Below are 142616 nucleotides of genomic sequence, written 5' to 3'. Positions count from 1 at the left end.
AAACGTGACTACAAAATATCTCAAAGGTTACCTGTAAACTTTGCCAAACATTTCAAACTACTTTTGTAATACAACTTTAGGTATTTAACGTAAATAATCGATAAAATTGAAGACGGGATGATCTGTGTTCAATACAGGATTAAAGCAAACTGTAGCTAGCTTTCTGGTCACGCGCCTCTAACAAACAGGACACTTCAGGTGACTCTTGTTCAAGATGGCCGTACTTCTTCATTACACAAAGGAATAACCTCAACCAATTTCTAAATACTCTTGACATCCAGTGGAAGCGGTAGGAACTGCAAGAAGGTCCCTTAGAAATCTGGATTCCCAATGAAAATCCATTGAAAAGAGTGACCTAAATAAACAATTCTGAATGCTTTGTCCTGTCGGTTTCGCCTGCTAAATAAGTTCTGTTATACTCACAGACATGATTCAAACAGTTTTAGAAACTTCAGAGTGTTTTCTATCCGTCTCTACTAATAATATACATATCTTATCTTCTGGGGTTGAGTAGCTAGGAGTTTAATTTGGGCATGCTTTTCATCCAAAATTCCGAATGCTGCCCCCGACCCTAGAGATGTTAATATAATGACACAACTGAAAGTCACCCAGTAAAATACTGCTCAAGTCTGACACGGAACCCAAACCGGCTGCGTGCGTGCACCATCGCGCATACATTTATTTTGTCCCCGCACACTAAACGCGATCACGACAGGCAGGTTAAAATATCAAAACAAACTCTGAACCAATTACATTAATTTGGGGACAGGTCGAAAGCATTAATTACTTATGGCAATTTAGCTAGCTAGCTTGCACTTGCTAGCTAATTTGTCCTATTTAGCTAGCTTGCTGTTGCTAGCTAATTTGTCCTGGGATATAAACATTGAGTTATTTTACCTGAAATGCACAAGGTCCTCTACTCCGACAATTAATCCACACAAATGGTCAACCGAATCGTTTTTAGTCACCTCTCCTCCTAGTCTTTTTCTTCTCTTGACTTTATATATATTGGCAACTTTCATAAATTAGGTGCATTACCGCCACTGACATCGCTGTTGTATACGTTGCATGTGACAAATACGATTTGATAATTTACAAACGAAGCATGTGTGTGTAGTGAGTCCGCCAGTTCAGAGGAGGTAGGGATGACCAGGGATATTCTGTTGATAAGTGCTTGAATTGGACCATTTTCCTGTCCTACTAAGCATTCAAGATGTAACTTTTGGATGTCAGGGGAAATTTATGGAGTAAAAAGTACATTATTTTCTTTAGGAATGTAGTGAAGTAAATTGTCAAAAATAATACATGTACAGATACCAAAAAATACTACTTAAGTACTTAACACCAGTGTAAGGGACACTGTTGAGCTGTAATTGCTACAGATATAGGCCTTATTGTCCCTTTAAACCTGAAAGCCTGGTGTGATATTTTCTCTTTCGTTGTCTGATGTCAAGTTTCTTTATCGTCCTCTTTGTAGGTCAGCGTAACCGGGAGAAGATCACAGAGAGCAACTGCTGTCTGCTCTTGTAAAAACAACAAACAACAATCCTTTCACTCCCCTCCCCCACATTCATCCTATGCTCGGCTTCTGTCTGCCCGTCAACCCTGGATTTGGGGAGATCACAGGAAGATGGGTCACAGAGCTGTCAGCGGGCGTGTGTTTGTTGCACTCTGGCCCAATCGGTGGCTTAGGAATTATGTAGGTTTTTTTCGTGCCAATTTATTCGAATCGATTTTCTTTTGTTCACCCTTTTGCCAAATTTTGCCTTTCCTTCTCTCTGTTGTAAAATCATGTTAAGAATTTGTACATATAATATCTGTGGTTACCCAGGAGGAGCATATATCCTGTGTAACCGGGGGGAGGGGGATATACAGGTTTTGAAGACTCACCTTACAAAGAAACACTAACAAACTCTTTGGAACTTTGACCCGTACTGTGCATACAGTTGTTTGCATTACCCTTGAAGACACGGCATACAGTATGCTCCATGTGTCTTTCTGCTAATGAAATGGAAGTTCCCACGGGTTTGGCACTTAACTGGGTTGTTTATTTGAAAGTGTGTCTTTGTAAGTTTTATGTATGGTCTTAATCTTCCCATCCCCTTCCCGTCTTAGAGGAAGAGAATCATTTCCTACTGTTATACAAAGTGCCGTCCCCCTCACCCGATGTAGACTGTGTACAGTAGTTGCCTCATACTGGCAGGGAGTGTTTAGTCTGCAATAGCACCAGAGTGGTGCATCTTTCTGTACCATGGGCCACGTGTTCGTTCCTGGACCAACACAGAGGAAGAGTTCAAAGTTGTAAATGGACAGCTGTGTCAACACCTGAGTGGATGTGTGTGACATTGTCATGTTGGATCACCTCCTTGAGGATGAACTGGTTTAGCTAGAAGAAGAATCTAAACTAACTCCTAAGTGTCCTCCCCCTGGTTGTGAAGCCTTGCTTTCTTTTTTTCTCCTCCTTTTTTAAACTGAGTGAAAATACTTTGGAGTGATTCTGAGTGACCATTTTGTGTCATTCTGAATGGCTTACGTCTCTGATCCACATGACCGTTTAGACTGTACCACACCCAGTCTCATGAGGAAGCCCCGTATCCTCGCCACTCCCCGTCTGACCTGAGTGAGGAGTAAGGGAATCGACGCCAGGAGCCAGTCAACCGTGAGGTGGTGGTGGGAGTGCTTCCTACAGGACATAAGGGCTAGAGGCATGGGGGGGAGCAAGGGCTTGGTGAGGGTACCGTCTGGAAATGATGTATTTTTTACCTCCTTTATGTTTGGATGCTGTCTGTTTTTGCCTTTTTGATTTTTGATTCATTCTGTAATCATATTAATATTGCAATTTTTTATCTTGTATTGTTTATTCCGTTTTTGTCTGACTCCTGTTAATTGAATGCTTTTTGTTCCAGGGGTTGTATGTATATGTCTGGGAATGTAGATCATGTTCTGTGTGTCAGTGGATGGGCTGGGGAGATGTCTGTGTAGTAAGACAGTATGGCTGCGTTTACACAGGCAGTCCAATTCGGATATATATTTCAGTTATTGGCCTTGTTTTTTTTGACCGAAAAGCTCTGAAAAAGATCTTATGTGAAAGGTCAAAAGACCAGTTAGTGGAGAGAAAAATATCAGAAATGGGCTGCCTGCGTAAACCCAGCCTTAGTGTATTTGAGAGTGAGTAATGGGTGTGTGTTTGTCAGGTGTGTGTGTGCTCTTGCGCCTAAATACTGAGTGTGTGTGTGTGCTCTTGCGCCTAAATACTGAGTGTGTGTGTGGGTGAGAACTGTGGGATAGTTATGCAGGTGGTTGAGTAGGCGGGCGATTGGTCTTGGGTGGCTGTGGTTTCCATGGAAACATGGCTCCTTCCTTTGAGTGAGTCTTTTGGTTAGTGTGTGTCAACCAATGTCACTGCTATGAAATTTATCTCAATCTGAATAAATGTAAAAAAAAAAATTAAGTGATCTGCTTTAAGGTATTATAAATTAATAAACATTAAATATGACTTGTTTTTTTTACTAAAAGGAACAGGGGAGTAGAAATCAAGTTAATTAAGCAGTGTTGGGGAGTAGTGAACTACATGTAGTTCAACTAGTCATTTAATTACATTTTGCAGTAGCTCGGTGGTAGTTGAACTAAATTCTAATCTAGGTAGTGTTTTCAGTAGCTTGGTGGTAGTTGAACTAAATTCTAATCTAGTTAAGTAATGAACTACTGAAACCTGTTTGCCGTGTAGCGAACTACTGGAACAACACTACTTTTTAGCTAAAATATGGGTGAAGTAGGCAATCACTTCCTTTTATTTTGTCGTCAGACCTGCCTTATTCTCATTTGAAACATTTTCTTAACGTAAGACCCCCAAGGTGATCTGTTCTTGCAATTTGTAGTCCGACAGTTCAGGTTTTTTTTCCGGAAATAGTTTGGCTGTATTGAACTACTTTTTCAAAGTAATTTTTTAAAAGTCAACCATATTTCTAAAGGGTAGCTTAAATTCTTTCAGTGGGAAGTAATTGGTAGTTTGAATTATGTTTTCAGAGTATCTTCCCCAACACTAGTTAAGCATGTGGCTTGCCTCTGGGTGGCAGTGTTGTGTAGATACTCAATAATCTCGCAGTGTCCTCCTAGTCATCCTGGGCTGAGGCATATTACTCTTCCAACACCTGCTTTAGTTCCATACTGGTAAGATTAATACCTCTTTCGCCATCCTCTAAGGGCAAAATGTTGATGTTGGCTGTTATATAAACACAGTTTTCCTCTGATTAATAATGATTGGCTGGCTTTATCTATTATTCAGAGGTTCTTTGCAATGAATTGGTTAAGTAGGAGACTGATAGTTACTCTCCAGTATCACATAAATGACATTAACAAAGGATAAGAATGAGTGTGACTGATGGATTACTGTATGTGGACTTGGATAACTAAAATGTAATCGGTCACCAGATTGGTTTTAGAATGTGTTCAAAGAGTCAAATATTAGTGTTGCTTCCGGTGTTGGAAATAAGTTTGGGCATCTTGGATTCTGTCTGAGACTTAGACCCCATTATAAAAGGCTTTTTATGTCGTGATGATTGAGTCGTAACATTTGGTTGAGCTGTTATTATTCGATATGTTCTCTCCCGTCTGTTTTGGAAAAATCTGGTTATGACGCATAGCCAAGGGAGCTCCAGGTTTCCAGTTGATGTTGGCAAAAACGTCAAGCCCCCTGAATTATTCTAAAACCTAGTGCCGTTCTTAATCTTTTTAAATCAAACTACTTGTCCTTCCATGCATCTGCTCATGTCTCTCTGTCTGGCAGCTTCAAGTTTTCTGTCTGGCAGTGGATTTAGTAAGAACACACAGGGAAGATGAGCAAGATGGTCATGAGAGGGGTCTGAACTGTGAGGTGATAACCAGACCTGGAAACAGGGAAGCAGCATCTGTTGAAAGCATTGCTACTCCAAACTGTTTCAGGATGAATAACTTTGCGGTATTGCATGAGCCGGGGCACGTGCGGTCAGTCAGTCGAGTGTGTTAGAGTGGGCCCCGATCCAGGGTTAACAACCAAGAGAAACGGAACCACACGGTTCAGCTGGGCCATCTCTTGGGGTGGTGTGCTATGCTGCTGTGGTGGTGGTAATGGGGAGGGGGGAGTCTAGCTGCCGTACCCAGCTTCCTCTGACATTGGCTGGGGACTCTTTGCAGGGAAGCTGTGATGTGGCGCAGCGGAGGACTGTCTTTCTAGAGATTTCTGGGAGAGCCTGGGAGAGCCATCTCTCTTTTCCCCTCTGCCTGGGCTCTATCTGTTTCTCACACTCCCCCTCCTGCTTCCCTCCTTTCTCCCTCTCTCTCTCCGAGGCCCTCTGCAGGCACTCTAGGTAATAGGTGTGTCAACATCATAAAAGTGATAGATGTGTAAGGCTGTTCACCGGCAGGGGGGTTGTGACTTAGAAATGTTTTTTTCCTCTGTTTTTTAAGCCTACCAGAATCCCTTTCCCCCTTCTCGCTTCTGGCTAGTGCAGAGCCTTTTTGCCTTGTCAGTCCCACTTAAATTAAAACCAGCTGTGAATGCACACAAACACACACACACACACACACACACATACACACACAGTTGAGCACAGACTGAGGACAGGCTACTGATACCACAGACTCTGGGCTTGTCCATTTTTTTATTTTTTATCTGTCAGCCTTTCTATGCGGTCTGGTTAGTCAGACAGCAGTGGGAGAAAGCCAGATGGGATGTGTCGCTGTCTATGTGAAAGTGGTTGTACACTCGTGCCTATTTGTTAAGGTGTGTGCATTTATTTGTCTGTGTTTTTTTCTATAAACCAGAAACCCACTGAGAGTGGAGTTATGAGAGATCAGTAGGCCAATATGAAAACACACACATCCACCACACACCCACACACACAGCGGGGTGTCAATGAGTGAATGAGTGTTCACACCCTGACTTCAGTAGTCTTTCTCCTCTCCACTCCCATCTCCAATCATCCCCTCTCCTCCTAATTGGAAAAATTACTCCAGTTCATATGACTCCTTCGTTCCACATGAACAGACCCGACACTAGACAGAAGTCAGGGACAGGACGTGGAGTTCGTTCTGGCGTGTGAAGGGGGAAGGGTATGGCAATCAACATAGTCCTACTGTTTTCACAGCCAATAAGCAACGGCACCACTGTAGAACTGTCAAACACCAGGCAGCATTTCGCTACATCATTTTTTCCTTTGGCCGTTTATTTTACCAGATGGTCCCTTGTGCTCAATAGCATGCCACTGTAAAAAGGGGCAGGCCAGAGCAGGGGGGCTTGACAACAATATAGACTCTGTACCTCACAAAGCAGGGGTGACCAGGTGAGAATGAGAGAGAGTAGTCTAAAGAGAGCAGATACCCAGGAGGGGAGCCCCGCCTGAGGCATCCTGAGATTTAATCTGCTGCTCCCACAGGTTTCTAGACCGATTAATCAACAGTAAAGCGAATATAAACCATTATGTACGCTTGCCTCCTTGTGGTCTCTTCTGTTTCAATCTCACAGTCTTCTGTCTTCCTGCCTCAGACACACTCTCATACACAACACATTTAGATCCTCTCAGATCACATCATTAGGTCCTGCTTATGTACTGCACTGGTAAACATGCTTTTAAATGAAATTCCTTTACTCTGCTTTTAGGGATTTTCTTCTTAGTCTAGAACCCCAACCAGCGTATTAAGAGTATTATAAAACAGGTGGTTCGAGCCCTGAATGCTGATTGGCTGACAGCCGTGGTATATCAGACCTTATACCAAGGGTATGACAAAGCATTTATTTTTTCTTCTCTAATTACGTTGGTAACCAGTTCATAATAAAGGGCAAGTACAGTTCCCGCTCAGCCCAGTCAAAACTGTTCGCTGCTCTGGCACCCCAATGGTGGAACAAACTCCCTCACGACGCCAGGTCAGCGGAGTCAATCACCACCTTCCGGAGACACCTGAAACCCCACCTCTTTAAGGAATACCTAGGATAGGATAAAGTAATCCTTCTAACCCCCCCCCCCCCCCCCTTAAAAGAGTTAGATGCACTATTGTAAAGTGGTTGTTCCACTGGATATCATAAGGTGAATGCACCAATTTGTAAGTCGCTCTGGATAAGAGCGTCTGCTAAATGACTTAAATGTAAATGTAAAAAATAATAGCAATAAGGCACCTCGGGGGTTTGTGATATATGGCCAATATACCATGGCTAAGGGCTAAGTCCACAAGAACAGCCCTTCGCTGCATATATCACACCACCTTGGGCCTTTTTGCTTAACTATCATCCATCCCATTGACAGTAGCCCCCACCACACACACATGTGCATAGGAAAGTAGAAATGAACAGAGGAAAGGAAGATAGGCGAGAGGTTAAACGGATAGCAATACAGTGCATTCAGAAAGTATTCAGACCCCTTCCCTTTTTCCAAGAATGATCAATGGAAACAGGATGCACCTGGGCTCAATTTGAAGTTTCATAGCAAAGGGTCTGAATACTTATGTTAATATGTATTTCTGTCTTTCATTTTTTATAAATTTTCTAAAATGTCATTTTGGGGTATTGTGTGTAGATTGATGAGGGGGAAAAAAATATTTTACCAATTTTAGAATAAGGCAACAAAATGTGGAAAAAGTCAAGGGGTCTGAATACTTTTTGAATGGACAATATGTCATGGCCAGGATAAGAGCCACGTTAAGCCTCTTTGGATGAATTGATTTGCTGAAGATAATAAATTAGCGCTGGTGTTAGTGGAAGTATGACTATTAGCAGTGGTATTAGTGATCATTTGTGATTGAATAGTAATCTCTGCCAAGACAGAGTCCTCTATGGGTTCCCCACCTCACTAGGGGCTGGCGATCAAAATACAAATAGGGCCGGTTGATGTTTTTCTACAGTAACATTTTTCCAGAGATTTGTTTGGATTATTTGGCTTGGCTCTCTGTATGCTCATTGTTAGAGCAGGGCGAGTGGTCACTTTAGGGGACTGGTTTCTAGCCAAACTCTTTCTCTGGCTTCCCTTGAAATGAAAGGAGAAAAAAAAGATAGGAGGAATAACATTATAAAGAATTTTTTTTAAAAGAGGAGCTGGGCCAAAACTTGATGACTGCGTGCCTTCCGGAGTGGTTCAGATTATAAATAATCAGTTCCCTCTGACAGCTATACTTCTTGACCATCTTTGTGTTTGATTATACTTTAGTCATCAAAGTTGAATTATTTAGCTTAATCAAAACAGTTTAGCGGTTTTGGTCAACCGTGTATTGTGAATGTATCCATTGTCGGTTTTAGAAGTCTACCAATGGATGCTTGTTATGGTGCTGCTCCACCAAACAGCCATGATCTTTCAATATAAGGACAGTATACATTTTCAGTATAGATATTCCGACAGCTGTTGTTGTTGGTTTACACAAATCTTACCACAAAAGAACATTGTTTAATGCTGATTTATGATAATTCATATTTCGCTCCAGCTTTGATTATATGACATTCGTTACATCTCTGGTCTGCTGTCATGAATATGTATCTTTAATGGCTTCCATTTGGTTCATATTTGCATTTTCTCATCCCTCTGTTTTCCTTTCGTGATGGTGATGATGATTTATGAATGGGTGGCTCTGGTTTCTGCATCTCCTCAGTGGCTCAGACACTCAACTCCCGAGGCACCTGAAAGATGAGTAGTATTGGCAAGGCGTTGTTTGTTTGAAGTTTGGTGTCTATATCATGTCTATGACTGTTTAGTAGATGTGCTAATTGTGTTTTGGATCAATGGACTCAAAGGGGATGAGAAGTGACCTAATCTGGGCATGTGCCCATCTCTTTAATACCTTCCTCATCCACTGACCTACACAGTGGTGCTGTGAGACTCGACTGGACCATAGACATATATGAAACTGGACTCAAACCGCCTGGTCAAAATAGTCTATGACACCATTCCAACCAACTAATCCCAGTTGCGTGAGTATTTGAGAGTGTTTCCAATTATTGTGAAATTGTGAGTGTGTTCTGTGTGTGTGAGAAAGTGGGTGTCTCCCTCCAGTATGTAATTAAATACATGTTTTTATATGTTTATGGGTGTTTGCACAGTATCTGCAAATATTAATGCTGTATTTCAATTATATTGATTGCCTTTATCTAAGTGAGAGATCATAAGGGGTTCACTGTCAGCTGGGGGTATGATCCGGAGGTCTGCCCATTGCCCAACCATTTTACACTACATTACTGCTCTTATCCACACTAATGGGCTCTCTTGGTGGGATTCCCAATGGTGATGGGGATTTAAATACCTGGCCCCTCGCCCACCACAGCTGTGCATGGATACATTTTGGCTGCATGTCTGCTGTAGGCATTATGATGCCATTTATCAAGTTGTTCCATCGAACTCCAAACCGGCATGAGAGTACCAATGAATCAAACTCCACCTGTTCATTTTAAATGGGATTCCCATCCAACGTACAGTGTATGGGGATTGACTTGAGTCCAATGATGAACCCTTATGGATCCACAATGGATTGGTGTGGTTGTTTGTGGTCTGACTTTGCAGTGACTGACCGTGTTGATTACATAGAGTCAACACAGAGTCAAGACATGGGCCGGCCTAACCTTGGCCTAGTTGAATCTGACATCTCAGCATCTCCATCAGAGGGTAGGATTTCACTGTTAGTCTACACCTGTTGTTTATGACACGTGACAAATAAAACGTGCATTGATTCAGATGAGGGAGTGTAGGGAGCCAGCGGGTTAACGGACAAGGTTGGACGGTACTGAGATCCGCCCGGCTTCACTAAGGTCCTGTGTTGCATTGTTGAATGTCCTCTGCAGTTTCCTGGTGTTACAGCCAAAGAAAAGGGCAAAAACACCACTTGGAAGATGAATAAAGAAAACTAAAGGGTAGAGGATGGAAAGTGTCCCAAAAGAGAACAGAGTGCGAAAAAGAGAGGGTGGGAAAGGTGAGGATCAGGGGAGGGAAAGTGATAGAGAGAGAACGGTGCTGAGAGTTTGCTGCATCTCATTGCTGAGTAAAGGGAGAAGACACTGTCCCTGAGGGGTTTGGTCTCTATTCTTCATCTGTGTGCTATGCTGATTCCCTGTGCCTGGGTCTCTGGGCTGGGAAGGGTGATTCAGGGACGGGTTTCCATGGCTCAGCATGAGGCCCATCTGTCTGTCACGTGGAGTCTGGGCGACTCATGAAAAGAAACATCAATATCTAACAACACGGAGCCAGCAGAAGTGAATTCAGCCGTCCCTCGTTCCAGGACCACCACATATAACTCCCTCTTGCTTGTTCCGTGTACTGTTTACTCCAGAGCTATTTGTTATTCCGTTTGATGCTGTGTCTCTCCAACCAGTCTCTCTGTTTACATCCGTCTGCTCAGCATTATTTATGACATCAACAGATGGATTTGATAAAGCAGGGGGGATTTGTTAGAGTACTTCAATTGGAACTATGTTGTAGTCAATGAAGCAATACATACTGACCTCCATGTGAACTAGCAGTGAGTGTTCATACCTCTTGTCTCTGTCGGTCTGTCTGAGGGTTCTGTCCTGCTGGGCCTCAGAGGCTGGGAAGCCAGCAGCGGGTGTAGGGGAGCAGGAGCCAGTGGTGCTGATAGCAGCAACAAGTAAAGGTCACGTTGACTGTATATTTCTGCCGAGCTGTGGATATTATGATTTAATGACAGCAGATTTGTGTTTGGGTTCTTCACAGGTCTCCGTTTATGGAGACTGAGAGAGAGGATGAACCAGATCCATCCCTGTTTTTGTCTGTTCTCTCAGAGTATGTGTTGTGGTTGAAAGGACATCTGGGAATTGTTGGGGAGTAAACTGAGTTAAACATGGTGGATCTGGTGAACCAACGCTCTTTTTAAGCAAGCACACGTAAGATGCTGCCAAGACACAGGCACATACAAAACATGACCAAAAGTATGCTCGTCGAACATCTCATTCCGAAATCATGGGCATTAATATGGAGTTAGTCCTCCATTTGTCACTATAACAGCCACAACTCTTCTGGGAAGGCTTTCCACTAGATGTTGGAACATTGCTGCGGGAATTCAGCCACAAGAGCATTAGTGGGGTTGGGTACTGATGTCGGGCGATTAGGCCTGGCTCACAGTGGGCGTTCCAATTCATCCCAAAGGTGTTCGATGGGGTTGAGGTCAGGGCTCTGTGCAGGCCAGTCAAGTTCTTCCACAGGCCGATCTCGACAAACTATTTCTGTTTTCTTCTCGCTTTGTCCACAAACTGTTGCCACAAAGTTGGAAGCACAGAATTGTCTGGAATGTCATTGTATGCTGTAGCATTAAGATTTCCCTTCACTGGAACTAAGGACCCTGAACCATGAAAAACAGCCCCAGACCATTATTCCTTCTCCACCAAACTTTACAGTCGGCACTATGCATTGGGGCAGGTTGCGTTCTCCTGGCATCCGCCAATCCCAGATTCTTCTGTCGGACTGATAGATGGTGAAGCGTGATTCATCACTCCAGAGAACGCGTTTACACTGCTCCAGAGTCCAATGGCGGCGAGCTTTACACCACTCCAGCCAATGCTTGGTGTTGCGCATGGTGATCTTAGGCTTATGTGCGGCTGCTCAGCCATGGAAACCCATTTCATGAAGCTCCAGACGAACAGTTATTGTGCTGACGTTGCTTCCAGAGGCAGTTTGGAACTCGTGGTGAGTGTTACAGATGATTTTTATGCGCTTCAGCACTCAGCGGTCCTGTTTTGTGAGCTTGTGCTGTCTACCCCTTCGAGGCTAGGCAGAGCATAATTTGAACAAACTGACATGTTGGAAAGGTGGCATCCTATGACGGTGCCACGTTGGAAGGGACACTTCAGTAAGGCCATTCTACTGCCAATGTTTTTCCTATGGAGATTGCATGGCTGTGTGCTCAATTTTATACACCTGTCAGCATCGGGTGTGGCTGAAATAGCCGAATCCACTAATGTGAAGGGGTGTCCACATACGTTTGTATATATAGTGTAACTTAATAACACCTCATTCCAACTTGTGCTCAGGATAGGAAAAAATAAATCATGCACATCCACACGTGGCACCAAACTGGTCTCAGAGCATTTTGCATTATTCTGTACGTAAATCCAAGACACCCCATTTAGTATGATATGTGATGTTTGGTATGGTTAGATAAGACAGATGGTTAATTAAGGCAAAAGCAAAAGGAGGGTGGATGGGTGGGCGTATATTGCGCGTGTAACCTAATTAACCTACTGTCTTTATCAGTGATTGAAATGCACTGTATACAAAATTGTGTACAAAGTCCATAGGCACAATTTATTTATGAAAAGGTTGAAGTTGAAAGTGTAACAGCATAACACATTCTTTCATCTTGTACTGCTTCTCTAATCTTGTACTGTTCAAACCATTTTAATTTTGGTTACTTAAGACAGAAACGATAGGAGGGAGATTGGTCGGGAAGGAAGAATGGGCGTATAATGCAAATGTATAGCAACCCAAAGGTTGTGTGTTTGAATCTCATCACAGATAACTTGAGCATTTTCGCTAAATAGCGACTTTGCAACTACTTACTACTTTTTAGCTACTTTGCAATTAGCTAACCATTCTACCAAACCATAACCATAACCCCTTTAACCTAACTCCTAAATGTAACCCTAACCCTAACCCCAAGCCTAGCAAACGTTAGCCACCTAGCTAGAATTCGTAACATATCATACGTTTTGCAAATTCGTAACATATTGTACGTTTTGAAAATTCGGACATATCATACAAATTATAATTAGTAACATATTTTACGAAATGGGTGATGGACATCCACAAAATAATTTATATCATACTAAATAGAGTGTCTCGGATTTATGCACAGAATAATACGAAATGCTCTGAGACTAGGTTGGTGGCACGGGAGCTGAGCAAAAAGAAAAACTAGTCAAAATATACAATACTCACAAAAGAAAGCAGACATTCACTTTCTTTTTCTAGAAGGTCTAAGCACCCTTTTAGCAATGATGGTCAGTGCTTCTCAAGGAAAGGTGAAGAAGTGAACCGTGGCAGCCTGACACTGAAATTATTGTTATGGGTCGCTAATAAGAAATGTTGCATATTATATGACAGCTGGTTCTGATTTGGCTTCTCCCTACAGTTTAAGCAGACTGGGTCCTGGAGGAGGTCAATGGCTGCAGTTTGCAGACCTCTGTCATGCTGCCTGAGACCCTGCAGACCAAGGTGATTGATTCACAGTCCCCTTATACACACGGTTTATCCTCTCCGTCTGTCCCCAAGGTGCCGAACGGACCCACTCTGTCTCCCAAATGCGATTCAAACTCACAAATGCATAACAATTAACATTGCGTGAGTGAAAGAGGGAGGGAGAGATCAAGTGATAAAGAGATAGAGAGTATGCTTAAATTGGCCCATTTGTTAGTATGTATATTCTCTGTTGAATAAGAGCGTATTTGATGTGGAAGAGCCAAGTGATTGGAGGGGTGAATGGAGGTTGAACTTAAACACAGAGATACAGCTGCAGCCCAGCCTGTCTGTGTTGGTCCTTGGCCTGGCCTAGTGCCTGCAGTTCTGTCAGCCCGTCCCTCAAATGGTAGTATTCACAGACGAGTGTCAGCAACAGGGAGTCTGCAAGCCGTCTACAGCCCTGCTAGCAGTCTGTGCAGCAAAGTTACAGGAATTTACTACGCTAGAGCAGGAAGAGAGAGTGGATAGGAGACATTTATTGTAAACACTGCTTGTTTTTTTTTGTGACAGGCAAACGAAAAGTAATTTTTTATGTGTGTAGTACACGATTTTGTATACAGTGCCTTTCAATGACAGATATGACAGAAACGATAGGAGGGAGGTTGGTCAGGGAGGATGGGTGGGTGTTTAACGCAACCCTCTAGCAACCAAAGGGTTTTGTGTTCTAAGCTCATCACAAATAACTTTAGCATCACACTAATTAGCTACTTTGCAACTACTTAGCATGTTAGCTAACCCTTCCCCTAACCTTAACCATTTAACCATTTAACCTAACTCCTAAACCTAACCCTTTAACTTCTTAGCTAGCATGTTAACTAACCTTAACCCCTAACCCTGACCTTAATCAATAGCCTAGCTGACGTTAGCCACCTAGCTAGCCTCGCTAACGCTAGCAACAACAAATTGGAATTTGTTTAATGTACACGAATGCATTATGAAGAAAGAAAATCATGTAATAAGCACAAAATGCATTGTGATGAAAATTGTGTAATACACACTAAAAAGTAGATTTTTTTGTGTGTTTGTGTCTATTTCACAATAAGGTGAAAGGTGATTACCCAGATCTATGTTTACAGTGATGCCAGTTTTACTTTTACCCTGTAGTTTTCAAAATGTAATGGTTTGTTGGTCAGCCATGGTTTGATTGATTTCATGCCAGGTAAAGCACTCAGATGCAATGGTGAGAAAGTGACAGAAAAGCAGATGTGGTTGGCTGTAAAGTTGACAATGGCAGATATGGCTCTGAATCAGTCACTTGCAGTACTTATTCCCACACTGTCTAACCTCTCTCCCTCTCTATTTCTCTCTCTCTCTCTTCCTCTCTCCTGTCTTCTCTCCTTGGTGTGACTATTTGGAAGGCAGCAGCCTGTGGATGTGAGGTGGAAATGAAGAAATAGCTGTCTGAATTTGGAGGATTAGCTGTCTTTTAAATCCATCACTTTTAAGTGCACACACATGCATAGAAACCAGAACCCCCCCCCACACACACACTGTACTTGTTTCATAGTTGCACAGATTGAGACATAGTTCCAAGATGGCGTAGCAGTCGGACGTGTGTTTGTATTGTCCTGTATTGTCCTGTAGCGTGTAAATAGTAAATAGTCTTCGTATTTTTCGTATACATTTCGTATATATTTTAATTTCACTTTCCATCTAGGAACTGAATATACATTCCTACATTCCGCCTCACCCAATGTGGTACGGACCTGCTATTTTTTTTATACTTTAGAACCGTAACCCCAAGCAGAAGCTAGCCAGATAACTAGCTACTAGCTAGTAGTCAGTTAGCCACTGCTGCGGTCTTCACCCTCAACTCGGACACAGCCAGCTTCAATACCGGGCCAACACCTGCCAGTCTGCAAGCGCGATATCAACCGAGAGCATATAGGACTGCTTTTTCTCTACCACATCACCGGATTCCTGACGCAAGCTCTGGACAATTACACCGTATCATCACAGCTAGCTAGCTGCAACCGAGTGGCTACTACTGGCTAACACCTCTGTCCCGAAGCAAGCACCAGTTAGCCTTGAGCTAGCCTCGAGCTAGGCCCATCTGCCGGCTAGCTGCAAGCGCGATATCAACCCAGAGCATATAGGACTGCTTTCTCTCTACCACATCACCGGATTCCTGACGCAAGCTCTGGACAATTACACCGTATCATCACAGCTAGCTAGCTGCAACCGAGTGGCTACTACTGGCTAACACCACTGTCCCGAAGCAAGCACCAGTTAGCCTTGAGCTAGCCTCGAGCTAGGCCCATCTGCCGGCTAGCTGAAGAGCTAGCGCTAGCGCCACTGCGCCAGACCCCCTCCGTCTGAGCAGACCACCCCCCGGGCTACTAACTTTATACGCCGCGTGCTAGCTTAGTGGAGGCCTCCTCTGCTCCATCTACGGCTGCCCCCTGGACACTATGATCACTTGGCTACATAGCTGATGCATGCTTGACTGTCCATTAATTCACGGTACTCCATTCTGTTTATTTGTGTTTTACCTGTCGGCTCTGTGCTTTAACTCAGGATCTGTGTGTAGTTAATCCGACCCTCTCTGCCTAGTCGTCGCCATTTTTACCTGTTGTTGCTGTGTTAGACTAACACCCTGTTATTGCTGCTGTTATCTTACCTGTTGTTTTAGCTAGCTCTCCCAATCAAGACCTGCAATCACTTTATGCCTTATTGTATGTCTCTCTCAAATATCAATATGCCTTGCATACTGTTGTTCAGGCTAGTTTTCATTATCATTGTTTTGGTTTGCAATGGACCCTGTAGTTCCACTCTCCGTACCTCTGATACCCCCTTTGTCCCACCCCCCACACATGCGGTGACCTCACCCATTGAGACCAGCATGTCCAGAGACACAACCTCTCTTATCATCACCCAGTGCCTGGGCTTGCCTCCGCTGTACCCGCGCCCCTCCATACCCCTGTCTGCACATTATGCCCAGAATCTATTCTACCACGCCCATAAATCTGCTCCTTTTATTCTTTGTCCCCAACGCTCTAGGCGACCAGTTTTGATAGCCTTTAGCCGCACCCTCATCCTACTACTCCTCTGTTCCTCGGGTGATGTGGAGGTAAACCCAGGCCCTGCATGTCCCCAGTCACCCTCATTTGTTGACTTCTGCGATCGAAAAAGCCTTGGCCTCATGCATGTCAACATCAGAAGCCTCCTCCCTAAGTTTGCCTTACTCACCGCTTTAGCACACTCTGCCAATCCTGATGTCCTTGCCGTGTCCGAATCCTGGCTTAGGAAGGCCACCAAAAATTCTGAGATTTCCATACCCAACTATAACACTTTCCGTCAAGATAGAACTGCCAAAGGGGGAGGAGTTGCAATCTACTGCAGAGATAGCCTGCAAAGTTCTGTCATACTTTCCAGGTCTATGCCCAAACAGTTCGAACTTCTAATTTTAAAAATTAATCTCTCCAGAAATAAGTCTCTCACCGTTGCCGCCTGCTACCGACCCCCCTCAGCTCACAGCTGTGCCCTGGACACCATCTGTGAATTGATCGCTCCCCATCTAGCTTCAGAGTTTGTTCTGTTAGGTGACCTAAACTGGGATATGCTTAACACCCCGGCAGTCCTACAATCCAAGCTTGATGCCCTCAATCTCACACAAATCATCAAGGAACCCACCAGGTACAACCCTAAATCCGTAAACATGGGCACCCTAATAGACATTATCCTGACCAACCTGCCCTCCAAATACACCTCTGCTGTCTTCAATCAAGATCTCAGCGATCACTGCCTCATTGCCTGTATCCGCCACGGGTCCGCGGTCAAACGACCACCCCTCATCACTGTCAAACGCTCCCTAAAACACTTCTGCGAGCAGGCCTTTCTAATCGACCTGGCCCGGGTACCCTGGAAGGATATTGACCTCATCCCGTCAGTTGAGGATGCCTGGTCATTCTTTAAATGTTACTTCCTCACCATATTAGACAAGCATGCTCCGTTCAAAAAATGCAGAACCAAAAACAGATATAGCCCTTGGTTCACTCCTGACCTGACTGCCCTCGACCAGCACAAAAACATCCTGTGGCGAACTGCAATAGCATCGAAGAGCCCCCGCGATATGCAACTGTTCAGGGAAGTCAGGAACCAATACACGCAGTCAGTCAGGAAAGCAAAGGCCAGCTTTTTCAAGCAGAAATTCGCATCCTGTAGCTCTAACTCCAAAAAGTTCTGGGATACTGTAAAGTCCATGGAGAACAAGAGCACCTCCTCCCAGCTGCCCACTGCACTGAGGCTAGGTAACACGGTCACCACCGATAAATCCGTGATAATCGAAGACTTCAACAAGCATTTCTCAATGGCTGGCCATGCCTTCCTCCTGGCGACTCCAACCTTGGCCAACAGCCCCGCCCCCCCCGCTGCTACTCGCCCAAGCCTCCCCAGCTTCTCCTTTACCCAAATCCAGATAGCAGATGTTCTGAAAGAGCTGGAAAACCTGGACCCATACAAATCAGCTGGGCTTGACAATCTGGACCCCCTATTCCTGAAACTGTCCGCCGCCATTGTCGCACCCCCTATTACCAGCCTGTTCAACCTCTCCTTCGTATCATCTGAGATCCCCAAGGATTGGAAAGCTGCCGCGGTCATCCCCCTCTTCAAAGGGGGAGACACCCTGGACCCAAACTGTTACAGACCTATATCCATCCTGCCCTGCCTATCTAAGGTCTTCGAAAGCCAAGTCAACAAACAGATCACTGACCATCTCGAATCCCACCGTACCTTCTCCGCTGTGCAATCCGGTTTCCGAGCCGGTCACGGGTGCACCTCAGCCACGCTCAAGGTACTAAACGACATCATAACCGCCATCGATAAAAGACATTACTGTGCAGCCGTCTTCATCGACCTGGCCAAGGCTTTCGACTCTGTCAATCACCATATTCTTATCGGCAGACTCGGTAGCCTCGGTTTTTCTAATGACTGCCTTGCCTGGTTCACCAACTACTTTGCAGACAGAGTTCAGTGTGTCAAATCGGAGGGCATGTTGTCCGGTCCTCTGGCAGTCTCTATGGGGGTACCACAGGGTTCAATTCTCGGGCCGACTCTTTTCTCTGTATACATCAATGATGTTGCTCTTGCTGCGGGCGATTCCCTGATCCACCTCTACGCAGACGACACCATTCTATATACTTCCGGCCCTTCCTTGGACACTGTGCTATCTAACCTCCAAACGAGCTTCAATGCCATACAACACTCCTTCCGTGGCCTCCAACTGCTCTTAAACGCTAGTAAAACCAAATGCATGCTTTTCAACCGTTCGCTGCCTGCACCCGCACGCCCGTCTAGCATCACCACCCTGGACGGTTCCGACCTAGAATATGTGGACATCTATAAGTACCTAGGTGTCTGGCTAGACTGCAAACTCTCCTTCCAGACTCATATCAAACATCTCCAATCCAAAATCAAATCAAGAATCGGCTTTCTATTCCGCAACAAAGCCTCCTTCACTCACGCCGCCAAACTTACCCTAGTAAAACTGACTATCCTACCGATCCTCGACTTCGGCGATGTCATCTACAAAATAGCTTCCAACACTCTACTCAGCAAACTGGACGCAGTTTATCACAGTGCCATTCGTTTTGTTACTAAAGCACCTTATACGACCCACCACTGCGACCTGTATGCCCTAGTCGGCTGGCCCTCGCTACATGTTCGTCGTCAGACCCACTGGCTCCAGGTCATCTACAAGGCTATGCTAGGTAAAGTGCCGCCTTATCTCAGTTCACTGGTCACGATGGCTACACCCACCCGCAGCACGCGCTCCAGCAGGTGTATCTCACTGATCATCCCTAAAGCTAAAACCTCATTTGGACGCCTTTCCTTCCAGTTCTCTGCTGCCTGCGACTGGAACGAATTGCAAAAATCTCTGAAGTTGGAGACTTTTATCTCCCTCAACAACTTTAAAAATCTGCTATCCGAGCAGCTAACCGATCGCTGCAGCTGTACATAGTCCATCTGTAAACTACCCACCCAATTTACCTACCTCACCCCCCATACTGCTTTTATTTATTTACTTTTCTGCTCTTTTGCACACCAGTATCTCTTCTTGCACATGTTCATCTGATGATTTATCACTCCAGTGTTAATCTGCTAAATTGTAATTATTCGATTCATTGCCTACCTCATGCCTTTTGCACACATTGTATATAGATTCTCTTTTTTCTACCATGTTATTGACTTGTTTATTGTTTACTCCATGTGTAACTCTGTGTTGTCTGTTCACACTGCTATGCTTTATCTTGGCCAGGTCGCAGTTGCAAATGAGAACTTGTTCTCAACTAGCCTACCTGGTTAAATAAAGGTGAAATAAAAAAATAAAAAAATAAATAAATATATATATATAAATACAGTATATATATATAGGCCTCAATCAGCGATGGATTCAAATCTGGTCTAAACAATAGCTTCAATAAAGTAATGGGCCAGGGATGAGGCCTGCTGGAATTCTATTAGACCTAGTGTTGCCTCATCTCCCTGTGTTACTGTCACGGCTGTTGAAAGGAGCGGACCAAGGTGCAGCGTGGTCAGCGTACATTTTCTCTTTATTAACTCAAATGACGCCGACAAAACAATAAACAATACAAAACAAACCGTGAAGCTCAAAGGCTATGTGCCCTAAACAAAGTCAACATCCCACAAAGACAGGTGGGAAAAAAGGCTACCTAAGTATGGTTCCCAATCAGAGACAACGATAGACAGCTGTCCCTGATTGAGAACCATACCCGGCCAAAAATAGAAATAGGTGGGCATCTATAGGTGGGCATCTATCCGCGGCGGCGGCTCAGGTGCGGGACGCAGACCCCGCTCCACCACTGGCTCACCCCACTTTGGTGGCACCTCTGGTGCGGGGACCCTCTCTGCCGACCCCGGACTGGGGACCCTCGTTGCGGGCCCCGGACTGGGGACCGTCGTTGGAGGCTCCGGACCGGGGACCGTCGCTGGAGGCTCCTTTCCCTGGATCGTCACTGCAGGCTTCGTGCCATGGATCATCACTGGAGGCTCCGTGCCATGGATCATCACTGGAGGCTTCGTGCCATGGATCATCACTGGAGGCTCCGTGCCATGGATCATTACTGGACCACTGCGCCAGACCTCCCGGGTGGCGCAGTGGTCTAGGGCACTGCATCGCAGTGCTAGCTGCGCCACCAGAGTCTCTGGGTTCGCGCCCAGGCTCTGTCGCAGCCGGCCGCAACCGGGAGGTCCGTGGGGCGACGCACAATTGGCATAGCGTCGTCCGGGTTAGGGAGGGTTTGGCCGGTAGGGATGACCTTGTCTCAGTTATAAAATGTATGCACTCTACTGTAAGTCGCTCTGGATAAGAGCGTCTGCTAAATGACTAAAATGTAAAAATGTAATGGATGCTCCGTGCTATGGATCATCACTGGAGGCTTCGTACGTGGAGCCGGAACAGGTCTCACCGGACTGAGGAGACGTACTGGAAGCCTGGTACGTGGAGCTGCCACAGTGCGTCCTGGCTGGATACCCACTTTAGCTCGGTGAGTGTGGAGAGCTGGCACAGGACGCACTGGAAGGCGCACTGGAGGCATAGTGTGTAGAGCAGGCGCAGGATATACTGGGCCGTGGATGTGCACTGGAGGTCTGGAGCGTAGAGCTGGCACAACGTGTCCTGACTGAATACCCCCTGTACCCCGAAAAGTGCGGGGAGCTGGAACAGGGCGCACTGGGTTGTGCTGGCGAACTGGGGATACCGTGCGTAGAGCTGGCGCCGGATACCCTGGGCCGAAGAGACGCACCGGAGACCAGGAGCGCTGAGCCTGCACAATCCGTCCTGGCTGAATGCCCACTCTAGCACGGCAACTGCGGGAAGCTGGAACAGAGCGCACCGGGCTGTGAATGCGCACTGGAGACACCGTGTGCATCATCGCATAACACGGTGCCTGACCGGTCACACGCTCCCCATGGTAAGCACGGGGAGTTGGCTCAGGTCTAAACCCTGACTCCGCCAATCTCCCCATGTGCCCCCTCCAAAAAATGTTTGGGGCTGCCTCTCGTGCTTGCTTTGTTGTCCTAATTCCTCGTATCGTCGCCGTTCTGCTCTCGCTGCCTCCATCTGCTCCCTTGGACGGCGATACTCTCCTGCCCGCGTCCAGGGCCCTTCTCCATCCAGGATCTCCTCCCATGTCCACTCATCCTGGCCACGCTGCTTGGTCCATTTTTGGTGGGGTCTTCTGTTACGGCTCTCGTTTGTGGTAGGAAGAGTGGACTAAGACGCAGCATGGAAAGTGTTCATGATATTTTATTCAAAAACACTCAAACAAAATAACGAAAGTCAAAAAACTAAAGTGAACTGTTCTGTCAGGCAAAAAAACACTAAACAGAAAACCAGATCCCACAAAACCCAAAAGGAAAATTACAACTTATATATGATCCCCAATCAGAGACAACCATAGACAGCTGCCTCTGATTGGGAACCATACTCAAAGAAATAGAAAACATAGATTTTCCCACCCGAGTCACACCCTGACCTAACCAAACATAGAGAATAATAAGGATCTCTTAGGTCAGGGCGTGACAACCTGTCACTGATTCAAAGGAGACCACTGCTCCACAAAAACACAGGTCAGGCCCATGGAGTAGCAGTAGTGAGAGTATTATCCTCCACTTAAATTAGTTTCATGTCACATGGAAAGTGTCTTAGAGTGGAGGCCTGCTTCTGACATTGGGAGTGAGGGCATTCTTTGTTTCCGTGGTGTTTATAGGCTTAAACAGGGATTCGGACAGCCTCGCCTTTCTTTGAGCTGATTGCTTCAAAGTCCCGTCTACGGCTCCACTGTTCCAGCACGCATGGCCGGGGACCAGAACAGGCCGCCTTGTGAAGGAACAAACCCAATAAAAAAAGTCTGCCTGCCAAAACCTCAGTGAATTCCTGATGAGGGAAAGAATGCAGCAGGAAAATAAGCCACGTTACCGTTCGTTCTCATTTTCCCCTCACTCCTTCCCTTTTTTGATAAACACAAATCCTTCCCTGTTTCCCCCCCCCCCCCCCCCCCCCGCTCCTCTTCCTCACTCAACTCCTCATTCACTTGCACAGTTCTGGCAGAGACTAGGAGAACCATGAAATCCCTCAAGTCCAGTCCAGATCTCTGGCAGAGAGAGAGATGTTGAAAAAAAATAGTTCCACTTGCATTTGAGATCTCAGTAATAGTTAAACATATGCGCTCATCCACTGATAGTTTATCCATTGTTGGAAGGTTTAATTTGTCTTACTGACCCTCTACGAGAAGTGTTAGAGGGTAAATAGGATAGGGTGTGTCGAGTGATTGACTGAAACAGGGCCTGTATATTAGCCTAGCTGTTTCTCTTTATTCCCCAGCCTAGCAGTAGAGTATTGCAGAGGAAATGTCTTGTTATGGAGCTTCAGAGATGTTATGCAGATGGCTGTTTGGTTTCCTCATGTGATTAATGTCAGTTGATTAACCCTGGTTGGGGGCTGCGGAGCAGAGATTGGTAGCTCTACAGCTGCAGATATGACTGAATGATCTGGTAGCAAACGTCCTTGCTCTGTTTGTCAGAACTGGGTTTGGACCTTCTCCATTGAGCATACAGGGAGAGAGAGGGGTGGGGGGTTTCTGCACTGTCCTTCTATGTAACTTTATGTTGATTAAATCACTTCATACTTCAGCAGCTTCACTGCATGGATTTCTTTCTAAAGTCCTCCCTCACTGTTTTGTGGAACTAATTGGGAGTGAGAGGTGAGTTGAAGTACACACACATATTTCCCCTCACCCCCCATGAGTTCCAGTGTGTGGCCACTAAAATATCTGCCTGTCATCGAGTCTGCTCGGTTACCTGGCAACATCCATTGTTCCGGTGGGAGTGTCTCCAGAGAGTGGGTGGGGGCTGATAACATTCCAGGACCTTCCATTGAGGACTCAGGTGCCTCCCTCGGCCAGGCTCATAGCTCTGTAGCGTGTATGTGCTGAAGGACAGGTGTGCTGGTGCGCTGTGCTCTCTGAGCCTTGAAGGTAAAAACCACAGAACCACACCCACTAAAGCCTGTCTGATTCAACTTCTTACTCATAGAGACATGATGTCAATGTGGATATTTAGGGCCAAATATGGACATGTGCAGGTTTAAGGAAGGACTTGACGAAGGAGACAAGGCAGTTAATCTTCTCAATAACACTCTGCAATATACCTCACCTGTCAGTATGGAATCTGTGTGCACAGGGGAGGACAGGGCAATGCGTAAAGTGAGGGCTGAAAGTGAACCTGGAAAGTTCACCTCGAGGTCTGCAGTAAATATTCAACCCTGTTTACCGAACGTTTCGTGGTAGATTTGCTCCTTTCGGCTCAATTATTTGAGTGTTTTTTCTCTCTCCCTCCCTCTTGTGGATACAGGTTTATGAATTATGATCTCTCCCATGTCTTTGGATCAGTTGCAGCAATACATGTTGTGATTCAATAACAACCTGTTTGATGATTTTTCAATATGCGGCATGACATATTGGGGGGAGGGAAGAGGAGATGGGATAAAAGGGTTAGCACAGGAAATAGCGCTGTCTACCTAGTCATGAAGCAGTGGGTTCAAGTGCCTGCAGATGCCCCCAAATATCTGAATCAAAATCTGCATGGGTCCTTGTGCTCTTTAGATACAGGAGCAGTTCATGTATAAAAGGCACTTCTGGATGATCTTTGTTCCTTGTCCTTGCTTCCCTGTTACCCTCCATGGTAGGATTCTAGACATGCCAATGGTGCTTGAATCCACTGGCAGTCGGTGCTGTTTACGATTGGGGAGGACACTTTTTTTCATTCCTACATTTTTTTTTATACTCTCATTCATATTCCATCCACCCAGCTCCATGTAAAATCGATAGCTTTAGGCTACTACGTGATATTTGACTTTAACCAATATCCATCATGAAATTTTATAACGTAGGTGCACAGGTCGAGAGACAAATTGGCGTAATCAAGGTGACAGACAGTGACACATTCAATACCACCTTGCCTGCATCTAGCTCATCTAGGGTATAATCATTAGTCCAAACAGTTGCAAAATATATTTCTTATTGGACAAATTACTTCCATTTAAGATTTTTTTTTTACAGAATCGGCAGAATGAATACACCCCTGATCACCCGCGCAACAGTTCACTTTCATAGAAGCCACATTCAAACAACATCATCACTTTCCTCGTTGTATAATTCCTTCTCGCATCTACGCGCTCTCCTCCTCTCACCGTTTCCCTCAGTTTGTGGACAGTGCACCATACAACAACTGTCTGTGACCAAGAGTAAAAAACTTTCTAAGCCAAACCTTCATACCATAACCGCTAACTGCTGCACAGACTACGTCATTGTCACCATATTAACTAACGTCATAGTCAACATACAGTAGCTAATTGAACTTACGCATTAGTAAACCCACTACAATCATGCAGTACAGTGTACAGCAAGCAGTTTAGCAATTACACTGGCGGGCCCTGGTGGCAATACATTTATAAAACCGAAAGCTTACCTTGACTTGGAAGAGTTCCAATGTTGTAGCCAGCTACCTAACATACAGTGCATTCGGAAAGTATTCAGACCCCTTCCCTTTTTCCACATTTTGTTACGTTACAGCCTTATTCAAAAATTTATAAAATATGTTTTTTTCTCATCAATCTTCACCATAATGACAAAGTGAAATCAGGTTTATATACATTTTTGCAAACGTTTAAAAAAAACTTGTTTGCATAAGTATTCAGACCCTTTGATATGAGACTCGAAATTGAGCTCAGGTGCATCCTGATTCCATTGATCATCCTTGAAATGCTTCTACAACTTGATTGGAGTCCACCTGTGGTAAATGCAATTGATTGGACATGATTTGGAAAGGCACATATAAGGTCCAACAGTTGACAGTGCATGTCAGAGCAAAAACCAAGCCAATGAGGCCAAAGGAATTGTCCGTAGAGCTCCGAAACAGGATTGTGTTGCGGCACAGATCTGGTGAAGGCTACCAAAAAATGTCTGCATGATTGAAGGTCCCCAAGAACTCAGTGGCCTCCATCATTCTTAAATGGAAGAAGTTTGGAACCACCAAGACTCTTCCTAGAGCTGGCCCCTCAGCCAAACTGAGCAATCGGGGGAGAAGGGCCTTGGTCAGGGAGGTGACCAAGAACCCGATGATCACTCTGACAGAGCTCCAGAGTTCTTCTGTGGAGATGGGAGAACCTTCCAGAAGGACAACCATCGCTGCAGCACTCCACCAATCAGGCCTTTATAGTAGAATGGCCAGACGGGAGCAACTCCTCAGTAAAAGGCACATGACACCCAGCTTGGAGTTTGCCAAATAGCCCCTAAAGAACTCTCAGACCATAAGAAACAAGATTCTTTGGTTTGATGAAAACAAGATGGAACTCTTTGGCCACGTCTGGAGGAAACCAGGCAACATCTATACGGTGAAGCATGGGGGTGGCAGCATCATGCTGTGGGGATGTTTTTCAGCGGCAGGACTGGGAGACTAGTCAGGATTGAGGGTCAGATGAACAGAGCAAAGTTCAGAGAGATACTTGTTGAAAACCTGCTCCAGAACGCTCAGGACTTCAGACTGGGGCAAAGGTTCACGTTCCAACAGGACAACAACCCTAAGCACACAGCTAAGACAACACATGAGTGTCTTTGGGACAAGTCTCTGAATGTTCAAGTCTGGTCTCTGTCCCAGCCAGAGACCGGACTTGAACTGGACCAAACATCTCTGGAGAGACCTGAAAATAGCTGTGCAGCGACGCTCCCCATCCAACCTGACAGAGCTTGAGAGGATGTACAGAGAAGAATGGGAGAAACTCTCCAAATGCAGGTGTACCAAGCTTATAGCGTCATACCCAAGAAGACTCAAGGCTGTAATCGCTGCCAAAGGTGCTTCAACAAAATACTAGTAAAGGGTCTGAATACTTAAGTAAATGTAATATTTCAGTTTTTTATTTGTAACAAATGAGCAAAAAAATGTAACAGTCTGTTTTTGCTTTGTTATTATGGGATATTGTGTGTAGATTGATGAGGGGAAAAATCTATTAAATCCATTTCAGTATAAGGCTGTAACCTACCAAAATGTGGAAAAAGTCAAGGGGTCTGAATTCTTTCCGAATGCTCTGTAAATAGCATTCCTCTCTGTTTGCACTGGGTGAGGAGGCTAAATTAGATAGCTGCATTAGTTAGCTAATTAAGTGAAAGTGAAAACAATTCAATGAAATGTAGCTCTCTCTCTCTCTGCTGCTTCTCCTTTATTTTTAAAGAAATGAATTTGTTCAAAACTGTTCAACTATCATTTGTCTCTCTCTTTGAGTCAACTACTCACCACATTTTATGCACTGCAGTGCTAGCTAGCTGTAGCTTACGCATTCAGCACTAAATTCATTCTCTGATATTTTGATTGGGTGGACAACATGTCAGTTCATGCTGCAAGAGCTCTGATAGGTTTGAGGACATCCTCCGGAAGTCATCATAATTACTGTTTAAGTCTATTGAAGGAGGTGAGAACCATGAGCCTTCTAGGTTTTGTATTGAAGTCAATGTACCCAGAGGAGGATGGAAAATAGCTGTCTTCCGGCTACACCATGGTGCTACCCTACAGAGTGCTGTTAAGGCTACTGTAGACCTTCATTGCAAAACAGTGTGTTTTAATCAGTTATTTGGTGGTGTGAATATATTTTGTATAGTTTTATCTAAAAATAATCATGTTTTACTATTTTTATTTTTATGAGATTCATTGAGTAGGATGGTCCTCCTCTTCGTCTGAGGAAGACCCTCCACTTCTTGAATCTCTGTTTGTTGAATGCTTTGGCAGAATTCCTCGAAGACATACCCCAGAATGATCTATTTCATTTTTAATTCAGTTCATTGAAACAAAGGAGGAATTGTGTTATTCAAAATTGAATGGCATGGTTTCCTAGGAAGGGACAAAAGTCCCACACATGAAAATGAAATACCAGCTTCCTTCTATTATTCTATGAATCAGAAAGATTCAAAGACCAGTTGATGTTTTTATACATTGTCCATCTATAAGTGCAGCTCATGCTTAAAGCCTGTTTTTAGGAAGCAAAACTCTTATGTCACTGAGCTATGTGAAACTGTAGTAGTTTTTTTATGATGATGCTACTGTGACACGAAAAATAATGTTTATATTGGGGAAAGTGCTGTGTTATGCACACAGCTGCTAGTCCTGTGGAACATAGCATATTTTATTGCCAAGCTATGGAAGATGTTGTCATAGTTTAGCTTAATTTAGTTTAATTGGCGTCAAAGCTGCAGATTTTAAAACCTCAGATGTTAAGTGCCCTATTAAGGGGACTTTGAGTGGTTCTGAACCTGTTCCCACTGATATTTTGGTGTACAGTCGTGGCCAAAGTTTTGAGAATGACACAAATATTAATTTCCACAAAGTTTGCTGCTTCAGTGTCTTTCGATATTTTTGTCAGATGTTACTATGGGATACTGAAGTATAATTATAAGCATTTCATACGTGTCAAAGGCTTTTAGTGACAATTACATGAAGTTGATGCAAAGAGTCAATATTTGCAGTGTTGACCCTTCTTTTTCAAGACCTCTGCAATCCGCCCTGGCATGCTGACAATTAACATCTGGGCCACATCCTGACTGATGGCGGCCCATTCTTGCATAATCAATGCTTGGAGTTTGTCAGAATTTGTGGGTTTTTGTTTGTCCACCCGCCTCTTGAGGATTGACCACAAGTTCTCAATGGGATTAAGGTCTGGGGAGTTTTCTGGCCATGGACCCAAAATATCGATGCTTTGTTCCCCGAGCCACTTAGTTATCGCTTTTGTCTTATGACAAGGTGCTCCATCATGCTGGAAAAGGCATTGTTCGTCACCAAACTGTTCCTGGATGGTTGGGAGAAGTTGCTCTAGGAGGATGTGTTGGTACCATTCTTTATTCATGGCTGTGTTCTTAGGCAAAATTGTGAGTGAGCCCACTCCCTTGGCTGAGAAGCAACCCCACACATGAATGGTCTCAGGATGCTTTACTGTTGGCATGACACAGGACTGATGGTAGCGCTCACCTTGTCTTCTCCGGACAAGCTTTTTTCCGGATGCCCCAAACAATCGGAAAGGGGATTCATCAGAGAAAATCACTACCCCAGTCCTCAGCAGTCTAATCCCTGTACCTTTTGCAGAATATCAGTCTGTCCCTGATGTTTTTCCTTCGCTGCCCTTCTTGACAGCAGGCCATCCTCCAAAAGTCTTCGCCTCACTGTGCATGCAGATGCACTCACACCTGCCTACTGCCATTCCTGAGCAAGCTCTGTACTGGTGGTGCCCCGATCCCGCAGCTGAATCAACTTTAGGAGATGGTTCTGGCGCTTGCTGGACTTTCTTGGGCGCCCTGAAGCCTTCTTCACAACAATTGAACCGCTCTCCTTGAAGTTCTTGATGATCCGATAAATGGTTGATTTAGGTGCAATCTTACTGGCAGCAATATCCTTGCCTGTGAAGCCCTTTTTGTGCAAAGCAAGGATGACGGCACGTGTTTCCTTGCAGGTAACCATGATTGACAGAGGAAGAACAATGATTCCAAGCACCACCCTCCTTTTGAAGCTTCCAGTCTGTTATTTGAACTCAATCAGCATGATAGAGTGATCTCCAGCCTTTTCCTCGTCAACACTCACACCTGTTCTAACAAGAGAATCACTGACACGATGTCAGCTGGTCCTTTTGTGGCAGGGCTGAAATGCAGTGGAAATGTTTTTTGGGGGATTCAGTTCAATTGCATGGAAAAGAGGGACTTTGAAATTAATTGCAATTCATCTGATCATTCTGGAGTATATGCAAATTGCCATCATACAAACTGAGGCAGCAGACTTTGTGAAAATTTATATTTGTGTCATTCTCAAAACTTTTTGGCCACGACTGTACAGAGCTCTGTGAACGTTGCAGGGTCCAGTACCTTATACTCTTAAGGATCGTACCCTTTTTTTCAATTTTCACCTAAAATGACATACCCAAATCTAACTGCCTGTAGCTCAGGACCTGAAGCAAGGATATACCTGTTCTTTATACCATTTGAAAGGAAACAAGAGAAAGGCCATTCTTTCAGATAGGAGTCTAGCTGTAAATTCTATTTTGGCCACCAGATTGCATCAGTGTGTGTGGAAAGTTTCAGACTGATCCAGTGAAGAATTACATTACTGCACAATATTTTGTATCAAGTCTGCCAGGAGTTTGCCCAAATGTGCCGAATTGGTCAATTGATCCATTTTTGAGTACATACAAAAATGCTATGGTAATAATTAATTTAAGTTTACACACTCCCAGGAATGTCATACATGATGGATCATTAGCTTATACACTAACTTTCACACATCTAGATGACCGGGCGGGGTGGGTGTGGAGCCAGAGACAGCAGTGGGGTCAAACTGTAGACCCCAGTTCCTACATTTGAACATAAAAATTGATTTTATCAAACAAAATGATGCCACATTTTATCTATATGACCCTCAGGATGACAAATCAGAGCAAGATTACTGAATGTAAGTACATTATTTACCTTCTGAGGTGAATGTATCAAACCAGTTGCCATGATAAAAGTTTTGTTGTTGTTGTGCATTCTCCTCAAACAATAGCATGGTGTTTTTTCACTGTAATCGCTACTGATAATTGGACACTGCAGTTAGATTAACAATAATTTAATATTTCTGCCCATATAAGACATGCTCATATAAGTCTATGTCCCGGAAAGTTGGCTGTTGTATACAATGTCATTCTAGTCACATTAGCGCACATTAGCAACAACCATCCCGGTTGAGGGACACCCATCCCATAGAGGTTATCCAGTTTAGGCCTTGTGGAGGTTTGGAAACGGTCCTAAAACTGTGTCCTGTCACTCCACACCAACCTCTAGCCCGAACAACCCTCATCTACATGTTTGGGCTGGAGCCATGGAAACTAGAGGGTGATCTAGGGGTCTAGTCCAGTGAGGTCAACCCAAGTTTATGGATCAACCTGATCAGATCAAACCACAAGTAGCAGGAAGTCTGAATTGAGAGAATCAATCTTGTTTTCCACCGTTTTCCATATAAAGCCAGATGGAAGATTATTATATATTTGCCTCACGGGGTCACAACATGAGATCCTGAATTTGTATAAAGAAGAAAGTGCACAGATAATTTGTTTATGGATCTCTCATCTTCCTAGAACCCTCTATGAAGGGTTCTACCGAGAACCCTTTTATCTTTGAAGGGTTCCTCCTATAACCCCCTATGAATGGTTCCACCAGCCTTATTAGCATTTAAAATTCAACTCTTTATGACGTATATAATAAAGCCTTTCTTTGAGGGCCTAATTATACCCTTACACAGTGGTATTAGGAAACTCGTGCTTTACAGGCCAGATCAGGCTTGCAAGTCACATTATGCTGGCTTGCAAAGGGATGTGTAATTCCAATTGGAATCCAAGCAGAGTGAGGACATCCACCAACTGGAATTTGACTAATGAGACTACCTAAATCATCTAAACTGGAACAACCATCTCAGTAACGGGTGAAATAAATCCAACTACTAACAGATTGGATTAATTTTGAAAAATGTATGTTATCTTTGTGTAGAATAAGATTATTCAACCAGTCAATGTACATGCAAAAAAAAAAGATATTGAAACAAACAATTCTGAAAATCAACCTGCAATAGAGCATACTGGAAAATATGATAATGATGGGCGTGGTTTTGAGTGTTTTACTCTACACAGAGTTAAAATGACACAATCACACTGAGCTCTGGTTATTAACACCAACACTGGGATTTTTTTATAACACTGAGTGTTAAGTTAATTTAACTTCTGATTCAACACTAGAAATGTTACACTGAAGAAAAAAACATTGCCAATTTGCTGTGTACCACACAATACACTACTGGTTCACTCATATTCCCTTTAATTATCCTATTCTCTGCTCAATAAAATCATAGAAAATACTAATTTGAAAGACAGAAATCATGGCAAAGATGTCAACAATGTTAGTACTGTATATCTAAAATGATTACGGGAGTAGCAGATAAATGCACAAATATTCCCATATAGGTACATATTCTCACATATCTTTTTAGAGTTATCAGATTACTTAAACTCCTGATGTTAAAGTTTAAACCCAGAGGTAAACACTAATACTCAGGTACTATTTAAAAAAACATTTACAATAAAAAAGCTTATTCATATTCAGAAGGCTTCTATGTAGAACCCTTCTCGTCTTTCAAAGAATCCTTCTTCCCACACTAAGAATCATCAAAGAACCCTTCCTTCTAAAAATGGTTCTTAGGATGTTAAAGGTTCTAAGTAGAACCCTTTGCCTGGTTACAACTTCGTCTTCCAAAAAGGGTTCTTCAGATGAAAACGGTTCTTGGTAGAACCCCATACCGCCATAGACTAGGCAGCCGATAGTGGGTGCTAGATCTGCACTATCGTCTAGAATTGATATGCTCAGCCGGTAATACATTCGTGTCCCCCGTGGACCGGAAGGCACATAAAGCATCCTCCATTTAGGCTGCAAAGGCATAATTTTCCTCCTTAACTAGCTTTAATGGCGGGCTGTCTGAAAAAAAACGGGGAAAATGTGTACTGTCTTAGTAAAACGAAATGTTTCACCACCATTTTCGGATTTTCAGACAATTTAGGATGTTGCACACCGCGTTCAGCCAAATATGTGCAACATCATACTGTAAGTTGTCAGAAAAATCTGAAAATGGTGGTGGAACATTGTGTTATATTAAGACAGTACACATATTTTTTCCCGAAGGCCCGACATTAAAGGGAAAGGGGATACCAAGTCAGTTGCACAACTGAATGCATTAAACTGAAATGTGTCTTCAGCATTTAACTCAACCCCTCTGAGTTAAGGAGGAAAATGATGCCTTTGCAGCCTCAATGGAGGAAGCTTTATGTACATTAATCCTAGTGTAGATCTAGCACCCACTATTAGCTGCCTAGGCTAATCCCTCCGCAAAGAACCCGTTTGGAACCCTTTTTTATAAGACTGTATGGTGCTTAACTACTTTTAAGGTTATATTGGGGTTATATTGATGCAATTTCTATTTCATTTTGTTAAAAACCTCTTGATTGTTCTGGCAAAATGTAGATTTCCACCTAAATAGACATAGCCAAAAGTAATTATTTTTCATGAGATGGCCATAAACAATAACTAGTAGTGCTGCATAGTTTCTAGAAAGGTCTGGAACTCAACTTTCTGGTAAAAGTAATTATACGTTGCTGAGGTGTAGTCACTTTTGAGGACACAAGCTCAAGTACATAAAAACTCATATAGTATTTTTCTTTAAATTACTGAAATGCTTTCTAAATATAGTAACAATCAAATTATAAATGACTTACTATAAGATTTCATCTTTTATAACTGTAAAATAAATATGATCATATTTTGGCCCCATTTCAAATAACTGACGACAGAGCATTTTCTGCCAAGCGTCTTCTGAGTGACTCAGAGACACTATTCGAATGTCTGCAGACTCGTTACAACTTCAGCTTTATAGATGGGGCTTTCTGGCACTTTAAGGACTCATCTCCTCACCACTCTCAAAGTGATTCTAGCTTGCATTCCTTATTTCTGTTTTGCTAATTGTGTTTTCACATTACTTCCTGCTCGCTGCCAAATGACCTCGTGCAGAGGTGGAAGCAGGGCTGAAGATGTACCCTGTAGGTCCTGCAGGAGGACCAGGGACCAGCGGGAGGAAAGCTACAGGGAGACACAGAGAATTGTTTATTTTTTTAACTAGGCAAGTCAGTTAAGAACAAATTCTTATTTACAATGACAGCCTAGGAACAGTGGGTTAACTGCCTTGTTCAGGGGCAGAAGGACAGATTTTTACCTTATCAGCTCAGGGATTCAATCTAGCAACCTTTCGATTACTAGCCCAATTCTCTAACCACTAAGCTACCTGCCACCCTGCCACAGAGAAAGGGAGCCAGGGAGGACAGGGAGAGAGACAGAAAAAGAGTGGGTAGAAAAGGAGAGAGGGATTTGAGGGCATACATTATAGTGTCTCATGAGAGGTTAATTGTTTGTGAAAAACATAGTCCTACTGAACATAATAACTAATGAGAATCCACATAAAAGGCATTTAGAAAAAAATGCCGCTGTGGTCTTCATGATTATGGATGAAATGCAGACCGAGGCAGATTTTTACAAGGGAGAGGGAAACGAAAGGAGAGAACTACTATGTGGCCTAACAGACACATGGGGAGGACTTTGACGACAAAAGGAGGAAGGGGGAGTTATAAATATAACTGAACGATTAAAGAGAACCATAAAATACTGGAGTGCTAGAGAGTGAGTGCAGAAAGGGGACGTTGTTTGTGTTCATAGCTCAGCACTGTAAAAGAGTTACACTCTGGAGGCTATGAATTCCAAGGAGTACATTGAGAATTGTTAGTGACAGGGGCTCAGGCGGTAAGGGGGTCAAGACCTGCGGCCGTTGTTATGAAAGGATCATTCTACTGTTGTGAGGCCCAGATCACTGGCTTGAATCTGAAGAATTATCGGATTAAAGAGTACAGAGACAACCCCTGTGATCTTGTTAATAATCGCGGTTTGCTTGGAGAACTGTCGTGGGGCCGGCCTGCATGTCAGCTAAGTGATTACACAAGGTCTGATCCCCGGGCCCACCACGGTGGAACTAAATGGGCAAAGGGAGTGTGTGTGTCCAGCTGCACACTGACCATGCCAGAGGTTATAACCTACCTGTGAGAGACAAAAGGTATAGATTACAATGCTCTTTGATTGAGAGCTTCACCTTTATCATAAAAGGCTCTTATGCTACTGTAATCTCCATAAAATCCTATAGAACTTACCTCTGTTTTGCCCGTAAGGTAAAGCTTATAGGGTATGAGCAGGGTGTTTGTACAGTATGGACATGCAGGCTTTGACTTGCGTCTAGCATGGCAGACCACTTCAATGGAAATTTGCCTACTCACACATACCCAGCATGAACTCACTCATCTGGAATCTTTACTGTTTCCTCCCGGCTGAATCCGCTTTGCCTCAAACTCTGACTGCCATAAGTAATAAGATATATTAGCAAACCCTAAACAAACTTGAAACAGTGACGTTAGGCAAACACAAATGTAACCGCTTGTCAGCTATAACATAATAGTTACACTTTCATACTCTGTGTTTCTAACTCACATGCCCTTTTCTCCCGGCTTGGGTTGACAAACTAATAACAGGCTCCCTGAAGAGTGGTCATACACAAACGATGAAGACAGCCGTGTCCCGTGGGGGGAAAAGGGGGTGCCTGCTTTGTTGGTTCAACTGAATCATCTGGGAAATATTTACTATGGTTCGGGGAGAGATGGGACGAGAGAGAGGCCACTAACCCTCAGGACCAGTGTGTGGAGACGGTGCTCTTCAAAAGGAGACGTTTTAAAAATTTTACTAGACCGAAACGTTTTAACAAAGCGCCCTCCTCCCTGTGAGTCTCTCTCTCCTGGGTGAAGCGTGGATCCCAGATCAGGCTAGGAATAACCGTTCCACTGTACTCCTGGCAGGAGACAGTCCGGAGACCGGACTCCTGCAGATTTTTGTTTTTTTTACAGCATCTCATTAGGGCCTCCTAAAATCCCAAATCTCATTGAAATATGATGAATGCTTCAAATTGGTTTGTTGATGTTCAATATTGTATCACATGTATGATTGTAGAGACAATGCCAGAGAGGCATGAGTGTGTGAGAGGGTAATCTAAACAAGGAACCAGAAAAAGGAGATCAGGAATCTTAGTAGTTTTGATGCCAAACACACGCAGAGGAAATCTTTCTCCCCCTTGCTAACTCTCCTGCTGTGACACAGTTCATGTTTGCCCAAAGTCAGAGTGATACCATCAGTGGAGACGGCTTGGCTGCAGCTTGACACATTTACACCTTCTGGGCTGTTCCTACCAACAAGATATAAGACCCCTCCAGTTTAATGTGGCTTCTATTGCCAGGCAAATTCCTGTAATTGACCATAACTTTGGCCTCAATGTCCTGTTATCTCAACATATCCCTGGAGTTATAGAGCAGAAGATGGTTGCATCAGAAAAGCCATATACAGTGCATTCAGAAAGTACTCAGATCCCTTGACTTTTTCCACATTTTGTTACGTTACAGCCTTATTGTAAACTGGATTAAATGGTTTGTTTTTCCTCATCAATCTACACACAATACCCCACAATGACAAAGCGAAAACAGGTTTTTATATATTTTTTGTAAATGTATTGAAAATAAAAAACAGAAATACCTTATTTACATAAGTATTCAGACCCTTTGCTATGAGACTCGAAATTGAGCTCCGGTACATCCTGTTTCCATTGATCACCCTTGAGATGTTTCTACAACTTGATTGGAGGTCACCTGTGGTAAATTCAATTGATTGGACATTATTTGGAAAGGCACACACTTGTCCCGAGTGGAGCAGCGGTCTAAGGCACTGCATCTCAGTGCAAGAGGCGTCACTACAGTACCTGGTTTGAATCCAGGCTGTATCACATCCGGCCGTGATTGGGAGTCCCACAGGGGAGCGCACAATTGGCCCAGCATCGTCCGGGTTTGGCCGGGGTAGGCTGTCATTGTTCTTAACTGACTTGCCTAGTTAAATAAAGGTTAAATAAATTTAAAAAAATAGAAGGTCCCACAGTTGTCAGAGCAAAAACCAAGCCATGAAGTTGAAGGAATTGTCCGTAGAGCTCCGAGACAGGATTGTGTCAAGGCAGAGGCAGGGAAAAGGGTACCAAAACATTTCTGCAGCATTGAAGGTCCCCAAGAACACAGTGGCCTCCATCATTCTTAAATGGAAGAAGTTTGTAACCACCAAGACTCTTCCTAGAGCTGGCCACCCTGCCAAACTGAGCAATCGGGGGAGAAGGGCCTTAGTCAGGGAGGTCACCAAGAACCTGATGGTCAATCTGTCATAGCTCCAGAGTTCATCTGTGGAGATGGGAGAACCTTCCAGAAGGACAACCATCTCTGCAGCACTCCACCAATCAGGCCTTTATGGTAGAGTGGCCAGACGGAAGCCACTCCTCAGTAAAAGGCACATGACAGCCCGCTTGGAGTTGGCCCGAAAGGCACCTAAAGGACTCTCAGACCATGAGAAACAAGATTCTCTGGTTTGATGAAACCAAGATGGAACTCTTTGGCCTGAATGCCAAGTGTCATGTCTGGAAGAAACCTGACACCATCCCTACGGTGAAGCATGGTGTTGGCAGCATCATGCTGTGGGGATGTTTTTCAGCGGCAGGTACTGGGAGACTAGTCAGGATTGAGGGAAAGATGAACGAAGCAAAGTACAGAGAGATCCTTGATGAAAACCTTCTCCAGAGCGCTCAGGACCTCAGACTGGGGCGAAGGTTCACCTTCCAATAAGACAATGTCCCTAAGCACATAGCCAAGAAAACGCAGGAGTAGCTTTGTAACAAGTCTCTGAATGTGCTTGAGCGGCCCAGCCAAAGCCCAGACTCAATCGAACATCTCTGGAGAGACCTGAAAATAGCTGTGCAGCAACGCTCCCCATCCAACCTGACAGAGCTTGAGATGATCTACAGAGAAGAATGGGAGAAACTCTCCAAATACAGGTGTGCCAAGCTTGTAGCATCATACCCAAGAGGACTCGAGTCTGGAATCACTGCCAAAAGTGCTTCAACAAAGTACTGAGTAAAGAGTTTACTTATGTAATGTGATAAAAAACATATATATTTTCTATTTTCTTTTCTAAAAAGCTGTTTTTGCTTTGCCATTGTGGTGTATTGTGTGTAGATTGATGAGGGGGGAAAACAATTAAATCAATTTTAGAATAAGGCTGTAATGTATCAAAATGTGGAAAAAGTCAAGGGGTCTGAATACTTTCCGAATCCACTGTATTACCAACACAGACTGCTGGTCGCTTGTGAATGTGAAAAACTCATTAATCTATCTAATTTTCCGGCTCCTGGAGGCATTAGGCAAGCTGTGATGGGGTTGGGCCCTGTGATTGACCTGGATTTAAACATTTATTTTAAGCCTTTTCCAGAAATGAGAACAAGACCAAAAATGAAAGCAATTGTCTGAGGATGGACCATCTGACATGAAAAGAAAAGGGGACATGATGAAAAATCTTGAAATAAAGGTTCAAATCCAGGTCATGTTACATGACTAACCAAAACACAGGGCCCTAGTGCTGAACCATACCAAAATAGTTTAAGGCGGAGGATTAGAGGTCAAAGTGTAAACCTTTGCTAGGTATGTTTGAGATTCACAGTTAGGATGCGTGCACAGCCACTTGAGGACCACAGGAGGACAACTGTGTGCTCATTGTGTTGAGAGAGCTTGACTTGTGTCCTTGCTGGTAGATTCCACAGCATTCCAGAAAGTGTCGTGCCTGTGAGTGAGACCTCTGTTTCAGCACCAGTGAACTGTTCACGCTCCCACACGTTCACATAGGGCCTGATGATACCCCCAAAAAGATCAAGGTCAGTGGGTAAATCTGAATGGGATGTGGGCAGGGAATGGATGAACAATGAACACCACCATCACTACCACAACATGCCCCAACATTTTAGGAATTCCTCTGCCTGCCTGTGGGCTATAATCACTCAATCCAGTAATAACGATAAATGTGTCTTCGTTCAGGTGTTTCATCAAATCCTACAGTATATGATGGAAAATGTCGCGGATGGAGAAGTTTAATGGCAGCCATTGCCACCCATACCTTAAGTACTGTGTTTTGTTCTGAGTCAGGGATAATCCACATGGACCACTGGAAACTGCTTGCATGATAAGCAAATGGAGAGCACACATTACACCTGTTTGAATGTCTCTGCACTGGCTGCCTGTGAGTTTAAAAATACATTTTTATATTCATCTATTTTTTATTATTAGTTGTTTCTTTTCGTATTTTTTTTCTAAATTTTTCCACCCAATTGGTAGTTACAGTCTTGTCCCATCGCTAGAACTCCCATACGGACTCAGGAGAGGCAAAGGTCGAAAGCCATGCGTCCTCTGAAACACAACCCTGCAATGCCGCACTGCACGCTTAACCCGGAAGCCAGCCACACCAATGTGTCAGAGGAAACACCAGCCCGCCACAGGAGTCGCAAGAGCGAGATGGGACAAGGACATCACTGCCGGCCAAACCCTCCTCTAACCCGGAAGATGCTGGGCCAATTGTGCGTCGCCTCATGCGACACAGCCTGGTATCGAACCAGGATTTGTAGTGATGCAGTGCCTTAGACTGCTGCGCCACTCGGGAAGCCCCCATTCTATTTGCTTTTATATCAATCTACGATTGTTCACCCCAATACATGTCAGACATGCTTTTAAGTTATGTACTCAGTAGGTCCCTCAGGTCCTCTGAAACGGGCCTTTTAACTATCCCAAAGCCTAGGACCAAGAGGCATGGAGAGGCAGCCTTTAGTTATTATGCCCCCAGCCCCTAGAACAGCCTGCTAGAGAAACTGAGGGGGGCCAAAACTGTGGACACGTTTAAAAGGGATCTTCAAATACCCCTTTTCAGCTGTGCTTTTCCTTAGGGTGCTGTTTAGTCTTTCAGTTTTTATTCTTCTTTTGGTTTTTATCCTCCGATGTTTGGTGTGTAGTAAGATGTTATGTTTTTACTGTTTTGTTTAATTTATTTGTTTTTCTTGTGCAGTGCATTGCGTTGCATCCATGTCTGAAATGTGCTATGTAAATAAAGCTTTGATTTGATTTTAAATACTGTAGTAGCCTACATTATAGCCTGCTTAGCAAGCCCATGTCTGTTGCTTTTTTGGCAACTGTCAGCGACTCAGAGCCGTGCACAGACCTTTTTCTGTGTGCTCAAAATGAAAAAAGGGCACCCCCCAGCTTAAGAAATTAACATTACTTTCATAAATTCATATCTTGAAATTCATAACACACCAAAATGTAAAATGTTTGAGCATAGGCCTATTTATTTATGCAACATGTAAAATAGGGACCTAGTAGCTGTCATAAAGACAAAGATTCAGCAGGCAGCAGGAAGGTAGAGGTGTACATGGTGGTTGAATTGATTTACATAGCGCTAGTGATGATGGTGATAAATGCACAATTCAATTATATTTACAAAGTTCTAGACTTCAAACTGTCTACACACAATACCCCATAATGTCAAAGTGGAAATTTATGTTTTTGAAATGTTTACAAATTAATTAAAAATTAAAAACTGAAATGTCTTGAGTCAATAAATATTCAACCCATTTTTTATGGCAAGACTAAATAAGCAGACATGAAATATCCCTTTGAGCATGTTGAAGTTATTAATTACACTTTGGATGGTGTATCAATACACCCAGTCACTACAAAGATACAGGCATCCACGCTAACCCAGTTGCTGGAGAGGAAGGAAACCGCTCAGGGATTTCACCATGAGGTCAATGGTGACTTTAAAACAAAATGGCTGTTTAATGGCTGTGATAAGAGAAAACTGAGGATGGCTCAACAACATTGTACTTACTCCACAATACTAACCTAAATGACAGAGTGAAAAGAAGGAAGCCTGTACACGATAAAAAATTTCCAAAATATTCTTGTTTGCAACAAGGCACTAAAGTAATACTGCAAAAAATGTGGCAAAGCAATTCACTTTTTGTCCTGAATACAAAATGTTATGTTTGGGGAAAATCCAATACAACACATTTATTTTTTTATTTAAACTTTATTTAACTAGGCAAGTCAGTTAAGAAATAAATCTTATTTACAATGATTTACTATTACAATTACTGAGTACCACTCTCCATATTTTCAAGCATAGTGGTGGCTGCATCATGTTATGGGTATGTTTGTAATCGTTAAGGACTAGGGAGTTTTTCAGGATAAAAAAAAAAGACTGGGGAGTTTTTCAAGATTAAAAGAAACAGGATGGAGCTAAGCACAAGAAAAATCCTAGAGGAAAACCTGGCTCAGTCTGCTTTCCACCAGACACTGGGAGATGAATTCACTATTCAGCAGGACAACAACCTAAAACACAAGGCCATATCTACACTGGAGTTGCTTACCAAGAAGACAGTGAATGGGGTGAATTGGAATGCCGACTGCGAGCCAGGCCTAATCACCCAACATCAGTACCCGACCTCACTAATGCTCTTCTGGCTGAATGGAAACAAGTCCCCACAGCAATGTTCCAACATCTAGTGGAAAGCAGCCAACTCCTTATTAATGCCCATGACTTTTGGAATGAGATGTTCAAAGAGCAGGTGTCCACATACTTTTGGTCATGTAGTGTATATATATGATTGGCTATATAGCGGGAATTGATGAACATTTACAAACAATTGCACAATGAAACCATGAGTGCGCACGAATTGGCTGGGGTCAGTGCGCATATGTGGAGAGAGACTTGCCTAGCGCGTCTTCGCCACACAACACAACAACACACTCACTCATCATCACAAATTGTAAGCAAGCTAGTTACAGTCCCTCCAAAAGACATCGGAAAAGAGGGTGGACTATCAGCTGATCATTGATGTTGATGATTAATTTAAATATACTAGTTAGCTAGCTTGATTTATTTTACTGATTGTGATTTATTTACCTAGCTCTCTTTCTGCCTCTCTGCTGCGCGTATCAGCCAACCAGACCAAATATTGATGATTATGATGATGTAGGCTAAATCAACTGTTATCAAGTATTAAACAAATGTTATTAGGCTATTGTAGCAGTAGTTTATATTTAAACTAAGTTGCTAGCTACACACACTCGACCGGTGACAGCATCTCTCAAGAAAAGCATGTTTGGGTACCGAGCTCCGTACAAGCAGCTTAATAGGCGCAACCAACGGACTGGGTGGGATGGGAGGTGGAGAACTTAACGACTTGGGGCCATAGATTTTTTACATCAATGACAAAGAAATTTAGCAGATAAGACAATTTTGTGGCGATTTATACCGCCAACCAAAAGGGCACTTTGGAGACTGGAATGGCAAAGGTAGTGCATGTGCCTGCAGGGACTAATTATTCTAAGACTGTAGCAATTTGTGTTTTTCAGCATCTATTCGGCTCTAATTGGCAGGTGGCATTTGATATAGCTTTAGGCTTTTCACATTTGATCCACCCCCAACCCCTGCGCCAAAGTCTACTCCTGAGAGGAGAAAAAAGTTACTGTGTCACTTGGGACTTTTTTTGCAGCTGAAGGACACACTGATCTTGAGCTGAGGGCTTCAAAATGTTTCCGATATGTGCTCCCCTAGGCCCCATCTTCACTCTCACCATCCTAAAAGCAGATTCTTATCCAGCTGAGACATGCTACGGCTTTTATATACAACAGGGGCGCTAGGACCGTGAGGGAGAGCGCCTCTAAATGTCTTTTCAGTAACATTTTCAGTTATTTGTAAGCGCCTTTGAACCGAACAGCCGTTTAAGCGACTCCCAAGGACGGATAGTCACATTGAGTAGGAACACAAGCTTGTAGTTGACTCTCATCGATAAACTTTGCTTGGACCGAATTGATTTGGAGACGTTATTAAAGAGGGGACTATCTCTCTGCGGGACTGTGAAGAGAGAGGGATACCTGTCACACTGAAGAGATGGGAGAAATCTGGGGAATCGAGATGCCCGGTAGTTTTGAAGGGGGCGAAAACGGGAATAGGATTTAAACACAGAATCTGTTTAACTGTTTAACAAAAAGGTACATTGCGCATGTATTGTCGTACTCATTGTAAGTAGCCTAATAATTTGTTAATCATTATTTTGAATATAATTATACCTGGTTTGTTACCAAGAGGCAACATTGTAAGATTACTTTTTTGCCTGGGAAATCTGTTACAAAGTAACTCATGTTGCTCCACTGGATAGGCCTACTACTTACTGTAAGTGAATGTTGCATTGCTAAACATTAACTAAAGCCAAAGCCTACCTTTTCCCCCAGCCCCACTGAATTTTTCAGTAAGTTGACTATACTGCCTCCCAGCACTATTCCTCTGTACTGGTGCGTCTCAATAGTGACAGAGCAAGGTACACATCATCTGTTCTCTTTGAGGTCTGACAACAACCCAAGGAGTGGACATGGGACAATACTACCTTCACTCATGATTTTGGTGAAAGACAAAAGACCCAGTGAGGGGGTTTTCAGGACATATCTCGGGCCCTGGGAAGCAGGCTGTTCTCAGAATTTCAGAGCCTTCACTTAAGGGTCAAAGGTGAGCTGTAGAATGCCGACAGGTTTCAGGTGTACAGAGGTCCATTACTGGAATGTTTGTGTGCCTTTGTAGCTTATATACAGTAGGTGTATTGGTGCTTGTTAAAAACCTCTCAGCATCTATCAGTGGGCTATAACCTTCAGTTGTCAGAAATGGGATCCACATGGAAATGGGAACGATTTTTCAATTTATATTGCCTTTCCAAATTAAATTGACTGCAATTTAATTGCATTTGACATTACTCTGATGGAAAGTGTTGACAGAATTAGTTGAGGTCCAGTGTCTTGTTTAAGAGAGGATTCCAAAAGGCTGTTAGGCACTGTTTGGCTCTACAATGTGTTAGAGCTGGAGGATCTTTCTAATGTGGGGTTCAATTTACTGTTGTGTACTTTGGAACTTAAAATGGAGGGTCACCCAAACCAAACTCACCCCTCCACAACTTTTGGAAAATGGACTCACCATGATATTTCTTGAACTATGTTATTGATTATTTTGTGTCCTTCATCAAATGCTTCCTTATTATAGGTTAGTGTGGTTAGATGTGTGGTTTGTCTCAACACACTATCCCCTTTCCCCAATTAAAGCTAGTCTGTCTCAGACCATGGAATTTATAATCGGCCCACTCTATACAGACTCTAAGAGCACTGCTACCCCAGGCCTTCTTAAAATAGATTTAGACACATGTTAAGTACTCTGACAATGTGTTTGTAATAATGTCAGTGCAAATTAAATGGAACCCAATTAAAGATTGCTAAATGTAGATGTTTCATGTGGATGGGATCAGAGGCCAGGATGTAATGACTGCTGATAGAGACGGGTGTAGTTGTTTTTGACTGCATAGCAGTGTAGGTTAGACATGAGCACCTTTGAGTAACTGTATCTTCTCTGGCTACACTATGATATAGAATACAGTTGTGTGGCGGGAATCTCTCTTTGTGTGACAAATCCGGTCCGTACGTCTATGCCTCAACTTGTCTTGTTTCACTTTTAGACACCTGCCACTACAGCCCAAGGGTCCATCATTTTCAGACCTATCGAGTTCCCCTAGCACCTCTGAGCCTGCCAAGCATGCTCATACATAGAATGTTAGTTCATGGTTGATGGCAGACACCACGTTGCCCCTGAGCCTTGTCATAAATATGATTTGAGACACTTTTCTTTCTGCTGAACAAGCTATAATAAAGTCCCCTTCAATCCTTCTATCCTCCCACACATACACAGCACAGTGGCCAAGATGAAAAACTTAATGATACAAGTTCATTGGCAGACAAATAGGCTGTGTAACCATATCCAGTGTTCCTCCCGAGTGGTGCAGTGGTCAAAGGCACTGCATCACAGTGCTAGCTGTGCCACTAGAGATTCTGGGTTCAAGTCCAGGATTTGTTGCACCCGACCGCAACCAGGAGAACCATGGTGCAGCGCACAATTGGCCCAGCGTCGTCTGGTTTAGGGGAGGATTTGGCCGGTAGGGATGTCCTTGTCCCATCGTGCTCTAGTGACTCCTGTGGCGGGCCGGGTGCAGTGCATGCTGACACGGTTGCCAGATGAACGGTGTTTCCTCTGACACATTAGTGCAGCTGGCTTCTGGGTTAGGTGGGCATTGTGTCAAGAAGCAGTGCGGCTTGGCTGGGTTGTGTTTCGGAGGACACATGGCTCTGGGCCTTTGCCGAGAGTCCGTACGGGAGTTGCAGCGAGGAGACAGACTGTAACTACCAATTGGATACCATGAAAATTGGGAGAAAAAAATAAACATATGCAGTGTCATATTTTCCATCACGACTGATATCCAATGTGTGCCCCAACACCTACTTTCCATCTATACTTATCTTGTGTACATAATCAGATGTTTCTCTCCTGAGGCTAATATATCAAACCTCCAGCAGAACTGACATTTTAATGCTTGTCAGCCCCTTGTAGCACGGTTTAAAATCACATTTTATGAATAGCCCACAGTATAGGCAGGAACAGGAGCTGCGTTGTTACCTCTTAAAATAAATGAAAATGTAGACCTGCATTGCAACATGAACCTGCATTAACTGATCCCACGTGTATAGGCTCTGAGCGAGGGGATTTGGAATCCACCTGTCAGACAGAGTGGATTGATTTTTATGGGGGATTTCGGAATGTGAGTGTTTGTGAATGATTCACTAAAATCAGGGAGACAAGCCAGTGTTCTAATCTCCACACCGTTTTGTTTAATTAGTGATTACCTGTTTTTAAGCGTCATTAATCAAACGGGGTTTCCGCAAAGTCCATGACGTCCCTCGTTAATCTATACCATTCCATTTCTCAAGGATAAGTGATTTCCTTATTTATTGTATTTTGTGTATTGTGGTTGAATGTACGTAAAATGTATCTGTTTTTCATTTCAGTGTTTTGATCAACGACCATGTCTCCACATCCAAACTCTGGCCTGGCTCATCCCTCCGCCTCAGTGCTGCTCCTCTTGCTCCTCCTCCCCCTCTCTCTGTCATCCCGAGCACTCCCTCACCAAGATCCTGTCCACCTCCCTTCACTGGTGCCCCATGTACCCCTGCCCCTCTCCCGCTCTCGCTTCAGTGCTGAGACTCAATTGGACTTCACCACTCACTGTAACGCCAGCTGCTACCACAAGGGAGAGCAAGAGCGAAGGCGAGAGCACCTGACTGAGCAGCTGGCCTTCGAGACGCTCTATGCGGATGGTTCTCGTACCCTCACCACTATGGATGTGGAGGACGAGGATGATTATGAGGGCACCATCAGTCCTGCCATTCAACCACCACCAATAAGAGGATGGAGAGTTACCAGTAGGCACAGGCGTCAGAAACGACAGATTTACGGGGCTGATGGGCGCTTCAACATCCGCGGTGACCACTTCCTGTTGGACTACCCGTTCTCCACAGCCGTGAGGATCTCCACCGGCTGCACCGGGGTCCTGGTGTCTCAACGCCACGTTCTGACCGCTGCCCATTGCGTGCATGATGGGAAGGATTACGTCAAGGGAGCCCGTAAGCTGAGGGTGGGCTTCCTGACTCCTCCGTACATCAACGGCACCAAGCCCAGTCAGGCCCCCACCAAGATACCCCTGGTGCGCTGGGTCCGGGTCAAAAGCACTCGTGTCCCCAAAGGCTGGATCCAGGGCCCCCAGGAGGTCAGCATGGACTTTGACTACGCCCTCTTGGAACTGCGCTGGCCCCACCGCCGTCCCTTCATGCGTCTGTCTGTGGCTCCTTCCTCTGATGACCTGGCAGGGAAGCGCATCCACTTCTCTGGGTTTGACAGTGACAGGCCTGGGGAGCTGGTCTACCGCTTTTGTCCTGTGGAGGATGAGTCTAACGACCTGATCTACCAGCATTGTGATGCCCGGCCGGGGGCCAGCGGCTCGGGGGTGTACGGCCGTGTGTGGGACACGGCTCTGGAACGCTGGGAGAGGAAAGTCATCGGCATCTTCTCTGGACACCAGTGGCTGGAGATTGACGGGGAGAACCGAGACTACAACGTGGCTGTGAGATTCACCCCGATGAAGTTTGCCCAGATCTGTTACTGGGTGCATGGGAACCGAGCGGACTGTATCCAGGACTGAGAGAGAGAAGGGGAGGGGGGATGAACTAAGAGAAGGTGGAGTGCTATGAAGCTCATGACTGAAAGTGATTAAAGTAAGCACAGAATCCCTTAAAGGAGATGTGGAGAGGAAATTACTCCTCAACTCATTCTATAACGGGCAAGAGTGAAACTGGATTTAATCCTAATAAATATTTAAAATCTTCAATACTATGTAAGAAAACAGGACTGCTAAACCTTCATGCGCCATAACATGTTTTCCTTGGAAAGGCGTCAACCGCTGTGACTGTCCCTTACTCTGGAAAGTGCAGGAATGTCCCTTTGGATCAAACTCAGTTCCCTCAGTGAATGTAAATGTTTTTCTGTCTCAGACTTAACTAGCTCCTTTTTTCGGGATCTATGCCTCGTTTCTAACACGTCTGCTATCATCACAGCAGCTTTTAATGCCCTTTTCCTTCTGGTCAGCTTCACAACACCGAGTCGATATTTCCACTGTATTAAACAGAACCACTTTTATTAGAGGGAAAAGAATAACACTGATCCTTTCCTTGCGTGCTCCCCGTCTCTCCTGTTTTATAACTGTGGTAGCAGCCGTTCATTTTCTACAATGTACTGACCAGCTTTAGCCAATGGAGGGAAGTACTGGACTGATTTTCTTTATATATATCATACTCTCCCATTGTACTCTATAATACTGCGACCGCATGCTTTTCAACACTTAGGATCAAATGTGTGGATGTGGAGTTGAATTTACAAAGACGTGGTGACGGGACGGTTTATTTGTTTAGGTAATGTCTTGAAGGATGGGAACGGTTTTGGAGAGTACAGGAACTTGTCATTGTGTAGAAAGACACTTGTTAAAAGGCACACTTGTCCCCAATGATCCAGAGGCATACCTAGCAACACTGAAAACATATTGAGCCTCAATACATCAAACATGTCAAAAAGGCTCAAAGGTATAGATGGTGAAATCAATAAAATACATTCTAAAAACCTAGGAGGGGGTTTCTTACTCTGAATGCTGGCAGCATATTCAACTTGCTTTTGAGCATATGGGGGGGGGGGGGGGATCCGAATGTTGGTAATAATTTTATTTTTTGAAAATGCCTATATCTATTTTAATAAACAGATTTCTATCGTGATTGCTTGTCCGAGCTCTTGTGTTATGGAAACCAGCAGGTATACAAAGAATGGCTTGCGTCTGTAAAATGGAATCCACTTTTCAGAAGTGGAGTTAGAGGGCTCTCTAGTGGTCAGTATACAAATATATTTAGAATGTATGATGCCAGTGTCTCTTCATATATACTGAACAAAAATATAAACCCAAGATGTAGTGTTGATCCCAAGTTTCATGAGCTGAAATAAAAGATCGCAGAAATGTCCATATGCAAAAAAACATTTTGTGCAGAAATTTCTTTACATCCCTGTTAGCATTTCTCCTTTGCATTTGGCAGTACGTCCAACCAGCCTCACAACCTCAGGCTACGGTTAACCACGCCAGCCCAGGACCTCCACATCCGACTTCTTCAGCTAAGGGATCGTCAGAGACCAACCACCTGGACAGCTGATGAAACTGTGGGTTTACACAACCGAAGAATTTCTGAACAAACTATCAGAAACCGTCTTGAGGGAAGCTCATTTGCGTGCTCTTCGTCCTCACCAGGGTCTGGACCTGACTGCAGTTCGGCGTCATAATCGACTTCAGCAGGCAAACGCTCACCGGCATGCTGGAGAAGTGTGCTCTTCAGGAATGAATCGAGGTTTCAACTGTACCTGGCAGACAGACAGCAGACAGACAGCATGTATGGCGTTGTGTGGGCAAGCGGTTTGCGGATGTTAACGTTCAGAGTGCCCCATGGTGGTGGTGTGGTTATGGTATGGGCAGGCATAAGCTATGGACAACACAATTGCAATTTATCGCTAGCAATTTTAATCCGTGACAAGATGCTGAGGCCCATTGCCATGCCATTTATCCGCCGCCATCACCTCATGTTTCAGCATTTTAATGCTAGGCCCCATGTCGCAAGGATCTGTTAAAAATTCCTGGAAGCTGCAAATGTCCCGGTTCTTCCATGGCCTGCATACTTGCCAGACATGTCATCCATTGAGCATGTTGGGATGTTCAGGAGCAACGTGTTTGACAGCATATTCCAGTTCCCGCCAATATCCAGCAACTTCACATAGCCATTGTAGTGGAGTGGGACATCCCACAGGGCACAATCACCAACCTGAACAACATTATGCAGAAATATGTTGTGCTGCATGAGGCAAATGGTCACACCAGATAGTGACTGGTTTTCTGATCCACGCCCCTACCTTTAAGGTATCTGTGACCAACAGATGCATCTGTATTCCCAGTCACGCGAAATCCATAGAATAGGGCCTAATTCATTTCAATTGACTAGTCGCCCTATAAAAAGTAAATCTAAAATCTTTATATTGTTTATCACTTTACAGTAGCCTTGACAAAATGTTGCCATGAGCAGCACCGCAGATATTGAAATGAGCAGATGCAAGAACTTGCTCTCACACAGTACATGGGTTCACTTCACACCGTTCACAGCGTGGTAGCCGCTTCCAGTAGCTTCCAAGCGGAGAAAGTGAGCCTCACGCTTCAACTTTACATTGTGCAGAAATTGACTCACTATGAAGATTTTACTTTCTGTATCTATGTCATCTCGCCTAGTCTACAGTTAATTGGCTTATGTTTCAATATTATAATTTAACAGCAAAAATTCAATCAAGTGGAAAGTTCTGGAAGATTGCATTTAAAAATTAAGAGTTCCCCAGTTACAAATAACAAACATCACCCCCTTATAAGCAGGTTGCAGCACCAACCAATCGTTTAATAGATCAACAGTACTCCAGATTTTTTTTACCCAGGCCACTGTGACACTCAATAGGAATCAAGCAAAAACACAGCCTCAGGATGTGAACAGGCTAAACTATCAACAGTATTAGCTTGCCACTACTTAATCACTAGACAAAAAAAATGCAGTAAAAGGTTACTCGTTTAGTGCCTTTTTATTAGAGACAAGAGACCATACAAAACATCCACCGATTCAATACCAGCCCAAGTTCTGAACACAGGCTGTTCAAATAAATCGCCCCCATCTTACCTTCACACTTCTAACCCTACCAGATCCTGTTGTTTAAGGAATGTGTTAAATTATTACATCAATGCCATGTTGTTTTTACTCAGACTGGAAATAACAAATTACTTCAACATTTTTGGAATTTGCATGTAAAAAAATAAATAAAATAAAAGCAAATGTGTTCCCCTGGAATAGGTTGATGGATCTTGTGCAAATCAAGAATAAATGGTTTTGTACTACACCTAGTCTCAGCTACACACACTTAGAAAACTTAACTGGAAGTTAGGCAAAAAAGGTAGTAGTATAATTAAGAATAATATCTTGGAGGATTCAATAGTTGGAATTGTGGAGTTGTTGCCAGTCCCTTTCTCTGCGATCGTCATTCTAATGGAATCCAGAGAGAACAAAACCCTATCCTCAAACATTTACTTCATGTATTTAGTCTTCATAATCATCCTTCAATTTTGTATTTTTGAAATATTTTTAAATGTTATTTATTTTTTCCTTTTTGTGTGTATTTTGTTCATTTTCATTGTGTTGTGTGAATTGGAATGAAAGCCTGCAGTTGTGGAATCTGAAAACTGTCACCCCCCCACCCCCACCTAACAGTCCCACAAATGATCCTGGTCCTGCGTTGCCCCTCCCAACCATATTGGAATGAACAGCCAAACCCCTCAGATGTGTTTGGCTTCAGTTGAAGCCCGGGGCTAGATTTATATAGGGCTTCCTTCCAGGGTGACTACCGATGAGCCTCCGAGCTTGTCTGCAAGGGTGCGTCGGTCCTTGATGTCTTCCAAACCGTTCACTTGCCACTCGTGTTTGATACCTAAAATAAAATCAGAGGGAAAATTTAGCATCACATTGGACACAGAATAGTTTGACAAACATTTTTATTAGTAAAGATATCCCCCCGTAAAGGGTTCAGATCATACAGTCAATAACACACACACATTGAGTATACGAACGATTAGGAAAACCTTCCTAATATGGACTTACACACACCATAGCTGACCAAAGTCATAAACATAGAAAAATGGAGTTGCCTGGTAATGTTATCAAACCATTACTGACAATGATATCAGTAAGGGTACAGATTCCACATTTAGACCATGGGGGGGGGGGGGGGGGGGGGTAATGCAAAAGATCACCCTCCAGATCACAAGGTATTGTGAAATATTAGAGTATGGCCATGACATGTTGATTCCCAGTTATTTTATTTCAATGTTGCGCCAAATAGAAAACTGGGTGAGCAATAATAGGATCAAAGCGTAGTTTAAATTATTTAAGGGATATATCAGTGAAGACCACCTCTTCCAGTGCAATAGGAGACACCATATGTATCTCTATACTCAGCCAGATAGCGAAGGAATTATGTCTAAACCAATTTAGGATGGGACAAAATGTTAGTGCCTGGAAATACAAATTAAAATTTGGTACGGATAGTTCTATGTCTTTCCCTCAGCAATTGTGTTAATATTTCATCTGACCTCGCCATTTACATTGAGATTGCACTATGGATTTTATACAAATATGCACTATGGATTTTATACAAATAGTCAAAAGGGGGAGACATGGGACGCATTGAACTATAGAAATTCAGCCATGGAAATATTAATTCTAACAATAGATATTCGGATTGTTAAAGCAACAGGGATATTGCTCCTTTGGAGGTTGGATTGACTTGTTTGAGCTTTCTGTTAAAGTCTGACAATGGAAATATTCCCAAATATTGAAAATGGGAAACAATTGGGATTCCATAAGTAATGGAGACCTCCATTGGGGTCACGGCAGTAGGGCTTATTTGGTTAGATTAACTTTGTACTGTAATTTGAGATGATGCCGAATTTGTCTATGATCTTCAAAGCTTTTGGGAGGGCTTGAGATACATTGTCCAGATGAAGTAAGATATCGTCGGCGTATAATGAGATGACGTGATCCGTAGAATTGCGAGATGTTGGTGTAATTTCTTTTGATTGTCAAATTGCCTGGGCCAGGGGCTCCACAGACAAAAATAGCAGAGGTGGGATCGCCTTGCCTGCTACTTCTAGTTATTCTGAATGGAAACAGAGAAGCTATTGCCTGTTATTATGGCTAAGGGATAGGCATAATCATATCAGAGCCAAATCCCATATGTACCAAAACCGACCAAAAATTTGACCCGTCTATCAAAACTGTTTCTGCGTTGAGAGAGAGAACTGCCCAAGGAGCTTTGGTTTCTGATGAAGCATGCACGCAAAAGACAGAGGTTATCTGAGGATAAATGTTTAACAAACCTGCCTTGGTCGGGATGCACCAATTTGGTTAAGTGAGTTGACTACAATTTTAGAAAATAGTTTAAGATCCGTGTTCATCAAAGATAGAGGGTGATAGTGAGCACTGGGTGGCATCTTTACCTTTTTTAATAAAAGCTAAATTGCTGTATTTACATCCCTTCCAAATTAACCGCTGCATATAAACCCTAAAAAATGTATGCATTCCAATCACAGAGCTGGAAGCTTAAGCAAGGAGATGGCATTTAATTTGAAGAGAGCCCAATAGGTCTCTCCCATCTGCAACTGTCTGTGCCTCACCTGTGAACTTCTTCTTGATGGCATCTTTTGAACTGGCGTAGATCATCTTACTCTTCAGGGGAGCACCATCTGGGGCCCTGTCAGGTAGGGGAAATGGTTTAACTTATATCCCGAATGTAGAAGCCAACTGATTTTAACATTCAACAAGTGACACCATACTAGACAATGTAGAGTGATGCACCCCCCCCCCCCCTCCCCTCAGTCTAGCCAAGCTCCCCTTACCAGAAGATGAAGACCAGGTCCTCTTTCTTGGTTTCCTTGGTCTCATAGGTGGCGTCATAGAGGGCGTAACGGCAGTCATCTGGTGGCAGCATCTTGACAAAGTGCAGGTAGGGGTCCTGGACAGTGACGCCCACATCTCCTGTCAGGATCTCCTGACCCTCCTCCAGGATAATGTGCTTCTTGTCCTCACTAAGGCAGAACAGCACCGCCTTCTTCCTCTTCTTCTTCTCATCCTCGCTTGCCTGCAACTTGCGCACTTTCATCTCATTGAAGACTGTGATAACGTCATCTGTCACTGTCACCCCGGAAGCCTGCGCAGAGACGGACAGAGAGATTACGATCATATATGCATCCAAGAGATGAGGGACAAAAAAAACTGAATGTCTGCAGCAACCCAGGCTTCATGAACCATTCAATTCAATCATTACCGACTGATTACAAAACTAAAACTCCAGCTCCATTTCTAAACAGGAGATGTCTTGTTTATGCAGCAATGGAGGTTATCCAGTCCTAATGGCAAGCACAGAAGTGTGACAGGACAGAAAACACAGAAGAAATTGGAAGGGGGCCTGAGACTTACCACACTGCAGGAATTGACCCTTCAAAGAAAGCTGATGAAGGCAATAGAGGGAAGTAGCAGCACAATGACTTGCAGTGATGAACGAATGCCCATTAGTCCAATGGGTGGGGGACACCATAAGCAAGATGGCAATCCTGTTTCTATGACCTCTACCCACATGATCATTCAAGATAATGGGGACTATGCGAGTCACCATCCATGGCAGTGGCCATAACAGCATGATGTACAGAGTGACTCAGGAGTGGCATTTAGAAAAAGCAGAGGGCTTTTTGAACCTTTCCCCACACCAACATCCCTGATGAGTAATAGGTGCGTATTGGTAGGTCGCCACTGCCTGATAAGGGCCAGTAACAGTTGTGGCTTTGAAGCATCTCAAAAAGGGAGGGTCCCCCCCCTCCTATAAAACTAAAAGTTTACAGCACGCAAGATAACCATGCAAGAAACTGCTGTAAAGTAGCCATGGGAGTGAAGATTGGGAAAGGAATCAAGCCATAGAATGTATGGGTGGGTCTCAGACAATGTATCCTCTGTGGGAAATAACAGCCACATCCCTCAGTCACAACAGCCCTATAAACCTTGCCGGTCTTCTGATTTCCATTAGGACATTTTACCCAACAGGAATCACGGCAACCCATGCAGAGGATGTCCAACTGTCAAAAACCTTGCTGTAACACCCCTCCCCGTCTGGCAGGTTTTGGCCAATCCTGTCATCCCACCTTCTGCTAAAGAAAAATGGCACTCCTGGCCTGAGAGTTGCTTCATATTATCCAGAGCCCTGCCACTGTGTAGTGACCCAGTTTGAAGGAATGTGTGTGAAGGGTGTGGGCATGTTTTCTATGGGTGTGTGGATGGCAAGGGCCTGTGTGAGAGAAACATTGGGCTCAGGATGTAATCATCTAGTGATGAGCCCAGAGAGTTTGGACACGTTTGGATTACTGACGTACGAACAGGAGGGAAATGACTGCCAAAGATTTAAAAAGCGTTGCCAGGGCTGACTTCAATTTTCAGGGCAATCATTTACTCTAGGAAGGGCAGGGGCCTCATAGAGGGTGAAGAGGCCAGTGTTTGCAAACAGCAGCCAATCGACATGCATCTTCACTAAATCCTGCCATCTTCCAAAAACAATGAGCACTCCTGTTACCATTCTGAGAGCTCTTCAGACAATGCATGTTTCTCCACACTGCAGCAAGTCACAGACAGACTAGAGTGCTGACTGGGGATGCCTGTTTGAAAAGACCAATACCATGAGCCAGTGAAGATTATACCCTTTTAGTCCCTCCACGCAGAAAACATTCTCCTCTGAGCAACAGAGATCCCCTTCTTCCTACCATAAAATACCCAGAAATCTCACCAAATGGTTCAAGTAACGGCACAGGATAAAAGACACAGCCATGTCAGGTTCCTGACTGCAAACCCATCGGTAGCTCTGGAGACTAATCTTCACTTCCACCTAAGATCTAACCCACACCGGTCTGTCTCCAGTGTTTATGTTAATGAAGCGCTTTAGTGTCAGGTGTGACACTAAAGACGTGGCGAACAGAATCAACAACCTCTGCATCATTAAGACAGTTGCTTTGCGAGAAGGTGTTTACTTCATAGTAAGCCATTGTTATGTAAATGCCAGCTGAAAAGTACCAGTGGCCCAGCGTTGGGCTCCAATCAGAGCATGTCCGCAGGAGCCATGGCCCAGGGAGTCACCCAGCATTAATGGACACAGAATAGTCTGATCCTTTTGGGTAAAACACAGGGTAAATATTAGATGGAAACACAACAAGATTCTGTTGCAAAAAAACTCAATGCGTTTTTAATTCCAATTCACTTAAAATGAATTGAAAACAAAATCCTTCGCCAAGTAGCTGAAATGAACAACTCATCTTGGTTTGTTTTTCCTGCAGCTGTTCAATCGGTCCAACTGCACCCATAGGGCACTGAAGACTACTGTGGCTGGGCCTTTTCATGACTGAACCGGCACTTCCCTCAGCCAAGCCCTTGTACCCAGCCATCTCACTACCCAGCAGGAATCAGATGCCCATCGTGTTCAACAGTGACCATTCATTATTTATATACAATACAACCAACACATTGATGTCATGTTGTAATACATTATTCATATGACCAAGAATGGTACATGATAAAGGCCTCACAAATGAATAGCAAGTGGGAAAATAGGATAGCTCTAATCAATCGAGTAAATTTAATGTTAATCGAGATTTACCCCCCTAAAAAAACAAATTGAATTTTTATAACCTTTCATTCAGGTGAATCTAATGTGGAAAGCAATGACAATAGAAACTGGAAGGTGCACTTCCGTCCAAGCACGATATTGATAATTCGGCAAATGTATTCAGGGTTAAGCCAACCTAGCTGTGTTACACGAACATTTACGACGAATTGTTTGAGTAGTAGGCTACAGTAGTTATATTTGGTCGTTCGCAAGCATCTCGTGTGCTTCTTTCTGATGCACCACTTGTCAAAACTTGATGCGTAGAAACCAGGAAGAACGTCGTGCGCAACACTTGCCAACGACAAACGGCCCACATGCAAAACCTTTAGCTATTGATAGGAGTGTCACCTTTGTGAAAAATTGCTCGCATAACATTGGTATAATTTTGTTACACCCTCACTAAATTAAGCTACTCTGGATACACATTTAATAGCTAGTTGGCTACTGGTGCAAAAATGCTCTTTGCACCAAAAACCAGGGTGGGGCCATGAATGCAGTGGTCGCACATGTGCACTATATACAGGCAAAACGATGTCTTGAAAATACCGCCCCGCTAACTTGATTATTTTATCGTTGCAAATTTAGCTAACGCTAAGTAGTATAATTCAAACTAACGTTAGTCAATTGGCATGGCACCTGCGCACGATAGTTAAAAATCAAGGGGCTCGTGCGGACCAAGACAAAGGATGTGTAAATCAAATTAACTAGCTTCCTAAATGGCGAACGTAGCTACGGTACGCGCATGCACAGAAAATGCACACCGTTAGCCATGCTAACTTAGCTGTTAGCACCGGCGAATACAAAGCCTGATACAGTTACTTAGCCAGCTGGTAAATTAACGGGGAGAGGAGTAGCACCGGGCAGTACTAACTAGCTAGCTAACTTGACAGTATATGAATACGCGGATGGAATAGGCTGTTACTTGCGCCTCGAAGTGCTAGACGGGGCATTAGGCCTTACTTAGTGAAGCATTGGGAGGAAGGAAATGGCGCCAGTTGTTTTGAGGTCGTTTTCTTTCTACACTATGCGATTAAAACGGCAAGAGGAGACGAGCATACACCTGGATAAAACAAGTTTGAGGAAAGGCCAGTCACCTGTGATTCAAAGCATTTTAAAACAATTTAATACCATCCAAGATTCAACATCCAGCTAGCAAACGTTCCTGAACACAGCAGGATTGAAGTCACTCACAGCTGACCCGACTGGGACAATTTGATGCTGTCGAGTTCATTTCAAAATTAACTCTGTTCATGAGCTAAAATACATTGCTTTAAGACGAGACACACTCCAATGACAATATATTTTCAATTATATGCCACAGAGCTAGCTAGTTGTTAAATGGAAACGTACCATAGCTGTCTCTGAATTGGTCGGCGTCTGGATAGAAATTGAATGAGCTGTGATGCAGCGTCTGTAATGTCTCGCACACACTTGATACACCACGTGGACGCGCTAAACTGCGCGTGCTTGATGATGGGGTGGGGAGCGCGAGCATCTCCAGGAAAAAGTGGTCATGAGATTTAACGTAGAGCATGGTGGGAATATAAATTCTAAACCCTTCTGTATAACGTTTCATGTTTGTCAAAATAAAACATCAAATGTGGTTACTTTTATGCCTGAGCTGAGGCACTGACATCAACAGAAAAAATACTTTGGGAAAACATGCTCCCTGCAACACAGAGATGATGTGTGAATAATATAGTACTACGAACACCTATGCTATTCAGACACGAGAATAATATTTCATAGTGTAGAATCCATAATAGCAAAGTATTCGGTCTCGCCTCACCACACCCCCTGTAGAAGGTTTGTTTAACTCACTTCCAAATATGGAAGCGAATGGTGGCGACAGCAGTGCACGCGCCTCGGTTCAACAAGGCTGCCCGCGACGCCGATCACCATATAAGGAAACAGGACATGATTTTCGCTATAGCAAATTTCACTACGCACATTACGCACTGTTAGTGGGAGCAGCATTGTGCAGTATAGAAAGGAGAGTGACAGCAAGGAGGGGGAAAGTAGGAGGAACAAGGTCAAAATAAAACGAGGGAACGGTTCTGACGCTGGAGTATGAATGGACGACGAGTCAACTAAGCAGTGTACAACACTAAAACCTGTCCGAAATTATGAATAATTTAAATAACCCTGCTTGATGCCAACTAACAGTCAAGTTGTGATTGATTCATCATCATTACCATTTCAAGACTGACCACCAAACTTATTTTTCCTATTTCAGTTATGTGAAGACTAGCATGATTAACTGTATTTTTAGAAAGCAATAGATTGCGATCTTTATACTATCGTTAATGTCGTCCTTCCCTTTATCCATTCAATATTGACACCCTCTCCATAAAAGGAAGACCAGAATCAATCATTTAAAAAACATTTGGCATGACAAAGTGAAATCGGTATATGTGATTAACTAATCAAGAACTCAACCAAGCTTACACAGGTCTTATGCATTTTATTTGGCTTAAGCATGACTTTTTCTTAAAAAATAAAACATTTCAGTTACCAAGGCCCAACAAAATACCATTGCAAAATATTTTAAAAAAAGGAAGAAATAATGAGAACATGAATTTCATAAATCTACTGTAATATTTTATTTGTGGAATGAGTTCAAATGTAATTGTACAAAGAGGGAGAGTGCAATAGTAATTGCGGAAAAATCCCTCCAATAGTAGCCTCCTCAACAATGGAATGGAACATAGATATGGAATGTGCAAAAGGAATGTCAGAGACAATGGAACTTCCAGAACTGTGTTGATTTATCTGGATTCTGAGGAAGAGGTCTCTTGCCTTTTATTGTACGCCTATGTTTATAAGTAGTTCTTTGGCTGACAGGTCACTGAACCGCCTCACAATACCCATCACCTGCTTACACACAATCAGTTAAGAAAACGGTTCCCATAAATTCGAAGTGATCAAACTCCTTTCAAGCAATCCTCTGTATTGAAAGATCTTACATATAACATCTTTGGAGCATTTATTTATCAAGTAAGTGCAACTAACATCTCTTAACCAACCTTCCAAGTTCAGAAGTAAATGTACCGTACGACATTTTGGTCAAGTTACAAGCAGTGAAGCAGCCTAAAAATTAAAGGTGGAATGCATCAGCACTTGCACCGCCTCTAAAGTGGGCTTGTGTTTTAGAGTCACCAATCATGGTATCAAGAAAGAAGAGAAAGCAGTACAAGGAATCCCTGACATGGATAAGGCGATGCAAATAAGGTGCATAATGCAAAACGGGGAATGGGAAGGAATGTGCACAAGGCCACAGAGCGGTATAAAGAAAACAGCATTAAGTCAAAAAGATCTGGCTACATGTATAACTGGTATACCCCATTACAGCACAGCATAGCATAGGTAAATTGCATCAGGAGGATACACTGCTTAAGTCTAACATGACTTAAAAGCGCCCTGGCCAGCCTCCTAGTACTAAGCATTGGTCACAAAGGATACATAGATTATGACACATTCAAATCCATGGCATGTCCAATAATACAATACTTGGGTCTAGTATGTCTACGTAAACATCACTGGGTTGTCTATATAAATGAGGGGAAGTGTGTGAGAATGACAGTGGCAGTCAATTTTAAAAACAGGTCCAGGGGAATAAACAACCCCATGGGTCTGAGAATGCACCTTGCCCCAGATACTCTGTAAGAGTATGGTCTCATCTTTATGTAGATAGACGCTGATATAACCTTTGTATGTAGTGTAAAATTGTGCGATTGAAAAGATGCTGGTGAATGTGCATCATGTTGACCTCCCACTGCCATTATAATAATCTGTTGGTTCCATTGGGTAGCATGGTAAGGCTTTAGTGCTGGGATGTGTGCTTGTATTGTGTGCATGTTGTATTGCATTAAGATAAATGGTGTCAAGGCCATCTAGCTGGATTTTCTCATCTCAGCCACCGCTGGCCTCGACTTGTTCAATACCACAGTGGCCTGAAAGAAAAAGGACATGATTAAACAGGGGTACTTGAACTACTTCTAAGGTGGAAAATGTGGATTCTTACAAAAGTTTACAAACAATAACTATGCTTAGTTTTTTTACAGTCCAACTGCTAACTCTGTACACCAAATGTGATCGGCCCACACACACACAATTCAGACAATGTGCTCACCTGCTGCAGTATGACGTCTGCTGTCTGGTCGATGGCTCCCCCCAGCCCCCGGTATTTTCCCGAATAGCGTATGAAGCTCCAGGTGAGCATGGCGACCATGGCCAGGCCCAAGACACAGTCACATATCAAAGCAATTGTAGCCAGGCCGATGAAGAGCAACAGCCCTGACAGCACGTACAGGAAGCACACAAGGACAAAAAGCACTGCAGGCGTCCGGAATGCACTGAAGACATTCTTTGACTTTCAAAGAGAAATAAAATAAAATCATATTAATCATAAGGTTGATCTGTTGATTTAAATAACTCTACCTTGAATTTATCATCAGTGAATTTAAAATGGAAAATACAATGTTTTTACTGACAAAAATGTATCTGGTGTGACTCTTACCTCATTGTGCTTGCTGAGAGACTGCCACAGTTCTACCAGCTCGGCCTCAAGCTGGTCTCGGTAGCGGTCGCAGAACTCCTGCCCTCCCATCTTCTTGGTGGAGGAGAAGACATGGAGGGACTCCTGGAGGAAGAAGTGGTGCTTCTCCTCCAGAGAGGCAGGAGCCACATAGGGAAGGTCTCCCCCACAGACCTTCAGGACAATAGCAGGAGAGAGGAAAACAGAATGCAAGGTGAGATCTTATGAGTGTTAAGAGGAATTGTTCTATCAGAAAAAATACACTTTCTTTGTCAACATTACAAACCCACCTTCTCCATGTTCTTGTAATACTGGTCTTTGGCTGCTGCCACAGCTGCCAAGTTGTTGGCCTCTGCTGTGGCCTTGTGAGAGAGACATACTGTACATTTAGTGGCAGTGGACTAGTGACATCCAAGAACACCTCAAGACTTATGAACATCCTCAATATTAGCATTATATTCCTCTGTTGAGCAATACAGTGGAATATTACTTTACTCTCAAAGTGGAAAACCTAAGTGGTTAATGGGCGTGTACCTGCAGCATAGACCTCGGGTGAGGCAAGTCTTCACCCTGGTAGATCTTGATGTATGCCTGTAATCACAAACATTACACTGTCAAACATGACAATGATACAAACCTGGCATAAACCTCAGAAAGCTAAACGCTGTCTCACCTTGAAGAACTCCAGCAGGCCCCTGCAGGTGACTTTGTTGCCGTTGATCTCTTTCTCAGCCAGGCATTTGGGGTGCAGCAGTGTGGCGATGAGGTTGCGTAGCTCCTTTTTAAACTCGGGAGCCACATCTGAGACACAGGGTTGAATCAGATCAAGTTAATTGGTTATCATTAGATTGATTAACATGATGGACAAGGGGACAGCCATACCACTAAGCTGGCCTTTGAAAGCGGGGCTGGTGGCCACCTTCAACCCAGGATGTGGTAGCAGGAAACAGTTGATGGAGGTGAAGCAGGAATGAATGTGTTCCCTCACTGTCTGTAGTTCCTCATGCTGGGTCTCCTTCACCTGCACAACATCACACATACTGGTTACTATCACCACTGCATAACTGAACATGGTTGAATTTACTATTGTATCTTACACAGTGCAAAGCAACAAAAAGCACTTAAATTTGTACCCTGAAAAGGGACTAGTACCTGTAGACGTTTATCCAGGAACTGTCTGCCTCCGTTTAGCCCATATTTATACTCATAGGGAAAGCTCCAATCCCTGATTAGGAACATCAGAGACTGTGGGAAAAAGGGAGAATAGAAAGAGACCACGGTATGGTAAAAACAAGGCACTTTAAGTTGGAAAAATAATACCATAAAAAGTGCCTGCGAGTAAGTTCAAAATGCACTTCAAGATAATTGGTCTAGATCCTAAATGATCAATGAACATTTTCTTGATATTTATAAGACTGTGGTTCACATACCTGAAAGGGCTTCAGATAGATTTCATCCATGGCGAGGCGACCATACTCTGTAAACAGCTGGACGAAGACAGAACACACAGGGTGTAATTAATTATCAGACAAGAAAAAAAATAAATATTATATATATAAAAATGGCTAAATTAACTTGAGCTACTGCAATTGCTATTAGAAACAGATACTGTAAATAATGTGGCCTTCATGAAAGGCTCTAAAGTGCGACCATTTTGGTCTGCATTTTGCTGTGCGACCTGACATTTTATTTTGGGAGCACCAGTACCACCATGAAAAAAATCTAAATCACCCATTTAATAATTGTTGTAATGATATATTCTTTTACTACAGTGAAGTCAACAACAACAAAAAATGAATCAGTGATTTGTACTTCTTGCAACTTTCTGAAGTGAGAATGCCTGTGCCTACACTTTGTGTAGCCAGTTATTGATGTCGAAACAGTCGTTTCTAAATGCTTTCCCATAAAACTTAATAAATGAAATGTTAACTGAAAAGTAGTCTTATCTGGCAAAATGATACAATATCGTGATAATTTGTTTCACTTGGGTGGTCTTTTGGTTTGCAAACTCTGCTATTGCAGATGCAGTACAGAAACACTGCCAGCCAAACACCAGTCTCTTGAGGTGCACAATTTAAATTAAAAGGGCAACTATACCCTCCAAACACCAAAAGTGTTATCCTGATGTGGTTAAAGCATTGTTGTGGACATTTACCTGCCAACGTGGCTGGTGGACCAAAACGTTTGTTTTTAGACCCTGTTCATAAACCATGTCACAGGTTGTTCCAAAACCACTCACATGCATTTGTTTACACCTGGTTTAGCCATGTTACCTCATTAACTAGCAAACAATCGGGTTACTTTACCAGAACGTCTAAAGATTTGGGGGCACAGAAAGGAAAAAGGATAGCTTCTTTATAAGATCCAGCTGTGGAACAGGTTGCTAGTCTGGCCAACACCAGACCACGCAGCAAGATGGCGGCGACAGATAAGGCAGCTCTGCTTCGAGCTCCTAAATACTCACAATTATTTCGCTACACCTGCAATAGCATCTGCTAAACATGTGTATGTGACAAATATAATTTGATAACACAAGGCACACACTGTTGGTATGGATTCCCTGTTGTCCAATGTTAAAGGTCGTTTTAGCGCTCAGTGTGTGGGTTTCAGCGAGAGAGACAAAGAACCAACCACTGTAAAAGTAGTCCCCTTCATAATCAACGCATCATGCCAACAACATCAAAGCGTCTCCACAGACTGGAGTCAGCCAGAGTGTCGCTTTAGCCAGGCACACATGCTGCTGCTGAGGAAGACTGACCTGCAACTGCTGCAGATCATCTTCCTGAATGTTCTGTGAGAGGTTGTAGATCTGGAAGAGAGACACAAACAAATTACAAACATTGACATCAATTATGACATCAATTATAACAAATAACATGAGTGCACAGCAGATCACCTGTATTGAGCTGGTCATGGTGCTGAGGGCAAAGATTGTGGCACAATCCTTCACGGTTGACTGGTTATCAAATGCACCCTGGGTGTCCATCAGTAATACTGCCACCTTATAGAGGGTAGAAATCAATAAATCCAACCATCAATCAATCAAATACATAACACCAACATAAACATTACACTCTGCACATTTTTCAGTTCCAGTGCCCAAACAACCTTTTAGCACAATGGCAGAATCATTCCTAAGCGCATTTTTTTGAATGTTGGAGTCAGTACCTCTGTTCCATCGCTCTTCTCCACCAGGAAGACCTCACTCCACAGCTGGATGCCGGTGGTCTCTGGCTCTGAGCCCCCCCTCCATTTGAACCCAGTCAGGGGCTCATCCTCCTGGCCCAGCCATTCCTCACCATGCTTCTGGAGGAACACAGACACCACTACACATTACTGACTGGTCTGACTTGGCAGCAGCCCTGGGAATAAGTCTGACATCATGAAACAATTCAGGTCACAGGGAGAGATACAGGTAACTGTAAATAAAGGAAACGCCAACATAAAGTGTCTTAAAAGGGTGTTGGGCCACAACGAGCTAGAACTGCTTCAATGCAGCTTGACATAGATTCTACAAGTGTCTGGAACTCTATTGGAGGGACAATGCGACACTAATCTTCCACAAGACATTCCATCATTTGGTGTTTTGACGATGGTGGTGGAAAACCCGTTCTCAGGCGCCGCTCCAGAATCTCCCATAAGTGTTCAATTGGGTTGAGATCTGGTGACGGCCTAGTGCATATGGTTTACATCGTTATCATGCTCATCAAACCATTTAGTCAACATTCGTGCCCTGTGGATGGGGGCATTGTCAGCCTATGGGGACATAGCCATGGTAGCCAAAATAATGGCCTGCAAAGCATTTTTAGACATGACCCTAAGCATGATGGGATGTTAATTGCTTAATTAACTCAGGAATCACACCTGTGTGGAAGCACCTGCTTTCAATATACTTTGTATTCCTCATTTATGCCAGTTTTTCCTTTATTTTGGCATTAACTGTATGTCTGCAGGAATATGAGTCCCTCAGACAGAAACAGACAGTCTAACAGGCATGGAGGGTACAAGGAGCACAGGTATAACACACATCTCACATACATTCAGTTACCTGAATGTGATATAAAACTAATCAAATATTGAACTTCGAACGAAGCTTAGGACCATGGGTGTGTATGTTCTAATTTCAGAAACACTGACCTTCCTGTACATGTAGCGGAGCATGAAGTCCAGAATAAAGCTCTTGCCTTTCCGGAAGGCCCCAGCCACTGAGAGCACCACCACATGTTTGTCCTGGACCTCCGGTGCCAGCAGAACCCTTCTCAGAGCCTCTGTGTCCAAGGCAAAGGAGTGATCCTCCTTGCAAACTGTCACAATCTGGACTGGGCCTGGCTCACTCCCCATCGTTCCCTGTGGGTGAAGAGACACACAAGATTTTGACATTAATAATGGTGCAAAGCTGAGACGTGAAATGTTTCATGTTAGAGTAGGTTAGATTTTAGGCCTGCCTCACATCAAGCTATTATCAGAACTGATAATACTGTATAACTAATCGGTGTTACAACTTTGGCGACTTCCTTCCCATTACATTGCCTGGCTATCCAGACTCCTTGCTCCGACTAAACGCTACGCCCACAGACATTCGTTTCTTCCCAGCAATGAGTGAAGGGATTCGATTAAACTGGTCCGGGTGCCCAGGTAGGTGTGTTTTGCACCAGGTTGAAGTTAATTGCATTAGTTTTGGAACCGGGCTGCCTCCCGGGCGTGAGCCAGGTGCCCTGTTCAAAGCCCACAGCGAAGTCGGTTCAAAACGAAAGTGACGTAATTAAGCACGTGGAGTAAGAAGTAGGATTCTGTGTTTTCACATGCAAAAGTGATTGAAAATTCAAACATTATATGGAAAAGAGATGTATGTTTCTGGACCATGCTGCCTTGTTGACAACATGACCGAGCGGTGGAGATCACTGCTCCTCCCTCATCGCTTTTACCCGTTCCCGTCACGGACCATAGACCGATGCCCCTCGGCTCAGCATATTCGAATCTTCCAATTCTTGATCCGAGTACATCACCGACGCTTCACAGAACGCAAACACATTCGGGACTGTCTGATTGGTCCAGAAACCGATGGGTTTGTCATTGGCTTTGATACTCTGATTGGTTAGAGACGATCCAATCGCTGATGACTTTCCTACAACACCACTCACCATAAACGACTTCAATGACGGCAGTCTCAGACTGAAGTATATAGCGAACGACAGAGCAGCATCTGAAGATATGAGTGTGTCGTCAGGCTATCCATTACATACTCCCTGTATAAACAATTCAAGCTCACACTGAGGCCTATAAAAAGCACAGTAACGTTGACATTTTTTGTTTTTTCTGAGGAGAACCCAGTGCCCAGTGAGAAATTATTCATAGTTTATACACAGATAAGCTTTCATCATTAGACAATGTTGGGCTCTGTGCAGGACTATGTCTAAGGTAATGTGTGATGCATCAACCCAGCTGCCGGTTAGTGCATGCTCCACATCCATGCAGATTCTTTTAACCCTCTCAATGAGGCTCTTTGTTGCATTGCTTGTAGCCGCCCATGCCCACGGCAAGATGGGAACCATTATTGTATAACCAAGATGGCGTAGCAGTCAGACGTCTTTGTCGTGTCCCATGTATATATATTTTTTTCTTCTTCGCATATCTTTTAAAAATATTTTTCTTAAACTCAACTTCAAAATACTCTCCTGCAACCCGCCTCACCCAATGTGGTGTGGATCTGCTTTTTTCTGAAGTATTTTTCTTTACTTTGAATCGGAACCCCCAACTACTAGATAGTAGTCAGCTAACCACTGCTAGCGGTTATCAGCTAACCTTTAGCTCAGAAAAAACTCGCCAGTTTGCACAACGCGATTCAAACCAGAGCATACCGGACCCATTTTCTCTCCATATCCCCGGATTCCCACCGCAAGCTCTGAACCTTTTCACATGGATCATCGCAGCTGGCTAGCTGCAATCCGAGTGTCTACTCCTGGCTAACGTCTCTGTCCCGAAGCAAGCACCAACTAGCCTGGAGCTAGCCCATGGTAGGCCCATCTCCCGGCTAGCTGAAGATGCCCATCAGCCATTCCTGGGCTGTAATACCTATACCTGGACCCCTTTTACTGCCGGTACGAAGCCCCGCCGATCCTTCACGACTGGACTACCGACGTAATCTGCCCGAGGGGGTTATTCAACTGGCCCCTCCATTGCGACGTCCCCTGAATGCCGATTCTGCTAGCCGTGGCCCGCTAGCTGTCTAGAGCATATCGGACTGTTAGCTGAATTTATTAGGCCACTATACCTATTTTGTCAATTGGACTGGACCCCTTTACCACACGGAACCCAACTAATCCATCACAACTGGCGAGGAGGCTATAACAGACTTCCTCCGTCGCAACGTCCCTCTAAGGCCCTTCTGCTAGCCCCAGCCCGCTAGCTGTCTGAATTGCCGTGTCTCCAGCCAGCCTCACTAGTCACCGGACCCCTAAGATCACTCGGCTACGCATGCCTCTCCCTAATATTTCACGGTATAGCCTCTAGCCCCGCTCAATATGCCTTAGCCAACCCTTTAGTTCCAACCCTTTAGTTCCATCCCCCACACACGCAGTGACATCACCTGGTTTAAATGATGTTTCTAGAGACAATATCTATATCATTACTCAATGCCTAGGTTTACCTCCACTGTATTCACATCCTACCATACCTTTGTCTGTAAATTATGCCTTGAATATATTCTATCTCGCCCAGAAACCTGCTCCCTTTTCTCTCTGTTCCAAATGTACTAGACAACCAGTTCTTATAGCCTTTAGCTGTACCCTTATTCTACTCCTCCTCTGGTGATGTAGAGGTTAATCCAGGCCCTGCAGTGCCTAGCTCCACTCCTATTCCCCAGGTGCTCTCATTTGTTGACTTCTGTAACTGTAAAAGCCTTGGTTTCATGCATGTTAACATTAGAAGCCTCCTCCCTAAGTTTGTTTTATTCACTGCTTTAGCACACTCTGCCAACGTGGATGTCCTAGACGTGTCTGAATCCTGGCTTAGGAAAACCACCAAAAACCCTGAAATTTCCATCCCTAACTATAACATTTTCCGACAAGATAGAACTGCCAAAGGGGGTGGAGCTGCAATCTACTGCAGAGATGACCTGCAGAGTTCTGTCTTACTATCCAGATCGGTACCCAAACAATTATAGCTTCTACTTTTAAAAATCCACCTTTCCAGAAACAAGTCTCTCACCGTTGCCGCTTGCTATAGACCACCCTCTGCCCCCAGCTGTGCCCTGGACACCATATGTGAATTGATTGCCCCCCCATCTATCTTCAGAGCTTGTGCTGCTAGGTGACCTAAACTGGAACATGCTTAACACCCCGGTCATCCTACAATCTAAGCTTGATGCCCTCAATCTCACATTATCAATGAACCCACCAGATACAACCCCAAATCCATAAACACGGGCACCCTCATAGATATCATCCTAACCAACTTGCCCTCCAAATACACCTCTGCTGTTTTCAACCAAGATCTCAGCGATCACTGCCTCATTGCCGGCATCCGTAATGGGTCTGTGGTCAAACGACCACCCCTCATCACTGTCAAACGCTCCCTAAAACACTTCAGCGAGCAGGCCTTTCTAATCGACCTGGCCCGGGTATCCTGGAAGGATGTTGACCTCATCCCGTCAGTAGAGGATGCCTAGTTATTCTTTAAAAGTGCCTTCCTCACCATCTTAAATAAGCATGCCCCATTCAAAAAAAAATTGAACAAGGAACAGATATAGCCCTTGGTTCTCTCCAGACCTGACAAAAGCATCCTGTGGCGTTCTGCATTAGCATCGAATAGCCCCCGTGATATGCAACTTTTCAGGGTAGTTAGGAACCAATATTCACAGACAGTTAGGAGAGCTAAGGATAGCTTTTTCAAACAGAAATTTGCATCCTGTAGCACAAACTGAAAAATGTTCTGGGACACTGTAAAGTCCATGGAAAATAAGAGCACCTCCTCCAAGCTGCCCACTGCACTGAGGTTAGGAAACACTGTCACCACCGATAAATCCACTCTGAGAATTTCAATAAGCATTTTTCTACGGCTGGCCATGCTTTCCACCTGGCTACCCCTACCCCGGTCAACAGCCCTGCACCCCCCACAGCAACTCGCCCAAGCCTCCCCCATATCCAGATAGCTGATGTTCTGAAAGAACTGTAAAATCTGGACCCCTACAAATCAGCCGGGCTAGACAATCTGAACCCTCTTTTTCTAAAATGATCTGCCGAAATTGTTGCAACCCCTATTACTAGCCTGTTCAACCTCTCTTTCGTATAGTCTGAGATTCGCAAAGATTGTAAAGCTGCTGCGGCCATATCCCTCTTCAAAGGGGGAGACACTCTTTGCCCTCAGTACCATGACCAGCTCAATACAGGTGATCTGCTGTGCACTCATGTTATTTGTTATAATTGATGTCATAATTGATGTCAATGTTTGTAATATGATTGTGATTGTTTGTGTCTCTTCCAGATCTACAACCTCTCTCATAACATTCAGGAAGATGATCTGCAGCAGTTGCAGGTCAGTCTTCCTCAGCAGCAGCATGTGTGCCTGGCTAAAGCGACACTCTGGCTGACTCCAGTCTGTGGAGGCGCTTTGATGTTGTTGGCATGATGCGTCGATTATGAAGGGGACTACTTTTACAGTGGTTGGTTCTTTGTCTCTCTCGCTGAAACCCACACACTGAGCACTAAAACGACCTTTAACATTGGACAACAGGGAATCCATACCAACAGTGTGTGCCTTGTGTTATCAAAGGATATTTGTCACATACACATGTTTAGCAGATGCTATTGCAGGTATTGCGAAATGATTGTGAGTATTTAGAGCGAAATGATTGTGAGTATTTAGGAGCTCGAAGCAGAGCTGCCCTATCTGTCGCCGCCATCTTGCTGTGTGGTCTGGTGTTGGCCAGGCTAGCAACATGTTCCACAACCTGAGAGCATGGCTCCCCCAGGACACGGAAATTATGGAATTTTAAACACAAGCTTTCAAAGTCAGGGAATTTCAGAACATACCTGACCCAAACTGCTACAGACCTATATCTATCCTACCCTGCCTTTCTAAGGTCTTCGAAAGCCAAGTTAACAAACAGATTACCAACCATTTAGAATCCCACCGTACCTTCTCCGCTATGCAATCTAGTTTCAGAGCTGGTCATGGGTGCACCTCAGCCACGCTCAAGGTCCTAAACGATATCATAACCGCCATCGATAAGAGACATTACTGTGCAACCGTATTCGTCGACCTGGCCAAGGCTTTTGACTCTGTCAATCACCACATTCTTATTGGCAGACTCAACAGACTTGGTTTCTCAAATTACCTGGTTCACCAACTACTTCTCAGATAGAGTTCAGTGTGTCAAATCAGAGAGCCTGTTGTCCGGACCTCTGGCAGTCTATGGGGGTGCCACAGGGTTCAATTCTCGGGCCGACTCTCTTCTCTGTATACATCAATGATGTCGCTCTTGCTGCTGGTGATTCTCTGATCCACCTCTACGCAGACGACACCATTCTGTATACTTCTGGCTATTCTTTGGACACTGTGTTAACTAAACTCCAGACGAGCTTCAATGCCATACAACTCTCCTTCCGTGGCCTACAACTGCTCTTAAATGCAAGTAAAACTAAAAGCATGCTCTTTAACCGATCGCTGCCCGCACCTGCCCGCTCGTCCAGCATCACTACTCTGGACGGCTCTGACTTAGAATATGTGGACAAGTACAAACACCTAGGTGTCTGGTTAGACTGTAAACGCTCCTTCCAGACTCACATTAAGCATCTCCAATCCAAAATTAAATCTAGAATCGGCTTCTTATTTCGCAACAAAGCCTCCTTCACTCATGCTGCCAAACATACCCTCGTAAAACTGACAATCCTACCGATCCTCGACTTCGGCGATGTCATTTACAAAATAGCCTCCAAGACTCTACTCAACAAATTGGATGCAGTCTATCACAGTGCCATTTGTTTTGTCACCAAAGCACCATATACTACCCACCATTGTGACCTGTCCACTCTCGTTGGCTGGCCCTCGCTTCATACTCGTCGCCAAACCCACTGGCTCCAGGTCATCCAGGTCATCGTCTTTGCTAGGTAAATCCCTGCCTTATCTCAGCTCACTGGTCACCATAGCAGCACCTGTCAGCTGTCAGAGCAGCTCACTGATTATAGCACCTGTACATAGCCCATCTGTAAATAGCCCATCCAACCACCTCATCCCCATAATGTATTTATTAATTAATTTATCTTGCTCCTTTGCACCCCAGTATCTCTACTTGCACATTCATCTTCTGCACATCTACCATTCCAGTGTTTAATTGCTATATTGTAATTACTTCGCCACCATGGCCTATTTATTGCCTTACCTCCCTTATCTTACCTCATTTGCACACTGTATATGTAGACTTTTTTTCCTACTATATGTTTGTTTATTAAATGTGTAACTCTGTGTTGATGTATGTGTCAAACTGCTTTGCTTTATCTTGGCCAGTTGTAAATGAGAACTTGTTCTCAACTAGACTACCTGGTTAAATAAAGGTTAAATCAATTTAAAAAAATACCTAAAGGGGGAAAAGTCAACCAGGCCAATATCAACTAACATTAAACCTACTCTAGCTAGAGACTATATCAATCTTACACCTTGCTAGACATTTTCAAATCATAATAAAATGACTGTCATCAAAACACCATAAGTGTTACAGGCAACATAGCCAACAGCAATGACAGGTGCTCTAAAGATGTGGTGCCAAAAAGCAAATTAAGTGACATGCCATGATTTTCTCTACCATGACAGTCAGACAGGCAGAGTCACAGACTAAGTAACATAAGGAATGCATGACTGAAAACAGGTTTTCAACTGTGTAATTAGTTAACGTTACCTAGAAATAAAAGGCCCAGCAACAGAATTCACTATTTTTACAGACAACCGTGTAGCCCTATCATACCATAGCAAGTTGGAGCATTAGTTATAATTATAATAGCAATCCTTTTTCTATCTAGTACACAGGGCACACTACAATATTTCAGATAGCTGTTCGGATAAAGTAATTTAGTGTACCGCACGCTGAACTTAACTAGCTAACGTTACAGTGCGCTTGTTAGCTAGCTAAGCTTTCTAAGCTTACATAATTTATTTTCTAACTATTTTAAACGACGGTTTACTGTTCACCAAATAGTCGTAAATTATTAGTTAAAGCACTGTTTTACCTTTGGTATCCCGAATGAGGAATTCACAGGCACAAGCAAAGAGTCAGAAAATTAACAATACTGCTGTCATGAAAACTTTTTCAAACTACGAATTCATTCACTTCCGCGTCCGCAGTCGAATTGACCTGTGGGGCTTGTAGTTTTGTCAATGCCATTATGCCTTGAAGTTATAAAACTACATTTACAAAGATCCTTCGGGCGGTCATGCTTGTGCTGATGGCTAATGTAGATTTTAATGGAGGGCTACTAATGCGGAATCTACAGAATGTGCTAAACCCATTTATGTCCATAACGGACATGAATGGGTTTAGCACATTACAATTTCATTTTGTACACTTGCTTTCTAAACTTACTGACAGACAAATCAAAATATACACTACCGGTCAAAAGTTTTAGAACACCTATTCATTCCAGGGTTTGTCTTTATTTTTTCTATATTGTAGAATAATAGTTAAGACATCAAATCTATGAAATAACACATATGGAATCATGTAGTAACCAAAGAAGTGCTAAACAAATCAAAAACTATTTTATATTTGAGACTCTTCAAATAGCCACCCTTTGCCTTGATGACAGCTTTGCACACTCTTGGCATTCTCTCAACCAGCTTCATGAGATAGTCACCTGAAATGCATTTCAATTAACAGGTGTAACTTGTTAAAAGTGAATTTGTGGGATTTCTTTCCTTCTTAATGCGTTTGAGCCAATCAGTTGTGTTGTTACAAGGTAGATGTGGTATACAGAAGATAGCCCTGTTTGGTAAAAGACCAAGTCCATATTATGGCAAGAAAAGCTCAAATAAGCAAAGAGAAACGACAGTCCATCATTACTTTAAGACATGAAGGTCAGTCAATACGGAAAATGTCAAGAACTTTGAAAAAAACATCAAGCGCTATGATGAAACTAGCTCTCATGAGGACCGCCACAGGAATGGAAGACCCAGAGTTACCTCTGCTGCACAGGATAAGTTCATTAGAGTTACCAGCCTCAGAAATTGCAGCCCAAATAAATGCTTCACAGAGTTCAAGTAACAGACACATCTCAACATCAACTGTTCAGAGGAGACTGTGTTGCAAAGAAACCACTACTGAAGGACACGGAATAAGAAGACTTGCTTGGGCCAAGGAACACGAGCAATGGACATTTGACCGGTGGAAATTTGTCCGTTAGTCTGGAGTCCAAATTTTAGATTTTTGGTTCCAGCCTCCGTGTCTTTGTGAAACACCGTGTGGGTGAAAGGATGATCTCCGCATGTGTGGTTCCCACCGTAAAGCATGGAGGAGGAGGAGGTCTGATGGTGTGGGGCTGCTTTGCTGGTGACACTGTCTGTGATTTATTTACGATTCAAGGCACTTAACCAGCATGGCTACCACAGCATTCTGCAGCAATATGCCATCCCATCTGGTTTGCGCTTAGTGGGACTATCATTTGTTTTTCATTAGGGAAATGACCAAACACACCTCCAGGCCATGTAAGGGTTATTTTACCAAGGAGCGTGATGGAGTGCTGCATCAGATGACCTGGCCTCCACAATCCCCCGACCTCAAACAAATTGAGCTGGTTTGGAATGAGTTGGACTGCAGAGGGAAGGAAAAGCAGCCAACAAGTGCTCAGCATATGTGGGAACTCCTTCAACACTGTTGAAAAAACATTCCAGGTGAAGCTGGTTGAGAGAATGCAAAGTGTGCAAAGCTATCAAGGCAAAGGGTAGCTGATTGAAAAATCTCAAATCTCAAATAGATTTTGATTTGTTTAACACTTTTTTGGTTACTACATGATTCCATATGTGTTATTTCATAGTTTTGTTGTCTTCACTAAGTCTAGAATGTAGAAAATAGTAAAAATAAAGAAAAATCCTGGAATGAGTTGGTGTTCTAAAACTTTTGACCGGTAGTGTAAATAAATAAATGTAAAAAAATTACATAGGGCAAAACATTTGTCTACAATGTGAATTGTTATTGTAGTATAGTCTGTCTTTGGAGCTAATGGGGATCCAAATAAAATACTTAATACACCTCCTACATTTTGTGTTTTGGCTTTTAACATAATCCCTAGATGGGTACACAAATACAAATGTTAATTTATTTTGTCAGTTCCCCCCACTAGATGGCGTCTGCCCATTGAATCATGTCATTGTCTGAGTATGAAAAAGGTGTACCTGATAAAATGGTTTGGGACACATGAAAATATTACCAGTCCCTATATTTTAAAAGAGTTTTGTGCTTTATTGTTAAGTTGAGAAGTGAAAAATAGATGGAATGAGAAGTCTAAGGTTTCTTTCTAAACAAACAAATCAGACAGCCTATAAAATATATTCTCCGCAAGAACACGTGTTTAATAAATGCTGCCCCTGGTAAAGAGCTTATAAAATCTAAAACATTAAAAAAATATGTTAATCATTAACAGACAAAGATTCAGGAGGATTAAACATAACTTTCTTTGTCCCCTGAATCTGAGAGTGGATTAACTGGCAGTAGATTTCTCATGTAATCATTCATCGGAAGTATTCCATCAAAATACAGAGGTCTTGATTCTTCGTATCATATCGGTACAGCATCAATCTTTTTCCTCCCTCATTTGTACCAAAAGCATATGCTAAGGTTTGGTTTATGTCAATTAATGTGGTGAGTGGCTTAATGTGTTTCAGTGCATCAGGTAGGGTGGCTTGGATTTGCAATCATAGCTATATCACTTCATGACAGCAAATCAAATCTCAGGCAGTGTCAACACACAGCAGCGAATTGTCAATTTCTATCACTCAGGTTGCACATAATCTCCTTGCATCACAGTGTAGGCCAGTCTATTGGTCAATTTGTTTAGACCCCACTGCATGTCATTATCTGTAGATCAGTCTAATGTCCACCCCCTGCCAGGTCCAGAAGTGACCCAGCAGCCTCTTGGGCCTCAGCATCCAGCTGCAGGATCTCTACAGTCTCCAGATCCAGTTCAGTGTCCCCGGGCAGGACCAGATACTGGTACTGATGATACTGGTAGTAATGGAACTCTATGTAGCCACTGTCTGACAGGGGGTCTTTCTCCATCTCCTCACCAACCTCTTCCTCATATTCCACTGCCTCCATATTGACAAGCTCCTCATGGTCAGGGGTCAGAGGGCAAGGTGGATTTGAGGAGAGAGTTGGGTTGTCTGAGGTCAAGGCTGAGGGGGAGGAGAGGAGAAGGGTTTGAGAAAGGGAATCTGTGTGACAAGAGACCAAAATTCGTTTTTGTACTGTACATTGAAAAATGTGGCATGTCAACATCCATTATAGGTATCAGCATACATTGTTGATGTGCAATCGTTTTATAATAGTGTCCTATACAGTAGAGTAGAGCAATTGATGTAAAAGCTTTAAAAGAGATAGAAAAGCCATGCATTACAGTGCATACCATATAAACGATCCCTCTCTGAGTGGAATGTAGGGAGTTACTGCACTAAAAGAGAGAGTGACAAATGGCGGAGCCATCGTGTTGCTGTGGCTATAGGTTGCCAAGGTAATAGAAGGTTGTTGCCAAGACAACAGCACACAAACCCACCAACCATGCAACATGCGGAGTAAAGAGGTAGAAAATTTTTTTTGCAGGAGAATTAAGGTGTAAAAGATAGATCAGTTGTTCCTCAATTAAACTATGACTAAACATTACGAGGGAACCGACATCTTCAAAAATACATTTGTGAGAGGCACTACAATACTGTGAGGCTTTATAGTTTGCCCACAAACTTTAGTGTGGGTATCAAGATCTAGGAGGCTGACATGCTTAGTGATAGAGGGCTAACCTGAGATCGCCACAGTGTCACACACCATAGATACTCCATAATCAGCTCCCTCCAACCTGCACAGGACAGAGAGGGAAGACAAATACAGTTAGTCGGACGACTGGTAAGGGCTGGGCTGTGATAAGCCTGCTATTGTAAGAGAAATCATTAACCCACATGCGTTAAACAACAAGAATTTAGGCAAAAAATATGGTGGTAGTCACAGAAGGATTTGTGAGATTTGGCACTGTGAACTAAACTGCAGTAAACTGTTTGTTCATACTCACAATGCAGGGTTGTTTAGTAAGTTGCTGTTAGTGCTGTGGTAATACTGGGTCTTCCTAAGCACCTCGAGAAGAGCGGATCGATATTCTGGACACACGCACCACAGTGAGCCCTTCCCCACCGACTGAAAAAACACATCATACGCAATCTTCAATATCACAAAACGCCATTATTTCAAACAAAAAGTAAGACTTAATGCAAATGGCACATTGAAGACGAGCGAACACATCTCACCTGGTTCTTGTCCCTGTGAATCCGACGGAAGCTCTTACTCAGAGACAGGTTGTGTCGAACAGAGTTTCTCCACCCCCCAGGTGCTGCTCTGTAGTAGGGGAAGCTGTTCAATATCCATTCATAGATACCCTTCACTGGGAGCCTCTTGTCTGGCGAGTATTCTATCGCCATGAAGATTAGACTGCTGAAGGAGTAAGGGGGCTTGAATGGGGAGGAAAGGTGGTGTTGGGTAGGTATGGGATCCTGGGGCTCCAGCTGGGGCAGTGGTGTTGTTTTGGGCAAGGGCTGCAGGGGAAGCAAATTGCCTCTTTGATGTAACCAGTTGAGGCAGGTCAAGTCATCTTGGTCAGATGTGGTTGGAGAGTTGAGGCAGTGTAAGTTTTGTCCGTCAAGGAACTGAGGGGGGGACAGGGAGTCTAAAAGAGGGGAGAGAGATTCAGTCTTGAGGTGAATGGAAACTGGGGCTGTGGGGGAAAGCCAAGTAGGGCATGGTGAGATCGAGAGAGGAGACAGAGGGAGTGAAACATGGACAGTGGAAGACGTCTGCAGAAGAGAGGAGAAAGGTGGGGACTGGTAGAGAGTGGTGGGATAAAGAAGAGATGTAGGAAGGGGTGGCAGTGTGTGAGTGTCACTCTCCATCTCTCTCCCAGCAGAAGACTTCTTATACACTCATTCAATAGATGATCTGTTGGGCAAAGCAGAGCAGTCAAACATTTCAAAGGCATAGCGAAAAATTTTGCTCAAGTTAACAGCAATGTATTTCCACAATTTGAAAAACGTAAGTAAACCCAATTTATAACAGCGTTGGTAGACCAGATCAGGTGGTCTTACTGAATTAATTAGTGGCTAAATGTTGTGAGCCAGTCTACTCTCTGCCCTGCACCAGGATCATTCAGTTGGTAAGAATATAAAAACATACATCAAGTTAAAGATTAAGAAATGTCTGAACAAAGTCCTCCTCCCCCTTTTTCTTCTGGTTTTGTATTAATGATTTCGCTAGCTATACTAGCAGATTCAAACAGCCACAGCAGCAAAAAGGCATTGCACAGGTGGATACATAAAATCTTCCTCAATAGAAAACTACTTTTATTTCTAAAGGGTAAATAAAGCAGACTGCTCATGAAGCCACATGGTGCTCAACAATGCTGCTCAATGTGCTCATACTTCGGAAAATGGCGGTAGAATATAAAGTTACATTTAGCACAATCAGTCAAGCAGTCTTTTGTTAAACTCCCCCTCAGGTGCTGACAAATACTTAAAACAGAGGAAAAGAAAACAATGCATTGCTTACCAATAAAGCAACGTATTAGTTCAGGGTATATCGGTAAGTCTCGAGTTAAGCAAAATATATTATTCAAAAGTAAAAAATATTGTCTGATATCCATACGAAGAATCGAAGTCGAATTCCTGCCCGTCTGCCTTCTATCCGTTCCAGTGTTCCCTTGGAAACCAAAAGGACGCTTTGCAGGTTGCGCGTCACCTGCGCGATCCCGCATTAAAGATACAGTTCAGTATTTATTTTCCCAACACAAGGAGAGGACAAACCACTTTCCAGATATGATTGTCACAGCATTCCCAAATTCAAGGTCAAAGATGAACTGAGCAAGACATTTTTCCATTGAAACTTTACATTCAGTTAAAAAGACAGAGGCATGGTTAAAATTCAAAGCTAAATATGTTTATTTTTCTACAAAAAACATAACACTGATTGTTGTTCATGCTCTATAAAGTTTAGATACATAATAAAAGGAGGGTTTAACAGGGAAGGATAAATGGGGAAGAGTGCACTGGTAGCACATCCTCAGAGTAGCTCCATCATTTTACATTTAGCCATACTGCAACATTTCTGGTAAGCCCAAATGGACAACATACACAGGAAACTTTAGAGGAAAACAGGAGTGTGGTGTGAAATGTTTCTCATATTTATATTCCAATTTCATGAATACAAAACCCTTCTTTCTCTATAAATAAGAGGGCCATAAAACACTCATGGTGAGAAAACATAAAAGCCTTCCATTTTGACAAGCGATGCGTCTTGCATACAAAAGTCTCACACTGTAGAGAAGTCAAATATAAATGTTAATTTAAAACTAACCCACAAGCTGAACACAAGATACAGCTCGATATCTATTATCCTCTTTTCTCTGGCAGATGAGCTGAAAGGCAGGTAACAGTGACACTCAGAAGAACCAAATTTGTAGAAAGCATCAGTGTTTTTTTTTCTTAAGTTCGATACCAAAGGACCTCCGCATCAGACCCCATACCAGGTCACCTGACCAGATGTGAGGTGAGCCAGTAGATAATGATTGGCTGAAAGGCAGCGGTGGCCACAGTGATGTACAGGCGGAGTCTTGGTTTGGCACTCGCCCCGGCCCCCATGGAGTCATGGGAGAGAGACGACAGAATCTTCATTTTGAGAGAACGGACCTGGTGGTATGATCAAAATGCTGCTTACTCTTGGACATGAAGTTTAAAGACACAAAAACCATGTCAACTTGTCTACTATAATGCATAACTAGGTACGAAAAATTCAGAATAATTCTTAACACACATTTCCAGAGTTCTAAAGTACTTACAATGAAAAACATAAGAGCACACGATGACCAGGCGAGAGCCACGAAGTAACCATCACTGCCAAACAGCAGACCACCCAGCACTGTGAAAATCATCCTAAAACAAAGAGGTATCACAGTACGGTATCACTCAGGGGTATCACAGTAATGTCTGCAAAATATAACAACTTGAGGTAAAAAAAGAAGAAAAGTATCTCTTATAGAGTGTAATTAACATAAACCACATTTCAATCTGAGTGAAGTCATACCGTATATATAAAAAAATTAAAATCATGACAGCTGTGATAGAAACAGGAAGTTTCGGTAGAATTTTATAAATGCAGAGAATGTTCATTCGACATGGTGGTATCTTTTTGCATCTGTAAAATTAATTATGTGAGAAACGGCGGTGGAAACACCTTGATGCGCAAATATTGATATAACCGTCACAAACTTGGATTCATACGATGATATGGTGGGTGGTCCTCCCACTGACTCGGGAAACCATGCAGTCTTAGGCTACAGATGAAACCACTTATGATGAACTTCACAGGGTGGTGAAAGTGTACAGTGAGCTTGATGCTCATTTCCAATAAAATATTGAGGGTCTTATTCTGTTGACATGATGATCAATGCTTGCTACGGTTTGACCCCCCCACCAATAAAAAATATCTTGCTCTTATGCATAATAATCTCATAATATAGACTAACCTACCCGCGCTGTATCTGCCAGCTGTTGGCTAAAAAGCACATAAGACCAGAGTAGGCAACGTTCGCTATTTAACGGAACCATGTGTGTGACAAAACCATCAGTAGAGTTGAAAATGTGATGGAAACACATTGAACTTTACATTTTTATTCGGTACATGAAAACGTGAGCGAAAAAGTACATTGTGTGTGCACTACGTCATCGCGCACTGATTTTAATCCGCAACAAGTTCGTTTGATGTAAACACACCACTGGTGGGAAAATTCACATATTTTCTTCATGCAGATTTTGGAATATTCACATGAAAATCCATTACCAATTGGATGGAAACCTAGTTAAATCTAATGGAGCCCTTACCCCACATATTTGTATCCACTGTAGGCAATGAGGTCAAATGTGGATAGGTCAGAGTGAACAGTGAGAAGGTAGAGACTCAACAACATGACCAAGACCTCTATAACGACCCACACCAAAGCAGTGCTGGCACACAGACCAAGGACCTCTGGACTGAACCTGCCATTGAAGAGGAGAAAATAGTGATGAGGGGGGAGAACATTAGTTGGTTGATTCATAAACAAAACGAGACAAATAGTGTCACTTAAATTAATACATTGTATCTAACTCCAGAAATCATATATTTGCTTGGCTATGTTCGTACAGTTGTAAAGAAATAGCAGTTGATGTAACCTGTTCTGAATGCCAAGGGCCATCCCAGCAAGCAAAATGTAGGTGATGAAAGCCATTGCTGAAAAATATTACAGTAATAAATCAATTCATAGTCTGTCACTTCCATATTAAACATCTCACTGATATACCCTATCAATAAAACGTACTTACAAGGTATGTAAAGGTCGGGTGCATTCACATCATGCCTGGGTGTGAGAGGAGTGTCTCTGTGGTAACGAACTTCCCAGTCCTATTGACATTACGACAAAATGTGAAATGTATTTACACAACATCATAGAGAAGCACAGACATATAGTTCTTACTGGATCTAACATTTAGCAGGGCACAGAATGTCTAACAATTTTTCCTAATCTGAGTAGGGTAATTTGTGCAAACGTATCATGCTTGTTAATATAAAGATTGATGAAGCACAAATGCATCGGTCCTTTTTACGCCTGCAACATTAGAGAAAATTCTCATCTTCTGTGTGACCACAACACACACACATCAACACACAGTGCTAGCAGGGTGATTAAAGAGTGATTATCTTGTTTGGAGGCCCGACTATCTGATATGTACAAGAACATTAGATGGAGGAATGCCAAGACTGTCGCCATGACCTTGACACACCAGTGTGTGCTACAGTGCTGTTGAGGATCATACTGTGTAGAACATCGTGTGCAAGAACGTGACATGGTGCGTTTGGTGTAATAAAATGACTTGATTACCTGGTGTGTGTATGGGAACATGAGGAGCAGAAGTTTCTTCATTACATATTTGCTGTCGACGGCAAAGAAATACTTCAGCTTGTTCACAGACACGTACCTGCTGATCTGAAGAGAGATTGCACAGGTTCATTTCTCTAACTGTCATGATAAGTGGAATCAAAGATGGTTGGCACAGTCTCATTATTTGCCGACCAGTGCCTATGCTTCTTTGAGGCTATACTTATCCGACATCGGAGCCTTAAATCAGCAGACGGTTCTGATTGGGAAATCGTTGTTTGCGTCGAAAGATTTAAGTCCAATTGGTAGATGCACCAGCCACTTCCAAATCAAAACATGGATGTCAATGTTTGCCCATACATGCGCCATTCTAATTTGTCTGTTTCTTGCCTGCGAGGCTGATTAGCTAGTGCAAACAGGTGTGAAACAGACAGTTGTCCGCGCAAAGCGATTTGGAGGGGGTGGTAGCATCCAACAATTGGATTTAATTATTTATTGGGCACTGCTCAGCGATGCAAACAACAATTTCCTACTCAGAATCGTCTACCAATTACGGATAAAGGCTCAGATATTGGAAAAGCATCACCAGACAAGCACGGGTTAGCAAATAACTCATTAAGTGGGTAAATGTTATACAGCTATTTATTTACTATTTAACTAGGCAAGTCAGGTAAGAACACATTCTTATTTACAATGACGGAACTACCCCGGCAAAACCCTAACCCAGGTGACGTTGGGCCAATTGTGTGCCGCCCTATGGGACTCCCAATCCCGGGCCGGTTGTCATACAGCCTGGAATCGAACCAGGGTCTGTAGTGACGCCTCTAGCACTGAGATGCAGTGCCTTAGACCGCTGCGCCACTCGGGAGCCAAGCTAGACAAGGGTTCGGACTGTAGACTAGGAAATGGGCTAAGTCTCATAGAGCCTCATCCAGGCTTCTAAGGAAGTAACTATGGAAGAGGTGAAAAGTAGGCTCCCTCAGGCACAAACTGAGTCAAGTAATAGACGCAGACCAGCTCTATAGCTCATGTGGCTACCTCATGCACAGCTTTACCCTAACCATCCTATCTGGCTGAAGTCCATTAATAAAACCTCAACTGTGGATCGGAAAGGACCCACAGGTAAATGCAACACACCAGCAGCAACTCTAGTCTATTTAACTGTTCAGTTGCTGGAACGTGGCCATCACCCTAATGAAAATGAGACCAGTCTGTAGTGTGATTCTCTCACCTCCTTGTTGACAATATCCTTTCCCTGGTTGGCCAGGGAAGAGCCATATATCATGGCTGCACTGGCCATTGGGTCAGCAAACAGGTTGTTGACCCCAGCACCCCCTGGCCCTCCAGCTGGAGCCCCTCCCATGTTGTACCCAGGGGTGTAGAAACCCTGACTGTTCATTGGTGGCGCTGCCGAACTGGTATCGTCAAAGAGGAGAGGGTCCCCGGCGGGGGGAGCTGCACGGGCTCTTGGCTTTGCTACAGAGGGACAAATGGGAATGAGCATAGGGTAGTGTGTAAGATACGGAAGTGGGGGAGAGTAGGGTAGTGTGTAAGATTTGTCCAAAACAGCCAAATACTCCATCTAAACATGAATCGATTCTCAATTGAGGTACGGTTCTAGAAACATAAAACATCAAAATAATTTCACAAATTATACACTTACTGTACACTTAACACAGTTGCAGCCTACATAATTTCAGGGACAACACTGTGGCATCCGTCTTCACAAAAGTGTTCGGAGACGCAGTTAACTATTTAGCACAAAAAGTTGACGTCTCCTGTGTTTTCTGTAAACTAGCGCTGTATGGAAATATGGCCATGTGGGAACCCCTAACCCAATTAAAAAGGTATGTAGTAATTTAACCTTTTTTATTTCACGCTGACATGAAAGATATGTTCCTAATGTTTCCAAAAACGTAACACAAGCAATGTGCTTTAGTGTTTGGAGCAAGCACCGGGGCTCTTAACAAAAAACAGTATTTGTGCATCAGAGACCTCTCGAACAACGAGAAAGTTCAGATTCAAACTCCCATTCACCAGCTCTGCAAGCGTTATAATGTAAATTATAATTTTGAACTTTTTTGGAAATACATACCAACCGTAGCAGAAGTAAATGAAGATAGTTACTTAGCAAAACTCCACATTTGGTTATCAAGTATTTTGACATTACAATGCTTGCAGAATTGGTGAAAGGGAGTTTGAGTCTGAGCTTTCTGTGCGTTAGAGGTCTAACATGCTGACCACACCGCTTGCATTACGTACGCGAGCATTGCAAAAATAAATGTGCACATACATGTTATTCAATCATTTCATCCAAACTGCTCGCGAGCGTCTGCATAGCCAGGCGCTGCAAGTCCCACCTCCATCTCCTCAGTCGTTTTTAGGATCATATACCAACATGGGTGATTGAAAGATGAACTGAGGTCCACACTCCAGTCGGTGGTGGTAATGCATCTTAAAGTTGTTTGCCATATAAAGTCCAAAGAAGAAGACTGAAGGAGGAGAGATTACTAGAAACTACCTAGATTTACCTTTTAATCTGTGGACTAATTGTCAGAGTAGAGGACCTTGTGCATTTCAGGTAAAATAACAACCCAATATTTATATCCAAAGACAAATTAGCTAGCTAGCTAAATTGCCATGAATGTTTCATGCATTTCAACCTGTCCCCAAATTAATATAGTTGGTTCAGAGTTCTTTTTGATATTTCAACCTGTGTGTCCTGATCACATCTGTTGTGGATTGACAAAAATCAACATGCGCATGCCCAGTCTAGTCAGCATGTAACACACAGATTCTGGTTCAGTTAGTCTATGAATGGGCTAGGGTGAAGTATGACAATTACATAACAGTTAAGGCAATTATGAGTGACAATATGAGTATCAAACCTGCAACTACAAACAATAGTCATGCAGGATGCAATGATAGCCTCAGGCTTTGATCACATCGATAGCTTCATTGAGCAAAATGGTATGCCGCATAATATTTATTTAACCTTAATTTAGTCAGTTAAGAACACATTTTTATTTTACAATGATGTCCTACACCGGCCAAACCCTCCCCTCACCCGGACGACTCTGGGTCAATTGCGCGCTGCCCTATGGGACTCCAGATTATGGCTGGTTGTGATACAGCCCCGGATCGAACCTGGGTCTGTAGTGACGCCTCTAGCAATGAGATGCAGTGTCTTAGACCACTGCACCACTCAGGAGCCCTAATCTGGATATGTGTCCAACAAAAGCTCAATGCCTTGATCACACCAATAGTGTAGTTGTACAAAATACTAAACAACATCTGGTTATGTTCGCAACAAAAGTTCAACATTCCCTTTCTGCTTCAATTTATGTCAAGCAGTCAAAGTATAAAGCTTGACGCATACTTTCGATTACTCTTTTGGTGTGTTCGAAGAGTTATTGCACAAAATAGTATGCAGCATCATCTGGATATGTATGCAACAAAAAGTTCAACATTCACCTACTACCATTTCTGTCAAGCAGTCTACGCATATAGTTTGACGCATACGTTCGATACATCTAACGTATGCACCGCACAGAACGTAAAACAAAGTCAACGCAGCGTTCCATTGGAAATGAATGTACTTCTGGTGTACTAAAACAGTCGGTGTGTTCGAAGCGTTACCTAACTCTAACAAGCTACATTATTAGTTAGCTGTAGCAGATAGATAACATGTAGCTAGCTACTTACCACTTGCTCGGTAGCCATGATGTGGAAGGTCCATTGTAAACACCTGTTTAAAAATAGAAACACAATGTTTGGGTTTGATAACGTTCTGCAACGCAATTTTATACGTTGCTGGATCATCGCATCCAGAAGTTAGTTAGCTAGTTATGTTTCAATGTTGCTAACGTTAATTAGCAGTTTTTTCGTCGTTATCGTTACTCTTGGCTGCTAGTCTGGGGCTAGCTACCGAATGCTAACTGAAAAGCTGGTTAGGTTTTGCCACCATGTGTGAACACAATTGACACAATCAAAACAGAATAACATATTTAAATGTACATGAGTGTTTATAAAAAAAAAAACACATCAATAACTCTATGACCTACTCATGGAATACAATATTCACTATTTAAAAAGCCAAAAATTACATCTACCTACGTGTCCTATGGTGCTTCCTAGAACCCGCCTCTTTTACTTTACCTTAGCTATTAATGGACGTCTTCTGTGCCTGCGTGGCAGCGTGGATAAGCAAAATACTTCTATTGGTCCAAAATAAAGTTTCAGCCTGTGCACTGATTGGTTTTCCGGGATATCAGTCTTCGCTAATCATTAAACCAAAGACAGTACAGTAGGAAACTCTGAATTACATATTCATCCGCGCTTTCAACCTAGGCATGGGGTTTATTCATTACGCCGATTCTGTTGCAAAACGTTTCGTCTGTTGCAAAATCTGTTGAAAAACGTTTTGCAACAGAAACCGTTTACTTCAAACGGAAATCCTTGCTGTTCTTTGGATAAAGAGATGGATTGAGTTATGGCTAGCTATAGTTTTATAGAAGGTAGCCCATGATGTCTTCTGAAACAGTGGCTCATGGTGACTAATTGTAAACTTGTAAATGTAAAAAGTGACAAAAGAGATCAAGTTATTACTTGTTTAAAAACAGTAAAGATTTCTGTTTGGAATAAACGGTTTCTGTTGCAAAACATTTAAGCAGCAGATTTTGCAACAGACAAAACGTTTATCAACAGATTCAGCGTAATGAATACACCTTCAGCCTAGGTTGAAGGAACTGATGAATTTGTAATGAACATTTCATGATTCACGAAGACTGACATCCCTGAGGACCTGAAATAGTCTCACCATACCAACACTGTGGTGAAGAAGGCGCAACAGTCTTCTTCAACCTCAGAGGCCAAGACAAATTTCTTAAGCCTCCATCTGAGCCATGGCCTGTTCATCCTGCTACCAGAAGGCGGAGACAGTACAGGTGCATCAAAGCTGGGACATAGAGAGTGAAAAACAACTTATATCTTCAGGCCATGAAACTGTTAAATAGTCACCACCACTAGTCAGCCCCCGCCCAGTACCCTGCCTTGAACTTTGTCACTGTTACTAGCCTGCTACCACCCGGTACTCTACCCTGCACCTTAGAGACTGCTACCCTATGTACATGGTCATTGAACACGGGTCATTTTAATAAAGTGTAAATACTGTTTTACCCACTTCATATTCTAGTCAAGGCTCATATATATATATATATGTATAGCTACTGCTGTACACAACTTTTCTATTCATATACTGTCCATACACACCATCATATACATATATTTATATATGTCAAAGGAGGTTGGCGGCACCTTAATTGGGGAGGACATGCTCGTGGTAATGGCAGTATCATAATTAGAGGAATGGTATCAAATATATCAAACACGTGGTTTCCATGTGTTTAATGCCATTCCATTCGCTCAGTTCCAGACAATATTATGAGCCGTCCTCCTATCAGCAGCCTCCTGTTATATATTTATATTCCGAACTCTGACATTGCTCTTTCTGATATTTCTTAATTCCTTTATTTATTTATTTTTAATTTGTGTGTATGGTTTTATATTGTTAGGTATTACTGCACTGTTGGAGCTACAAACATAATCATTTCGCTGCACCTGCAATAACATCTGCAAAATATGTGTACCCCCGAAGCTGGCCCATGGTGACTGTAATGCTTCCCACAGTTGTGTCAAGTTGGCTGGATGTCCTTTGGGTGGTGGGCCATTCTTGATACACACTGGAAACTGTTGTGCATGAAAAACCCAGCAACATTGCAGTTCCTGAAACAAATCGCTGTGCCTGGCACCTACTACCATACCCCATTCAAAGGCACTTAAATATTTTGTCTTGCCTGTTCACCCTCTGAATGGCGCACATACACAATCCATGTCTTAATTGTCTCAAGGCTTAAAAATCCTTCTTTAACCAGATTGAAGTGGATTTAACAGGTGACATTAATAAGGGAGCATAGCTTTCACCTAGATAATGTCATGTAATAAATATAAGGATTATGAGAATGGGTGTGTAAGTGGTGGGTGTGCATGGTTGTACTATGCGTACTTGTACCTGCATGTACATGTTGTCTACGCCTGTGATGCATTAATGATGCCTCTCTGAGCCAATTGGTGTGAAGAAAAAAAAGATACAGCCTGGCCTGCCAACATGTTGCGGCATGTCATAGAGAGACAGAAAGGGTGTGTCATCACGGCATTCCAGAGGCATGAAATACTCTCATTCAACACTCAACCACGTGATAAGGTGTCACATCCTTATGGTTACACCAGAGAGAGAGGAGCACATGTCTCCCCATTGAAATAGAGAAATAATACAGGCAAAGTACACTTTTAAAGAAGTAGGTGGCAGTAGTAATTCGGTCACTGTGACCCATAAATCACAAATGCCATGCTGAAGGGAACATCTTTCAACTTCACTCATGGCTGTAATCTCATTATGATGGTGGTGGTGGTGGTGAGTGATAAAACAACACTATGAGCAAAATGCTTCCAATGATAAAGATGCTGATACAACAGTCGTGATTCACTGTATCTTCAATACGTATCAATTTATCCTAATTAATGTTACTAATAGCTTTAGCCTTATTTTGAACACAATGAAATCAAATTTGACTCTATATCCTAACAGACAACCTGGTTTAAGGTGCAATTGGATCCTACAGTAGCCTATTCGTTTATTCACAACAGATGAGTCAACCATGTCGGGAACTCAAGCCCAATATATCCATAAGGGAGAGCAGGGACTGCAGCTGTTTAGCTGCATCTCAGCCACTACTGTAGAAACGGCGGTACATTTAGGATTTTAGCATTTTTATTGAAGCTTTTGATGGTAGACTACATAAAAACCTCCGGCTACTGGCAAAGTTGAAACGGTGAAATAATTCATCAACATAGTGTCATTCGGCTGACTCACCTCCTACAGTCAGTGTTCCCTTGATTGATGTGGTCTGGAGAAGAAACTGTACCCAAACGCCAAACCTCAATACATTCTGTTATGGCACTAATTGTTAACACACAGTCTAATCATTTAAATAGCGTAATTAGCTTATAAAATAGCCACATTTCTTACAATTATTATATTATTATTAAATAAATAATAGGATACAACTAACACCATAATGAATGACAATACTGCATTCTTATAGACAGAAGGCTATGTTTCTGTGACATGATTCATTTTCATAAAACACGATTGGATAGATTCTTTAAAAAGTTGTATGGTAAAAATTAATATGAGTGCGAGCATGGGGCATAAACTTGAAGAATTCAAAGAGAGCATGCTTTCCGCTCCTGTCAATGGAGGAATCCCGGGAACACTCTCTGGAGGAAACTCACCATATATGGTTATATACGTCATCCGTACGTGGTCATTTACAAGTCAAAAACCAAGACACCACCACTTCCAGTAAATTGGGAGGGGCGTAAAATAACTATAGAATCGGTTTGGGCGTTTATAATTCCACGAGCACTCTATACCGTTCAGTCCAACTGGAATAATCAATACGTAAGAAGTAACTCAAATGAATTTGGGAGAATTTAGTCATACACAAGAACAAGAATTTAATTCGCAGTTTTCTTATTCCCCTTTCTTTTTGGATCCTACCAACATCCCGCAATAAGGAGGGTTTGCCCCACGCTTGAACAGTGAACCTGACACTTTCCACGAACATTTAATCGCTTGCTCTTCATAAAACTCCTCAGGATTACTTTGCACTCATCGTGAATCGGGATAGCAGTTTACAATCAAAGATGTATCGAAACTTTGGGAACTTGGGCCGAGGAGGCAGCGACTCTGCGTCCACCAACACCGGATCGAGTGCTGTATCCCAGGGCACCAGCACCTCAACTACTCAACAAGATCAGGTAGGCACACATATTGGTCTATGTTGATAAACATTAGTAAAAGTAATACATCATAATTTGTGTTAAGTTTCCCCCCTCAATAATTATGATATTGCTTAATCATATTAATTGCAGAATGTAGTAATAATAGGGAATTAATGGCATAATATTGACATACAATTATGAGCCTACTACATTTTTATTATAGCCATGGTGCAGTTTGATTACCATTGTCAGATGAATTGATACACATTATGGATTTAAAATTATATTTTCAATGCTCACCGTCTTTGTCAAGATTGTTGCCTTTACATCCGGATGCACACCTATGTCAAATGCATGGATAGCATGTTTTATTTATTTTATTTAACTAGGCATGTCCATTGCCCATGACAAATATCTGGTTCAAAATAATTACTTTGCTGTAAATCACTGTTTGTTTGTTTACCCATCATGTCCTTACTCTAACCTCCTCTCTTTGTCTCTCTCTCACTTTCCCTTAAGAAGTTCACTGTGGCAGGTAGCAGCCAGTTTGTCCCCAGTCTCAATGCCATCACTTCCAACCAAGACCTCCAGTGGTTGGTCCAGCCCTCCTTCATTGGTCCACCTGGCCCCTCGCGGCCTCCACGTCCTCTTTACTCACCTGCAGCAGGAATGAGGTCCTTCAACCCTTCACCTTCCCAACCACACCTCTACAGACCAGGGGTCATAAGGGCAGTGGCAAGATCCGGGAGCACAACCAGACGCAGGAACGATGAACATGTAAGAATATGTGTGGTCTTTAGCCAGCAGGGTGTAATACTATGTAATTGACTTTCAGCGTCAATCAAAATGTAGATAGGCATTGTGCAAGAATGTGGGTGGATATCTGACCAAAATGCACATGAAACGTAAGGTCACTTAACACAACATAGACCTATATTTAGATTTTGAATTAGTCGTCGTCTTTGAAGAGTAACAGTTTTTAGTAGTCCCTTTTCCATGTAGTTGTCTTATTAATAGGGCTACACTGTATAAAGATACTACTGCCAGGCTTAGAATTAGAGTGCTCCGGTGGGACAGAGAGGGCCAGGGAATAGGGCAACTAGAGACTTAAGAGGTGTGGAGACAGACGGTTGAGTCAGTGCGTCAGTCGTGTGTAATATCCTGTAGTGTGTGTGACTGTTTTATACGTCTGACATGGCAGTGAGACTTCACCACACACCCGTCTTGTCTGATAGGTTGAAAACAAAATTACAGAAACAAATATTCCTGAGAGCTATCTTTTGAACGGGATAGATTTCTGCGACAATGTGGAAATTCCAGATGATGCAGAGGTTGACCAAGCATTTGTTTTGGTTGACAACTATGTACTTTGGAACAGCTATGTACAATGACCTGTTTCATCATTGTTTGAGATACGCCACTCGTTTGATGTTAGTGTGACATTGGCTAAAAAGGATGAGCGTTTATCAACCTGTTAGAGCCAAATTATATCTGACACGAGCAGGTTCACAAAATGTAAGATGGCAAGACATCAAGTAGGTAAACTACTAGTAGGTTTTGTTTTCCTTGAGAGTAGATTATTGTCATACCTGTTGGCTTTGTTACACTTTCAGAATGTGTGGTTGAGTGAGCTGAAATTTGATGACAGGAAATGGGCTATCATGTGATTCACTGGGGCAAGTCATATGACTCATACCTGAGTCACAATTGGGGTCTGAGTGACTAATCACAATACAAGGCGGGAGAAATTGGGTGAACAGAGACAGAACTGACAATGTTCAATGAAATTGGAGAAAGGGTGTAACAAAATGACAAAAGGCTCTGATGTTACGAAATTAAGGGCCATCTTGAAAGTTTGAATATAGTGACTCAGTTCATACACAAGGTGGTAGTATTTCACCACTCAACACATTTTACAGCTATTCAATTCAGTCCCCTTTATTCAATTGAGTTGTAAAACATATTATATCTTTTTTCAATCATAACTCTGCCTCATCAAATGTCTTTCTCTCGCTTTAGTTGTCCCCAGAGGAGTTGGAGAGACGCAGAATAAGGAGGGAGCGGAACAAACAGGCAGCTGCCAAGTGTCGTAACCGTCGACGGGAGCTGACAGACACGCTGCAAATCGTAAGTTTAATTTTATTTCAGGAGGGCAATGAACCTATATATTTTTGAAGTTTGTAAATCATCAACTACTAGATTTGTCAACCAATTGAAAAATAATAGATTGACAATACAACCCTAACCGTTTATCTTTAATTTCCCCTCTCTTAGGAGACAGGTGAGTTGGAAGGTAAAAAGTCCTGTCTGCAGAAAGAGATTGCTGAACTACAGAAGGAGAAAGAAAAGCTAGAGTTGGTTCTAGAGGCCCACCGCCCCATTTGCAAGATCCAAGACTCTGACTCGGATTCTGACCGGAGCTCAGAGCTTCCCTCATTGGGAGGTATCAAAATTGAGCCTGAGCTTCCTGACCTACCAGGGAGCTCAGCAAAGAGCCAATCAAGGATAGAGAAGCCCAAACCCAAAATTACTATCCCTGTCCGTCCTGTGACCTCCTCTGCCTCTGCTGTCCCCATGGAATCTGAGTCCCTTCACACCCCAATTCTTATTTCTACTCCATATCTTACTCCTTTCACGGCTAGTCTGGTCTTCAGTTATCCCTCTGGCTCTCTAGACTCCAGTTCCACTATTTCATCCCAGGCTCTACCGACTCTGTCATCTTCCTCTCAACATGGTGTGGCCCAGCAGTCTCGAAACCCCCAGCCTTGTAGTATTGCCCATCGCCGTAGCAGCAGTAGTGGGGACCAATCAGATCACTCCCTAAACTCCCCTACCATCATCACACTGTGATTTAACTGGCTTCCTTGGTGGAAAAGACTGAGTGACAACACTGACGGTTATGAAGATGATGACAATTATGACATAGGTGACTTTAATAACGACAGTAATTATACGCTAAATGCAGCTGGTCTACTTCATTTCCTCTGTGCCTACACTTTCCAAATAGCCCCTACACACTAAATGCACACAAAAGCTAAAATACTGATTCTCACAAAAGGCATTATCGTGATGCGAATAACTCCTATTTAAAGGGTTGTATTGTTATGCTTTTTTTGTTTTCACCGATGCATATAACTTCTGACAACCTATATTTGTTATGCTCAAAACACAAGATGTAGAACTGTGCAAACAAAAATGCATCAACTCGGTGCACTTTGGCAATAATGGTGATATATTTATGCAATAAGGTCCGAGGGGGTGTGGTATATGGCCAATATACCACAGCTAAGGGCTGTGGTATATTGGCAATATACCACAAATACCTAAGGTGCCTTATTGCTATTATAAACTGGTTACCAATTTAATTAGAACAGTAAAAATAAATGTTTGTCATACCTGTGATATATGGTCTGATATACCATGGTTTTCAGCATTCAGGGCTCGAACCACCCAGTTTGTAATGTAGGAACCACATCATGGTAGTGCATGGTAATAAACACGGTGGGTTTGTTTTGAGGGTAAATATATGTGCATGCCAGGTAAAATTTCATGTGAGCTAGCTATCTTTTATATAAAAGATGCATACATCTACTTCTCATATTGTAAGTTTAGTACAATATAATTTAATTTATGAAAAACTGCATTATTTGGGGAAAATTTGAAAGACGACTAAGGCAGGACCATGAGGGTAAATATAGAATATATAGACATGTATTTATTGAGAGTGTAGTATATATTTTTTATAATGTGTCTCTTTTGACTGATCAGTGGGCAGTGCCTTCACTTTAATGTGTTCATAGAACACGGTACAATAAAGACATTTTTTTCAAGACAACATGTGTATCTGGTGACTAAGTATGTTTGATTATGTTCATGTGATGAAATTTGCGTCAATATGTCAAAAAGTTAAATCAAATTCTACGCTTTAAAATATCAGTATGAAAGGGGTAAAAAGAAGACTAAATGCATCCTTAGTGTTAAACCCATTAGTTAGTTAGTCCATTTTGAATAAGTCCCGTTTCCTGCTTGATGTTGGTGCATAGCAACATCACGTAAGGGGGTAATGGATGCTGGGGAGGAAAGGGAGGGGAAAGCTGGCCATTACCTCTGCTTCCTCTCTGGAAAGAATTGTAAAACTGACTTCAATACAAACAGATACAAATTAACATTTCAGATGCGCTGAATAAGAAATATAAGCAAGAAGAAAAGGTCACAGCGGGACATCTGGGTTTTTGATTGAATGGGAGGTCATGTTTAGAATTTTTTTGGGGCCTGACAGAAAACAAAACGTAGATCAGAATGAGAGTCTGGTAAATGGAGATTTATTGGCCATGACCCTGATTCCTGAACACAGAGTTCTGATGTTACTGTACTTCTCGCAAATGAAGTGACTCACTCACAGGAGGCCCAGAGAGCATATGATAGCAATGATAATAAAAAGGAGATTTAGGAGAGAGAGCCTGTGTGTGCTTCTCTGTGTATCACTAAGTGGGTTAAAGCATTACCATCCACTGCGCAAACAGAGGTCCAAAAATAAAACTGATAAATATCCACAACGCCAGGCTGTATGACATGGACAGGAACATCAATCACCTGGGACAAACAGGTCATAACAGGTCGAGAGATCAATCAATCACTCATGTTGCACCATGTAAAATGAATGTCTGCAAAGTCACACACACAAAGGTCACAACATGATTGTCTCAGCCAGTGTATTTAAAGCTCTTCAATGCACTACGAGCAGCCCACCAATCACAGCCAACAACAAAGCAAATCTTATCCAATCCATGAGCATGGTCTATATGCTTAAAACAGAAATATGTATTTGTTAATGATGTAATACTGATATGTCAAGTTAATGAAGACAATGAGAGAGTATATCTACAGAATTACCACAAAACATTATATTAGCATCCTGACTATTGGCATTTTAGACAGAAAATGTGAAGCAGTAGTAATAATGATAATATTCATAACAATAATAATGTAGTAAAGAACAAATTAAAAGTGTCTTGTCTAGTTCCCAGCATCTATAAATCCATCATGTCAAATCCAGTCTCGAGCTTCCAGTTTGACACAAAAGTGGCTGGTTGAGAACAGCCTGGGCTGTTCAGTTCTGAGGAACTTCTAAGTACACCATCATAGGTGCAGGTGCAAGACACAAACCAGCGGTGCCATCACACGTTTTAGTGCATTGTACAGCCTAAATTACTGTGGCACACTAGCTATGTATTTCAGTGTAAAACTCATGGGCAGCCAAGACAGTGTTCATAATATACTATTCCCTTGTTAGTTTGTGATTTCATACACACAGCACTCCAATCCTGACCTGAGGGACTGAATGCATAATCTACATAATTTAAATGTTATTTAAAGGTCTTTCACAAAAATCATCACTCATCCTTCAAATATTTCAGTGCTTTTGGATGTCATGTACAGTAGACTAGTATGGCTCAAATCTGGATAGAGATATGTGTCTACAAGGACCCATATAATAGCTTTGTCCAGTGCAATGCAGTACGAAGTAGTCCACTAACAGTACAGTCCAGTGCATGAGATAACATCCTAACCTAACCTCCTTCCAACAACACCTACTACTGTTAACACATATAGTCTCAATCACAGAAAAGAGGAAAACCTCCCAAAAGATTGTTTTAAAAAAGCATAAAATTGCAAAATGATCATTCGATAAAGCTTGACCTTTAGTCTCAAATGTTTATGTGGGCCTGTCATCCCTCTTTCCAGGAAAAATACTTTTTATTTTCTCTTGAGGATCCTTTTTCAACTCTTCTTCAGGACGGCAGCACGTGCAGAAGGAACAGAACTGACTGCTATTCTGGAGATGCTGCTGTATTACTGTGTGTTATAGGCCATCTTCTAAAAAGTACCCCAATCAAGTTTGTGTTCTACCAATGAATGCTGTAAACAACTAAACATATTTCCTCAACCCATATTTCTCTTTATCGTGCTCTTTCACTACTCAGTGAAAGTATCTAGCTCTGTCCCATCTTCAGTCATCAGGTGAGCACACCAGGTGAAGCTGGTCCGGACTACCGACACTCCCAGTGCTTGAACTTCCATCTCCCAGGTCTCGGGACACCATACACGGCAGGTTGAGCTCAGTGGAACCACCGGGACTGGAGTCATTCCTGCTGACACATTCCTCCTCCAGGACCAGACAGAGTTCTTTGAGGTCCAGATTCTCCTTCACCAATCCATCCTGCATGCGCTCTAGGTCGGACAGTTTTTTCAAGTAGCCGCCCAGATCCTCACGCATCACTTTGGCTGCGTGGTGACCGAACAGCTGCCATTCCCGGGCCAGCTTCTTCACCTTTAGTCGGTCATCATCAAGGAAACAGCACAAGTCGCGCAATTCTGTGTTTTCTTCCTGGAGACGCTGGTTGACGGTTTTCAGCTCCCTGATCTCAAGCAGGTGGCCCTGTAATTGTTTGTTAACTTCTTTTATCAGCCGTCCACGCTGGATAAGAGCAGAGATCTTCTCTGACTCCTCCTTACGCAGTCGACTCACCAGCTCTTCTTTAGAGCAGGAGAGTAAATCCTCGTCAGACATCTTTGACAAGTCTCTGTTGTAGAGCTCACTGTCACTCCCCATATTGTTTGGACCGATCTGTAATTCAATAACCTGAGAAATAGCCTTTCCCGATTACAGGCAGTTGAGGGTACAAATAACTTCAGCAAATTAACTTTAGCCTACAATTCCTGGGATGCTCTGCAATGTGCATGGAGGCTACAGTAAGCTTTTTACAGTCAGCCCTGAATTGTATGACTATCAACTGACTCTATCCAACCATGGAAGCAAAATATAGGTCAACAGTAATTCTTGGTTTTACCTATGGATAATGGGGAACAGTGCATGCTTCACATCAATGTTTTTCTATGAGCTATAAAATTCCCTGAACAAGTTCGCTCTTGATATATTAAAACAAAGCAAAGAATTTCTATATTTTCAATATAAAATGTCAATCCATCACTCTCATATCTCAGATGATAATCTGTGGTTATAGGCTTTGTAAAAAGAGTTTGCATTAATGTCCAGTTTTCCCTTTGCTTTTCCTTGGTTACCTTCAGCAGGGTGAGGGGTTTTCGTGATTTTGCAATCCGTTATTTCGTTTTTATTGTGCAGTTGACTCGTCATCCTATATCGCAAAACCTTGGATAAACTACGATAACGTTATTTTACTCAGAAATTCATGTCTTATTATCAGAAGTGACGTGCTGAAGAGCATCTGCTTTCGTTCTGTCCGAGTAAATGTTGTATTCCCTCTGTTTGGAGAATTTGTTCATGGCATAACATTCCTTGTGATTATAACCCCAAAAGAGGCAGTAATTTGAAATTCACCGAAGAAAACAAACAAGGCTCTGAAGTTTCAAAAAAGAAAAATGCATCCAGATTCCTGCTCATCCTATTGCATTGGTGTGTGGAGGATTACAATGTCGGCCTTCTTCCTCTGTCATTATAAGGCGGATGTCTCCTCTCAGACTCGGTTTTTCTCTCCACTCAGTGAATTTCAGAAAATGACGCCCATTTAAAAATAATGGGATTTTCTTCTATCCTCTCCCTTCACATAAAAAGCAATAGAAATTAGTAGTAATCATCCATGTAGTCTTTTAAAAACGAAATGAACAAACACAATAAAAATGTAGGACGAAATCGATACAGACCGCGTTTGTGGAAGAGATGCTCGGTTTAACAGTGAAGGTCAAAATATTCACTCATGTTTTAAAAACACAGTTTCTTGATATTATCCTACAAAATGATTAAAAAAGCGATTACATTCTTGAGCATTGAAGTATGGTTGTCGGATGGTGGTTGTGAAGGAGGCGGCCGTAGGAATGCCCCTCTTCTGAATCCCTCCCCTCTCTCTTTCCGTTTGGTCTTCCTTTACAGTAAAATAATAGCTTACACTACATTTATTTCATTTTATTTTGTGTGATGTCATTTCTTTCGATGGAATAGCTTATACTACGTATTGTATCCCGTTGAAAGAAATGACATCACACAAAATTTGAATGCATGTGTTTATACTATTAATTTTGTTTAGGATGTATCACATTTGTGTTAAAATCTACGGGCAGTCCTGAACTACAATAAATTATTCGGAATATATAGCAATCATATCACATACCATTGTATATTTGTATTCCATATATATTTGTTCAAAACCTCCCCACATGACCCCACTCTCCACCCCCTCCAACCGTAGGCCCACAAACGCACACACACACACGCACACGCATGCACAACACACAAGCATCAGAGTCACACTTTGACACAGAACAATAAGTGAATCAGAGTTACAGTGTAGTCTACACAATTTCAAATACACAGATGGAAAGTGTGACAAAAGGTTTAAGCATGAGGTATTTGGCCACATCCTTCCACCCTTCATTCCAGCTCTATTGTTTCAGTGAGGCCATAACAATATAGGGTGTTATACCGGGACTGGGGGAGGCAGGGGATGGAATCAGGGTGAGGTTAGCTAACAGAAGGGCTGGAACTGGGAGAGGGTTGTTTGGTTGGTTTGCAGTGAGGTGTAAAACAAAAAGACAGTTGACTGTGTACTTTTTCTCTTTTGTAATTTTGAAGGGCACAGACAGATACAGCAAAAGGAGGATGGGAGGGGCGAGGAGAGGGATTTGGTGGGATTTATTCAGATAAATCTCTGCAGGGAAAACTTGCGCAAAAACACACACACACCATAATTCATCATAGTAGCTATCTACTTTTTAACATTTTATTTGTGTTTATTATGGTAAAATAACCGTTCTGATATTCTGTTCTACATAATGTAATTGCGTATGTTTTGTATATCAAAATATAATTTTACAATATAAACTTGTGCAACATGTTCTCATGTAGGTTACATCATATTTTTCATAGATTGTAGTATTCCACATTTTTTGTTGTTGAAAATAAGTAGTTCAAAGTGTGCTGCTGAAAAGGTTTAAATATGGCCGCTATACCAGATACGAAAGAGGAAGCGAGACACTCTACTCACAGTTTTTTCTGATTCAATGAAAGCCAATGAACTAAGTAGAACAGACCCAGCTGCTTTAGAGAGACATAGTAATGGCGTCTTTTTGTAGGCACTAACTCTGCCATGGTTCGTTGGACAAAGCCTATTGGGAAATTAATGGCATTTTTAGAGGGTTTTTGGATAAACGCCGAAAATAAAGTATGGTAAACACAGGTTTAGGAGATCTCATACGTTTTGTTCTATGAGATAATCTTCATCAGCTAACGTCACCTTTTGTGGATTTTGAAGCATTTATGTTAAAAAAAATGCATATTGTATAAAGGTCATGTTCACTGACTGATATTATCTCATATAATAAAACGTAGGCTATAAGATATCCTTAGCCTGTGTTAACCTCAGACCTTATTTTCGGCATTTATCCCAAAACCCTATTCTTTCCACATTAATTTTCCCCACTGGAATGGCTGAAGGAACCAGAGGTAACTAATTTCCGTTTTTTAGGACTACAAGTTAGCGAGCTCATTGGTGTCTATGGTAGACCCACCCCGTTAAATTGACCGGAACTGATAAAAACATGTTATGGTAAACAGCCAACCATCTTTGGGTATACTCATAGAGATTGATAGAGGACTCATTTTAGTATGTGTGCTATTATAGCATTTGTGACAGCATGAGCAGCGTCATTGAGGCAATCTCCATTTTGAAGTAGTTAATTTTTTTCTTCACGATTGGCTGACCCCTCCTGATGACCCAGCCAATGAAGTTGGAAGACCCGCCCAGCTGACTACATTAAAATGGTGGAAGCCCTCAATGGCGTTGCCCATGCGAAAAATGCCATTTGGGCCACTGGACGCTTCTATCATTCTCTATGAGCTATACCAGACATACTTATCTGGCTATATAAAGATACTTCCTGTAAAGGCACAATAAAGTGTTGTTCACAGGTCTTTTCTTCCGTTTATTTTTCGAAAAAAAGGCTTCGTTACAGCATTAGCAACGGATGACAATGTCTCCAGCAGTAAATGTATAGTTTATAGGAGCTTATTATCCGTTATGTTTTTAGATAATAATGAATTATCTAGCTAGCAACGTTAGCTAACGGTAGTATACCAGTTCTGGATAGCCGGGATTATTACTCATCCTAGTTAAAACGCTTAGCTATATTATAACAGTCTAGAATATTGGAACCTTAATTTAAAAAGGTAAGTATCATCTTGTTCAGTCAGATAACGTATACAGTTAATGTAGTTCCAAGTAACTAACGTTAGTAAAACATTGACTTGCTAGTACAGTGCAGGAAACCTGACGTTGAAATGCATTGAATTCTACGTCGGGGAGATATGAGCATTTTAATCAGGAAACTTTCCCCTCACAACCTCTACAAAGCAGAATGTTAAATACAATTATATTTTGAAGTACTTTACCGGTTGTCCATACGGTTGGTCTTTTTAGCTTGTAGGAATGGTAGACAATATATTCACAAAGTATAATTACAGAAACTTTTCAAAGCGCTGGTAATTTATTGCATTCAGATTTCTATCACCTGAAGCATGTGCAGAACCATGTGCATACTTGCTGTGCTCGTGTTTACGAGTCACCTGCATGTATTTGTATCTTGTGCACATGCTTCAGGTGATAGAAATCTGAAAGCACTACCAGGAATTTGAAAAGTTTATTTAACTAGGCAAGTCAGGGCCAATTGTGCGCTGCCCTATGAGACTCCCAATCACAGCCCGAGATCGAACCAGGATCTGTAGGGACGCCTCTAGCACTGAGATGAAGTGCAGGCAGACCGGCCTCCTGGGCTGTTTGCATGACAGTGTCTATGGTTTACTGAGAATGGTGCAACAGTCCTGTGGGCGAAAACGGGTTGTTGATGAGAGAGGTCGAAGGAGAATGGCAAGAATCATGCAAGCTAACAGGCATACCACAAACAGGCAAATAACGGCGCAGAACGACATCTCGGAATGTACAACTCGTTGGTCCTTGTCACGGATGGGCTATTGCAGCAGACGACCACACCGGTTTCCACTCCTATCAGCTGAAAAAACAGAAGAAGCGGCAATAGTGGGCACGATGAATCCTGGTTCCTGTTGCATCATGCTGGTGGCAGTCAGGATTTGGCGTAAGCAGTGTGAGTCCATGGCTCCATCCTTCCTGGTGTCAACCGTGGTGGTGTGGGGAATGTTTTCCTGGCACACGTTAGGTCCCTTGATACCAATTGAGCATCGTTTGAATGCCATACCTTGTAGAATCCATGCTCCAAAGAATTCAGGTTGTTCTGGAGGCAAAGAGGGGCCCGACCCGGTATGGACAAATGCCGAAGTACGTTAAAATGTAATTTTATTCAACATTCTGGCTTGTAGAGGTTGTGAGAGAGAACTTTCCTGATTCAAATGCTCATTTCTACCCGACCTGGAATTTAATGCAAATCAATGTGGAGTTTCCAGACAAAATCTAGGCTTACAAAGGAGTCGTTGAATATGGCAATTTTCCTTTAAATTCAAGAAGCAGCCATTCAACTTGCCATTCACCAGCTTTTCAAGCTTAATAATATCAAAATACGTTCAGTACTTACCAAAGAATGAAGTTTTGCTGAGAAACTGTCGTCAATTATGCCGTACCGGCCTGTATGTACTCCCAAAAAGGTCTAAATAAAAAGTTACATGCAACCGAAAACATGCCATGTCTGGAACGAATCCATTGTTTTTGAGTAAGTGCAATTGCGTCATATCCACCTATTCTGCACCTGTTGCAATATTATTGGAATTAAAATACACTAAATAAAGCCCATCTAGAAATATACAATCACTGTAAAAACGTACCCTATATTGTCTACTTAATCTACTTACATTAAATATTATTGCATCCATGTAGCGCGGGTGAAACAACAGATTGATATGATGTTCATACTGTTGTAGGTGATCAAATCAATGACCTTTCCTGCTGCTGGATCAGCCGAGAGGTGCACACTTGCTCAAAAACAATACTTAGATTATTTCCAGACAAGGCATTTTTTTGGTTGCATGTAACTTTTTTTATTTAGATATTTTTTGGGAGTACATACCGGCCGGAATGGCAGTAATAACGATAGTTGTTTAGCAATACCGTCCGTATTTTGATATTTATTAAGCTTAAAAAGCTGAACTTGAATGGCTGCTTCTTGGGCCAAAGGAGAATCTCCATATTCAACGTCTCCTGTAAACCCAGATTTTGGTTCAGTAGTACAGTAGCTATGTACAGTGCATTCGGAAAGTATTCAGACCCCTTGATCCCCCACACATTTTGTTACTTTAAAGCCTTATTCTAAAATTGATTAAATATAGATTTTTTTCTCATAAATCTACACACTAACCCCATAAAGATAAAGCGAGAACAGGTTTCTAGGATTTTTTTCTGAATTATTAAAAATGAGAAACCTAAGTATTCAGACCTTTTGCTATGAGACTCGAAATTGAGCTCAGGTGCATCCTGTTTCCATTGATCATCTTTGAGATATTTCTACAACTTAATTGGAGTCCACCTGTGGTAAATTCAATTGAATCAAATCAAATTATATTTGTCACATGCGCTGAATACAACAGATTCACCTTCACAGTGAAATGCTAACTTACTAAACCAACAATGCAGTTTTAAGAAAATAACAAACAAAAAAAGAGAAAAGAATAACAAATAATTAAAGAGCAACAGTAAATAACAATAGCAGGGCTATATACACGAGGTACTGGTGTTCAGGTAATTGAGGTAATATCTACATGTAGGTAGAGTTATTTAAGTGACTATGCATAGATAATAACAGAGTAGCAGCAGCATGGGGGGGGGGGGGCATCGTCTGGGTAGCCATTTGATTAGATGTTCAGGAGTCTTATGGCTTGGGGGTAGAAGCTGTTTAGAAGCCTCTTGGACCTAGACTTGGTGCTCCGGTACTGCTTGCCGTGCGGTAGCAGAGATAACAGTTTATGACTAGGGTGGCTGGAGTCTTTGACAAGTTTTAGGGCCTTCCTCTGACACCGCCTGGTATAGAGGTCCTGAATGGCAGGAAGCTTGGCCCTGGTGTAGTACTGGGCCGTACGCACTACACTCTGTAGTGCCTTGCGGTCGGAGGCCGAGCAGTTGCCATACCAGGCAGTGATGCAACCCGTCAGGATGTTCTCGATGGTGCAGCTGTTAAACCTTTTGAAGACCTGAAGACCCGTGCTAAATCTTTTCAGTCTCCTGAGGGGGAATAGGATTTGTCGTTCCCTCTTTACGACTGTCTTGGTGTGCTTGGACCATGTTTGTTGGTGATGTGGACGCCAAGGAACTTGAAGCTCTCAACTTGCTCCACTACAGACCCGTCGATGAGAATGGGGGCGTGCTCGGACCTCCTTTTCCTGTAGTCCATAATCATCTCCTTTGTCTTGATCGCGTTGAGGGAGAGGTTGTTGTCCTTGCACCACATTGTCAGGTCTCTGACCTCCTCCCTATAGGCTGTCTCATTGTTGTCGGTGATCAGGCCTACCACTGTTGTCATCGGCAAACTTAATGATGGTGTTGGAATCGTGCCAGGCCATGCAGTCATGAGTGAACAGGGAGTACAGGAGGTGACTGAGCATGCACCCCTGAGGGGCCCCCGTGTTGAGGATCAGTGTGACGGATGTGTTGTTACCTACCCTTACCACCTGGGGGCGGCCCGTCAGGAAGTCCAGGATCTAGTTGCAGAGGGAGGTGTTTAGTCCCAGGGTCCTTAGCTTAGTGATGAGCTTTGAGGGCACTATGGCGTTGAACGCTGAGCTGTAGTCAATGAAGAGCATTCTCACATAGTTGTTCCTTTCGTCCAGGTGTGAAAGGGGCAGTGTGGCTGCAATAGAGATTGCATCATCTGTGGATCTGTTGGGGCGGGAATGCAAATTGGAGTGGATCTAGGGTTTCTGGGATAATGGTATTGATGTGAGCCATGACCAGCCTTTCAAAGCATTTCATGGCTACAGACGTGAGTGCTACGGGTCGGTAGTCGTTTGGGCAGATTACCATAGTGTTCTTGGGCACAGGGACTATGGTGGTCTGCCTGAAACATGTTGGTATTACAGACTCAGACAGGGAGAGGTTGAAGGTGTCAGTGAAGACACTTGCCAGTTGGTCAGCGCATGCTCGGAGTACACGTCCTGGTAATCCATCTGACCCTGCGGCCTTGTGAATGTTGCCCTGTTTAAAGGTATTACTCACATTGGCTGCAGAGAGCGTAATCACATAGTTGTCCGGAACAGCTGATGCTCTCATGCATGTTTCAGTGTTATTTGCCTCCAAGCGAGCATAGAAGTGATTTAGCTCATCTGGTAGGGTCGTGTCACAGGGCAGCTCCCGGCTGTGCTTCCCTTTGTAGTCTGTAATAGTTTGCAAGCCCTGCCAAATCCGACGAGCGTCGGAGCCGGTGTAGTACAATTTGATCTTAGTCCTGTATTGATGCTTTGCCTGTTTGATGGTTCGTCGGTGGGCATAGCGAGATATCTTATAAGCTTGCAGGTTAGTCCCACTCCTTGAAAGCGACAGCTCTACCCTTTAGCTCAGTGCGAATGTTGCCTGTAATCCATGGCTTCTGGTTGAGGTATGTACGTACAGTCACTGTGGGGATGACGTCATCAATGCACTTATTGATGAAGCCAGTGACTAATGTGGTGTACTCCTCAATGCCATCGGAAGAATACCGGAACATATTCCAGTCTGTGATAGCAAAACAGTCCTGTAGTTTAGCATCTGCGTCATCTGACCACTTTACAGACCCAGTCACTGGTGCTTCCTGCTTTCATTTTTGCTTGTAAGCAGGAATCAGGAGGATAAAATTATGGTCAGATTTGCCAAATGGAGGGTGAGCTTTGTACATGTCTCTGTGTGTGGAGTAAAGGTGTGTCCCCCCCCCCCCCCCCCCCCCCTCTGGTTGCATATTTAACATGCTGAGAGATATTTGGTTAAACTGATTTAAGTTTCCCTGCATCAAAGTCCTCGGCCACTAGGAGTGCGGCCTCTGGATGAGCGTTTTCCTGTTTGCTTATGGCAGTATACAGCTCATTAAGTGCGCGGTCTTAGTGCCAGCATCGGTCTGTGGTGGTTTGTAGACAGCTACAAAAAATACAGATGACAACTCTAGGTTGATAGTGTGGTCTACAGCTTATCATGAGATACTCTACCTCAGGCGAGCAAAAGTTCAAGACTTCCTTAGATATCGTGCACCAGCTGTTGTTTACGAATATGCATAGGCCCCCGCCTCGTGTCTTACCAGAGGCTGCTGTTCTATCCTGCCGATGGAGTGTATAACCCGCCAGCTGTATGTTATTAATGTCGTCGTTAAGCCACGATTTGGTGAAACATAAGATATTACAGTTTTTAATGTCCCGTTGGTAGGATATACGTGCTTTCAGTTCGTCCCATTTATTTTCCAGTGATTGAACGTTAGCTAACAGTACTGATGGCAAAGGCCGATTAGCCACTCTTCGCCTGATCCTCACAAGGCACCCCGATCTCTTTCCGCAAAATCTCAGTTTCTTTCTCCAGCGGATGATGAGGATGAGGGCCTGTTCGGGTGTTTGGAGTATATCCTTCCCATCTGACTCATGAAAGGAAAATGATATGTCCAATTCAAGGTGAGTAATCGCTGTTCTTATGTCCAGAAGCTCTTTTCGGTCATATGAGATGGTAGCAGCAACATTATGTACAAAATATAAACAATGCGAAAAAACAAACAAAATAGCACGGTTGGCTAAGAGCCAATAGAACGGCAGCCATCTCCTCCGGCGCCATATTTATTGATTGGACATGATTTGGAAAGGCACACCTGTCTATATAAGGTCCCACAGTTGACAGTGCATGTCAGAGAAAAAACCAAGCCATGAGGTTGAAGAGCTCTGAGACAGGATTGTGTCGAGGCACAGATCTGGGGAAGGCTACCAAAACATTTCTGCAGCGTTGAAGGTCCCCAAGAACACAGTGGCCTCCATCATACTTAAGTAGAAGAAGTTTGGAACCACCAAGACTCTTCCTAGAACTGGCCGCCCGGCCAAACTGAGCAATCAGGGGGAAGGGCCTTGGTCAGGGAGGTGACCAAGAACCTGATGGTCACTCTGACAGAGCTCCAGAGTTCCTCTGTGGAGATGGTTGTCCTTCTGGAAGGTTCTCCCATCTCTGCAGCACTCCACCAATCATGCCTTTATGGTAGAGTGACCAGACGGAAGCCACTCCTCAGTAAAAGTCACATGACAGCCCGCTTGGAGTTTGCCAAAAGGCAGCTAAAGGACTCTCAAACCATGAGAAACAAGATTCTCTGGTCTGATGGAACCAAGATTGAAGGTTCACCTTTCAATAGGACAATGACCTTAAGCACACAGCCAAGACAACCAGGAGTGGCTTCGGGACAAGTCTCTGAATGTCCTTGATTGGCCCAGCCAGAGCCCGGACTTGAACCCGATCGAACATCTCGGGAGAGACCTGAAAATAGCTGTGCAGCGTCGCTCCCCATCCAACTTGACAGAGCTTGAGAGGATCCGCAGAAAGAATGGGAGAAACTCCCCAAATACAGGTGTGCCAAGCTTGTATCATCATACCCAAGAAGACTCGAGGCTGTAATCGCTGCCAAAGGTGATTCAACAAAGTACTGAGTAAAGGGTCTGAATACTTAAATGTGACATGATATTTCAGTTTTTAATTTAATACATTTGCTAACATTTCTATAAACCTGTTTTTCCTTTGTCATTATGGGATATTGTGTGTAGATTGGAAAAGGCTGTAATGTAACAAAATGTGGAGGGTCTAAATACTTTCCAAATGCACTGTAAGTGGTGAATGATATTCCACAGGTATTGTGACAAGTGAAATGAAAACGCTGACGCTTATTAAAACCATATTTGTCTTGTTTCCACTTAGATGTCAGTGGAACTTGATGTGTTTGTGGGTAACACCACCATTATGGATGAGGAAGTCTATCAGTTCTGGCTGGATGGCTACACAGGTATTGGCCACAACATTCACCAACTCACACACATATACTAGACACAGTCATCCATAAAAAAAAGACTTCATCAATATCTCTAACATAAACCTTGAATCCTGTTTCCTTTCTGCCCCATCCTCAGTGAATGATGCAGTGAAGGTTCGTATGGAGGGAGGGGTATTGGAGGAGTGTGAGGCCAGTGCTGAGGTTTTGCGCAGTGACACCATGGACCAGTACAGAACCTTCCAGATGTGTGAGCGCCTCCTGCACAGCCCCGCCAAACTGGCCAATCAGCTGCTGTTCCAGATCCCACCTCATCGCCAGGCCATGCTCATAGAGAGGTGCTCTACCATCTCCTGAAACACTTTTTAATGTCTTATCTTCCTCTGCCTTAAACGTCACCTAATCTGTCTCTCTCTCCTCCCTCTCGCCCCTCTCCTCCCTCTCGCCCCTCTCCTCCTTCTCGCCCCTCGCCTCTCCTCCCTCCCGCCTCTCTCTTTCTGTAAAGGTACTATACGTTCGATGGCGTGTTTGTACGTGAGGTCCTTGGGAAGAAACTCTCGAAGGGGACCAAGAAGGACCTGGATGATGTTAGTGCAAAGACTGGTGTCACACTGAAGAGCTGCAGGCGGCAGGTAGCAGAAACCTCAGCGAGACATCCCCATTAACAATGACTACATCACGGAACTGTAACATGTCCCAAGGGGAAAATTGTCTTAGACACACAGTACTGCTGTATACAAAATACACTGTACATCATACACTTCTTGTTTAGCCACATACAGTACCAGTCAAAAGTTTGGACACACCTACTCATTCAAGGGTTTTTCTTTATATTTAATATTTTCTACAATGTAGAATAATAGTGAAGACATCAGAACTATGAAATAGCACATATGGAATCATGTAATAACCAAAAACAGTGTTAAACAAATCAAAATATATTTAAGTTTCTTCAAAGTAGCCACCCTTTGCCTTGATGACAGCTTTGCACACTTGGCATTCTCTCAACCAACTTCAACTGGAATGCTTTTCCAACAGTCTTGAAGGAGTTCCCACATATGCTGAGCACTTGTTGGCTGCTTTTCCTTCACTCTGCGGTCCAACTCATCCCAAACCATCTAAATTCTGGTGATTGTGGAGGCCAGGTCATCTGATGCAGCACTCCATCACTATCCTGGGCAAATATCCCTTACACAGCCTGGAGGTGTGTTGGGTCATGGTCCTGTTGAAAAACAAATGATAGTCCTACTAAGCACAAACCAGATGGGGATGGTGTATCGCTGCAGAATGCTGTGGTAGCCATGCTGGTTAAGTGTGCCTTGAATTCTAAATACATCACAGACAGTTTCACTAGCAAAGCACCCCCACACCATCAGACCTCCTCCATGCTTCACAGTGGCAACTACACATGCAGAGATCACCCGTTAACCTACTCTGCGTCTCACAAGGTGGTTGGAACCAAAAATCTCATATTTGGACTCATCAGACCAAAGGACAGATTTCCACCGGTCTAATGTCCATTGCTCGTGTTTCTTGGCCCAAGCAAGTCTCTTCTTTTTTTTGTTTATTTTTCTCTCCAATTTCGTGATGTCCAATTGGTAGTTACAGTCTTGTTTCATTGCTGCAACTTCCGTACGGACTCTGGAGAGACGAAGGTCGAGAGCCGCGCATCTTCTGAAACACAACACAACCAAGCTGCACTGCTTCTTGACACAATGCCCACTTAACCCGGAAGCCAGCCGCACCAATGTGTCAGAGGAAATAACATACACCTGGCTACCGAGTCAGCGTGCACTGTGCCCGGCCCACCACAGGAGTCACTAGTGCGCGATGGGACAAGGACATCCCTGCCAGCCAAACCCTCCTTTAACACGCTGTGTGCGCCGCCCCGTGGGTCTTTCAGTCGTGGCCGGCTGTGACAGACCCTGGACTCGAACTCAGAATCTCTAGTGGCACAGCTAGCCTTAGACCACTGCGCCACTCGGGAGGCCCATGTCTCTTCTTCTTATTGGTGTCCTTTAGTAGGGTTTTCTTTGCACTCTGAAGCATTTATTTGGGCTGCAATTTCTTAGGCTGGTAACTCTAATGAACTTATCCTCTGCAGCAGAGGTAACTCTGGGTCTTCCTTTCCTATGGCGGTCCTCATGAGAGCCAGTTTCATCATAGACTTGATGGTTTTTGCGACTGCACTTGGAAGACACTTTCAAAGTTCTTGACATTTTCCGAATTGACTGACCTTCATGTCTTAAAGTAATGATGGACTGTCGTTTCTCTTTGCTTATTTGAGCTATTTTTGCCAAAGTATTGACTTGGTCTTTAACCAAATAGGGCTGTCTTCTGTATACCACCCCTACCTTGTCACAACACGACTGATTGGCTCAAATGTATTTAGAAGGGAAAAAAATACACAAATGAACTTTTAACAAGGCACACCTGTTAAATGAAATGCATTCCAGGTGACTACCCCATGAAGCTGGTTGAGAGAATGCCAAAAGTGTGCAAAGCTATCATCAAGGCAAAGGGTGGCTACTTTGAAGAATCTCAAATATAAAATCTATTTAGATTTGTTTAACACCTTTTTTTATTTTGTCTTTTTTTGGGGGGGGGGGTTATTTCATAGTTTTGATGTCATCACTATTATTCTACAATGTAGAAAATATTAATGACAAAGAAAAACCCTCGAATGAGTAGGTGTCAACTTTTGACTGGTACTGTACGCCACTTACAGAATAAGGGAATATGCTAACACAGTTTAGCTCAACATTAGTGACTGTCCTGCCTGTACAGATTCTATGAACTACAGAGCTCGAGACACTGTAGTTCTAAGACCAAATGTCACTGTTTTTCACATGCACACTAAAGCTTTTCTGAATGATCCCCTTTTCTCCCAGTTTGATAACTTCAAGCGTGTATTCAAAGTTGTGGAGGAACTGAAGGGACCCCTGGTGGAAAACATTCGTCAGCACTTCCTTCTCTCTGACAAGCTGGCCAGGTAATAGTAGAATTTACTATTCAATTTGATATAATCTTGTCATTTATTTTGTACACTTTGAACTCTTAAAAAAAAAAAATTACTCCCCTGCATCTCCTCTTCTCAGGGATTACGCTGCCATTGTTTTCTTTGCTAACAATCGCTTTGAGACGGGGAAGAAGAAGCTGCATTATCTTACATTCCAGGACTTTGCCTTCTGTGCAGGGCAGCTCATCAGCAACTGGACCGTGGGGGCATTGGGTGAGTCCCTAATCAATTGATCTGCAGTTGTGCACTGCAATCATTCCCAAGTCCTTATTAGGTCCGCATTAATTGGAGTTATGATTTTCTTTACTGTCACAGCACTGTTACCTAATACGGCAATATCAGATGTCTGAAGTAGTTTGTCTTCTCAGATAACATGGTGGAAGACATGGACGTGGATCTTGAGAAGGAGTTCTTACAAGATCTAAAGGAACTGAAGATTTTAATCACTGACAAGGATCTGCTGGACCAGCACAAGAGGCATGAGTGTGGTCCATTAGTTATTGATTGCCTGATATGTATGTTATTGATTGCTTCCTGTCAATAATTCACTTTTTTTTTCTCTGCGTATTTTTTTGTGGATATTGTATGCGTTCTAATATTATGAATGACAATATTTAGTAGTATCCCTCATGCCCTTGCTCCCGTTTCTCTCATTCCCTCCGCCCCACTCAGTTTGGTGTGCACGGCTCTCCGGGGGAAGACCAAAGCATTTAATGAGATGGAAGCCAACTTCAAGGTGAGTGACAAAACATGCTTGTGTTACCCAACAGGACTGCTAACGCTTCAACAGACCACCCAGTTTCATAGGATGTGATGTCCAGTCCTGCCTACTACAAAAATCTGTAAATCAGTCCATAGAAAGTGTGGTAACTATGGTTATATGGGGTCAAATGTGCACATCAATTGTCTAATTCAAACAGTTCACTTGAGTTGAATTATTTCTAAACTGCAGTATCAAAAACCTTTTCTAATTATTTGAAACAAACTCTACTCTCTCTTCATCCATAGAATCTCTCCAGAGGCCTTGTCAACATTGCTGCCAAATTAATCAACACGAAAGATGTCAGAGACTTCTTTATTGATCTGGTGGAAAAGGTATGTAAGTAAATCATTAGTAATATACACTGCTCAAAAAAATAAAGGGAACACTTAAACAATACAATGTAACTCCAAGTCAATCACACTTCTGTGAAAACAAACTGTCCACTTAGGAAGCAACACTGATTGACAATAAATTTCACATGCTGTTGTGCAAATGGAATAGACAAAAGGTGGAAATTATAGGCAATTAGCAAGTCATCCGTAAATAAAGGAGTGGTTCTGCAGGTGGTGACCACAGACCACTTCTCAGTTCCTATGCTTCCTGGCTGATGTTTTGGTCACTTTTGAATGCTTGCGGTGCTTTCACTCTAGTGGTAGCATGAGACGGAGTCTACAACCCACACAAGTGGCTCAGGTAGTGCAGCTCATCCAGGATGGCACATCAATGCGAGCTGTGGCAAGAAGGTTTGCTGTGTCTGTCAGCGTAGTGTCCAGAGCATGGAGGCGCTACCAGGAGACAGGCCAGTACATCAGAAGATGTGGAGGAGGCCGTAGGAGGGCAACAACCCAGCAGCAGGACCGCTACCTCCGCCTTTGTGCAAGGAGGTGCACTGCCAGAGCCCTGCAAAATGACCTCCAGCAGGCCACAAATGTGCATGTGTCAGCATATGGTCTCACAAGGGATCTGAGGATCTCATCTCGGTACCTAATGGCAGTCAGGCTACCTCTGGCGAGCACATGGAGGGCAGTGCGGCCCCACAAAGAAATGCCACCCCACACCATGACTGACCCACTGCCAAACCGGTCATGCTGGAGGATGTTGCAGGCAGCAGAACGTTCTCCACGGCGTCTCCAGACTCTGTCACGTCTGTCACATGTGCTCATGTGCTCAGTGTGAACCTGCTTTCACCTGTGAAGAGCACAGGGCGCCAGTGGCGAATTTGCCAATCTTGGTGTTCTCTGGCAAATGCCAAACGTCCTGCACGGTGTTGGGCTGTAAGCACAACCCCCACCTGTGGACGTCGGGCCCTACCACCCTCATGGAGTCTGTTTCTGACCGTTTGAGCAGACACATGCACATTTGTGGCCTGCTGGAGGTCATTGGGCAGGGCTCTGGCAGTGCTCCTCCTTGCACAAAGGCGGAGGTAGCGGTCCTGCTGCTGGGTTGTTGCCCTCCTACGGCCTCCTCCACGTCTCCTGATGTACTGGCCTGTCTCCTGGTAGCACCTCCATGCTCTGGACACTACGCTGACAGACACAGCAAACCTTCTTGCCACAGCTCGCATTGATGTGCCATCCTGGATGAGCTGCACTACCTGAGCTACTTGTGTGGGTTGTAGACTCCGTCTCATGCTACCACTAGAGTGAAAGCACCACCAGCATTCAAAAGTGACCAAAGCATCAGCCAGGAAGCATAGGAACTGAGAAGTGGTCTGTGGTCACCACCTGCAGAACCACTCCTTTATTTACGGATGACTTGCTAATTGCCTATAATTTCCACCTTTTGTCTATTCCATTTGCACAACAGCATGTGAAATTTATTGTCAATCAGTGTTGCTTCCTAAGTGGACAGTTTGATTTCACAGAAGTGTGATTGACTTGGAGTTACATTGTGTTGTTTAAGTGTTCCCTTTATTTTTTTGAGCAGTGTATATTAGTGAATGTTTTTAGTCAGAATATTCAACTCTGGCTCTGGCTTATCAGGCCAATAAGATCTATAGACTTTTGTGCTACCCATGAGACTGGTGTAATCCCTCTCTCTCCCTCTCTCGCTCTCGCTCTCTCACAGTTTATTGAGCCGTGTCGGTCAGACAAATGGACAGCAGGAGACATGAGGCTCTACCTCACTCACTACACTAACTCTGCACACATACTTGACACATTCAAGTGAGTAACATATTACTGTTATACATACACTGCATATACAAAAGTATGTGGACATCCCTTCAAATTAGTGGATTCGGCTTTTTCAGCCACACCCGTTGCTGACAGATGTATAAAATCGAGCACACTGCCATGCAATCTCCATAGACAAACATTGCTTTACTGAAGAGCTCAGTGACTTTCAACGTGGCACCGTCATAGAATGCCACCAAGTCAGTTTGTCAAATGTATGCCCTGCTAGAGCTTCCCCGGTCAACTGTAAGTGCTGTTATTGTGAAGTGGAAACATCTAGGAGCAACAACGGCTCAGCCGCGAAGTGGTAGGCCACAAGCTCACAGAACGGGGCCACCGAGTGCTGAAGCGCGTTGTTCCAAACTGCCTCTGGAAGCAACGTCAGTGTAAGAACTGTTCCTCTGGAGCTTAATTAAATGGGTTTCCATGGCCGAGCAGCCGCACACAAGCCTAAGATCACCATGTGCAATGCCAAGCGTTGGCTGGAGTGGCGTAAAGCTCGCCGCCTATGGACTCTGGAGCTGTGGAAATGTGTTCTCTGGAGTGACGAATCACGCTTCACCATCTGGCAGTCCGACAGATGAATCTGGGTTTGGCAGATGCCAGGAGAACGCTATTTGCCTGAATGCATAGTGCCAACTGTAACGTTTGTTGGAGGAGGAATAATGGTCTGGTGCTGTTTTTCATGGTTCAGGTGAGGCCGCTTAGTTCCAGTGAAGGAAAATCTTAATGCTACAGCATACAATGACATTCTAGACGATTTTGTGCTTCGAACTTTGTGGCAACAGTTTGGGGCAGGCCCTTTCCTGTTTCAGCATGACAATGCCCCTGTGCACAAAGTGTGGTCCATACAGAATTAGGTTGTCGAGATGGGTGTGGAAGAACTTGACTGGCCTGCAGAGAACCCATGACCTTAACTCCATTGAACACCTTTGGGATAAATTGGAACGCTGACTGCGAGCCAGGCCTAATCGCCTAACATCAGTGCCCAATCTTACTAATGCTCTTGTGGTTGAATGGAGGCAAGACCCCACAGCAATGTTCCACCATCTAGTGGAAAGCCTTCCCAGAAAAGTGGCAGAAAAGGGGGGACCAACTCCATATTAATGCCCATGATTTTGGAATGAGATGTTCGACGAGCAGGTGTCCACTAACCTTTGGTCATGTAGTGTATTGTGCTGCCTGGCATGTATTAAGGGCCTGACCGTTTTTAGTGTGTGCTTGCATAATATATGTATTTCATATCCCAGTTGTCACCAGTGGGTGTCACTGCATCTTGCTCCATGTGTCTTAAACTATAGTTACCTTGTTTCTCGCACAGCCACTCTGGAATGTGGTTAACAGTTTACACAACCCTGCACCACGACACACTCAACAAATACATATTTATCGGACAACCATATTATAATAGGCCTCTCATTAAACTGAATAAGCAAAGATCGCTCCATATTATGAAACTTGGCCAGCTCTCATAATGAGACTTTGTCTTGAGTTTTACACGTTCCATATATCTCTCTTTCTCTCTCTCTCTCTCTCCCTCAGACACCAGGTAGTGTGGGACAGGTACATGGGAGTGATCAAAAGCTGCATCCTCAAAATGTACCATGACTGAGATGTTGCCTCGCTCAACTTCCTGTCCTCTTTATATCCGAGTCATGTTGTCTTTTTTTTCTCCTCTGCAGTCGTCATATAAATCCTCTGTCAGATGTTTTCCTCCAATCCTAGTGCCCACATTTCTCCTTTCTTCATGTCTTTCTGCTGTTTTGTTTACTTCCTTCCTCCCTCTTTTCTCTCTCACTTCTCGGTCTGTTCTGACACCCTACTCTGCAATGTCATCTTGCAAATCATATCATTTGTGTTGTGTACTGAACAACAATAGAAATGCAACATGTAAAGTGTTTGTCTCAAATTTTGTGCACAAATTTGTTTACATCCCTGTTAGTGAGCTTTTCTCCTTTGCCAGATAATTCATCCACCTGACATGTGTGGCATATCAAGAAGCTGATTAAACTGTATGATCATCACACAGGTGCACCTTGTGCCGGGGACAATAAAAGGGGCAGTTTTGTCACACAACACAATGCCACAGATGTTAAGTTTTGAGGGAGCGTGCAATTGGCATGCTGACTACAGGAATGTCCAACAGAGCTATTCCCAGAGAATTGGATGTTAATTTCTCTACCATAAGCCGCCTCTAACCGGCCTCACAACTGCAGACCATGTGTAACCACGCCAGCCCAGGACCTCAACATCCGGCTTCTTCACCTGCGGCATCGTCTGAGGAGGGGTAGAGGGGGTGCTGAGGATTATTTCTGTCTTTAATAAAGCCCCTTTGTGGGGGAAAACTCATTCTGATTGGCTGGGCCTGGCTCCCGAGTGGGTGGACCTAGCTCCCGAGTGGGTGGGCCTATGCCCACTCATGGCTGTGCCCCTGCCCAGTCAAGTGAAATCCATAGATTAGGGCCTAATGAATTGAATTCTATTGACTGATCTCCTTCTATGAACTAATACTCAGTAAAATCTTTGAAATTGTTGCATTTATATTTTTGTTAGGTATAAATAAAGTAAACTCATTTTATACCGACGGTCTCTTGGCCCTGATTGTATTGCAGATATTGAGGGTGTGTGTTTTTGCGCACGCTGTGAGTGCTTGTTTATGTTAGAATGTCAGATGCAAATTACTCCGATTTAAAAACTGACTGCAGCTGTAGGGGTTGAGACCTGTTTGGTCCAATATAACACCTAGATATGTCACAGCTTGAACATGCCAAGAAAGTGGCTAGAATCTCAACCCAGCATGGATGAATATGGGTGAAGACGGACTATTTTGGAATACATCTGCATAGTAAATTAAACCTGAGTGGATTATAATATGAGAAGCCAGTAGTAAGCTGTGTGTCTATGTGTGGCCACTGGGGGTTGGGTAAGAGCAGCTGTCACCCCCCACACACACACATTAATATCTCTTATTCTTATCTGTATTTCTTGAAACTGCACTGTTGGTTAGGGGTTCATAAGTAAGCATTTCACTGTAAGGTGAAATACCTGTTGTATTCAGCACATGTGACTAATAAAATTTGATTTTGATTTGATTTGAAACCTTGATTAAGTAGGTATAATGGTACTGCTCATATCCATGTCAATTATGGATTTGCACTTTAGCAAAAACGTAATATCTATAAATGATAACTAACATGGACACTAAGATAATAATATTGTAAAAAGGAAGAACATATTTCACTGTTTGTATACAGCAGTCGAGCTGTCCCGGAGTACACAGCTTTCATGTAATTGTCAAAGGAAATGTGTTGCAAAAGTATTGGTAGTACTGTAGTTATAACAAAACCTCTTGAAGAAATGGATGATGATTACTTCAGGGTCAGTTTTTTTATGCTTCTACATATAAACATGTCTGTCTGTAAGACCTCCAGTTTAAATATTTACTGGTAGTTAGAAAAGCTAACTACTTTTCCAAGAAGGCTTGTGTCTCTCCTCTCTCTCCTTCGCTCTAATTTTTGTCCACATTCCACCAACTTCTCTCCCAAGCTATAAATATCTGCCTGTGTCAGATTGGACCGGAGCGAGGGAAAATTTAGTGGCTGTACAGAAAGAGAGAAAAAGATGGGGGAAGTAAGGATAGATAGATTGGGGGAGCGAGCTGTGGGGGGTGATTTTAAATGAAACCAGGAGCGTTGTGTGACCTGTGAGTGGGGGCACAGGGGGGAGGGGGAGTGTGTGTGTGAATCTATGCAAGTTGTTGTTCCGCCTGCGATTTGGACGGATTTGGAATTTGGGCCGCAGACCAGGAATTTGCATCCTGGGGGGTCAGGGAGGGGGGGTCAGTGGGAGGGTGGAGGATGGCAGTGCAGGGGGCCAGAGGGGGGGTAGGAATGGGCTGTCCCTCTTTCCTCTCTGCCTCTTTCCTTCTCTCTCTTTCTCGCCCTCCCCTGCATGCATTCAGCTGCTCCAGCTGTCGATCTGCCCACTCACTCTCTCAGGGCCATAGAGGCAGGAGCAGGACAGATAGAGGGACCACTTCAGCTCTCAACACTCACACCACACCAGGGACCACAACCGCCAGGGGACTAGAACAGCACTACACGGACTCAAACCAGGGACCTGAAGATAACAGGAAGAAGACGAATTCACACAAAGGAAGAAGACTTGCCTGTGAGTTCACCATGTTTCACAATGACTTTGTGTGTGTGCGGGTTTGAAAGAGAGAGAGGGAGCGGGTGTGTCTACGAGAGCCTTTGTGATTGAGAGAGAGAGATTAACCAAGTGCGTGAGTGTATTACGTCACAAAGAAAAACGTGCCTCTTACCCTCTGCTCCTGGAGGGGGTGGACACGTCACAGCTACACCATTGCTCTCCACTCAACCTCCACGGCTACAGTTGGATCCTTACAAGAGCTGAGGTGGCAAGGCCCTGTGTGTACGTGAGTGTGAGGGAGAGAGAGAGAGAGAGGGAGAGGAAGGGACAGAGAGCATGTGTAAGAGAGTAGTTGTATTTGTAAATGGAAATGTATTGCAAAACTCTTGTACAGATCCAACTACTATTTCACAACTATGCAATGTCACAATCGCAAAGTCTACTAATATCTCCTGCGAACTTGATTCATGGAAAAGCCTGCCAGACATGGTCAGCTTGGATGAAACGCTAAGTACAGGATTTGTTTGCTGGAAAGACTTGTTTTAGTGTGAGGAGGAGCAGACAGGCCTACGTTACCATATGGCCACACCAAGGGACAACCACAAAGTAGAGAGACAGGTGCCACCCAATGGCATTAAACACTCTGTACACACCCTCCCTCCCATACACACACACATTACATCACAGGACAGGACACGGCCTTCTTATTCCCTTACAGACCACTTCTGTGCAGAGCAGGGCGCCATTTTATCACTGTGTTTATGTACTCTTAATTACTAACATTTGACAGAAAGAATTCTACATTCATAGGCCAAAATTAGTAGTAAGGCTGGTCTGACTAGAGTGATTCAGGAGAGAGCACAGCGAGGAGGGTCAACTATTAAAATACCAAACTCCCCCCTCTGACCCACCGTGTGTCGATCATCTCTTGCCCTCAGCACACGTCATCTCGTCTAGTTACTACAGCATATCATCAGTATTCACATCCCTTTGATTTTTCAACATATTGTTGTTTTGACAAAGTGGGATTGAAATGGATTTAGTTGTGATTTTTTTTCATCTACACAAATTACTCCATAATGTCAGTGAAAAGAAAACTCTACAAATGTTAAAAAATGAATAACTAAAATGTAGTTGTTGAATAAGTATTCAGTAAAATTTGGCGTAACAAATCGCATAAGTTACAAGTAAGGTACTCACTCTGTGTGCAATAGGGGTTGACATTATTTTTTTATTATGACTGCCCCTTCCTCTGCCCCCATACATACAACATCTGTAAGGTCCCTCAGTCAAGTATTGAATTTCGAGCATAGATTCAAGTACAAAGACCAGGGAGCTTTTCGAAAGCATCATTAAGAAGGGCAGTGATTGGTAGATGGGTAACAATAACAAATCAGACATTGACTATGTCTTAAAGCATGATGTGGTTAATAATTATGCTGTGATTATGTATTAAACCACCCAGACACAACAAAGATACAGTCGTCCTTCTGAACTGAGCTGCCTTACAAGAATGAAACTGCTCAGGGATTTCACCATGAGGCCATTGGGGATTTTAAAACAGCTACACACAGTTCAATGGCTGTGAAGGGAGAAAACTGAGGCTGGATGAACAACATTGTAGTGACTCCACAATAATGACTTAAATGACAGAGTGAAAAGAAGAATACAAATATAGAGAATAAAAATGTTCCAAAACATGAATCCTGTATGGAACAAGGCACTAAAGTAAAAAAAAACACGGCAAAGGAATACACTTTTTGGCCTAAATGCTAAGCCTTATGTTTAGGGCAAATCCAGCACAACACATCACTGAGTAACTGCCTCCTTATTTTCAAACATGTTGGTGACTGCATCATGGTATGGGTATGCTTTACATCGGCAATGACTGGGGAGTTTTTCACGATGAAAAGAAACAGGATGGAGCTCAGCACAGGCAAAATCCTAGAGGAAAACCTGCTTCAGTATGCTTTCCACCAGACACTGGAAGATGAATTCACCATTCAGCAGGACAATAACCTAGAACACAAGGCCAAATCTGCACTAAAATTGCTTACCAAGAAGACAATGAATGTTCCTGAGTGGCCAAGTTTTGACTTAAATCTTAAATCTTGCTTACAAAGAAGACAATGAATGTTCCTGAGTGGCCCAGTTTTGACTTAAATCTGCATGAAAATCTATGGCAAGACATGAAAATTGCTGTCTAGCCACGATCCCCAACATCTTGACAAATTTTGAAAACATTAATGGGCAAATGGGCAGCACCCACTCGTAGCACGCGCTCCAGTAGCACGCGCTCCTTTGGTCACCCCCAAAGCCAATTCATCCTTTGGCTGCCTTTCCTTCCAATTCTCTGCTGCCAATGACTGGAACGAACTGCAAAAATCACTGAAGCTGGAGACTCATATCTCCCTCACTAGCTTTAAGCACCAGCTGTCAGAGCAGCTCACAGATCACTGCACCTGTACATAGCCAATCTGTAAACAGCCCATCCAACTACCTCATCCCCATACTGTATTTATTTATTTATCTTGCTCCTTTGCACCCGAGTATCTCTACTTGCACATTCATCTTCTGCACATCTACCATTCCCGTGTTTAATTGCTATATTGTAATTACTTCGCCACCATGGCCTATTTATTGCCTTACCTCCCTTATCTTACCTCATTTGCACACTGTATATGTAGACTTTTTTTCTACTGTATGTTTGTTTATTCCATGTGTAACTCTGTGTTGTTGTATATATCAAACTGCAATGCTTTATCTTGGCCAGGTCGCAGTTGCAAATGAGAACTTGTTCTCAACTAGCCCACCTGGTTAAATAAAGGTGAAATTATTTTTTTTGCACAATCCCGGTATGCAAAGCTCTTAGAGACTTACCTACGAAGACTTACAGCTGTAATCACAACCAAAGGTGTTTCTAACCTGTATTGACAGGTTTTCTTTCACTTTGACATTACAGAGTATTTTGTGTAGACCAATGTGAAAAAATCCAAGAGGGGTAAACACATGATACCCACTGTATCACTTTGGCCCAGCCAGCTCTCCATGCCTGGCTCCCACTAGCTTCCCTCTCCATCAGACTACAGCCCTGTGCCCATTGGGGAACTGTTATATATGATGGTTTTTCTGTAGTTCTACTGTCCGGCAATATGAGAGAAATCTCACACCACAGGAGTTTACTGGTATAACATATAAGAGGTTCTGGCCCGCAAGGTGGCAGGTTCAGTGCAGCGAGGGGAACAGAGCACAGCTTGAGCCCACCGGGCCACCGTGCTAGAGAGAGAGCAGCTCCATGCACAACAGAGCAGAACGGATCAAAGCCGGCTATATATACACATCACAAGACCCGACCATCTCTGGTTGGGTCTCCCACCGGTGTGTGCGAGTGTAGATGCGTGCGTATGGTCTATGTGTGTTTGTGTATGTTGCTCTGTGTGTGTGTATAACTGTGTGTGTGGTCTCGCTGTGTGTTCTGTCTAGTCCCCATTAAGTCATTTCTTTATGACCCTGCTGTTATTTTGCTTGGTCATTCTGCTGACGGTGTGGATTCGAGGAGAGGGGTGCCCCCTGTTGCAGGAGTTAAGATACTACTGATGCTAGCACAGGAGGTTGGTGGCACCTTAATTGGGGAGGACGGGCTCGTGGTAATGGTTGGAACGGAATATGGTTTCCATGTGTTTGATACCATTCCATTTGCTCCGTTCCAGCCATTATTATGAGCTGTCCTCCCCTCAGCAGCCTCCACAGGATGCCAGTAATATAAGGAATGCACCTGGACCAAGTAAAGACAGCATCTGTATCAACATCCACTGTCCTCCAAGAGTTGCAGAATTTCCTCTTTAATCCAAGTAAATACAGGGCCATATAATTACTGTATTTCTGTGAACAATGTGTACTGCTGTACATGGTAGACAATGCTACACTGGTAAATGTCAAGTGTAGCATTGTTCACCGACACCTGTTGTAACCAGAATCACAACCAATGGAAAGACCAGTGGTTGGTGTGTGGAGGACTGTCAGAGTGATGGACCATCCTCCCACTCAGAGACCAGAGGCTGTAGGGTTGGCAGCAGCTGTCCTACATGAACCATGGGGGGGCTTTCCCAAAACCTGATACTCTGAGAAACACCGTAATGGCAGGGTATCCCTACTGGGAACTGCAGCCCACATCCTTGCCACGGGCATTCCAGAGGTCCAACCACCACTTGGTGCTCACTGGTCAGTGGCGGCGACGCAGCACCTACCCACGTCTGCCTGCTGCTCACAGGTCTGGGTGACTGAGGTACAGTGTGTGTCCAGGGGTACAGTGTGTGTCCAGGGGTACAGTGTGTGTCCAGGGGTACAGTGTGTGTCCAGGGGTACAGTGTATGTCCAGGGGTACAGTGTGTGTCCAGGGGTACAGTGTGTGTTCAGGGGCGCAGTGTGTGTCCAGGGGCGCAGTGTGTGTCCAGCGGTACAGTGTGTGTCCAGGGGTACAGTGTGTGTCCAGCGGTACAGTGTGTGTCCAGCGGTACAGTGTGTGTCCAGGGGTACAGTGTGTGTCCAGGGGCGCAGTGTGTGTCCAGCGGTACAGTGTATGTCCAGCGGTACAGTGTGTGTCCAGGGGTACAGTGTGTGTCCAGGGGTACAGTGTGTGTCCAGGGGCGCAGTGTGTGTCCAGCGGTACAGTGTGTGTCCAGGGGTACAGTGTGTGTCCAGGGGTACAGTGTGTGTCCAGGGGCGCAGTGTGTGTCCAGGGGTACAGTGTGTGTCCAGCGGTACAGTGTGTGTCCAGGGGTACAGTGTGTGTCCAGGGGTACAGTGTGTGTCCAGGGGTACAGTGTGTGTCCAGGGGTACAGTGTATGTCCAGCGGTACAGTGTGTGTCCAGGGGTACAGTGTGTGTCCAGGGGTGTAGTGTGTGTATACTCCTGCATACGATGCAGACCTATTGAAGATGACATGATGCAAGGTCCACTAAAATACCTCACTTTTGGAAGTGTTTGAAAGATTGTGAAATTGTGACAGGTGCACTGACTGTGTATATAGTTGTCCTGGGAACTCAGTGGAACATTTGTTTTGGTGCTTGAGAAGGAAGGTTAGGCTACATTTGGAGTGTGATGTAAGACAGTTAGCATGTTTGTGTGGGTACACACGTTGCTCTGTGGCTTCTTGCTTGGCCTCTCTGAGGTTAGTGTGTGTGTGTGTGTGTGTGTGTGTGTGTGTGTGTGTGTGTGTGTGTGTGTGTGTGTGTGTGTGTGTGTGTGTGTGTGTGTGTGTGTGTGTGTGTGTGTGTGTGTGTGTGTGTGTGTGTGAGCGCGCGCGCATGGGGGCGCGACAAGTGGTTGAGTATTACAGCATACAAAAGTCTCACCAATGTGTGTGTGCGTGTAAGGAAAGCAATGATTATAACTTTCCTCTTCATATATTATTTTGCCTGGAGCAAATTCTAACTGACGGTTTTTGCACGAACAACGGTTACTCAGAGATGTTTTATTGCTTTCTCTTGGGGGGGGTTTTGTCTGAGGGAGCTGGAATAGAGGATTTATTTGTCTAGGTACAGGGTCTTTAACAGTTGTGCTTCCACTCTCCAAGAACATTAAACGGAGGATGGTTGGTCTCCCAAAAAAAGCAGCCTCTCCAACACCACATGCAGTACTTCGAAGAATAACACACTAGCCATGATGATGAACGATGCCAGACTCAGAGACAGACAATAATGGATTCCGCGGTACTAGACAGCGACAGTGATTTAGAGAGCAGAAATCTGTGTCAGAGCTTGCGGCGTCTGGGGAAACGGAAGGTAATGTCTTGAAATTGATAGACAATACCCTGAGATGTAGGCGCTGGGTTTAATGGCTCACTCTGGTATACTGTAGGTTTGTTGTGTGAGCGTTTGTGTGTGCAGTTACAGTGGGCCTGTCTGGGGAAACAGAGGGCTGTCTACGGAGAGCTGACATGAAAGGATTTCCACACTGTTGACTTTATTATGTTCAGCTGATGGATGGAACGCGTCGTTATGTTGACCTTTCACCAGCAGGGGGAGACGGGCTTCCTCTCCATCATACTGGCGGGGATTCAGGGGGAACACATTCGATTAGCAAATAATGACCGACGTCTGAGCCATAAGGGAGTTGCGTGTGTTGACTTCTGTTCTGAGCCTGGCTTCAGAACACTGTTAGATGTCAACACACAGCCAGAGTGTTGTGTTTTTTAAAATTAAGTGGATGAATTGAAAGCTGTTCCAACCTAGGTTGTTAATTAACTCTCTCTCTTCTCAACCCAGGTTAATGAGTCTCCTAAGTAACTCTCTCTCTCGGCCGTTTCTTTCTGCAGATACCGCTGAGCTGCTCTGAGCACCACAACAAGCCGGAAGCTTCTCTCGTCCTGACCTGAGGCACCGCTACCTGTGTGACCCGCCGGCTGTGCCAGGGTGTGTCTGTGTGTGTGTTTACGTGTGTGATCCGGTCCTATCTGCCAGTCAGTCCGTGAGCATGCAGGGCGTGTGTGCGGCGATCCTGTGTGTGTCTGTGTTCCTCCGCAGTGCTATTTCACAGCCACCTACAGAAAGTGACACCTACACGGTAAGGATGGGTATTCCAGGACTCTCTTTCTCTCCCTCCCTCCTCCCCTTCTATCTTGTCTTCCCCGCCCACCATACACCAGACTGATAATTAGACCCCTTTTGTACTGCAGCTGCTCTTCTCTTTCCTGCTGACCTCCGCTGTACTCTGGAGTCCCACTGTATCTTTCCCCCTCTGTGCCTAGGACTAGGTACCCTCCTGTTAGAGTGACACAGCCATTATTTAAAATGTACCTAATAGCTACAAATGAAAGGTCATTTGGATTGTTCAGTGCATGTGACTCTCTCGCTCTCTGTCTCCTGCCATCTGTAGGAATGCACAGATGGGTATCAATGGGATCCTCAGACTCAGCACTGCAAAGGTAATGGCTCTCGATTATCCTCATGTCCCCATCTCCTCTCTTCCCTCCATCAGTTGTAAGCAACGAGTGAGAGCATTACAACTTGAAACCAGTCCTGTCTTTCAGTCCTTTTCCTTCTCCCTCTCCCCCGACAGACATAAACGAGTGTGAGACCATTCCTGAGGCCTGTAAGGGGGAGATGAAGTGCTTCAACCACTACGGGGGCTACCTGTGCCTCCCCCGTTCTGCCTCAGTCATCCCAGCCCCAGACCCCCCCAGCCAGCCTGGGACCAACCTGGAGAGCACCGCCAGAGAGCCCTTCAACCCCTGTCCTCTGGGCTATGAGCCCCAGGGAGACAGCTGTGTGGGTGAGAGAGTAGGGAGGGAGGGAGGGGGGGTGGACAGGTGGCTGCAGGGGACTGGATAAGGTGTGCGTGCCTTGTTTGTGATTGAGCAATAAGCATGTAGTCTGGATGAGTGCAGACTAGTGTGGGACAGGTGGTTGTATCAAGTGTGTGTTGGGGGGGTTTGTGGAGTTTGTGTGGGTGTGTGTGAGTATTTGTCTGGGGGGTGGATAGCTGGTACTGGAATGTGGAGATTTCACATGAGGACAGCTGCTCTTAGTTTTATAGGACGGAGAGTGTTGAGAGGAGTGGTGTAAAGTACTTAAGTCAAAATACTTTGAAGTACCACTTAAGTACTTTTTTGGGGTATCTGTACTTTACTTTATTATTTATATTTTTGGCAACTTTTACTTTTACTTCACTACATTCCTAAAGACAATAATGTACTTTTTACTCCATACATTTTCCCTAACACCCGAAAGTACTTGTTACATTTTGACAGGATAATGGTCCAATTCACACACTTATCAAGAGAACATCCCTGGGCATCCCTACTGCCTCTGATCTGGCGGACTCACTAAACACAAATGCTTCGTTTGTAAATGATGTCTTGTAGTGTGCCCCTGGCTATACATCAATAAAAAAACATGAAAGAAATTTGTGCTGTTTGGTTTGCTTAATATAAGGAATTTGAAATGATTTATACTTGTACTTTTGATACTTAAGTACATTTTAGCAATTCCATTTACTTTTGATACTTAAGTATATTTAAAACCAAATACTTTTAGACTTTTACTCAAGTAGTATTTTACTGGGTGACTTCACTTTTACTTGAGTCCTTTTCTATTAAGGTATCTTTACCTTTACTCAAGTATGACAATTGAGTACTTTTTCCACCACTGGTTGAGAGAACTGCTTGTCCTGTTGTTCTTGGAGTCGGGCTAATAGGGGTTGTTGATGGGAAATGCATGAGACAGGAATAATGATTGAACAATATGGTGCAGCTTTTGGTGCCTCAACCGTATTAACATCCATATGACTAAATACATTGTGTTGTTTTACCATATCTCACACACAGATGTGAATGAGTGTGAGAGAGATGAACACGACTGCCAGCCCAGCCAGCAGTGCATCAACACGCCGGGAGCCTTTACCTGCCAGTGTCCTGAGGGTTACCGTAAGGTTGGCACCGAGTGCATCGGTAAGACAGCCAATAGGACTCCCTCTAACCAGCCTAACCACTGGCCTGAGAGACAACCAATAGGACGCCCACTAACCAGCCTAACCACTGGCCTGAGAGACAACCAATAGGACACCCACTAACCAGCCTAACCACTGGCCTGAGAGACAACCAATAGGACGCCCACTAACCAGCCTAACCACTGGCCTGAGAGACAACCAATAGGACGCCCACTAACCAGCCTAACCACTGGCCTGAGAGACAACCAATAGGACGCCCACTAACCAGCCTAACCACTGGCCTGAGAGACAACCAATAGGACGCCCACTAACCAGCTTAACCACTGGCCTGAGAGACAACCAATAGGACGCCCACTAACCAGCCTAACCACTGGCCTGAGAGACAACCAATAGGACGCCCACTAACCAGCCTAACCACTGGCCTGAGAGACAACCAATAGGACGCCCACTAACCAGCCTAACCACTGGCCTGAGAGACAACCAATAGGACGCCCACTAACCAGCCTAACCACTGGCCTGAGTCACACCAACTCGCTGTTTGCGGTCTCACCTCATTGTTGTGGTTAAGCTTAGCCATTGTAGCATGTTATTTGACCTCTATTTAACCAGGAAAGTTATTTAATGTATTCACAATTAATATCTTAATATGTTTTGTGACATACACCGTATAGGTCAACTTCTCCTTAGTCATTGTAGCATGTTATTTGACCTCTATTTAACCAGGAAAGCCACTTGAGTCAAAGTCTCCTTCACCATAACGACCTGGTTGGTCAACTCAATCTCCACCTTCTCTCTGGAACTGTTTCTGAATGCTCTCCTTCCATCTGGGTTGTCAGACATTGACGAGTGCAGATACAGGTACTGTCAGCATCGCTGTGTCAACGTCCCCGGCTCCTTCTCCTGTCAGTGTGAACCAGGCTTCCAGCTGGCCGGCAACAACCGCTCCTGTATTGGTAAGGCGTGGTCAGATATACACACACCCACATACAGAGAGTCCCAGGCTATCCAGACTGATGTTAGAATATATTATATTGACTGATATACTGATAGACTTCTCCCTCTCCTCCTCCTTCCAGATGTGAATGAGTGTGACATGGGCGCCCCCTGTCAGCAGCGGTGTTATAACACCTACGGTACCTTCCTCTGTCGCTGTGACCAGGGCTACGAGCTTGGGCCTGACGGCTTTGCCTGCAATGGTGAGAGGATACGTCTGCCTGTCTGTCTCGGTCTGTCTGTCTGTCTGTCTGTCTGTCTCTATAATGTCAATTAAAGTAGCAGTGCTTTGATCTGAAAAGAAAAGCTGCTCTTTCTTTCTTGCATTTATTAAAAGGTGCCCTTCTGTTTATTGGTTAAAACAGCTGTGCTATGATCGTAAACGTTGTTCCCCTCCCTCTCCCTCCATCGTTCTGCAGACATAGACGAGTGCAGCTACTCTAGTTACCTGTGTCAGTTCCAGTGTGTCAATGAGCCCGGGAAGTTCTCCTGTCAGTGCCCAGAAGGCTACCAGCTGCTGGGCACTCGACTATGCCAGGGTAAGCACCTTCTACATCTGTTCTCATTCTCAATGTTTTTCTGAACACCTTTTCCCATCCTTCACCTCACTGTCAGCTAACTGTGCCTGTGTGTTCTTTCGTTGTCCTCGTTGTTAGTGGACGATAAAGTATTCTAATTGATTCGATTCATTTCAATTCTCTCTTTCTCCGGCCCTCAATCGATCCCTCTCCTCCCCAGATATAAATGAGTGTGAGACCGGAGAGCACCAATGTACTGAAGGACAGACGTGTGTGAATATCCACGGTGCCAGTCAGTGTGTGGACACCAATCGTTGCCAGAGCCCTTACGTCCAAGTATCTGACAAGTGAGTGAACATTTATTAAAACATGGGTACACACACACACACACACACACACACCTTTTCCCCATTATCAAACTATGCCGTGGGCACAAATCTCAACATATCATCAACTTCTGTATGGAGCATAGCTCACATTATTTTGAAGATTGCGCCAATTGCTTTTTCCATATTTCTGTCCAATTCTGTGATCTTTTCAGTTGAACATGTTCCAGTACAATTAGAATGCTGTTAGAAGATTGAAACCAGTCTTACATTGATAACAGGTGTGGACAGTAGTTCATTTCCCTCAGCATTTTTTGGCTGTATGAAAACTGCTTCAGAAAATCTCTTGGGGAAATGGCCACTGTTCAAATACAGTTGAATGTAATCCATCTTGGTTTGAGGATAGTTCACCATGCTCCTTCATATTGCAATATACCCCTCTAGTGGTTGAGTTAACAACTACTCTTTTTAATATTTTATCTAGACATGCAGACTGGTCTCATAGACTAGACGTAACATAATAAACAAAAAATATGGGACACTCAAATTAGTATGATATGTTATGTTATGTTTGGTATGGTTACATAAGATAGAAGGTTACCTCAGGCAAAAACCAAAGGTTGTGTGTTTGAATCTCATCAAGGACAACTTCAGTATTTTATGCTAATTATCAACTTTGCAACTACTTAACTAGTTTTTAGCTACTTTGCAACTACTTAGCATGTTAGCTACACCCTAACCTTAACCCCTAAACCTAACCCCTAGTCTAACGTTAGCCACAACTAATTGTAATTCATAACATATCATGCTAATTGTAATTCGTAACATATAATATGAAATGAATGATGGACATCCACAATTAAATACATAACATACCAAACGTAACATATACTAATTTGAGCGTCCCGCATTTTAGTTTACTGTGTTACATCTACCCATGGGTCCAGGTTGCAGACAAGCATGATAATATCACAGGACGTAATCTATATTTAATATTCAGTGATCAATATCAAATATTATGTTTTAATATAAATTAAACAGAATCAAAAGTACCACATCAAGTCATCTAGTTCATGAGGTCGAATTTCAGGAAATTATGATTTATGCAACATGACTGCCACTATGGCACAACTCACATATCTCTCCAGAGGACTAAAACCTGCTATTTTTCCTCTAGTCGCTGTGTTTGTCCTGTGACCAAGCCGGCCTGTCGAGACCTACCCTTCTCTATCGTCCAGCGCTACATGAGCATCACGTCAGAGCGCTCCGTCCCGTCAGACATCTTCCAGATACAGGCCACCAGCGTCTACCCCGGAGCCTACAACACCTTCCGTATCCGCTCTGGAGACCACGACGGAGACTTCTACATCAGAGTGAGCACAGCCATAGTGTAACAGCCCCTGTACAGCACTAGCCTGGGTCACCCTCCCATCCACCTTGTCAATATATGACGATAGACTTGTGAATTTATGATGACAGAGGAGGTCTAGAAACATATTATATTGCATTGAGTTTTGAGACATTGCATCATAACAGGACTTAGTAAGACACGTTTGCTTGACTTTTAGACTAGGAGAGTACGACGGACCCTGACTAACCTCACTATCATCTCTGTGTCTCTCTCAGCAAATCAACAACATCAGCGCCATGCTGGTTTTAGCCCGGGCCGTGACGGGGCCCCAGGAGTACACACTGGACCTGGAGATGGTGTCAGTCAACCCCCTCCTGAGCTACCAGACCAGCTCGGCTCTGCGACTTTCAATCTACGTAGGGCCTTATGCATTCTAGAGGGAGGACAGAGAGTCAGAGACAGAGAGGGGGAAAAACACAGTACAGATACAAGAGAGGAGAAACAGGACACACAGAACAATCTAGAATTGAAAGGGGTCATAAACAGAACAGTCAGATTCTGTAACATGATGTCAGACGTTTGTTAGCTTCTCCTATTTCATGACCTGCAAAGGAAACACACAACTCAAATCACAACCCTCTGGGAAAGCTGAGATAGAGTGAGGTAAAGAGACATTTCCAAAGATGAATACTTTATCAATAACGTGTGACTGATAAACATCAATACTACGAAGTGAATTTTCCCCCAGCCCACACACCGTCCATTTTTGTTCCCTGCTTCTTAGCTGAAGTCTCCTGAAGTATATTTTTCGACTGCTCCACGCTGCTTATTTGTCATGGTCCTTTGAGCTGAATAGGGACAATTACCCTAGTAACCTTTAGTACAAACCCCTGTCATGTTTCAGAAACACCCTGCAATTGAAGATAAAGAACAACACATTATTTAATCATTCTCATCCCGTCTCTGTCATTCTCTTGCTTTGAGCCTGTGTTTTCATGCTACTGTCATTCCTCAGCTTTTCAATCCTTATCGTCCATGGACACGACTCAATAACCACTCAGATCCAACCTCCTCATCCACCCTGTCACTCCTACATCCATCTCTCGCCTAAATCATAGCTAGTATTAGTGCTGAAGCTCTCACTCACTCATTCACTCACTCATCATTTGTAGTTTTGTCACATTAATGATTTTGTTGTAATTTTTGTCCAGGAAGCTGATACAAAATAAAACGATATACATTTTAATCACGTGTTAACCATTGCCTTTTGTTCATATTGTTTAACCATGTCACCCTCTTTCTTAATATAGTCCCATTTCTCTCCTACTTCTTCAACTCCTGTTTTTCCTTTTCCTCCATACAGTATTTCCTTATTTCCCAGTGTGGTATGGTCATAGCTAGCTGACCTTTCTGAATGGAAATACCCACACACCCCCCCAGGTCCAATATGCTCCAGTGCCAGTGGCGCTCGGTGTCTTTCCACAGCTGCAGAACAGATGCCTGGGCTTCTTGTGTGACAACCACTGAGAGAATGGAAAAATCACTTGAACAAAGAGAGAGGGCAGAAGGTATCGCTAGATATATCAGCACTTAAGACTCATTAGCCTTAATATGTGAGGCATAACAAGACAACCAGTGGCATACTGATCTAACACAGCCGCTGTGTTCTCCCTCTCTCCTGGATGACTAAAGCCATATTCCTTGCGTAGTGATTCTTCTACAGTCCCACAAAAAAACAGGGGAAAGCCCTAATTTCATCGTGTATCTCATCCGCTGCTGCTAGCTCCGCCCAGGCAGCCTCCTCTCCTTACAACACACGCACACATACACCACACACAAACACTGCACACACACACACACACACACACTGCACACTGCACACTGCACACAGCACACTGCACACTGCACACACACACACACACACACACACACACACACACACACACACACACACACACACACACACACACACACACACACACACACACACACACACACACAATCTATCCTCACTCAAGGGTGATGACTCATACGCCGCGCAGTCTTACGCAATCTGCCCAGAGTGGAGTCTGTAGCCAGTACAGCCACAAGGTGGCATTGTGACACACAGATCTTTCTCCCAGGCCGAGACAGGAATAGCATCAACCTGAGGGGATGGAATCTGCTGTTTTTTTTTCTTCCTGACTACTGAACCTGCCTTCCCTCTCCCTGTCAATGAACTCATAGACTTGAGAGATGCAGAGGCACTATGGATACACAAACTAACACGTACAACAAATAATAACCACAGCTAGTATGTAACATGCAGCGCCTGAAGCCATACAGGCCATTCAGAAAGTATTCACACCCCTTGACTTTTTCTACATTTTGCCGTGTGACAGCCTGAACATAAAATTGATTCAATTGAGATTTTGTGTCACTGATCTACACATAAAATCCCATTATGTCAAAGTGGAATTGTGTTTTTAGACATTTTTACAAATTAATGAAAAATTAAAAGAGGAAACGTCGAGTCAAAAAATATTCAACCTCTTTGTTATGGCATGGAGTAGAAACGTGTTTAACAAATCACATTATAAGTTGCATGGACTCACTCTGTGTGCAATAATAGTGGTTAACATGATTTTTGAATGACTTCCCCCATCTCTGTACCCCACACATACAATTATCTGTAAGGTCCCTCAGTCGACTAGGGAATTTCAAGCACAGACTCAACCACAAAGTCCAGCGAGGTTTTCTAATATCTCACAAAGAAGGGCACAGATAGGCAAAAAAAAATAATCTGACACTGAATATCCCTTTGAGCATGGTAAAGTTATTAATTAGGGTTTGGATGGTGTATCAATACACCCAGTCACTACAAAGACAGGTGTCCTTCCTAACTAATTTGCCTAAGAGGAAAGAAACCCCTCAGGGATTTCACCATAAGGCCAATGGTGCACAGTTACAGAGTTTAATGGTTGTAATAAGAGAAAACTGAGGATGGCTCAAAAGAAATAAGCCTTTAGCGAATACATAATTTTCCTAAACATGCATCATGTTTGCAACAAGGAATTAAAGTAATACTGTAAAAAAATGTGGCAAAGGAATTTACTTTTTGTCCTGAATACAAAGTGTTATGTTTGGAACAAATCCAATACATCACTGGGTACCACTGTCCATATTTTCAAGCATGGTGGTGGCTGCATCATGTCATGTGTATGTTTGTCATCAGCAAGGACTGGGGAGTTTTTCAGGATAAAAAGAAATGGAATATAACTAAGCACAGGCAAAATCCTAGAGGAAAACCTTGTTCAGTCTGCTTTCCAACAGACGCTGGGAGACAAATTCATCCTTCAGCAGGACAATAACCCTTAAAGGCCAAATATACACTGGAGATTCATACCAAGATGACATTGAATGTTCCTGAATGACCTAGTTACAGTTTTGACTTAAATCAGTTTGAAAATCTATAGCAAGACAGGAAAACTGCTGTTTAGCAATGATCAACAACCAACTTGACAAAGCTTGAAGAATTTTTAAAAGAATAATGAGCAAATATTGTACAATCCAGATGTGCAAAGCTCTTAGAGACTTACCAAAAAAGACTCACTGCTGTAATCACTGCCAAAGGTGCTTCTAACGTGTATTGACCCAGGGGATGAATACGTATCTAATCAAGATATATTTGTGTATTATTTTTCATTAGTTAATTATTTTTTTAACATTTTTTCTTCCACTTTGACATTACAGAATATTTTGTGTAGATGTTTGACCAAAACATGACCATTAAATACTTTCTGAATGCACTGTACATTAACACACACACCAACCAGATGGCATCAGTATGCTTGTCTTAGCTCAGGGCTTTGAGGTACAGATCATAGTTAACAACATGATGGTGTTGTGGGGTATGGAGGAAGGGGGAGGGTGTATGTGTGAGGAATATGTGGGTTACGGGGGAGGAACAGAGTGGTACAACTCCCATGGCATTTCCTGTTGGCACTGAGACAAGGAAATAACCTGAGTGAAATGGGATCAGACTGTACTGTACCCGCGCAGTGGGCATGTGGGAGGATGGTAATATGTTGTGTGTGGGTTTGTGTGTGCATGCACAAGGGCATGTGTATGTGTGAGGGTGTTTTGTTTGTGCATGCGCAATAAGAGTATGAGCGTAAGTGTGACGTTGTGTGTGAGTGCCAGTGTGTGAGTGTGTATGCAGACATGGGGAGGTGTGTTTGGGGTGGCAGTAGGGAGCGGAACAGTGGGCCTGTCTTTGGCACCTCCGCCCAGGTATGAGCTCATTTTCCTGGGCAAACCTTCCGCCGTGGGCCGGGCTGGGTGTGGGGGTGGGAGTCAGTGGGGCAGTAATGCAATCACTGGGCCAGGAAATACAGCCAATGGAGCATATAGGACACTCAGAGAAACTAAGGACATCTTCTCCTAGATCTCACATAACCTGCTCTGTAACCAGGGTAAAGACATAAATGGCAACTATGCATAATTGATAAGATACCATCTTCTGTGAACAACCCCTCAGAAGCTCAAATTGAACAAAGCATTTCAGCTTTATTGGATAAAAAAAAACTATTTTGCTCTCTTGTTCTCTTTAACCATTATGCTTGTGGATATTTTTTATCAATAGTGGAGGGAGGGAACTCAGTCTAGGTAGGGTAGTTTCATTGCCCTCCGCTCCCGCCCTACCTTTGAAATGAGTCCCTTAATAAAATCAGGAGAGTGCTGTGGAATCCGAGTGTCATCAGAAATAGTCGTTACATATGACAACACAAATGAACAGATCTGAATGAGTGGATTGTACATGAGTAGGGGGGTGGGACAGGAAATGGTGATTCTATTTTGGGGTCTCTATGGCCCTGTATATAAAGAGAGTGCTCCTATATAGAGAAACCCAAATGATAACGATACACAAATAGATAACAACAATCACGAATACTTATCAGAAAATAGCAACCAGGTAATGTAAGTCATTGTTACCAACTCAAAAGATGCTTAGTGAATTTTTATCCGGATGAATGATCATCAACTTCTTAAGTAGACCATTATCTGTAGCCGAACCTCATGAAGCTAGGAAGCCATGAATGGATCTGTGAGGTTAAATAGAGGAACATGCTCGAAGATAGACCAGTTGGTGAGAGGTAATTGCACTATTTGTTTGTAGAGAATTGAATTGACCTCAAGATACCACCTAGGACATGAGATTAAAAGGCTTACGAGTGACACTAACAACACGTCATCTCCCTCATTTTTAACTGACCTCCTCATCAGCTAAATCAAATTAGTGGTCTAATTGCTGGATATGTTAATTACACGAGGTCAGTGCAATATCCTGAACTACATGTTGAATTACTCAATGAAGGTAATGGATTAAGAAGCCGGCACAGCTATCCACTGTAGGGGATTGGAAACAGCTAGATAGAGAAAAATACCATAGAATTACATATTGAATCTCTATTTTAAAAAAGTAAATTCTATACACCAGGGAATTTGAGATCCATACAGTTATGTAAGTAGGGACTCGTGAGTGAATGTGTAGTTTTATTCCCACACATTTGAGAAATGTTTTTATAAGACTTTTCTCCCTTTCCATCATACGATCAGACATTGAATGTTACAAATACTTCCAACCTTCACAGTGGTACTTTGAATAATAACCCATTCCATATCTACCCCACCTTCCATTTCTTTGCTCAGTGCGTAAATGTGGTTACTAAGATACGACAATGTGTTGCTATGGACGCGTGGGCGTACTGAGGCAAAAGGGCTCGAGCTGAAAGAATATTCTGCTATGCAGGAAGACATAACAGAAAAGGAAAAACTGTTATGAAAGGTGTGCAACTGAAAGGAAGCTGAAGTGTATTTTGACAAAGTGCAAATGGACAGTTGATACCTCAACAAATCTGCAGCTTGGATGTCCATATAGTCCTCTGGATATTTCACCATGGAGTTGGTGGATTTGGAGACCCAAATCCATGGCACTAAAAGGAGGATACAACTTTTTGGTTATTTGCCCTTTGCCTACACAAATCAGTATTTATTGAAAAGGATGAGAAGCAGACCTCTCCAGAATAAACAAATCCAAGTTTCCCGTGCACCAACTGGAAGCCCTTAATTCTGCCAAACAATTCTGATACCCTTTGGCAGTGTTGTAAATGCCCATACTGGCTGTTGTAAATACACAACACAACACCAACATCCTTATCATGATCAATGGCCAATTTAGTATCCACCTCTAAAGGGATTATTTCTCAGGTTTCATCACTTCCAACACACATTATCAGTTATGAAACACAATGGCAATGATAAGCAGGTTAGAGAGAGAAGGGTGCTGATGGATAGAGTGAGTTAAAGGGTCAGTCATCATTAGCTATGAGTGAAGAGGAGGTAATTGGTAGAGAGAGAGAGAGCAGGAGAGGGAGAGCGAGAGAGAGAGGGAGAGAGGGAGAGGGGGAGGGAGAGAGAGAGAGGGGGAGAGCAAAGAAAGAGAGAGAGAGAGAGAGGGGAGAGAGGGAGAGGGAGAGGGAGAGAGGGGGAGAGGGAGGGAGAAAGAGAGAGAGAGGGGGAGAGCAAAGAAAGATAGAGAGAGGGTGAGAGAGAGAGTGAGAGAGAGAGAGAGAGAGGGGGGAGCAAAGAAAGAGAGAGAGGGGAGAGACAGAGAGAGAGGGGGGAGAGCAAAGAAAGGCAGAGAGAGAGAGAGGGAGAGAGAGGGAGAGGGGGAGGGAGAGAGAGAGAGGGGGCTTCCAGGGAGAGAGAGAGAGAGGGGGGGAGCAAAGAAAGAGAGAGAGAGGGAGAGAGAGGTAGAGGGAGAGAGGGAAAGGTAGAGGGAGAGAGAGAGCAGAGAGAGAGAGAGAGAGCAGAGAGAGAGAGAGCAGAGAGAGAGCAGAGAGAGAGAGAGCAGAGAGAGAGAGAGAGAGCAGAGAGAGAGAGAGAGCAGAGAGAGAGAGAGCAGAGAGAGAGAGAGAGCAGAGAGAGAGTGGGGTTGAAATAAAAAAGACAGAATGATCTAGTACTGTGTGAATGAACTGGACAAATGGTCATGTGGTTATCACTGCATTCACTGCACCTCAAGAAAATTTGTCATTGTTATCCAAAATGATGACAAATTGCAAAGGCCAATGAACCGAAGAGTAGATGAGCTTCGAGAGAGGCTCAACAAAACCGAAAGAAATGAAAGTATAGATGGTAGTGTAGCTTCATTCTAAAGCCAAAATGAAGGGTACATTATTACCTCTCTTTCTCCCTTCGCTCTCGCTCGAACAATTATTCAACATATCATCAAACCCAACACCAACACCATTTTCTCTGATTCTCATTGTTGATTATATGTCTTTGTCTCGCCTTTGTCCTTCCACTATTTTTGCTCCCCTCTTGTCAATAAGCAGATACACAATCATCTCTGCTCATTGCATGTCTATCCATTCCTATCTATCCAATCTATGGTCCAAGAGAGAGAGAGAAAGAGAGCAGGAAAGATTGACTGATAGAGGGTGAATAAAAAAACTGCTACTAGGAGGTCTCTGATGATGTCAGACATCTACACCACATCACCATAGCAACCCAGCATCAGCACCAACTTACTGAGAAAGGAGTAAGAGAAAAAGAGAGGGTGGAAATGTCTGTGGTGGTAGGTAACAGTGGGAAGCTTTTACATATTATGTACACATACATTAAATATTACATATAAAATAACGTGCATTGCAAGTGTTCAATTCAATCACTCCTTTATGTCAATGCTAACCATTATATTGAGGGCCTTCATAGAAAACACTAATCATTCTTAACACATTTTTACCATATAATGCATCTACAAAGTCTTAGTTAAAGTAACTTTATGATGATGGAAGATTTGAAAACATATCTCTATCTTTTCATTCAAACTATGCCATCAGACCTATTGTCCTCATGATGCCCTGTGGGTTTTGATAGTCCAAAAACCACCAGGGGAGTGGTTAGAGAGGGGGAGCTTGACACCCCCAGCACTAGGCGACTGCTCCCCCTCTTCTGAGACCCAAGTTCTAAAAATAAACTGACTACTGGAAAAAAGAGAAAAGTACAAGACTACAGGCTCTGGAAGCATCATCAGAGGAAGGGAGGGAGGGAGGGAGAGAGGGGGGCTGAGGGAGGACGGGGGATTGGAAGCAGTGAGTGGGCGTTTGTTCGCTTCACTTCCACTAGTTATGGCTGTCGTGGAATCTGGCTGCATTCACACCAGACAAACATCCAGACGGTGTGTGAAACCCCCTAACCTGCACGCTATACACGTGAAAGCATTCACAAACAAAGCAAACTGGAAGCTATAGCACTTTCCTGTAAGCGCTTATGGCTCACACTGATTGTCAATAACTGCACCACGCACAGTCTACGCTGCCATGCATTTCTCAGACTGTCAGTCATCTCGTTGTCTTCTGTCCTATGGACTCAGCTTGTCCTATGTCACTATTCAAACTCATCATACCTCGTCATACCATCATACCTCATCATAGCCCTCTACCTCTCTGTTCGTCCCTCAGTCTTTTTCATCAACCCTCCTTCCTTCCCTCTTGCCCCATCTTCTCTCGTTCGCGCTTCGACGCAGGAGTGGGAGGTGTTGCTAGGCGACAGATTAGCTCCTTTCTTTCAAGAAGCAGAGCAAAGACCTTGGTTCTCTGGGTATAAAAATAAACACAAGTGTAAAGAAAGACCTCGGTTCTCTGGGTGTAAAAATAAACACAAGTGTAAAGAAAGACCTTGGTTCTCTGGGTGTAAAAATAAACATGAGTGTAAAGAAAGACCTTGGTTCTCTGGGTGTAAAAATAAACACCAGTGTAAAGAAAGACCTTGGTTCTCTGGGTGTAAAAATAAACACCAGTGTAAAGAAAGAGAGTCTTAAGGAAAGGACAAGTATTCTCCCTCACTTCTGCTAAGAGAGGCAAACATTCATTTCCCCAGATTTGTTTTCCCCTACAACCCTCTTGTCTTTTTCCTCAGAATACTCTCCTTTCCCGGAGAGGGTGAGACCTAATGCACATATCATTTCAATTTGGAAAAATGATAAATATCTATCTCTACCTCTATCTCTATAGATGTCGACATATCTATTCCAGTAACAATAATCTGTGCCAGTAACAATCACAGACTTCCTAACAACTATTGTTATATGACAGAAACTCTTACCAAGAAAGAACATTTCTCCCAGGTTTCATGGTTAGATAAGAAATACTTAGTAAGACAAGAATTCTGAGAAGACAGGTGAGCTACAAAGTCCCTTAAGTCAGATGGCCAGAGAGATTCCAGTAGAATAGCCTACATATGGTTTGCTTTCCATCTGATGCGCAACCAATTCTCTCTGTTATACTTACACTGTAGAAACTGCTGAGACACCTGTTGCCATGGGTGATGGCCCTTTATGGACATGATACATTTCAGTGTATGACTGCAGTTAATGTAACCAGCACGTAGGCTACAACTTGTTCTTTATCTACACGTTATGTGTTTGATATGTAGGTGTGCATTATGCATGTATTAGTGTGTTAATTAAGTGATAATGACCGAGAAGCTGGTGCTTGGAGGATATATTGGCATGGGTGTTGTTAGGCCCGAGAGGAAGTCGAGGGCCGGCAAACCGTGCCAATATCAAATCAAATCAAATTTGATTTGTCACATACACATGGTTAGCAGAATTTAATGCGAGTGTAGCGAAATGCTTGTGCTTCTAGTTCCGACAATGCAGTAATAACCAACGAGTAATCTAACCTAACAATTCCACAACTACTACCTTATACACACAAGTGTAAAGGGATAAAGAATATGTACATAAAGATATATGAATGAGTGATGGTACAGAACGGCATAGGCAAGATGCAGTAGATGGTATCGAGTACAGTATATACATATGAGATGAGTAATGTAGGGTATGTAAACATAAAAGTGCATAGTTTAAAGTGGCTAGTGATACATGTATTACATAAAGATGGCAAGATGCAGTAGATGATATAGAGTACAGTATATACATATACATTATATTAAGTGGCATTGTTTAAAGTGGCTAGTGATACATTTTTGATCAATTTCCATCAATTTCCATTATTAAAGTGAGCTGGAGTTGAGTCAGTATGTTGGCAGCAGCCACTCGATGTTAGTGGTGGCTGTTTAACAGTCTGATGGCCTTGAGATAGAAGCTGTTTTTCAGTCTCTCGGTCCCTGCTTTGATGCACCTGTACTGACCTCGCCTTCTGGATGATAGCGGGGTGAACAGGCAGTGGCTCGGGTGGTTGTTGTCCTTGATGATCTTTATGGCCTTCCTGTGACATCGGGTGGTGTAGGTGTCCTGGAGGGCAGGTAGTTTGCCCCCAGTGATGCGTTGTGCAGACCTCACTACCCTCTGGAGAGCCTTACGGTTGTGGGCGGAGCAGTTGTTGTACCAGGCGGCGATACAGCCCGACAGGATGCTCTCGATTGTGCATCTGTAGAAGTTTGTGAGTGCTTTTGGTGACAAGCCAAATTTCTTCAGCCTCCTGAGGTTGAAGAGGCGCTGCTGCGCCTTCTTCACAACACTGTCTGTGTGGGTGGACCAATTCAGTTTGTCCGTGATGTGTACGCCGAGGAACTTAAAACGTACTACCCTCTCCACTACTGTCCCGTCGATGTGGATAGGGGGGTGCTCCATCTGCTGTTTACTGAAGTCCACAATCATCTCCTTTGTTTTGTTGACGTTGAGTGTGAGGTTATTTTCCTGACACCACACTCCGAGGGCCCTCACCTCCTCCCTGTAGGCCGTCTCGTCGTTGTTGGTAATCAAGCCTACCACTGTAGTGTCGTCCGCAAACTTGATGATTGAGTTGGAGGCGTGCATGGCCACGCAGTCGTGGGTGAACAGGGAGTACAGGAGAGGGCTCAGAACGCACCCTTGTGGGGCCCCAGTGTTGAGGATCAGCGGGGTGGAGATGTTGTTACCTATATATCCTCCAAACACTGGCTTCGATGGTGTTATCACTTTTATACAACAGGGTTTTTATTTAATTTTTAAAAACCTTTATTTAACTTGGCAAGTCAGGTAAGAACAAATTCTTATTTGCAAAGATGGCTTACACAGGCCAAACCCGGACGACGCTGGGCCAATTGTGCGCCGCCCTATGGGACTCCCAACCACGGCTGGTTGTGATACAGCCTGGAATCGAACCAGGGTGTCTGTAGTGACGCCTTAAGCACTGAGATGCAGTGCCTTAGACCGCTGCGCCACTCGGGTTACCAACATATTAAAATAATGATTGACATATTTTCATTAAAAACATTATTTTGATGAATTTATTCATACTATTTCATCCTTCCACAAGATATAGTCTCGACACAAATCTAGGGTTGCTACCCAAGCCGGCTGGTCGTTCGTTCTATCTGTTCGGTTGCCAGAGACGCGACCCAGTCGTTCAGTCTTTTTGTTCTGTATCTATGTACACAACCCAGTCGTTCATTCTAAATCACAGGTGTCAAACTCATTCCACGGGGGGCCGAGTGTCTGCGGGTTTTCGCTCCTCCCTTGTACTTGATTGATGAATTAACATCACTAATTAGTTAGGAACTCCCCACACCTGGTTGTCTAGGGCTTTATTGAAAGGAAAAACCAAAAACCTGCAGACACTAGGCCCTCCGTGGAATGAGTTTGACACCCCTGTTCTAAATGCTCCATTGCCATACTGTAACGGCTCTCTTTCGGTGAGTGAGTTGACCAAGGCGCAGCGGGTTGTGAATACATAATGAACTTTATTTAACAAGACGAAACTAAACACACGAAGAACACTTGAATAATTTTACAAAACAACAAAACGAACTAGACAGACCTAAACTATGAACTTACATGAAACGAGGAACACATAAACAGGAACGACCGAACGAACGAGACGAGACAGTACCGTGTGGTGCAACAAACACAGACATAGTGACAATCACCCACAAACAAACAGTGAGAACACCCTACCTTAATATGACTCTCAATTAGAGGAAAACGCAAAACACCTGCCTCTAATCAAGAGCCATACCAGGCAACCCAAAACCAACATAGAAACGGAAAACATAGACTGCCCACCCAAAACTCACGCCCTGACCATCACACACATAAAAAACACCAGAAAACAGGTCAGGAACGTGACAGAACCCCCCCCTCAAGGTGCGAACGCCGGGCGCACCAGCACAAAGTCCAGGGGAGGGTCTGGGTGGGCATCTGACCACGGTGGTGGCTCAGGCTCCGGACGCTGTCCCCACACCACCATAGTCACTCCCCACTTCTGTATCCCCCTTCCAATGACCACCCTCCAACTAAAACCACCTAAATGAAGGGGAAGCACCGGGATAAGGGGCAGCACCGGGATAAGGGGCAGCACCGGGATAAGGGGCAGGTCCTGGCTGAGGGACTCTGGCAGGTCCGGGCTGAGGGACTCTGGCAGGTCCGGGCTGAGGGACTCTGGCAGGTCCGGGCTGAGGGACTCTGGCAGGTCCGGACTGAGTGGCAGCTCATGACTGAGTGGCAGCTCATGACTGAGTGGCAGCTCATGACTGTAGGGCAGCTCATGACTGTAGGGCAGCTCATGACTCTAGGGCAGCTCATGACTGTAGGGCAGCTCATGACTGTAGGGCAGCTCATGACTGTAAGGCAGCTCATGACTGTAGGGCAGCTCATGACTGTAGGGCAGCTCATGACTGTAGGGCAGCTCATGACTGTAGGGCAGCTCTGGCAGCTCCTGACTGGCTGGCGTCTCTGGCAGCTCCTGACTGGCTGGCGTCTCTGGCAGCTCCTGACTGGCTGGCGTCTCTGGCAGCTCCTGACTGGCTGGCGTCTCTGGCAGCTCCTGACTGGCTGGCGTCTCTGGCAGCTCCTGACTGGCTGGCGTCTCTGGCAGCTCCTGACTGGCTGGCGTCTCTGGCAGCTCCTGACTGGCTGGCGGCTCCTGACTGGCTGGCGGCTCTGGCAGCTCCTGACTGGCTGGCGGCTCTGGCAGCTCCTGACTGACGGACGGCTCTAGCGGCTCCTGACTGACGGACGGCTCTAATGGCTCGGGACAGACGGGCGGCTCTAATGGCTCGTGGCAGACGGATGGCTCAGAAGGCGCTGGGCAGACAGATGGCTCAGACGGCGCTGGGCAGACAGATGGCTCAGACGGCGCTGGGCAGACAGATGGCTCAGACGGCGCTGGGCAGACAGATGGCTCAGACGGCGCTGGGCAGACAGATGGCTCAGACGGCGCTGGGCAGACAGATGGCTCAGACGGCGCTGGGCAGACAGATGGCTCAGACGGCGCTGGGCAGACAGATGGCTCAGACGGCGCTGGGCAGACAGGCAGTGCAGAAGGCGTTGGGCAGACGGCCGACTCTGCCCTGCTGAGGCGCACAGTAGGCCTGGTGCGTGGTGCCGGAACTGGAGGTACCGGGATGACGGCACGCACTTCAATGCTAGTGCGGGGAGCAGGGACAGGGCACACTGACCTCTCGAAGCGCACTATAGGCCTGGTGCGTGGTACCGGAACTGGAGGTACCGGGCTGAGGGCACGCACCTCAGGGCGAGTGCTGGGAGAAGGAACAGTGCGTACAGGGCTCTGGAGACGCACAGATGGCTTAGTGCGTGGTGCCGGAACTGGAGGCACTGGGCTGGAGACACGCACCATAGGGAGAGTGCGTGGAGGAGGAACAGGGCTCTTAAAACGCACTGGAAGCCTGGTGCGTGGTGTAGGCACTGGTGGTACTGGGCTGGGGCGAGGAGGTAGCGCCGGAAATACCGGACCGTGTAGGCGTACTGGCTCCCTTGAGCACTGAGCCTGCCCAACCTTACCTGGTTGCATGCTCCCCGTAGCCTGTCCAGTGCGGGGAGGTGGAATAACCCGCACTGGGCTGTGTTGGCGAACCGGGGACACCATGCGTAAGGCTGGTGCCATGTAAGCCGGCCCAAGGAGACGTACTGGTGGCCAGATATGTAGGGCCGGCCTCATGACATTTGGCTCAATGCCCAATCTAGCCCTACCAGTGCGGGGAGGTGGAATAACCCGCACTGGGCTATGCACCCGTACAGGAGACACCGTGCGCTCTACTGCGTAACATGGTGTCTGCCCGTACTCCCGCTCTCCACGGTTAGCCTGGGAAGTGGGCGCAGGTCTCCTACCTGCCCTCGGCCCACTACCTCTTGGCCCACTACCTCTTAGCCCCCCCCCAAGAAATTTTTGGGTGGTACTCACGGGCTTTTCGGGCTTCCGTGCTAGAAGCGTCCCCTCATAACTCCGGTTCCCTTCTCCGGTTGCCTCTGCTCTCCTCAGTGCCTCCAGCTGTTCCCATGGGAGGCGATCCCTTCCAGCCAGGATCTCCTCCCATGTGTAGCAACCTTTCCCGTCCAAAACATCCTCCCAAGTCCATTCCTCCTTCTTGCGCTGCTGCTGTCGTTGCTGTCCGTTAACCCGCTGCTTGATCTGGGTTTGGTGGGTGATTCTGTAACGGCTCTCTTTCGGTGAGTGAGTTGACCAAGGCGCAGCGGGTTGTGAATACATAATGAACTTTATTTAACAAGACGAAACTAAACACACGAAGAACACTTGAATAATTTTACAAAACAACAAAACGAACTAGACAGACCTAAACTATGAACTTACATGAAACGAGGAACACATAAACAGGAACGACCGAACGAACGAGACGAGACAGTACCGTGTGGTGCAACAAACACAGACATAGTGACAATCACCCACAAACAAACAGTGAGAACACCCTACCTTAATATGACTCTCAATTAGAGGAAAACGCAAAACACCTGCCTCTAATCAAGAGCCATACCAGGCAACCCAAAACCAACATAGAAACGGAAAACATAGACTGCCCACCCAAAACTCACGCCCTGACCATCACACACATAAAAAACACCAGAAAACAGGTCAGGAACGTGACACATACTGGCTGGCAACGTTCTTATCCCTTGCTTGCTAGCTAGCCAACTACGGCTAACTTACAGTCACGTCAAAAAGTGCAGACAGAATAACTGCAAAGTAGCTGCATTTGCATTTGTTTAAACTGTTTTCTAGAGACATTTATTTGGATACATCCATAACAATGAGCTAATGAGGTGCGATTTCACCTGGTATAGAAAATGTGCTCACTCGTCAGGATACTGTTGTTCAGAGGAGCTAGCCAACAACACAGCTAACAAACTGAAGCTGGAAAGACTACAAACTAGCTGCACTTAGTTTCGTTTGACCTTTTTTCAATTGACATTTATTTGTATATATCTGTAAAAAGGATGCCAGCTGATTCATAATTTCGACTGGCTGAGAAACTCTGCCTGCCTGTCTGTCTCGTCCAGACTCCCGACACGTTCATTACTATTGGACAGCTGGAGATCCGAATTTGAATATTGAAACAATGTTGCAAATGTCGGAGAGACAGACAGCAAGACAACAAATCTGGCTTTGTGCTTGTCTCCACCCCCTTCCAGGTGTCACCCATCTTCCCCTGTGCATTTATACCAGTGTTCTCTGTTTGTCTGTTGCCAGTTCGTCTTGTCTCATCAAGCCGATTTTGATAATTCTGCCTGCCCTGACCCTGAGCCTGCCGTTCTGTACCTTTTGACACTGCCCTGGATTACTGACCTCTGCCTGCCTTGACCCTGAGCCTGCCTGCCACTCTGTACCTTACGGACTCTGCCTTGGACTACCGACCTCTGCCTGCCCTTGACCAGTCATTTGCCTGCCCCTGTTTTATAAATAAACGTATGGTATTCGAGTCGTGATAGTTAGTCTAAAATAAATGTGAGATTATGTCTAGATGCTTTTCAGTGGCGATTTTAGAATGTAAAGCATGGTGGGGCAAAAAAAAAAAGTGTGGGATGCATGCCAGCAAAAGCACAACACTAAACAATACATGAATTGTACTATAACGGTGACAAACGGTGCCCACAAATTGTTAGGGCCTATATAAAGCTGTCCCAACAGCAGAGTCCCAACACCAGTCCCAACACCTTAACACTGCAACACCTGGCTTTCAGCAGAGCCTTGTCTGGCAGCGAAACAGTTAATTCAGCCTCATTTACTACCATTTTTAAAAAATTAAGCTGATATGGCTGACTTGCTTAAACAAATGTGGTTTCTACTAACAATTGAGATGTACAAACTATGGCATAAGGGGAAGGCAAACAGATAAGAGGCAATCTGTAATTTCGGTTAAGAATTAATGAGCGAGCGATGATGGACGTAGTCAATATAACTATTTGTTCAGCACTTCTGAAATGTACAGTGACACAATTCAGAACATGGGCCCCATTCTTACAGTGTTCTCCCTGTACAACAAGTCAGAACCGTAGGATAAATAAAGGGGGCATAAAAACAGACAATGAAAGCTCTTGCAACATTCGATGATTACATTTCTCTAAAACAGGTTATAGCCTACATGTGCACCACCAAGTCAGAACAGTAGGCGAAATTAAGAGGTGAAAATAGACCAAATTACTAGGGTGAGGCACATTGAACGCCGATTGGGTCTTTGCGTGTCAAAAAAGATACACGTCATATAACACTATTTGACGTGTCAAATAACACAATTATATTATCGAATGTTGTGTGTGCTGAATTTGCATGTGCTAGCCAAACGTGCTACTATCAGTAGCACAGTCAAAGCTGTACAAAAAAAGTTTGCAAACAAGTACACACCGACCATAAACAATGTGTTTACAATACCATGTTGGTGAAAATAGACCAAATTATTAGGGTGAGGCACATGGGCTACTAATAGCTTCCTACACAACATACACTTAGTATTACTTTCTTAGCTACAGTATACATATCTCGCTTGCATATTACATCATTTATGCAGCAGCATACAAGACATTTT

At 43.7% G+C, this 142616-nt stretch overlaps 10 protein-coding genes across 18 annotated transcripts in view; 5 read left to right on the top strand and 5 right to left on the bottom strand.

The window, feature by feature from the left end:
- LOC129827724 (ubiquitin-like protein 3) overlaps window positions 1-3496 on the top strand; it is a 9026-nt gene extending 5530 nt beyond the window's left edge. Inside the window, exon 5 of the mRNA XM_055888825.1 lies at window positions 1478-3496. Coding sequence (XP_055744800.1) covers window positions 1478-1530 — 53 coding nt within the window. The 3' untranslated portion in view covers window positions 1531-3496. The remainder of the gene's footprint in view (window positions 1-1477) is intronic.
- A 37854-nt stretch (window positions 3497-41350) lies between these two features.
- LOC129827723 (serine protease 23-like) lies at window positions 41351-46926 on the top strand. 3 transcript variants are annotated; one of them, XM_055888821.1, is made up of 2 exons: window positions 41351-41814; window positions 44698-46926. In XM_055888821.1, exon 2 carries the CDS (start codon window positions 44715-44717, stop codon window positions 45885-45887), a length of 1173 nt encoding a protein of 390 aa, XP_055744796.1. In that variant the 5' UTR covers window positions 41351-41814; window positions 44698-44714; the 3' UTR covers window positions 45888-46926. The 3 variants fall into 3 exon arrangements, with proteins under 3 accessions (XP_055744796.1, XP_055744797.1, XP_055744799.1); XM_055888822.1 differs by having other exon boundaries at window positions 41351-41844; XM_055888824.1 differs by lacking the exon at window positions 41351-41814 and adding an exon at window positions 41866-42325.
- Window positions 46927-48870: 1944 nt separating this feature from the next.
- LOC129827722 (cofilin-2-like) lies at window positions 48871-56018 on the bottom strand. The gene is made up of 4 exons (XM_055888820.1): window positions 55907-56018; window positions 51753-52063; window positions 51531-51607; window positions 48871-49786 (listed from the first exon to the last, which is right to left on the bottom strand). Exons 1-4 carry the CDS (start codon window positions 55907-55909, stop codon window positions 49674-49676), a joined length of 504 nt encoding a protein of 167 aa, XP_055744795.1. The 5' UTR covers window positions 55910-56018; the 3' UTR covers window positions 48871-49673.
- Window positions 56019-57135: 1117 nt separating this feature from the next.
- Window positions 57136-70421, bottom strand: LOC129827720 (atlastin-3-like). Its single transcript, XM_055888819.1, has 14 exons — window positions 70313-70421; window positions 63231-63440; window positions 62262-62399; window positions 61990-62094; window positions 61852-61902; window positions 60524-60580; window positions 60246-60338; window positions 59976-60114; window positions 59767-59894; window positions 59628-59684; window positions 59384-59455; window positions 59076-59267; window positions 58689-58928; window positions 57136-58509 (listed from the first exon to the last, which is right to left on the bottom strand). Exons 2-14 carry the CDS (start codon window positions 63432-63434, stop codon window positions 58450-58452), a joined length of 1536 nt encoding a protein of 511 aa, XP_055744794.1. The 5' UTR covers window positions 63435-63440; window positions 70313-70421; the 3' UTR covers window positions 57136-58449.
- Window positions 70422-72514: 2093 nt separating this feature from the next.
- On the bottom strand, window positions 72515-76057 carry LOC129827718 (forkhead box protein N2-like). Of its 3 annotated transcripts, none has more exons than XM_055888814.1 (5): window positions 75877-76057; window positions 74586-75270; window positions 74354-74475; window positions 74088-74143; window positions 72515-73508 (listed from the first exon to the last, which is right to left on the bottom strand). In XM_055888814.1, exons 2-5 carry the CDS (start codon window positions 75222-75224, stop codon window positions 73165-73167), a joined length of 1161 nt encoding a protein of 386 aa, XP_055744789.1. In that variant the 5' UTR covers window positions 75225-75270; window positions 75877-76057; the 3' UTR covers window positions 72515-73164. The 3 variants fall into 3 exon arrangements, with proteins under 3 accessions (XP_055744789.1, XP_055744790.1, XP_055744791.1); XM_055888815.1 differs by having other exon boundaries at window positions 74586-75001; XM_055888816.1 differs by having other exon boundaries at window positions 72515-73469; window positions 75877-76056.
- Window positions 76058-76241: 184 nt separating this feature from the next.
- Window positions 76242-83408, bottom strand: LOC129827719 (protein YIF1A-like). Of its 2 annotated transcripts, none has more exons than XM_055888817.1 (9): window positions 83350-83408; window positions 82943-82985; window positions 80469-80713; window positions 79241-79345; window positions 78684-78762; window positions 78534-78591; window positions 78204-78359; window positions 77162-77255; window positions 76242-77012 (listed from the first exon to the last, which is right to left on the bottom strand). In XM_055888817.1, exons 2-9 carry the CDS (start codon window positions 82974-82976, stop codon window positions 76854-76856), a joined length of 930 nt encoding a protein of 309 aa, XP_055744792.1. In that variant the 5' UTR covers window positions 82977-82985; window positions 83350-83408; the 3' UTR covers window positions 76242-76853. The 2 variants fall into 2 exon arrangements, with proteins under 2 accessions (XP_055744792.1, XP_055744793.1); XM_055888818.1 differs by having other exon boundaries at window positions 83354-83396.
- A 3280-nt stretch (window positions 83409-86688) lies between these two features.
- On the top strand, window positions 86689-90917 carry LOC129827716 (fos-related antigen 1-like). 2 transcript variants are annotated; one of them, XM_055888812.1, is made up of 4 exons: window positions 86689-87118; window positions 87605-87859; window positions 89102-89209; window positions 89357-90917. In XM_055888812.1, the coding sequence occupies exons 1-4, from the start codon at window positions 87005-87007 to the stop codon at window positions 89930-89932; spliced, it is 1053 nt and encodes a 350-aa protein (XP_055744787.1). In that variant the 5' UTR covers window positions 86689-87004; the 3' UTR covers window positions 89933-90917. The 2 variants fall into 2 exon arrangements, with proteins under 2 accessions (XP_055744787.1, XP_055744786.1); XM_055888811.1 differs by having other exon boundaries at window positions 87602-87859.
- Window positions 90918-91382: 465 nt separating this feature from the next.
- On the bottom strand, window positions 91383-95003 carry LOC129827717 (coiled-coil domain-containing protein 85B-like). Its single transcript, XM_055888813.1, has one exon. The coding sequence runs from the start codon at window positions 93693-93695 to the stop codon at window positions 93093-93095; it is 603 nt and encodes a 200-aa protein (XP_055744788.1). The 5' UTR covers window positions 93696-95003; the 3' UTR covers window positions 91383-93092.
- Window positions 95004-96909: 1906 nt separating this feature from the next.
- On the top strand, window positions 96910-112578 carry LOC129827715 (acidic fibroblast growth factor intracellular-binding protein B-like). 2 transcript variants are annotated; one of them, XM_055888809.1, is made up of 12 exons: window positions 96910-97283; window positions 102597-102698; window positions 103975-104059; window positions 104184-104382; window positions 104550-104676; window positions 106936-107036; window positions 107143-107276; window positions 107432-107540; window positions 107736-107799; window positions 108072-108158; window positions 109894-109991; window positions 111543-112578. In XM_055888809.1, exons 3-12 carry the CDS (start codon window positions 103975-103977, stop codon window positions 111610-111612), a joined length of 1074 nt encoding a protein of 357 aa, XP_055744784.1. In that variant the 5' UTR covers window positions 96910-97283; window positions 102597-102698; the 3' UTR covers window positions 111613-112578. The 2 variants fall into 2 exon arrangements, with proteins under 2 accessions (XP_055744784.1, XP_055744783.1); XM_055888808.1 differs by lacking the exon at window positions 102597-102698 and having other exon boundaries at window positions 96912-97283.
- Window positions 112579-113925: 1347 nt separating this feature from the next.
- LOC129827713 (EGF-containing fibulin-like extracellular matrix protein 2) lies at window positions 113926-127035 on the top strand. Of its 2 annotated transcripts, none has more exons than XM_055888806.1 (11): window positions 113926-114170; window positions 120470-120717; window positions 121030-121078; window positions 121213-121425; window positions 122480-122602; window positions 123438-123554; window positions 123678-123797; window positions 124014-124133; window positions 124333-124459; window positions 125616-125811; window positions 126065-127035. In XM_055888806.1, exons 2-11 carry the CDS (start codon window positions 120628-120630, stop codon window positions 126224-126226), a joined length of 1317 nt encoding a protein of 438 aa, XP_055744781.1. In that variant the 5' UTR covers window positions 113926-114170; window positions 120470-120627; the 3' UTR covers window positions 126227-127035. The 2 variants fall into 2 exon arrangements, with proteins under 2 accessions (XP_055744781.1, XP_055744782.1); XM_055888807.1 differs by lacking the exon at window positions 113926-114170 and adding an exon at window positions 119549-119936.
- The last annotated feature ends 15581 nt before the right edge of the window (window positions 127036-142616 follow it).

Source organism: Salvelinus fontinalis, chromosome 29 (assembly GCF_029448725.1).
Source record: "Salvelinus fontinalis isolate EN_2023a chromosome 29, ASM2944872v1, whole genome shotgun sequence".
NCBI classification, from domain to species: Eukaryota; Metazoa; Chordata; class Actinopteri; order Salmoniformes; family Salmonidae; genus Salvelinus; species Salvelinus fontinalis.
Note: the sequence above shows the minus strand (reverse complement) of the source record. Positions and strands in the feature narration are given on the sequence as shown.

Coding starts and splice junctions, on each gene's coding strand:
- LOC129827723 (XM_055888821.1), top strand. CDS start 44,715: ATGTCTCCACATCCAAACTCTGGCCTGGCTCATCCCTCCGCCTCAGTG.
- LOC129827722 (XM_055888820.1), bottom strand. Junction 51,608..51,752: donor GACCTGGTCTTCATCTTCTG/GTAAGGGGAGCT, acceptor CCTACCTGACAG/GGCCCCAGATGGTGCTCCCC. Junction 49,787..51,530: donor CATCAAGAAGAAGTTCACAG/GTGAGGCACAGA, acceptor ATTTTATTTTAG/GTATCAAACACGAGTGGCAA.
- LOC129827720 (XM_055888819.1), bottom strand. CDS start 63,434: ATGGGGAGTGAGCCAGGCCCAGTCCAGATTGTGACAGTTTGCAAGGAG. Junction 59,895..59,975: donor TTTCAAAGGCCAGCTTAGTG/GTATGGCTGTCC, acceptor CCTGTGTCTCAG/ATGTGGCTCCCGAGTTTAAA. Junction 58,510..58,688: donor CAGACGTCATACTGCAGCAG/GTGAGCACATTG, acceptor TTTTTCTTTCAG/GCCACTGTGGTATTGAACAA.
- LOC129827718 (XM_055888814.1), bottom strand. CDS start 75,224: ATGGAGAGTGACACTCACACACTGCCACCCCTTCCTACATCTCTTCTT. Junction 74,476..74,585: donor TTCACAGGGACAAGAACCAG/GTGAGATGTGTT, acceptor GTGTTTTTTCAG/TCGGTGGGGAAGGGCTCACT. Junction 73,509..74,087: donor TGACACTGTGGCGATCTCAG/GTTAGCCCTCTA, acceptor CTTGTCACACAG/ATTCCCTTTCTCAAACCCTT.
- LOC129827719 (XM_055888817.1), bottom strand. CDS start 82,976: ATGGACCTTCCACATCATGGCTACCGAGCAAGTG. Junction 79,346..80,468: donor AGGATATTGTCAACAAGGAG/GTGAGAGAATCA, acceptor ATCTCTCTTCAG/ATCAGCAGGTACGTGTCTGT. Junction 78,763..79,240: donor TGTTCCCATACACACACCAG/GTAATCAAGTCA, acceptor TAATGTCAATAG/GACTGGGAAGTTCGTTACCA.
- LOC129827716 (XM_055888811.1), top strand. CDS start 87,005: ATGTATCGAAACTTTGGGAACTTGGGCCGAGGAGGCAGCGACTCTGCG. Junction 87,119..87,601: donor CAACTACTCAACAAGATCAG/GTAGGCACACAT, acceptor CTTTCCCTTAAG/AAGTTCACTGTGGCAGGTAG. Junction 89,210..89,356: donor TGACAGACACGCTGCAAATC/GTAAGTTTAATT, acceptor CCCCTCTCTTAG/GAGACAGGTGAGTTGGAAGG.
- LOC129827717 (XM_055888813.1), bottom strand. CDS start 93,695: ATGGGGAGTGACAGTGAGCTCTACAACAGAGACTTGTCAAAGATGTCT.
- LOC129827715 (XM_055888809.1), top strand. CDS start 103,975: ATGTCAGTGGAACTTGATGTGTTTGTGGGTAACACCACCATTATGGAT. Junction 104,060..104,183: donor CTGGCTGGATGGCTACACAG/GTATTGGCCACA, acceptor CCCCATCCTCAG/TGAATGATGCAGTGAAGGTT. Junction 104,383..104,549: donor CAGGCCATGCTCATAGAGAG/GTGCTCTACCAT, acceptor CTTTCTGTAAAG/GTACTATACGTTCGATGGCG.
- LOC129827713 (XM_055888806.1), top strand. CDS start 120,628: ATGCAGGGCGTGTGTGCGGCGATCCTGTGTGTGTCTGTGTTCCTCCGC. Junction 121,426..122,479: donor CCAGGGAGACAGCTGTGTGG/GTGAGAGAGTAG, acceptor TCTCACACACAG/ATGTGAATGAGTGTGAGAGA. Junction 124,460..125,615: donor TACGTCCAAGTATCTGACAA/GTGAGTGAACAT, acceptor TTTTTCCTCTAG/TCGCTGTGTTTGTCCTGTGA.